General features: G+C 44.9%; 4 protein-coding genes across 6 annotated transcripts in view; 3 read left to right on the forward strand and 1 right to left on the reverse strand.

The window, feature by feature from the left end:
• The window catches only part of LOC120065953 (potassium/sodium hyperpolarization-activated cyclic nucleotide-gated channel 3-like), a 46260-nt gene extending 43787 nt beyond the window's left edge, over positions 1-2473 (forward strand). The window contains exon 8 of the mRNA XM_039016994.1: positions 1-2473. This exon is cut by the window's left edge and continues 632 nt beyond it. Within this exon, the coding sequence (XP_038872922.1) occupies positions 1-1017 (1017 nt within the window). The 3' untranslated portion in view covers positions 1018-2473.
• An 11492-nt stretch (positions 2474-13965) lies between these two features.
• LOC120066455 (pyruvate kinase PKM-like) lies at positions 13966-34569 on the reverse strand. The gene is made up of 11 exons (XM_039017838.1): positions 34548-34569; positions 31969-32143; positions 31168-31259; positions 26566-26697; positions 25385-25571; positions 24950-25220; positions 24448-24598; positions 23281-23433; positions 19872-20038; positions 15002-15183; positions 13966-14780 (listed from the first exon to the last, which is right to left on the reverse strand). The coding sequence occupies exons 2-11, from the start codon at positions 32117-32119 to the stop codon at positions 14674-14676; spliced, it is 1593 nt and encodes a 530-aa protein (XP_038873766.1). The 5' UTR covers positions 32120-32143; positions 34548-34569; the 3' UTR covers positions 13966-14673.
• A 24682-nt stretch (positions 34570-59251) lies between these two features.
• Positions 59252-68992, forward strand: LOC120066456 (cytochrome c oxidase subunit 5A, mitochondrial-like). 2 transcript variants are annotated; one of them, XM_039017840.1, is made up of 5 exons: positions 59252-59371; positions 62681-62800; positions 63199-63320; positions 66480-66597; positions 68903-68992. In XM_039017840.1, the coding sequence occupies exons 1-4, from the start codon at positions 59299-59301 to the stop codon at positions 66591-66593; spliced, it is 429 nt and encodes a 142-aa protein (XP_038873768.1). In that variant the 5' UTR covers positions 59252-59298; the 3' UTR covers positions 66594-66597; positions 68903-68992. The 2 variants fall into 2 exon arrangements, with proteins under 2 accessions (XP_038873768.1, XP_038873767.1); XM_039017839.1 differs by lacking the exon at positions 68903-68992 and having other exon boundaries at positions 66480-68421.
• A 914-nt stretch (positions 68993-69906) lies between these two features.
• Positions 69907-118380, forward strand: LOC120066457 (AT-rich interactive domain-containing protein 3B-like). Of its 2 annotated transcripts, none has more exons than XM_039017841.1 (9): positions 69907-70125; positions 71643-72281; positions 100468-100542; positions 105185-105257; positions 114255-114438; positions 114742-114998; positions 115372-115638; positions 116800-116895; positions 117067-118380. In XM_039017841.1, the coding sequence occupies exons 1-9, from the start codon at positions 70102-70104 to the stop codon at positions 117204-117206; spliced, it is 1755 nt and encodes a 584-aa protein (XP_038873769.1). In that variant the 5' UTR covers positions 69907-70101; the 3' UTR covers positions 117207-118380. The 2 variants fall into 2 exon arrangements, with proteins under 2 accessions (XP_038873769.1, XP_038873770.1); XM_039017842.1 differs by lacking the exon at positions 69907-70125 and adding an exon at positions 70201-70433.
• Positions 118381-129186: the final 10806 nt, after the last annotated feature.

Here is a 129186-nt window from a genome sequence, read left to right on the forward strand (position 1 = left end):
GCCCAGCTCCAGCACCACCACCCCTACGGCCCACCAGGGACCCACCAGCAGGAGGCATCAGGGAGGCCCATCATGGGCACGCCGAGATTCCCAGCCCACTCAGCCCCCTCTGGTTCCACCCTGAGCCCTCTCATCTGTAGCTCTGTCAGCCCCATCCTGAGCCAGCTACAGAACTCTCACTCTGACACTACCAGCGCTCAGCAGCACGTCCAGATGGGACCTGGTCATCAGGAGAGAGCAGGCCACCTCCTCCTCCCCCACTGCCCCTACACGACCACAAGCCCTAGCAACCCCACCCAGCACCACAGCTCCAGTGGGTTTCTATCTATATCTATCCCAGAACAGGCCGGCGTTGGAGGTGTCGGAGTCCCATCGTCCCTGGTGCATCACAGTCTGGCAGGCCTCCACCCCAGTCTCCTCCCACAGATTCTCCCAGAGCACTCTGCTCATTCTTCTCACTTTGCCCTGGCCTCGCTGGCCCAGTACGGGTCAGGGGATGGCTCCCCGGTCTGTACCCCACCGGTAACACACAGCCCCACCATCCAGAGCCCGCTGACAGGCAGGACGGTGCTTCAGCTCCACAGCCAACCCTCCAGCGCCAATGGCTCTCACAGCTCCCTCACCCCACAGACATCATGCCCTCCCCAGGTAGATGGGAGAGGGCAGAGGGCAGAGTCCCTGGTGGATCTCTTCACGCAGGATGTCAGGACTATCTCCACTGTTTCCACCTCGGGCTCACACAGCTATCTACCCCAGGAAGGGTCTCTCTCCATACCGTCTCTCTCCATACCTTCAGGGGGGCTTGGTTCCTCTCTCCCCATGATGGGTGGTAGCAGTAATAAATGGTACAGCCCCATCCCAGGGCACGCCACTCCTCTGAGTCACTACACTCCCGTGGGATCTGAACCTCCAACTGCCGTGAGCCAAGAAGCACCGAACTCTTCGCAGCCCATCCCCAGTCGTCCTGTTACATCCGGGGCAGAGTACACAGTCTCCAATCTCCCTTCCAACTTGTGAGGTTTAAAAACACCCTCCTGCCATGCCTGAACTATGGGGAAATTGTCTTCGCTATTGGTATTGTATTTTTTTTTTTTTATCGCTAGTGTAGGTTTTATATTATTCAAGGAGGGTGTGAGGGAGTGTGTATCTATATTGCAGGAAAAAGACTTAGGATAAAGATGTATTTTTTTTATGCAGATTGAATGAACAGAGTGAGTTCCCAGCGGGCGAAACCAGATCTGGTTGTAAGCGATTGGTAATGATGTTATTTCGACCAGCTTTGCCCGCTGGGTTAAGTATTTTTCTACAGTACAGTGGTACTACTACTGTACTATGTTGAATGTGGAGGTATTGTACCAATATGGATTGCTGGATAATATTAAACCACAAGAAAGTATATTGACCAATTTCCGTAAATAAAATATATATTCTAGCCTATATCCTCACTTTGTAATTTTGTGTTAAAGTATTTGTTAAACATGCATATTTATCTAACCTTTGACCCTAATAGAGATGATAACACCAAAAATATTGACCTTTTTGAATATTATTATATTTTCTCAGTGTATTGTGGTTCCTGTTTCACTTCCTGTTGTGGAAGTGTGGAGAACGTGAGGCCACCCAAAGTAAAGAACTATGACTGAACTGCACTTTGGTAAATTTCAGAGATTAACTGAAAAATGGAGATGGTATGTCTTCCAATATCTTGTTTCAGACGGATCCTTGTGTATGTTTTCTAAGAATATATGTTTACATTCTGTATACGTTTTTAACTAGCCTAGATATCTAACATAATATCGCATCAAAAGACATGTGTTTAGTGACTGTGGATTTTAAAGTAAACAGTTTGGAAATTAATCATTGGGGTTTGGATGAAAGAAATACAGTAAGCATTGTGAGAATACAGTAATCCTTGTGAGAATACAGTAAATCTTGTGAGAATACAGTAAATCTTGTGAGAATACAGTAAGCCTTGTGAGAATACAGTAAGCCTTGTGAGAATACAGTAAATCTTGTGAGAATACAGTAAATCTTGTGAGAATACAGTAATCCTTGTGAGAATACAGTAAATCTTGTGAGAATACAGTAAATCTTGTGAGAATACAGTAAGCCTTGTGAGAATACAGTAAGCCTTGTGAGAATACAGTAAATCTTGTGAGAATACAGTAAATCTTGTGAGAATACAGTAATCCTTGTGAGAATACAGTAAATCTTGTGAGAATACAGTAAATCTTGTGAGAATACAGTAAGCCTTGTGAGAATACAGTAAATCTTGTGAGAATACAGTAAATCTTGTGAGAATACAGTAAGCCTTGTGAGAATACAGTAAGCCTTGTGAGAATACAGTAAATCTTGTGAGAATACAGTGAGGAAAAAAAGTTGCATTTAGAAAATAAGTAATTCAGCTTTGGCCATTGTCTGTCTGTCATATTTCCTGCAAGGCACCTCCTCTGCTGACACTACACTACACTACACTACACACACACACACACACACACACACACACACACACACACACACACACACACACACACACACACACACACACACACACACACACACACACACACACACACTTTAACAACTTCTGCCATTGTAGTCTGAGCATTAGCCACAGAATGATAACCTTGTTTCCCCTATAGGATGCTAAAGGTACCGAGACAGAGGTACATCTGAGGTCTGTGTGTGGACTGGTCGGAATGACTCGACGCAGTAATCTTTGTGTTTGTGTGGGTATACAGACAGTACAGTACAGAGGAACAGTGAATTGAATTACAGCTCTTTGTCCATAACAACAGTGGACAGATGGGCAACAGAGACGTTCGCTAGACTTTAACACAAGATAAACAGGAGATAAGGGATGTGTTCATCAGGCACCAAACAGAAGAGAACAGACTGAAACAGGGAGGGACTATCTGGACCTTGTCCAATAAGAAAGGCTTGTTTTTTGTTTTCTGTTGCGAAAAAATGCTTTTAAAATGTTCCATTGTGTGACCTAATGAACAAGACTCAGGTTTGGATACACAAGGGGCTGTCTTTAGTCTGTATCGCTGATAGAAATGTAATGTTCATTTCCGATTGCGATGATATATGCAGCGTTTACCTTGAATTCAGTCTCAGCTAACGCGGGAACATGGCCTCTAAAATTCAATCGCAGCTGTAACGCTGAACTTTTCGTGATACGGATTAAATAGAGCCCAATGTCTGTGAATGGGGTCACCACTGGACAGTTAAATGTCTGAGAGACAACGATGATGTTTATATTGCACCAATCAAAAGGGTCAGAAGTTGTTACTTTGAGAACAGAGATAATAAACTCCTGGGTGTAATTTTTCTGTATATTTTCCTTTTGTTTCGTTGTTTTATGATTTAAGATTATTTAGTCATTATTATTATCTTATATTTTAACACCTGTTGACAAACTGCTGCTACATATTGTCATGTATTTCCATTGCAAGGTTTACTATCCTCTTATCCAGTTATAGAAATGATTGTTCTGGTCTTCTTGACGACGTTCTCTACATCATGTTGTCCACAGACATAGGAATGAGACATCTGTTGAATTGATCAATGATGAACTCTTATTTTGAAAAGGTTACTTTTATTCTGAAAAGGTCAACAAACCAAGGCCTCTAGATTTCACCCAGTATCTCCATATCTTTTCATCCTGTTATTTGTGTATATAATTACATGTGTTTATGTTTGACTATTTTATTTATCTGACCTGTGACCTGTTTGTCTGACTTCTGACCTGTTATCTGATCTCTGACCTGGGCGAATATTAAACAGATCACAAGGTCATGCCCTTGAGAATCCAATCCAAACGCCAATCCAAGTTGCCTGGTTACTGGGGGTCCCTGGTTACTGGGGGTCCCTGGGCTGGGGGTCCCTGGTTACTTGGGGTCCCTGGGCTGGGGGTCCCTGGGCTGGGGGTCCCTGGTTACTGGGGGTCCCTGGGCTGGGGGTCCCTGGGAGCCTGAGCTGGCAGGTGGGGGCAGGTGTACACACACAGTCCTGTAGTGACTCTCTGACTGACCCTATAGGCAGGGATATAAATAACATCAGTCACTACTCAGTCACTACTCAGTCACTACTCAGCCACTACTCAGTCACTACTCAGCCACTACTCAGTCACTACTCAGTCACTACTCAGTCACTACTCAGCCACTACTCAGTCACTACTCAGCCACTGGGCCTGATACTGGTGGTGGATCAACCTTCCATTACTACCCCTCTCCACTCCTCTCCTCTCCTCTGTCTTACCCCTCTCCACTCCACTCCTCTCCTCTGTCCTACCCCTCTCCACTCCACTCCTCTCCTCCGTCATATCCCTCTCCACTCCTCTCCTCCGTCCTACCCCTCTCCACTCCTCTCCTCCGTCCTACCCCTCTCCACTCCTGTCCTCCGTCCTACCCCTCTCCACTCCTCTCCTATATCCTACCCCTCTCCACTCCTCTCCTCCGTCCTACCCCTCTCCACTCCTCTCCTCCGTCCTACCCCTCTCCACTCCACTCCTCTGCTCTGTCCTACCCCTCTCCACTCCTCTCCTCTGCTCTGTCCTACCCCTCTCCACTCCTCTCCTCTGCTCTGTCCTACCCCTCTCCACTCCTCTCCTCCGTCCTACCCCTCTCCACTCCTGTCCTCCGTCCTACCCCTCTCCACTCCTCTCCTATATCCTATCCCTCTCCACTCCTCTCCTCCGTCCTACCCCTCTCCTCTGTCCTACCCCACTCCACTCCTCTCCTCTATCCTACCCCTCTCCACTTCACTCCTCTCCTCTATCCTACCCCTCTCCACTCCTCTATCCTACCCCTCTCCATCCCTCTCCTCTACCCTACCCCTCTCCACTCCAGTCCTCTATCCTACCCCTCTCCACTCCTCTCCTCCGTCCTACCCCTCTCCATCCCTCTCCTCTACCCTACCCTTCTCCACTCCAGTCCTCTATCCTACCCTTCTCCACTCCTATCCTCTATCCTACCCCTTTCCACTCCTCTCCTCCTCTCCTACCCCTCTCCACTCCTCTCCTCCGTCCTACCCCTCTCCACTCCTCTCCTCCGTCCTACCCCTCTCCACTCCTCTCCTCCGTCCTACCCCTCTCCACTCCTCTCCTCTGTCCTACCCCTCTCCACTCCTCTCCTCCGTCCTACCCCTCTCCACTCCTCTCCTCCGTCCTACCCCTCTCCACTCCTCTCCTCCATCCTACCCCTCTCCACTCCTCTCCTCCGTCCTACCCCTCTCCACTCCTCTCCTCTATCCTACCCCTCTCCACTCCTCTCCCCCCGTCCTATCCCTCTCCACTCCTCTCCCTCCGTCCTACCCCTCTCCACTCCTCTCCCCCGTCCTACCCCTCTCCACTCCTCTCCCCCGTCCTATCCCTCTCCACTCCTCTCCCCCCGTCCTACCCCTCTCCACTCCTCTCCCCCAGTCCCTGCCCTCTCCACTCCTCTCCCCCGTCCTATCCCTCTCCACTCCTCTCCACTCCTCTCCCCCGTCCTACCCCTCTCCACTCCTCTCCCCCGTCCTATCCCTCTCCACTCCTCTCCCCCCGTCCTACCCCTCTCCACTCCTCTCCCCCAGTCCCTGCCCTCTCCACTCCTCTCCCCCGTCCTATCCCTCTCCACTCCTCTCCCCCCGTCCTATCTCCTCTCCCCCGTCCTATCCCTCTCCACTCCTCTCCTACCCCTCTCCACCCGTCCTATCCCTCTCCACTCCTCTCCTACCCCTCTCCACTCCTCTCCCCCAGTCCCTGCCCTCTCCACTCCTCTCCCCCCGTCCTATCCCTCTCCACTCCTCTCCTACCCCTCTCCACTCCTCTCCCCCCATCCTATCTCCTCTCCCCCCCATCCTATCCCTCTCCACTCCTCTCCTACCCCTCTCCACTCCTCTCCCCCCGTCCTATCTCTCTCCACTCCTCTCCTACCCCTCTCCACTACTCTCCCCCGTCCTACCCCTCTCCACTCCTCTCCCCCGTCCTATCCCTCTCCACTCCTCTCCTATCCCTCTCCACTCCTCTCCCCCGTCCTACCCCTTTCCACTCCTCTCCCCCGTCCTATCCCTCTCCACTCCTCTCCCCCAGTCCTATCCCTCTCCACTCCTCTCCCCCAGTCCTATCCCTCTCCACTCCTCTCCCCCAGTCCTATCCCTCTCCACTCCTCTCCCCCCGTCCTATCCCTCTCCACTCCTCTCCCCCAGTCCTATCCCTCTCCACTCCTCTCCCCCCATCCTATCCCTCTCCACTCCTCTCCCCCAGTCCTATCCCTCTCCACTCCTCTCCCCCAGTCCTATCCCTCTCCACTCCTCTCCCCCAGTCCTATCCCTCTCCACTACAACAGAGGCGCCTCGTAGATTTGGATTGAATCTCAGATCAGGTCAAAGCCTAGTTAGTAAAGCTACAATCTGGAGTTCATTATATTATAATCCAGACGATTCCCATCCTGCTCCCAGAGTACCTTTAAGATGGAGGCGTTAATGTGTTACTGTGTGTTTTATTTCATAAATATGTATTTTATTTTTTCCCCCATTTTGTTCCTTTTGACTTCCCTGTACCGTATGATTCCACAATGACCAATGGTAAACAAATTAATATTTTTTTGTTGTTGAAAATGTTTGAATTGGATGCAATAATAAAATCTCCTTTCTGGTGAACGACTAGTATCTGTCTGTGATGTTGTGATTCTCTGTATGAATATGAGCAGTGGGTAGGTACGGCGTGAGATTTGAACATCTGTCGAAATTCCATTAGAAAAGTCACAGAGCTTTAATCCGGATTAGAATTCTGTTTTTAACTGCCCCGCGACATCTAGTGTTGACATGTCAAATGGACAGGATTATATTCTTTGGTTTTTATTTCAGGACATTCTTTCTGTCATCTAATACACAGAAAAGGATTTGACATTGTGTATAATATATAATAGAAAATAAATTGATTTCATACTGTAGTTATTCATACCTGTCCAACGAAGTGTATGCCATTGCTTTGGTAATTGTCTGATTACTGGGACCCGTTTTTCCTCTAATCCTCTGCCTGTAATGCAGCTGTCAGACCAGTTTAGTACATACCGTATGATTATCAAGGTCATGTATCCGTGTCACGCTAATATAACACAGTTGCTAATGGTATTTTTCTCCGTGGCTTTGATGGATGAACTAAATGCCTTCAGTTAGATGGTTTGAACGCCGCTCTGGTACTTTTATAAAGAACCACTAGATGGTGTGAGACTTCTCTGGAAGATGTTAGATTGTTGTTATTGCATACGAAAGACAGGAAGTAAAAAATATTTGACATTTATTCACGCAATATTGAGTAGAATATTAACTTATGCTCCTCATTTTGTACCACGTGACTTGGCTCTGGTCCAGGGCGTGCCCACGACTACACATGGCTGACTTACCTGGTATACTTGTCCCAGTGGTTGGGTATATGCAGTTATATGCCATATATTCATGTTCTTTTTGTGGGCATTGCATATGCTCACTTCTTAATCCCCAGGATGCGTATTAAAGTAGTGTAGTTATACGCTGTATCATTTCATAAGGCTTTCAAGCGTCTCAAGGAGGTCGACCATTTTCTCGAAGTCGGACCTTCGGGAACGCCTACCATCTGGTTCAGATACGGGAAGGAAAAGAATGGTTGACAGCCTTTAACACGACTAGCGGGCACTATGAGTACCTGGTTATGCCATTCGGACTGATCAACGATCCCATAGTGTTACAGGCCCTGGTCAACGATTTCGTCCGTACCTGTCCTAGACCTGCTGTTTTCAACTCTCTAGAGACCACAGGAGCGGTAGAGATACTCTGAATGATCGGCTATGAAAAGCCAACTGACATTTACTCCTGAGGTGCTGACCTGTTGCACCCTCGACAACCACTGTGATTATTATTATCTGACCCTGCTGGTCATCTATGAACATTTGAACATCTTGGCCATGTTCTGTTATAATCTCCACCCGGCACAGCCAGAAGAGGACTGGCCACCCCTCATAGCCTGGTTCCTCTCTAGGTTTCTTCCTAGGTTCTGGCCTTTCTAGGGAGTTTTTCCTAGCCACCGTGCTTCTACACCTGCATTGCTTGCTGTTTGGGGTTTTAGGCTGGGTTTCTGTACAGCACTTTGAGATATCAGCTGATGTAACGATCGTTCTCCTCCTCTTCGTCCGAAGAGGAGGAGTAGGGATTGGACCAAAGCGCAGCGTTGTTACATGACATAATGAAGTTTATTAAAGTCAAGACGAAACACGAAAACACTTCAACAAACTACAAAACAAATAAACGATGTAGACAGACCTGGACTTGAGAACTTACAATATACGAAGAACGCACGAACAGGAACAGACTACATACACGAACGACAAACGAAACAGTCCCGTGTGGTGCAACATACACAGACACGAGATACAACCACCCACAACAAACAATGTGAAACAACCTACCTATATATGGTTCTCAATCAGAGGAAAATGTAAAACACCTGCCTCTGATTGAGAGCCATACAAGGTCAATAAACCTGACACTTAACATAGAACAAACAACACAGACTGCCCACCCAGCTCACGTCCTGACCCACTAAACACAACTATACAAAAGGAAAACAAGGTCAGGAACGTGACATTACCCCCCCCCCCCCCCCCCAAGATGCGGACTCCGGCCGCAAAACTCAACCTCAAGGGGAGGGTTTGGGTGGGCATCTGTCCACGGTGGCGGCTCCGGCTCCGGACGCTGTCCCCACACCACCATAGTCACTCCCTGCTTCCGTATCCCCCTCTCAATGACCACCCTCCAAATAAACCCACCTAAATTAAGGGGCAGCTCCGGACTGAGGGACGGCAGCTCCGGACTGAGGGACGGCAGCTCCGGACTGGCTGACAGCTCTGGCTGGTCATGGCTGGCTGACGGCTCTGGCTGGTCAGGGCTGGCTGACGGCTCTGGCTGGTCATGGCTGGCTGACGGCTCTGGCTGGTCATGGCTGGCTGACGGCTCTGGCTGGTCATGGCTGGCTGACGGCTCTGGCTGGTCATGGCTGGCTGACGGCTCTGGCTGGTCATGGCTCGCTGACGGCTCTGGCTGGTCATGGCTCGCTGACGGCTCTGGCTGGTCATGGCTCGCTGACGGCTCTGGCTGGTCATGGCTCGCTGACGGCTCTGGCTGGTCCTGTCTGGCGGAAGGCTCTGGCTGATCCTGTCTGGCGGAAGGCTCTGGCTGATCCTGTCTGGCGGAAGGCTCTGGCTGATCCTGTCTGGCGGAAGGCTTTGGCTGCTCCTGTCTGGCGGAAGGCTCTAGCGGCTCCTGTCTGGCTGAAGGCTCTAGCGGCTCCTGTCTGGCGGACGGCTCTGAAGGCTCATGGCAGACGGGCGGCTTTGCAGGCTCAGTACAGACGGGCGGCTTTGAAGGCTCAGTACAGACGGGCAGTTCATGCGGCGCTTGGCAGACGGACAGTTCAGACGGCGTTGGGCAGACGGGCAGTTCAGGCGCCGTTGGGCAGACGGGCAGTTCAGACGGCGTTGGGCAGACGGGCAGTTCAGGCGCCGCTGGGCAGACGGGCAGTTCAGGCGCCGCTGGGCAGACGGCAGACTCTGGTCGGCTGAGACGCACTGTAGGCCTGGTGCGTGGTGCCGGAACTGGAGGTACCGGGCGAAGGACACGCACCTTCAGGCTAGTGCGGGGAACAACAACAGGGCACACCGGACTCTCAAGGCGTACTATAGGCCTGGTGCGTGGTGCCGGAACTGGAGGTACCGGGCTAAGGGCACGCACATCCGGGCGAGTACAGGGAGAAGGAACAGTGCGTACAGGGCTCTGGAGACGCACAGGAGGCTTGATGCGTGGTGCCGGAACTGGAGGCACTGGGCTGGAGACACGCACCACAGGGAGAGTGCGTGGAGGAGGAACAGGGCTCTGGAGACGCACTGGAAGCCTGGTGCGTGGTGTAGGCACTGGTGGTACTGGGCTGGGGCGGGGAGGTGGCGCCGGAAATACCGGACCGTGCAGGCGTACTGGCTCCCTTGAGCACTGAGCCTGCCCAACCTTACCTGGTTGTATGCTCCCCGTCGCCCGACCAGTGCGAAGGTGGAATAACCCGCACCGGGCTATGTAGGCGAACCGGGGACACCATGCGTAAGGCTGGTGCCATGTAAGCCGGCCCGAGGAGACGTACTGGAGGCCAGATATGTAGAGCCGGCTTCATGGCACTTGGCTCAATGCTCAATCTAGCCCGGCCGATACGTGGAGCTGGAATGTACCGAACCGGGCTATGCACGCGTACAGGAGACACCATGCGCTCTACTGCGTAACACGGTGTCTGCCCGTACTCTCGCTCTCCACGGTAAGTACAGGGAGTAGGCGCAGGTCTCCTACCTGACTTCGCCACACTCCCTTTTATCCCCCCCCCCCAAGAAATGTTTGGGGTTTATTTTCGGGTTTCCAGCCACGTCTCCTTGCTGCCTCCTCATACCACCGCTCCTGGGCTTTCGCTGCCTCCCTCTCTTCAAAAGAGCGGCGATATTCCCCTGTCTGAGCCCAGGGTCCTTTTCCGTCCAATATTTCCCCATGCGTCCTGGTTTTTTGGCCGCTGCTGCTGGTTCCTCTCACGCTGCTTGATCCTTGTTAGGTGGGTGGTTCTGTAACGATCGTTCTCCTCCTCTTCGTCCGAAGAGGAGGAGTAGGGATTGGACCAAAGCGCAGCGTTGTTACATGACATAATGAAGTTTATTAAAGTCAAGACGAAACACGAAAACACTTCAACAAACTACAAAACAAATAAACGATGTAGACAGACCTGGACTTGAGAACTTACAATATACGAAGAACGCACGAACAGGAACAGACTACATACACGAACGACAAACGAAACAGTCCCGTGTGGTGCAACATACACAGACACGAGATACAACCACCCACAACAAACAATGTGAAACAACCTACCTATATATGGTTCTCAATCAGAGGAAAACGTAAAACACCTGCCTCTGATTGAGAGCCATACAAGGTCAATAAACCTGACACTTAACATAGAACAAACAACACAGACTGCCCACCCAGCTCACGTCCTGACCCTGTCACGTTCCTGACCTGTTTTCTGTTAGTTTTGTATGTGTTAGTTGGTCAGGACGTGAGTTTGGGTGGGCAGTCTATGTTTTCTGTTTCTATGTTGGTTTAAAGGGTGACCTAATATGGCTCTCAATTAGAGGCAGGTGTTTTTCATTTCCTCTGATTGAGAGTCATATTAAGGTAGGTGTTTTCACACTGTTTGTTTGTGGGTGGTTGTCTCCTGTGTCAGTGTCTGTATGTTACGCCACACGGGACTGTTCTCGGTATGTTTGTTCGTTCGGTTTTTGTGTAGTCAGTTTTCCTGTTATTGCGTTCTTCGTGTTTCATGTAAGTTCGTCGTCCAGGTCTGTCTACATTCGTTTTGTTATTTTGTTAGTTAATTCAAGTATAGTTCGTTTTCTGTCTTCGTTGTTTTGTCGTGTCTTAAATAAATCATGTCATTTCACAACGCTGCGCCTTGGTTCAATCCATGCTCCTCCTCTTCGGATGAAGAGGAGGAGGACTACCGTTACAGACCCACTAAACACAACTATACAAAAGGAAAACAAGGTCAGGAACGTGACAGCTGATGTAAGAAGGGCTTTATAAATACATTTGATTTGATTTGATTTTCCCGTTCGGTTCAGGAGCATGTTCTCCACGTCATGTCCAGGAACATGTTCTCCTGGAGAACCAGTTGTTTGTAAAAGCGGAGAAATGTGAGTTCCATCGCTCCACTATCTATTTTCTGGGATACGTCATCGCTGCAGGGAACTTTCAGATGGATACTAACAAGGTGAGAGCGATGGAGGAGTGGCCCGAACCCACTTCCAGAGTGCAGCTTCAAGGTTTCCTGGGATTTGCTCATTTCTATTGCCGCTTCCTCCGGGGCTACAGCACCCTGGCTTCCCCCCCTTCTCTGCACTCACCTCCCCCAAGGTTCTGGTCCCCAGCTGCTGACCATGCATTTTCGGATCTCAAGCATCGATTCAGTACAGCCGCCACCTGAATCTATCCGGACCCGTCCCATCAGTTCGCGGTGGAGATCGGCGTCTCGGACGTTGGACTGGGGGCCGTCCTGTCCCAGCGTTCTACGACGTGGGAAATCGGGAACTTCTTGCGGTCAAGATGGCGCTGGAAGATTGGAGACAGCTAGACGGGGCGGAACATCCATTCTTAGTGTGAACCGACCATAATAATCTGGAGTATCTCCGCACCGCCAAGTATCCGCACCGCCAAGCGCCTCAACTCAAGGCAGGCTCTTTGGGCTCTTGTTATTTTCTCATTTTAATTTGACCATCTCCCACCACCCTGGATCCTCTCGCTTGTATAGCTCCGCAGCTACACCGTCTGATCCAGAGACCATCCTCCCTACCTCCTGTCTGGCAGCTACACTCGTCTGGGGTATCGAGAACCTGGTCAGCAAGGCGCAGCGTTCCCAGCCAGACCCGGCTAACCGGTTGTTTGTCCCAGATTCTGCCCGGTCCCTGGTCCTGGAATGGGCTCATTCCTCTAACCTTACCTGCCATCCCGGCTCCTGATGGACCCTGACTTTCCTCCGAGAACGGTTTTGGTGGCCCAACATGGTTCCTGATGTCTTCACGTTCATCGCCGCCTGCACTGTGTACTCAGAATAAGAATCCGCGGCAAGCTGCGGCAGGACTCCTCACCGCATCTGGTCCCATATATCCCTGGGCTTTGTCACTGGTTTCCCTCCATCAGATGGCAATACCACTATCCTTATGGTGGTAGATAGGTTTTCCAAAGTCGCCCATTTCATTCCCCTTCCCAAGTTACCCTCAGCCAATGAGACGGCCCAGCTCATGGTACAGCACGTCTTTCCGGATCCATGGACTTCCAGTGGACATGGTCTCCGATCACGGTCCTCATTTCTCACCCCGATTCTGGAAGGCGTTCTTCACCCTCATTGGGTCATCGGCCAGCCTGTCCTCCGGGTTTCCTCCCCAATCTAACGGCCAGTCGGAGCTAGCCAATCAGGACCTGGAGACAACTCTTCGTTGCCTCGCCTTGTCTGTGTATGAATGACACCACCCAGAAGTCCTTTGAAGAAGTGGCCTGGTGTTGCTGTTTGGTTCCGTTCGCCTTTTATCTTGTTGTCTTGGTTAAAGGTGGAATACGCCCGCAACGCCCTGCCCTGCTCGGCAAAACACCCTTCCCTGCTCGGCCACTGGTCTCTCGCCCTTCGAGTGTTCCTTGGGTTACCAGCCTCCGCTCTTCCCTGAGCAAGAAGTCAGCATACCCTCGGCCCAGATGTTCATCCCCAGCTGTCAGCGTACCTGGTACGCTCCTCTTAAGACCACCACCAGGTATCGACGACAGGAGGCTTGTCTCCACCCTCCACTAGGTGTCTCCTATTCTTCCGCATTTTCCTGTGTATTTATACCTGCGTTTTCTATTTGTCTGTTGCTAGTTCGTGTTTTTTTGTCAGGTCTTACCAGCGTGTTACCCGTTGCTCCTGTTCTCAAGTTTTTTGTTTTCGGGGAAACGTGTGTTGTTCAATACAAACCGTCGCGGAATGTAGCAAACGTTGAACGGAACTGAACGCACCCCAGACATGTTTCCAATGAGTAAGCTCAGACACACTTTGGAGTTTTACTCCAGAATTAGGAACACTTTCAACCGAGACCACTAAGTGTATGTCATCTCTTATGTTAAGATTATATCCTAGCTGCTGAAATAACCGTAATACCACCAGACAATGGCCTCTAAAGTTGCTTCATAATTCCTCATAACTCGCATCATTCATTTTCGTTGACAATCTTTAGCGTTGCAAAAAAAGGATAAATGTTGGGTGGTTTCGACACTGGCATAAGAAATGTTATTATATTATATGTTAATGAACCATACAGTCACCACACCAACATCTGAGGGCAACAAAAGTATATTTAATAGATGGGGGGGAAATAACAACAGCAGAGAGAATCAGGTGTTCATCTTTTTATTGGATGGATGGAAACCCAGTCATGTCCAGATCCCCCATAACCCTCAGCAACAACATGGCGTTACCGTTACCTTTAACGTGTCAGTGGAGTCTTACCTGTCTACCAGGTGAGGAGAAGACCCCCATAGAGCAGGATCCTCCTTATATTCATAATCCACGTCAACATACTGGACCACAAAGTGACTGACAACGAGCGGCTCTGACATGCAGACGTGTGATTACAGTACAATGTACATATAGATAAAAACATATACCTCATATTGTTCACCGTGAAAACTCAGTCAGGCAGATGTGTGTGTGCTTTCAGTAGGGTGTGTAACCTGTTGAAGGATGACTTGGACACAGTAGGTGAAACACCTATGTAATAATAACATAGGAATTAAGGAGTGTTGGAAAGTGACTGTCTGTGTATGAATGGCACCACCCCAAAAGTCCTTTGAAGAAGTGGCCTGGTGTTGCTGTTCGGTTCCGTTCGTTTTTTTTACCTAGGTTGTCTTGGTTAAAAAGGTGGAGTCTAGAGAATCGTAGAGGACAAATAGATGTCTTCTGGTGGGGGGGGGGGGGGGTTATAGGAACAGGAGATGGGTAAAGAGGGGAGGGGTTATAGGAACAGGAAATGGGTAAAGAGGGGAGGGGTTATAGGAACAGGAAATGGGTAAGGGGGAGGGGTAATGTTCTTTGGAGTTTGTTCAAGGAACAAGCACAACACGCATGGTGTTGGTGTAACCAGGGCCTGGACGCCATCCGGTCACAACAATGATGACATCTCCAGACTTGAAGAAGTGACGGTGTTTGCCTGGAGGGAAGAGGGGAGACAGGAGGGTGTTAATGGCTGGTCTTTGGTGGGGCTCCAGTGCTACAAGGATCTCTTCAGCCATAGAAATAGAGCGATATTTGCTAAATCTTCAAATTTTATCATATACCTCGATTTTGGTCTTTCTGTATGAAAAGGGCTCTACAAATAAAGTTCAGTATTACTACTTAAACATTGGAATTTAACGCGATGTCATTACTCACCCATCTCCAAGGCGAAGTTGACGCGGAGGTCGACATCCTCGGCCCAGACATCGTTGGCAGGCTTGGTGTACAGCACGGGGTAGATACCGCGGTACAGATGTGCCTGACGGGCGGTCTGGCCACAGCGGGTCACAGCGATGATGGGGGCACGGGGCCTGTACCTGGACAGCAGATGGGCGGACCTAGAACCAGACACAGGAAGGAACAGCAGGTTAGGGTGTGGAATGAAAACATATATTGCTATGTGAAACTGCTTCACAGTAAACTTAAAACCGTAATTATTATGTAGCACATTAGAATACTTCTGTAAGGGGAATGTAATGTAACATAATACTATATCTAATGTAACATAATACTATATCTAATGTAACATAATACTATATCTAATGTAACATAATACTATATCTAATGTAACATAATACTATATCCAATGTAACATTATACTATATCCAATGTAACATTATACTATATCCAATGTAACATTATACTATATCCAGTGTAACATTATACTATATCCAATGTAACATTATACTATATCCAATGTAACATTATACTATATCCAATGTAACATTATACTATATCCAATGTAACATTATACTATATATAATGTAACATTATACTATATCCAATGTAACATTATACTATATCCAATGTAACATTATACTATATCCAATGTAACATTATACTATATCTAGTGTAACATTATACTATATCCAATGTAACATAATACTATATCCAATGTAACATTATACTATATCCAATGTAACATTATACTATATCCAATGTAACATTATACTATATCTAATGTAACATTATACTATATCCAATGTAACATTATACTATATATAATGTAACATTATACTATATCCAATGTAACATTATACTATATCTAATGTAACATAATACTATATCTAATGTACCATTATACTATATCTAATGTAACATTATACTATATCTTATACTATATCTAGTGTAACATTATACTATATCTAATGTAACATTATACTATATCTTATACTATATCCAATGTACCATTATACTATATCCAATGTAACATTATACTATATCTAATGTAACATTATACTATATCCAATGTAACATTATACTATATCCAATGTAACATTATACTATATCTAATGTAACATTATACTATATCTAGTGTAACATTATACTATATCTAATGTAACACTGTACCAATCCTAGATCCAAACTCCGGACAGCTGTACTGTAGGTTGACAGTAGTCTATCAAAATGTTGTCCCATTTAGTACACAGCTGACTACTGTACAGTGTGTCCATACCAGAGGAGGCTGGTGGGAACAGCTATAGGAAGACAGGTTCATTGCAATGGCTGGGATGGAATAAATGGAACACACATCAGCCATTACAATGAACCCATCCTCCTATATATCCTACCACCAGCCTCCTCTGGTCAATACTGTATAGTGGCGCAGGGTGACTCTGAGCTTTGAATGGAGTGGGAAAGGAGTCAGGGAGAGGAGTGTAGAGGAGAGAAGTGGAGTGGAGAAGGAGAGGAGTGGAGTGGAGAAGGAGGGGAGAGGAGTAGAGAAGGAGGGGAGAGGAGTGGCGTGAGGGACAGGAGAGGAGTGGAGAAGGAGTGGAGTGAGGGAGAGGAGTAGAGAGAAGAGAGGAGTGGAGAAGGAGGGGAGAGGAGGGGAGAGGAGGGGAGAGGGAGAGGAGAGGAGGGGAGAGTTATATTTAACTTCCTAAATGTCAGGGTTCAGGACTGTAAAGGTTGGGAACAAGTTATTGGTCTCTGCTATAGGGCTGAGGTCAGAGGGAGGGATGGGAGAAATCTGGTGACACACTAGCATAAGGAGAATGTACTCTTAAGTCTACCGTTACTCCTTAAGGTCCAACGACCTTGTGTTATTTTCTGAGGTAAACTGGCCCTGGCAGCCAAAACAGCCAAATACTCCACCTAAACGTGAATCGATTCTCAATTGCGATACGGTTCTAGAAAGATAAATCCCTTTACTTTCATATCACATTCAAATGCTAAATATACACTTACTGTACACAGTTTTAACCGGCTTTATAAGTTGCAGACAACAGTATTTTTAAGTGACAACACGTTTCCGGCGACCTTCTTCCGTTACACACGGGTTTTCGGGAACATGCTAGAAAGCTAACTATCTGTCGTCTGTCTGGATCCCTATGAAGGTGTGTAGTAATCTAACTATCTGTCGTCTGTCTGGATCCCTATGAAGGTGTGTAGTAATCTAACTATCTGTCGTCTGTCTGGATCCCTATGAAGGTGTGTAGTAATCTAACTATCTGTCGTCCGTCTGGATCCTTATAAAGGTGTGTAGTAAGCTAACTATCTGTCGTCCGTCTGGATCCCTATGAAGGTGTGTAATAATCTAACTATCTGTCGTCCCTCTGGATCCCTATGAAGGTGTGTAGTAATCTAACTATCTGTCGTCTGTCTGGATCCCTATGAAGGTGTGTAGTAATCTAACTATCTGTCGTCTGTCTGGATCCCTATGAAGGTGTGTAGTAATCTAACTATCTGTCGTCCGTCTGGATCCTTATAAAGGTGTGTAGTAATCTAACTATCTGTCGTCTGTCTGGATCCCTATGAAGGTGTGTAGTAATCTAACTATCTGTCGTCTGTCTGGATCCTTATAAAGGTGTGTAGTAATCTAACTATCTGTCGTCTGTCTGGATCCCTATGAAGGTGTGTAGTAATCTAACTATCTGTCGTCTGTCTGGATCCCTATGAAGGTGTGTAGTAATCTAACTATCTGTCGTCCGTCTGGATCCCTATGAAGGTGTGTAGTAATCTAACTATCTGTCGTCTGTCTGGATCCTTATAAAGGTGTGTAGTAATCTAACTATCTGTCGTCTGTCTGGATCCTTATAAAGGTGTGTAGTAATCTAACTATCTGTCGTCTGTCTGGATCCTTATAAAGGTGTGTAGTAATCTAACTATCTGTCGTCTGTCTGGATCCTTATAAAGGTGTGTAGTAATCTAACTATCTGTCGTCTGTCTGGATCCTTATAAAGGTGTGTAGTAATCTAACTATCTGTTGTCCATCTGGATCCCTATGAAGGTGTGTAGTAATCTAACTATCTGTCGTCTGTCTGGATCCCTATAAAGGTGTGTAGTAATCTAACTATCTGTCGTCTGTCTGGATCCCTATGAAGGTGTGTAGTAATCTAACTATCTGTCGTCTGTCTGGATCCCTATGAAGGTGTGTAGTAATCTAACTATCTGTCGTCTGTCTGGATCACTATAAAGGTGTGTTATTAATTAATTAATTAGTAATTTAACCTTTTGCTTTCTTGCTGATATGAAATATACGTTCTTTATGTTTCCCAAGCGATGCGTGTTCACTTTTAGGAGCGAGAGTAGGGGCTCTTAACCTAAGTCACCCCCAGGAAGAGGACACCTTCATCAATAGGCGCTAAAGGTGGTTAGCATCTATGAATTGGGTTTTAGTGACACAAAGGACTACACAGACTGGGTCTCCGCTACAGGGCTGGGGTGAGTTCTGGGTCTCTGCTACAGGGCTGGGGAGAGTTCTGGGTCTCTGCTACAGGGCTGGGGTGAGTTCTGGGTCTCTGCTACAGAGCTGGGGTGAGTTCTGGGTCTCTGCTACAGGGCTGGGGTGAGTTCTGGGTCTCCGCTACAGGGCTGGGGTGAGTTCTGGGTCTCTGCTACAGGGCTGGGGAGAGTTCTGGGTCTCTGCTACAGGGCTGGGGAGAGTTCTGGGTCTCTGCTACAGGGCTGGGAGAGTTCTGGGTCCCTGCTACAGGGCTGGTGGAGAGTTCTGGGTCTCTGCTACAGGGCTGGGGTGAGTTCTGGGTCTCTGCTACAGGGCTGGGGTGAGTTCTGGGTCTCTGCTACAGGGCTGGGAGAGTTCTGGGTCTCTGCTACAGGGCTGGGAGAGTTCTGGGTCTCTGCTACAGGGCTGGGGTGAGTTCTGGGTCTCTGCTACAGGGCTGGGGTGAGTTCTGGGTCTCTGCTACAGGGCTGGGGTGAGTTCTGGGTCTCTGCTACAGGGCCGGGGTGAGTTCTGGGTCTCCGCTACAGGGCTGGGGTGAGTTCTGGGTCTCCGCTACAGGGCTGGGGTGAGTTCTGGGTCTCTGCTACAGGGCTGGGGTGAGTTCTGGGTCTCTGCTACAGGGCTGGGGTGAGTTCTGGGTCTCTGCTACAGGGCTGGGGTGAGTTCTGGGTCTCCGCTACAGGGCTGGGGTGAGTTCTGGGTCTCTGCTACAGGGCTGGGGTGAGTTCTGGGTCTCTGCTACAGGGCTGGGGTGAGTTCTGGGTCTCTGCTACAGGGCTGGGGTGAGTTCTGGGTCTCTGCTACAGGGCTGGGGTGAGTTCTGGGTCTCTGCTACAGGGCTGGGGTGAGTTCTGGGTCTCTGCTACAGGGCTGGGGTGAGTTCTGGGTCTCTGCTACAGGGCCGGGGTGAGTTCTGGGTCTCCGCTACAGGGCCGGGGTGAGTTCTGGGTCTCTGCTACAGGGCTGGGGTGAGTTCTGGGTCTCTGCTACAGGGCTGGGGTGAGTTCTGGGTCTCTGCTACAGGGCTGGGGTGAGAGGGCGGAATGATGGGAGAGTTCTGGTTGAGGACTGTGCTGCAGTAGCTCGTGGTTCTTGTGAACCGAAACCGAACAGAAAATGAGTACAGAACGGAACATGTTCCCTCACCTGCGTTCTCAGATTAAATCAACTAAAATCTCCAGCACCTGTGGTGAATGCGTAACCAGACTAGCTCAGCTCGGCTCGGTTCAGCTCAGTAGTGTGAACAGGGTATTTGACTGGGCTTAGAGAAGGTGTCAATAACGCCTGTCCTTCCCCTCAGAAGTACAGAGGTTTGCTGTGTGACTCTCTGGTTCGTACCTGCCAGTCTTGGTGAGCACGATGATGGCACTGGCACAGCACTTGAAGGAAGCCTCGACGGCGCCAATGGCAACGGACTCAGTGGGGTCACGGGTCAGGTGGGAGGTACGACGGATTTCCTCAAACATCTGCCTGTGGTACATGGCGGCCTCTGCCTCACGAGCAATCTGGGGTGGGGGGGTGGAGAGAGAGAGAGGGAGAGAGAGAGAGAGAGAGAAAGAGAGAGACAGAGAGAGAGAGAGAGAGAGACACACAGAGAGAGACAGAGAGAGACAGGGAGAGAGAGAGAGAGACAGAGAGACAGAGAGAGAGAGAGACAGAGAGAGAGAGAGACAGAGAGAGAGAGAGAGACAGAGAGAGAGAGAGAGAGAGAGAGAGAGAGAGAGAGAGAGAGAGAGAGAGGGAGAGAGACAGAGAGGGAGAGAGACAGAGAGACAGAGAGGGAGAGAGACAGAGAGGGAGAGAGACAGAGAGGGAGAGAGACAGAGAGGGAGAGAGAGACAAAGAGGGAGAGAGACAGAGAGGGAGAGAGACAGAGAGGGAGAGAGACAGAGAGGGAGAGAGACAGAGAGGGAGAGAGAGACAAAGAGACAGAGAGAGAGAGAGATAGAGAGAGAGAGAGAGAGAGAGAGAGGGAGAGAGAGAGAGAGAGAGAAAGAGAGAGAAAGAGAGAGACAGAGAGAGACAGAGAGAGAGAGAGAGACACACAGAGACACACAGAGAGAGACAGAGAGAGACAGGGAGAGAGAGAGAGAGACAGAGAGACAGAGAGACAGAGAGAGAGAGAGACAGAGAGAGAGAGAGAGAGAGACAGAGAGAGAGAGAGAGAGAGAGAGAGAGAGAGAGAGAGAGAGAGAGAGAGAGAGAGAGAGACAGAGAGAGAGAGAGAGAGACAGAGAGAGAGAGAGAGAGGGAGAGAGACAGAGAGGGAGAGAGACAGAGAGGGAGAGAGAGACAAAGAGAGAGAGAGAGAGAGAGAGAGAGAGAGAGAGAGAGAGAGAGAGAGAGAGAGAGAGAGAGAGAGAGAGAGAGAGAGAGACAGAGACAGGTGTCAGATTCCTGCCATTCAACTACAGTAATGAATAGAAAACATGCAATGAAGGTCGGTACAGATTTAGACCAGAATGACTCATTGTTCGTTGCTCTGCCTTTTCCTAAGCTAGTTGGTTTGGTACACCACTAATGTAAAGTCCTGAGAATGAACAACTTCAAGATTCAGACAGCAACAGTCGTACAGATTCAGACAGCAACAGTCGTACAGATTCAGACAGCAACAGTCATACAGTCATACAGATTCAGACAGCAACAGTCATACAGATTCAGACAGCAACAGTCATACAGTCATACAGATTCAGACAGCAACAGTCGTACAGATTCAGACAGCAACAGTCGTACAGATTCAGACAGCAACAATCATACAGATTCAGACAGCAACAGTCATACAGTCATACAGATTCAGACAGCAACAGTCATACAGATTCAGACAGCAACAGTCATACAAATTCAGACAGCAACAGTCATACAGATTCAGACAGCAACAGTCATACAGTCATAGAGATTCAGACAGCAACAGTCATACAGTCATACAGATTCAGACAGCAACAGTCATACAGTCATACAGATTCAGACAGCAACAGTCGTACAGATTCAGACAGCAACAGTCGTACAGATTCAGACAGCAACAGTCATACAGTCGTACAGATTCAGACAGCAACAGTCATACAGATTCAGACAGCAACAGTCATACAGATTCAGACAGCAACAGTCATACAGTCATACAGATTCAGACAGCCACGTTCAAAAGCTAGATTCATACTAGTTTCTTTGAAGGGGCAAGGGGAACATAAAAGAGAGGTAGTCTCCTCGAGTCCACTAGTAAATATAGAATCACTGTGGTCTGCATACCTGAGGTGTTGTGGTGCTGATCCTCAGACACATGCTGATTGAGAAATCTGACGACCCCAACGTCCCCATCCAATGCAACATGATGCAGAAAACAGATGCAGTGACAGAGAACAGAGAGATGGAGAGAGAACAGAGGGATGGAGAGAGAACAGAGAGATGGAGAGAGAACAGAGGGATGGAGAGAGAACAGAGGGATGGAGAGAGAACAGAGGGATGGATAGAGAACAGAGGGATGGATAGAGAACAGAGGGATAGATAGAGAACAGAGGGATGGATAGAGAACAGAGGGATGGATAGAGAACAGAGGGATGGAGAGAGAACAGAGGGATGGAGAGAGAACAGAGGGATGGAGAGAGAACAGAGGGATGGAGAGAGAACAGAGGGATGGAGAGAGAACAGAGGGATGGAGAGAGAACAGAGGGATGGAGAGAGAACAGAGGGATGGAGAGAGAACAGAGAGATGGAGAGAGAACAGAGGGATGGAGAGAGAACAGAGAGATGGAGAGAGAACAGAGGGATGGAGAGAGAACAGAGAGATGGAGAGAGAACAGAGGGATGGAGAGAGAAGTAGAAACACACAAAGCCAGTCGCATGGTGAGTGTGTAGAAGCCGTTAGTACATAGATCACAAACCAAAACCACACAGTTATACATTACTGTTATATTACAGCTACTTTTTGTTAATTCCTCCGAGGCGTCCCAGCAAACACACAACCAACACCACAACGTTGTCTCAACGTTGACCCTATGTCGCTGTTTGCTGGGACGATTCTGTCTATAGCCAGGTTTCCAGCCACACTTCCTATGTGAGTAAAGTACATGACAGGCCTGATGGTAACGGAACATTTTGTTTTGGGTGAACTTTTTTAAAAACACAATTACGCTAGCCACGGTGGGATGGTTTTTTGTGTCTGTAAAATAAATAATGCACAAATATTGGTATATTACGACTTGTCGGAAAAGCATTTTATTAAGGCTACAGATAAAATAAATGATGTTGAACTTCACAGGGTGGTGAACGTACACGGTGAGGAGCTGCATGATGTGTTGTTACGTGTACTACGTCATCACGCACAGCCTTGACATCTGCAACAAGTCACATTTGATGGAAACTCATCTCTGGTGGGAAAACGTGCATATTGTTTTTTACATGCAGATTTGAGTCATATTGGGATGGAAACCTGGTCGCCCAATTGGATGGAAACCTGGTCGCCCAATTGGATGGAAACCTGGTCGCCCAATTGGATGGAAACCTGGTCGCCCAATTGGATGGAAACCTGGTCGCCCAATTGGATGGAAACCTGGTCGCCCAATTGGATGGAAACCTGGTCGCCCAATTGGATGGAAACCTGGTCGCCCAATTGGATGGAAACCTGGTCACATTGACCACTCATGAACTTGGAATCAGTGACTCTAGGGACTGCTACAGGAAACATTGTGGATGTTGTGCCTGTGTTGTGAGGAGCCAAGACCTGTAGGGGACCGCTCTGCTCTCAGTCTCTCACCTTGTGCTGTGTGCGGACAGCCTCCAGTGGGTAGTCTCCCTTGGCGGTCTCACCACTCAGCATGATGCAGTCGTTACCGTCCAGAACGGCGTTGGCGACATCGGAACCCTCAGCACGAGTAGGGCGGGGCTTCTTGATCATGCTCTCCAGCATCTGGACCAATCAGGAGAGAGGAGAGATCATTAGGCACCAATCAACGACAGGATAGATTATTTACATCGATTCATTTACAGAGAGTGGCCTATTAGGGATAAATCTCTGCCCTTTCCTCTAAGGTTTGGTCAAAGGCTTGAGGGCTCCTCTTAAAACGGACAAGGAACCCTGGTATTATCTACCATTGAATTCAGTGTATTTGAGTCTTAACAGGTTATCAGACCCTGCTTTGGGTGTGCTTTGCAGACAGGGATGGAAATGAAGCATGTATGAGGGGGTCGAATCAGTGTATTTGTCAAGTGCGCCGAATATAACACACAACACAGTGAAATGCTAATGTATAAGGAGGTCTAGTCATGTTTAAGGAGGTCTAGTCATGTATAAGGAGGTCTAGTCATGTATGAGGAGATCTAGTCATGTATGAGGAGGTCTAGTAGTCATGTGTGAGGAGGTCTAGTAGTCATGTATGAGGAGGTCTAGTCATGTATAAGGAGGTCTAGTCATGTATGAGGAGATCTAGTCATGTATGAGGAGGTCTAGTCATGTATGAGGAGGTCTAGTCATGTATAAGGAGGTCTAGTAGTCATGTGTGAGGAGGTCTAGTAGTCATGTATGAGGAGGTCTAGTCATGTATGAGGAGGTCTAGTCATGTATGAGGAGGTCTAGTCATGTATGAGGAGGTCTAGTCATGTATGAGGAGGTCTAGTAGTCATGTATGAGGAGGTCTAGTAGTCATGTATAAGGAGGTCTAGTAGTCATGTATGAGGAGGTCTAGTCATGTATGAGGAGGTCTAGTAGTCATGTATGAGGAGGTCTAGTCATGTATGAGGAGGTCTAGTAGTCATGTATGAGGAGGTCTAGTAGTCATGTATGAGGAGGTCTAGTCATGTATGAGGAGGTCTAGTAGTCATGTATGAGGAGGTCTAGTCATGTATGAGGAGGTCTAGTAGTTATGTATGAGGAGGTCTAGTAGTTATGTATGAGGGGGTCTAGTCTGCGGGCAACGTGTCGGACCTGTGTGGCGCAGGTGATGGGCTTGCCGATCCTGTTGCAGCGTCCGGTCATCATCTTCTGGGCGATGAACACCTTCTCTGTGGGGATCTCAATACCCAGGTCGCCGCGGGCAACCATGATGCCATCGCTAGCCTCCAGGATCTCATCGAATCTACACAGAGACAGACAGTTAGTTAATCAAGTCAGTATTATCCAGCATTGGGTATCTATTTTTCCAAGCGGCTAAACTGATGCTCAAGACAGTAGGATCCTTCAAGTGGAGATCTCTTACTTTTTTACTTTTGAAAGTACTGAAAATATACTAAATAGCCACTACAATGCTATTTAGTATAGTCAGCGAGGCCTCTCTCAATCGCTCTCTCTGTATCTCCCTCTCTCACACACACACACACACACACACACACACACACACACACACACACACACACACACACACACACACACACACACACACACACACACACACACACACACACACACACACACACACACACACACACACCTGCGGACGCCCTCGTGGTTCTCCAGTTTGGAGATGATCTTGATGTTTTTGCCCTTCTCTCCCAGCACCTTCCTGACGGCGTGTACATCAGCTGCCTTACGGATGAAGGAGGCGAAGACCATGTCGACTCCCTGTTCCACACCGAACTGCAGATCCTGGATGTCCTTCTCAGAGACAGCGGGCAGGTCCACAGCAGCACCGGGCAGGTTCACACCCTTCTTAGAGCCCAGAGTACCACCATTTTCAATCTCACAGTCCAGGAAGTCAGCGCCTGGGGACAATAATGTGTGTCAATCACAATGCCACAGCCAGAACAACGGTACAGTAACACGTTTCAACAGGCAAAGTAGAAGGACTTAACTTGAAGCATGTAGCTACTTCCTGTCTGTTGCTTCCTGTTCTGTTGCTACAGTAGGATGTTGCTAGGATACTCACCGACTTCCTTGACCTTCAGGGACATGAGGCCGTCGTCGATGTAGACGTGAGCTCCGACCGCCAGGATCTTGGTGATGTTCTTGTAGTCCAGCCACAGGTGCTTCTCGTCACAGTTGTCCTTGTACTTGTCGTCCAGGGTCAGCTTGATGTGAGCTCCCTTCTTCAGCTCGACCTCAGCTTCGCCACTCTGTACAGGGGAAGAATCATGTGATTACACAACTATTACTATAGTATTATGTACTGTCTATCTCTATGGGGAAGGACATGGATTATAGTATGATGTACTTTATATCTGTACGGAGAAGGGCAGGGATTATAGTATTATGTACTGTATATCTGTACGGAAAAGGGCAGGGATTATAGTATTATGTACTGTATATCTGTACGGAGAAGGGCAGGGATTATAGTATTATGTACTGTATATCTGTACGGAGAAGGGCAGGGATTATAGTATTATGTACTGTATATCTGTACGGAGAAGGGCAGGGATTATAGTATTATGTACTGTATATCTGTACGGAGAAGGGCAGGGATTATAGTATTATGTACTGTATATCTGTACGGAGAAAGGCAGGGATTATAGTATTATGTACTGTATATCTGTACGGAGAAGGGCAGGGATTATAGTATTATGTACTGTATTTCTGTACGGAGAAGGGTAGGGATTATAGTATTATGTACTGTATATCTGTACGGAGAAGGGCAGGGATTATAGTATTATGTACTGTATTTCTGTACGGAGAAGGGCAGGGATTATAGTATTATGTACTGTATTTCTGTACGGAGAAGGACATGGATTATAGTATTATGTACTGTATATCTGTACGGAGAAGGGCAGGGATTATAGTATTATGTACTGTATATGTCTATGGGTTAAGGACAAGGCTCATGATCATTACATACATTCTGATGCCAGTAGTATTTTACAGTACTTGATGTATATCAGCGTTATGATATCATTGCTTGTTCGTTGTATTTCTTGCTGCTAGCTTGACCAATGCCTTCCTTTTGATCAAATCAACGATCAACACGATAGCGGGTAGGTCATTTTGGTACTACAGTCAAGAAATGTACCTGCTTGTCTCTGTTTTAATTTGTCTGTAAAGTGTATTTGTGATGATACACTTGAACTGAAGTTGGACTTTTCATAAAGATGTACTTCATGGTGAATGACTACTCACGCCCTTGATGAGTCCAGTCCTGATTTCGGGTCCCTTGGTGTCCAGAGCGATGGCCACTGGTCTGTACTCAATGCTGCCGGATCCGAAGCTCTCGGTGGCTTCACGGACATTCTTGATGGTCTCAGCATGATACTGAATAGAACAGAAGATTTTTTTTTAAATTCTCCCCCCATCGAAACAGAAATGTATCTGGTTTTTTAAAATTCCCACCCCCCTCTGAACACCACACCGATGAGAGTCTGGAAAAGAGGGGGTGTCATATTTGTATTTTATTTATTATTTAACCTTTATTTAACTTGGCAAGTCAGTTAAGAACAAATTCTTATTTACAATGACGGCCTACCCAGAGCCAAACACGGACGACGCTGGGCCAATTGTGCGCCGCCCTATGAGACTACCAATCACGGCTGGATGTGATACAGCCTGGATAGTATCACTTAGAGACATCAGAGGTTTTAGCATGCCATGACACTGCATATACTATGGAAAACAAATGCTATGGGTCTGAGCGTAGAGACTTGAGGAACGCCAAATGTAACTTTAGAACTTTCAGATGATTTGCCAACCAGCTGGACCAATAGTAGTGCTCAGATAGTAGTGCTCAGTGTGTTGAGATTTTAAATCAACTTTAAATTAAGTTTGATTTGATTTACTGTAGGGGATGTCAAATCATTCAGAGACGTGTAACGATTCTCATTTTTGAGAACATCAATCTTACATAGGTATTCCTCTTGTCCAGATGGGATAAGGCAGTGTGCAGTGTGATGGCGATTGCATCGTCTGTGGACCTGTTGGGGCGCTATGCGAACTGAAGTGGGTCTAGGGTGTCCGGTAAGGTGGCGGTGATATGATCTTTGACTAGCCTCTCAAAGCACTTCACATGATGACAGAAGTAGGTGCTATGGGGCGGTAGTCATTTATTTCAGTTATCTTTGCCTTCTTGGGAACAGGAACAATGGTGGCCATCTTGAAGCATGTGGGGACAACAGACTGGGATAGGGAGCGATTGAATATGTCCGTAAACACTGGTCTGCGCATGCTCTGAGGACGCGGCTAGGGATGCCGTCTGGGCCGGCAGCCTTGCGAGGGTTAACACGTTTAAATGTTTTACTCATGTCAGTGGCACTGTATTGTCCTCAAAGCGAGCAAAGAAGTTGTTTAATTCGTCTGGGCGCAAGGCGTCAATGTCCGCGACGGAGCTGGTTTTCTTTTTGTAATCCGTGATTGACTGTAGAACCTGCCACATACATCTCGTGTTTGAGCCGTTGAATTACGACTCTACTTTGTCTCTATACTGATGCTTTGCTTGTTTGATTGCCTTGTGGAGGGAAGAGCTGCACTGTTTGTATTCGGTCATGTTTCCAGTCGCCTTGCCATGATTAAAAGCGATGGTTTGCGCTTTCAGTTTTGTGCGAATGTTGTCAGCAATCCACGGTTTCTGGTTAGGGAAGGTTTTAATAGTCGCCGTGGGTATAACATCACTGATGCACTTGCTAATAAACTCCCTCACCGAGTCAGCGTATACATCAATGTTGTTGTCTGAGGCTACCTGGAACATATCCCAGTCCACGTGATCAAAGCAATCTTAAAGCGTGGAATCCGATTGGTCAGACCAGCGTTGGATAGACCTGAGCACGGGTGTTTCCTGTTTTAGTTTCTGTCTATAGGCTGGATGCAACAAAATGGAGTCACAGTCAGATGTGCCGAAGGGAAGTTGGGGGAGGGCTTTGTATGCATCGTGGAAGTTAGAGTAGCAATGGTCCAGAATGCTACCAGGTCGTGTCGCGCATTCAATATGCTGATAGAATTTAGGAAGTCTTGTTCTCAGATTAGCTTTGTTAAAATTCCCAGCTACAATAAATGCAGCCTCAGGATATATGGTTTCCAGTTTACATAGAGTCCAATTAAGTTCTTTCAGGGCCTTCGAGGTATCTGCTTGGGGGGGATATACACGGCTGTGACTATAATCGGAGAGAATTCTCTTGGTAGATAATACAGTCGGCATTTGATTGTCAGAGTGACCATCGGGTTCTTGGTCACCTCCCTGACCAAGACCCTTCTCCCCAGATTGCTCAGTTTGGCCGGGCGGCCAGCTCTAGGAAGGGTCTTGGTGGTTCCAAACTTCGTCCATTTAAGAAAGATGGAGGCCACTGTGTTCTTTGGGACCTTCAATGCTGCAGACATTTTTTGGTTTCCTTCCCCAGATCTGTGCCTCGACACAATCCTGTCTCGGGAGCTCTACGGACAATTCCTTCGACCTCATGGCTTGGTTTTTGCTCTGACATGCACTGTCAACTGTGGGACATTATATAGACAGGTGTGTGCCTTTCCAAATCATGTCCAATCAGTTGAATTTACCACAGGCGGACTCCAATCAAGTTGTGGAAACATCTCAAGGATGATCAATGTAAACTCAATTTCAAGTCTCATAGCAAACGGTCTGAATACTTATGTAAATAAGGTATAGCTTATTTTTATTTATTTTTTGCAGAAATGTCTAAAAACCTCGTTTTACTTTGTAAATTATGGGGTATTGTGTGTAGATTGATGAGGATATATATTTTTTATATAATCCATTTTAGAATAAGGCTGCAACGTAACAAAATGCGGACGAGTCAAGGTGTCTGAATACTTTCCGAATGCACTGTACATCCATTAAATGCTCACTGCCTCCTGGTATATCGGTGTTGAAAGCCCAACAACTTTCAACAAACAGTACTAAGTAGGAGCTGGCAAAGTGCAATTTAATATGTTATGTTATGGCCTAAGCATAGCCACATAGCATAGCCACATAGCATAGCAACGTAGCATAGCAACGTAGCGTAGCAACGTAGCATATAACCATGTAGCATCGCCACGTAGATTTAACAAAATAGAATAGCCAAGTAGGATAGCCACGTTGGTTATAACGATGTAGAATATCCAAGTAGAATAACCATGTAGAATATAACCAAGATTAGCCAAGTTGGATAACCAAGTAGTGTTAGCCAAGTAGATTAGCCATGTAGCATATAAACATGTAGCATATAACCAAGTAGTGTTAGCCAAGTAGCATAGCCACATAGAATATAACTAAGTAGTGTTAGCTGGCTTCTGGTCCCTAAACAGTTTCTGCCTATAGGAGAGAGACAGACTCAGAGACTCAATGACACTCACTTAACAGTGCTCTATAGTAGACAGACATAGGACAATTAGCCAGGTTGAAATGTAATGATTTGTTTATGTTTTATTTTAGAATAGCAAAGTCTTAGCTATTTTAGCATAGCCAAGTAGCTTAGCGTTAGCTCCTGGTCCCTCTAAACACGTTCTGCGAGAACCTGAGACGTGGCTATTTACATCTCCTCCGACCACCTGACCAGTGACAGAGGTCGAGTTTCCTTTTGCCCTTCTGATAATGTCTCCGACCTCAACACATGACAGATGCCATGTAAACAAACATAAGTTCAAATGTCCGCGAAGATGTCTGTCAGAAGTTCCTGCCATTGGGAGTTGCTCTGTCTATCTTGTTTTTCATGCACCACTAACATTCCCAAACAGACACTAAAATGGTGCCACCACAACTTGCCCTGTGACGTGGCTGTAGGCTCCTACGGCGTCAGATGCTAGCCCTTGACATTACCTTCCTTCACGTTTTATCTCTAGCCTTAGAACTAGCTCATCTGATTCAACGAGTCAACTAATCATCAATCAGGCTGAGTACTTGTTCGATGGAACAAGCGTGCACTAGTTCTGGCCTGAGGCAAAAATGTCCAGTCATGGAAGTAATCGCGGAATAGACTGGGAAATCCTGACCTAATTATAACATTGATACACATGTACATGTAACGTCATCTAGTGCTGATACATAGATACAGCACTGAACTTCAGAGTAGAACGTTTTCTTCGGACAAGCAATTAACCGTACTATTGACCTTTGAAAGGGCATGGAATTCAAATATCAAACGTATCGCTTCGATATCTAATACTGCTGTATGATTTGGGGTGCACTCCGACCCAGCCAGGGTGAAACAGGTCAAAAAGCCATGACTTTTAAAGGGGAGAGGTCAGTAGTGTGAATCCCAGAACCCTGGCTACCATCTGGCGGCACTAGAAGACAGACTGGCTGACTGGAGGAGGAGGAGGAGGAGGAGGAAGAGGAGCCACTAAAGTGCACGTAAGAGCGTTCAGATCAGCTTACAGACTGACATTTAAATGGTACAGTGATAATGTCACAATGAGGGTGGCTGGTGCTGCAGACTCACTAAAGGTTATAGGATGAGGATGGCTGGTACTGCAGACTCACTAATAGGTTATAGTAAGCCTACATCCAAACTAGTCTTTATGTTCGGCTGAGTGAATGTCACCATATTGCTTTCACCTATCCTTTCAGACTAACAGGAGTAAGGGCTATGGGGTCCGTTTGGAATTCAGCACTAGTCTAAATCCTAGAACAGCTGTGGTGGCCTCAGTACTAGTGTCCTTTCCCTTGGCTTCAGTACTAGTGTCTTTTGCCTTGGCTTCAGTACTAGTGTCCTTTGCCTTGGCTTCAGTACTAGTGTCCTTTGCCTTGGCTTCAGTACTAGTGTCCTTTGCCTTCAGTACTGGTGTCGTCCTACTACTGACCTCATGAGTTCCGTGAGAGAAGTTCATTCTTGCAATGTTCATCCCAGATTTGATCATCTCCTTGGCCATGTTCACTGATCGGGAGGCGGGTCCTGCATGTGGACAAGATGACAAGCAAAGCTTATAGAGGGATATTGTGAAGGTTTTGGAGGGATATACCCCTACTGTGAAGGTTTTGGAGGGATATACCCCTACTGTGAAGGTATTGGAGGGATATACCCCTACTGTGAAGGTATTGGAAGGATATACCCCTACTGTTAAGGTATTGGAGGGATATACCCCTACTGTGATGGTTTAGGAGGGATATACCCCTACTGTGAAGGTATTTGAGGGATATACCCCTACTGTGAAGGTTTTGGAGGGATATACCCCTACTGTGAAGGTATTTGAGGGATATACCCCTACTGTGAAGGTTTTGGAGGGATATACCCCTACTGTGAAGGTTTTGGAGGGATATACCCCTACTGTGAAGGTATTGGAGGGATATACCCCTACTGTGAAGGTTTAGGAGGGATATACCCCTACTGTGAAGGTTTAGGAGGGATATGCCCCTACTGTGAAGGTTTTGGAGGGATATACCCCTACTGTGAAGGTTTTGTGGCCTATTGTAGGCACACCTCACACAAAAACCATGTGTATAGGATGTTGAGTAGTGTAGTGAGGTTGTTCAGTGGTGAGGGAGTGAGAGGTCATGAGGGGTGAGGTACGGTTGGGTAGTGAGGTGAGGTGAGGGGGGAAGTAGTGAATAGTGAAGGGAGTGAGGGCGGTTGAGTAATGAGGAGGGGTGTTGTTGAGCTGTACCGATGGTGCAGATGATTCCGGTGTTGCGAGCCACAGCTGGCTCGGAGTCGATGTCCAGAAGACACATGTGCTCCAGGAAGGTGTCGGCCATAGCAGCATGTAGCTGCTGCGTCTGGATGAAGGCAGAGCCCATATCCTTTCCTTTAGACATGATTGGATCGGTGTCTGAGAAATCCTGGAAAGGGAGAGAGGGAGAGAGAGGATAGAGGTGTTGAGGAGATCTTTTGACACTGGGTTAATGTTCTACAACCACCTCTGACATATTGAACCAAGCCTCTCTATATACTCCTGAAAGTTCGAGGTTGGAGAGGTCTTGATATCATTTTTCATGCCAAGTCTATTTATACTGTGTGTGTGTGTGTGTGTGTGTGTGACACTTGGCTTACACAGCTGCTCTGAGTCAATCCCACTGAATCAGGCTTTGATACTAGATCTTTGCACTGCCATGCTACCTACCAACAGACATAGCATATTAATGCTAGAGACATACTGTAGCAATGGAAAATGGACTCGCTGAAGTTTTCGGGTTAACTTTATAATGTGAAAGAGAATGAAAACCTGGAACATTTCAGAGAGAGGGATGGGGGGGGGGGGCTGAGAGTATTCATAATAAATCATCATAAATTTTACCTCAACTCCGCTTCAACCGATATTACCGATTTATTGATTGTGAATATTGTAATAGAGGTTTTAGTAGAACGTTAGAGGCGCACCAACTCAACTGACAGTGGCTCTGGAAGTTCAGCCTGACAGTCTGAAGGAGGTAGGGACTCAGCTGGCCACACACACTGTAGCAGCACCACCAAACTAGGACCGCAACAATGAGAGCATGTGTGACTGCGTGACTGCACACACACACACACACAGGCGGACAGGCACACCCAGATAACGCCCCCACATTCCAGTCACCCGTAATGACCAGGGGCATAGCCTCTTGAAGAGGAACTGGCCGGTGGCCACTTTTTGTAGGAGGTGGTTCTCACAGTGGGTGGGAAACTTGAGTAGTCAAAAAGGATTTAGCAAATATCACATATTAATTCAACGTTGGGGGATATTCTTTTCAACCTCAAAATAATTAACTAGTCAGAGCAACATTATACACATAGGTTGGCATAAATATCATAGAGAACCTGACATGTACCGTGACACAATCCCATCTATCATAGAGAACCTGACAAGTACCGTGACACAATCCCATCTATCATAGAGAACCTGACATGTACCATGACACAATCCCATCTATCATAGAGAACCTGACATGTACCATGACACAATCCCATCTATCATAGAGAACCTGACATGTACCGTGACACAATCCCATCTATCATAGAGAACCTGACATGTACCGTGACACAATCCCATCTATCATAGAGAACCTGACATGTACCATGACACAATCCCATCTTCATAGAGAACCTGACATGTACCGTGACACAATCCCATCTATCATAGAGAACCTGACATGTACCATGACACAATCCCATCTTCATAGAGAACCTGACATGTACCGTGACACAATCCCATCTATCATAGAGAACCTGACATGTACCATGACACAATCCCATCTATCATAGAGAACCTGACATGTACCATGACACCAGTCCAGCTATCAACTGCTAAAGTGCTACTCCCTTTCCTCGCAGATAAAACCATAGCAGACTGTTTGCCTATAAGAAGAGCTACATTATCTGGGTGACACAGTCACTGGCGTGAGCAGACTTTCAGTGAGACATAGATTCATTCACACGTTTGGAGAGAGAGAAAAACAACAACATCCAAGTGGGTTTCGTTCTATAGGATTTAATTTTTTACTCTATGAGGATATTGAATTATAGAGCTATGATTCCAGGAGCTTAATAGTGGTTTAGTAATGCAAACCGAGTGGTAGGGCTATGTCACCTACAGCTCTAGTGAAACTGAACAGTGGTTTATTAGCACATCGTATCAAAAGATAAGCTTCTGAATACAATGTCATTAAAATAGTAGAAAGCAAATTGTTCCAGGCTCTTTGACTTACAGTAAGTATAGATTAATCTTTTTTTTTTTTGCTATAGTAGAGGAGAAACATTGAGGATGACAGGAGGTGTCAGTGCATATCAAATAGAAATGTATTATTTCATTTTGAGTCATTTAGCAGACACTCTTATCCAGAGCGACTTATATTATGTCAATAACCAAATTGTTTTGCTTAATATTGCTCAGTTTCAGTCATGTAGGTATCCCACAAATTAAATTATACTTCATCAATGGAGAACATGCATTTGCATGAAACAAACACAACTATTTCACTGTAAAAATTTGGAACACAGGTATAAGTAGTTGTCATTACTTTTAATTGTATTCAGACTGAAATATAAAAAATAAATACCCCATATTACACCATAACAATTTGATTCAAAACGTTCTGGAAGTAAAGTAACATTCACTAGTTAAAAGTCTATTACAACCTTTCTATAACCAAAATTGATAGAACAATGTAATTAACTCAAGACAGCTATGTTAATATTATTTAGCAATAATTGTCCATCTAATGATAAATGTAAAGTTGATCATTTACAGATGAGGACGCAGTGACTCACCTACCGGGTGAACGTTGCAGGGACCAATGCGCCCACCAGCCGAGCTCTGGCGAAAGATAACACCCCCAACTGACCGGGACTACTTCCCCAGACGAACATAGGGTATCCCTCCGATGTCACATGGGGTGACTATAGGGCGGAACGGTAATGACGATATTCCATTTATAATCCGTTAATTGTACACCAAATGTTTAATTATTGATAACAATATGTATTTAGTATGATATATGTTAAAGTCTACGAGTATTTTGGGGGATTATAAGACATAATTTTCACCAGCAGAGAGGAATGTTACATAAAAAAAATACAAGCGTTCTAGGGCCTTCTCGTTGACAAATCAGAAAGCTTCCCTGCGCTACTTAAAATATGATCTGGAGGTATGTTTGCAAACGACACCATGGATAGTGAGTTCAACTGTAGGTAGAAGTCCATGTTGTCGAGACTAGAGCAGTGCAGGGGCTGCGTCTTCCTAGTCTGTTTTATGGATTTTTGTAGTATAGAAAATATTTTCTGGACAGTCTAAAATTCCCCAAATTAGTTAAGTCAAACACTATTATTGTGAAAATAAACTTTTGTAATCAAAAAGTAGTTTGAATGTGTTTTGACATTGGTTGCTTGCTTTACTTTGACATTTTTTATCACAATAAATAATATATAAATAAAAATAAAAAACAAAAGTGAAAAGTACAGGTGCTCAGTCAATGAATTTGCATTCATACCAAACATACTGCCTTCCAAATAAGCATGGGCTATTCTACTGTATACCGCAGTGGTTCCCAGTGCCTTGAGAAAACGTGACCTGTAGAATGCACATGGAAATTTTTGGACTTGCAAGTACTAGTGCTGGTCAGATTAAAACATTAAATAGCACGTGGTGACATCTGTATCGTTCTTTAAAGTCTGGCGCCCTCAGGCTGTTGTTACATTTGTATGTAGAGAATATGTTCATGAATGATTGGTTGGTAATAGAGCCAACCCATAGACAATGATAGAGGCCTCTAGCGGCCAAAAGGCCATTTTAGTATGGGCAGCGCCATTGAGGGCTTCCACCATTTTAAAGTAGTTATTAACGTAGTCATCTGGGTGGGGATTCCTATGGGTTGTAGCCTCAATAGCGCTGCCAATGCTGTCACATACGCTATAATGGCACAGATATAAAGATGAGTCCTCTATCTATCTCTTTGCATTTGTCTCATTTGTGGGCACAGATATAAAGATGAGTCCTCTATCTATCTCTTTGCATTTGTCTCATTTGTGGGCACAGATATAAAGATGAGTCCTCTATCTATCTCTTTGCATTTGTCTCATTTGTGGGCACAGATATAAAGATGAGTCCTCTATCTATCTCTTTGCATTTGTCTCATTTGTGGGCACAGATATGAAGATGAGTCCTCTATCTATCTCTATGCATTTTGAGGGCACAGGTAGATGAGCTTTACTAGTGCAGATAGAGTGTGGCTTCTATCAACGTAATTGTCTGCATCATTTCCAATCCCCCATATCCTCCGATCCCCCTCGCCCTAACATCGCTCCCCTAATTGGAATAAACTAATGGACAGGTATACTTTTTTATTTATCACAATTTTCTTTAACCAATTTTGGTCTTTAATGCCGACAGAAAAGTTCCTCACTTCTCCCCCTTCCACTTGCCACTTCCATTTTTTGCAGTAATGCCGCAATTAGTTTGTTATAATTTTGAATAGAGCAGTCATTTGTTAGCAAAGTCATATGTATCATTTTGATTCGTCTGTGAAAACCATTAGCACAGGCAAGTCTGATTAGGCTTAGCCAGAAGTCAGTTACAGTATTTCTTAATATGGTTCTGAACTTAGCTATACTACAGCCTCTGGCATTGAAACAAACGGAGCATGGCTTTGTATCCGTGGATGCACTTTTACAATGCAGAAAACCACTTGTCTGTAGCCCATGTGGTTCAAAACTAAATACCTATTTCACAGGAGCTACACTTAGTTTTTTTTCTGGGCAGATTTGCGAGACGCTTTTAAAATGGTTACACACAAATTAACCATCATGAGTAAGGAACTATTAAAAACGCTAAATAATATTTCAAATAAATCCTATTTAATAATACTGTTTGTCACCAGAGCCTAGATGGTTTGCAGTATGGATCAGATGACTTGGAGGTTATTACCACTATATAAGGACATGTTATATCCAAGGTGTGCCACAGTTCAAAAAAGGTTGGGAACCACTGCATCATTACTATACCGGACTATATTTAGTAAAGGATGCTAAACTGTGTGGGAAGTGGGCATACTGTCAATCTTTCAAATATGATGAGCTATTACATAAGCCTGTCTGGAGTGCCAGGTGGGCGTGGTTTGCACTTCTGTGATTCTTCTATTGGTTCCATTGCGCCAGACAAGCTCAGTCAAGAACAGCTAAAGTATTTAAAAGGATTCCAAATAGCATTTTAACCCAAGTCTGGATGGTGGCCTTTGGCATACTATAAATCTGTGCAGTTATGTAATAACCTTATACCCCTATGGGCCAATGTCAGTAAAACTGCTGGTGAATGGATATGACATTTTATATTTGATAAGACGGTACTGTAGGTGAATAGCTATAAGCTGCATGTCTGTATGTCTGTTCAATACAGAGGCCCGGTCAATAGTAAAACCTATACTGTCTGCATGTCCCACTTGAAATACCCCCCAGGTCATTAACAAAATGACCTACTTATTTTTGGGGGGGGAGAGTGTAGTCAGTTACCACAGATGGACCACAGCCTGCTGGAGGTAGGTTCTATATGGCATGTTGGGTGGCATGACGTGTGGCATGTTGTGTGGCACGACGTGTGGCATGTCATGTGGCATGACGTGTGGCATGTCGGGTGGCATGTCGTGTTTCGGGTAGCCTTCCACAAGCTTCCCACAATAAGTTGGGTGAATTTTGGCCCATTGCTCCTGACAGAGCTGGTGTAACTGAGTCAGGTTTGTAGGCCTCCTTGCTCGCACACACTTTTTCAGTTCTGCCCACAAGTTTTCTATAAGATTGAGGTCAGGGCTTTGTGATGGCCACTCCAATACCTTGACTTTGTTGTCCTTAAGCCATTTTGCCACAACTTTGGAAGTATGCTTGGGGTTATTGTCCATTTTGAAGACCCATTTACGACCAAGCTTTAACTTCCTGACTGATGTCTTGAGATGTTTCTTCAATATATCCACATCATTTTCATTCCTCATGATGCCACCTATTTTGTGAATTGCACCAGTCCTTCCTGCAGCAAAGCACCTCCACAACATGATGCTGCTACCCCGTGCTTCACAGTTGGGATGGTGTTCTTTAGCTTGCAAGCCTCCCCCTTTTTCCTCCAAACATAACGATGGTCATTGTGGCCAAACAGTTCTATTTTTGTTTCATCAGACCAGCGGACATTTCTCCAAAAAGTACGATCTTTGTCCCCATGTGCAGTTGCAAACTGTAGTTTGGCTTTTTTATGGCGGTTTTGGAGCAGTGGCTTCTTCCTTGCTGAGCTGCCTTTCAGGTTATGTCGATATAGGACTCGTTTTACTGTGGATATAGATACTTTTTTACCTGTTTCCTCCAGCATCTTCACTACAGTCAAGGTATTAGAGTGGCCATCACAAAGCCCTTACCTCAATCCTATAGAACATTTGTGGGCAGAACTGAAAAAGCATGTGCGAGCAAGGAGGCCTACAAACCTGACTCAGTTACACCAGCTCTGTCAGGAGGAATGGGACAAAATTCACCCAACTTATTGTGGGAAGCTTGTGGAAGGCTACCCGAAACGTTTGACCCAAGTTAAACATTTTTAAAAGCAATGCTACCAAATACTAATTGAGTGTATGTAAACGTCTGACCCACTGGGAATGTGATGAAAGAAATAAAAGCTGAAATAAATAATTCTCTCTACTACTATTCTGTCATTTCACATTCTTAAAATAAAGTGGTGATCCTAACTGACCTAAGACAGAGAATTTTTTAGTTGGATTAAATGTCAGGAATTGTGAAAAACTGAGTTTAAATGTATAAACTTCCGTATTCAACTGTATATACAGGGTCAGTAGCTATGTACAGGGTCAGTTCCAGGGTCAGTAGCTATATACAGGGTCAGTTCCGGGGTCAGTAGCTATATACAGAGTCAGTTCCGGGGTCAGTAGCTATATACAGAGTCAGTTCCAGGGTCAGTGCCAATACCATATTTACAATGGGGATACTGGAGTTACAGAGGTAGATATGTACAGTGTATATCCTTTCACTGTTTACAGCTGGTCTCCAGCTACCCAGACATTTCTGATTAGCCTGATAGGGTATACAGCAGGTCTCCAGCTACCCAGACCTGTCTGATCAGCCTGATAGGTTTACAGCTGGTCTCCAGCTACCCAGACCTTTCTGATTAGCCTGATAGGGTATACAGCAGGTCTCCAGCTACCCAGACCTGTCTGATCAGCCTGATAGGTTACAGCTGGTCTCCACCTACCCAGACCTGTCTGATCAGCCTGATAGGGTATACAGCAGGTCTCCAGCTACCCAGACCTGTCTGATCAGCCTGATAGGGTATACAGCAGGTCTCCAGCTACCCAGACCTGTCTGATCAGCCTGATAGGTATACAGCTGGTCTCCAGCTACCCAGACCTGTCTGATCAGCCTGATAGGTTTACAGCTGGTCTCCAGCTACCCAGACCTTTCTGATTAGCCTGATAGGGTATACAGCAGGTCTCCAGCTACCCAGACCTGTCTGATCAGCCTGATAGGGTATACAGCAGGTCTCCAGCTCCCTGTTGTACTCCTTGTTATTCTTGAAGGTATTCTGTCCAGTATAATCTTCTTTTTAACTCCCATGTGATGGTTAACTGGTTTGAGGTAACTGGTTTCCTGAGGTAAATATATTGTGTGTGGTTGTGTGACAGTGCTGCAGTGTTTAACTGGTTGTGTTGTCTCTCTCTCGGGTTATTATTGAAGGTATTGTGTCTAGTACTGTTTAATCCTGGGTTTAAGGTAGTTCACTAACTGGGTTTGTCTCTGTAGGAGGGCTGTGCTACTGACCTCTAAAGACGTCCTCAGCTGGACACGGATATAGATTCAGTAAAGGCCAATCTACGCTGACACAGCTGTCTCTGTCAGCTACAACCAGTAACATAGAAGACTAGCCTTGCTGAACTTACTGACATAGACAGCAGGATGTGGCTGTAGTTAACATGGGTACAATGGGAAGGCATCTGCTCGCAACGAAATGCTTGTTATCAATAAATGACTCATGACTTTCTTTCTGTGTTCTTCTTCCTCCTCTTCTCCAGAGAGTATGGGTCCGTTGACGATGTGGACGTCGAAATGCAAATCAATGTCATCTTCTTAGATATAAAATTGACTACAGTCCCAGTCGGTATTAAATAGATCTTTGCAGCCCGGACGCCTTGGGGGAAAACAACCCATGGTCAATAAGGGATATAGACGATCTGGTGCCCATTAAATAAGTTATGACACTTTTAAAAAGACAATATAGACAGATATACATTCTATGGATACATCACAAATGGACCCTATTTAAAATCAATTCTAGAACCCACTTTGAACAAAACAAAACAACGTTCCACATCTGAGGAGAGGAGTGGCTCTGAAGCTTTATCAAATCAAAGGAGAGGATTGGCTCTGAAGCTTTAATCAAATCAAAGGAGAGGAGTGGCTCTGAAGCTTTATCAAATCAAAGGAGAGGATTGGCTCTGAAGCTTTATCAAATCAAAGGAGAGGAGTGGCTCTGAAGCTTTATCAAATCAAAGGAGAGGAGTGGCTCTGAAGCTTTAATCAAATCAAAGGAGAGGAGTGGCTCTGAAGCTTTAATCAAATCAAAGGAGAGGAGTGGCTCTGAAGCTTTAATCAAATCAAAGGAGAGGAGTGGCTCTGAAGCTTTAATCAAATCAAAGGAGAGGAGTGGCTCTGAAGCTTTATCAAATCAAAGGAGAGGAGTGGCTCTGAAGCTTTAATCAAATCAAAGGAGAGGAGTGGCTCTGAAGCTTTATCAAATCAAAGGAGAGGAGTGGCTCTGAAGCTTTAATCAAATCAAAGGAGAGGAGTGGCTCTGAAGCTTTAATCAAATCAAAGGAGAGGAGTGGCTCTGAAGCTTTAATCAAATCAAAGGAGAGGAGTGGCTCTGAAGCTTTAATCAAATCAAAGGAGAGGAGTGGCTCTGAAGCTTTAATCAAATCAAAGGAGAGGAGTGGCTCTGAAGCTTTAATCAAATCAAAGGAGAGGAGTGGCTCTGAAGCTTTAATCAAATCAAAGGAGAGGCTCTGAAGCTTTATCAAATCAAAGGAGAGGAGTGGCTCTGAAGCTTTAATCAAATCAAAGGAGAGGCTCTGAAGCTTTATCAAATCAAAGGAGAGGAGTGGCTCTGAAGCTTTAATCAAATCAAAGGAGAGGAGTGGCTCTGAAGCTTTAATCAAATCAAAGGGGAGGAGTGGCTCTGAAGCTTTATGTTTAATTCTTTTTTTTTTTTTTTTGATTTTATGCATTTTTATAAATCCCATGTTTGGGAAACATACCACAACATCACAAACTGCAAAATTTTTGTTCTACTTCAGTGACATATTTTCAAGGTTGTGCATTTCATGTTTAATGTGATTTTCTTGCTCTGCAACTATCCTCAACTACCTACCTAGTATGACCAGGACCTATCCTCACCTATCCTCAACTACCTACCTAGTATGACCAGGACCTATCCTCAACTACCTACCTAGTATGACCAGGACCTATCCTCAACCACCTACCTAGTATGACCAGGACCTATCCTCACCTATCCTCAACTACCTACCTAGTATGACCAGGACCTATCCTCAACCACCTACCTAGTATGACCAGGACCTATCCTCACCTATCCTCAACTACCTACCTAGTATGACCAGGACCTATCCTCAACTACCTACCTAGTATGACCAGGACCTATCCTCAACCACCTACCTAGTATGACCAGGACCTATCCTCAACTACCTACCTAGTATGACCAGGACCTATCCTCAACTACCTACCTAGTTTGACCAGGACCTATCCTCACCTATCCTCAACTACCTACCTAGTATGACCAGGACCTATCCTCAACTACCTACCTATTATGACCAGGACCTATCCTCAACCACCTACCTAGTATGACCAGGACCTATCCTCACCTATCCTCAACTACCTACCTAGTATGACCAGGACCTATCCTCAACTACCTACCTAGTATGACCAGGACTTATCCTCACCTATCCTCAGCTACCTACCTACCTAGTATGACCAGGACCTATCCTCAACTACCTACCTAGTATGACCAGGACCTATCCTCAGCTACCTACCTAGTATGACCAGGACCTATCCTCAACTACCTACCGAGTATGACCAGGACCTATCCTCAACTACCTACCTAGTATGACCAGGACCTATCCTCACCTATCCTCAACTACCTACCTAGTATGACCAGGATCTATCCTCAACTACCTACCTAGTATGACCAGGACCTATCCTCAACTACCTACCTAGTATGACCAGGACCTATCCTCAACTACCTACCTAGTATGACCAGGACCTATCCTCAACTACCTACCTAGTATGACCAGGACCTATCCTCAACTACCTACCTAGTATGACCAGGACCTATCCTCAACTACCTACCTAGTATGACCAGGACCTATCCTCACCTATCCTCAACTACCTACCTAGTATGACCAGGACCTATCCTCAACTACCTACCTAGTATGACCAGGACCTATCCTCAACTACCTACCTAGTATGACCAGGACCTATCCTCACCTATCCTCAACTACCTACCTAGTATGACCAGGACCTATCCTCAACTACCTACCTAGTATGACCAGGACCTATCCTCAACTACCTACCTAGTATGACCAGGACCTATCCTCAACTACCTACCTAGTATGACCAGGACCTATCCTCAACTACCTACCTAGTATGACCAGGACCTATCCTCAACCACCTACCTAGTACGACCAGGACCTATCCTCAACTACCTACCTAGTATGACCAGGACCTATCCTCAACTACCTACCTAGTTTGACCAGGACCTATCCTCACCTATCCTCAACTACCTACCTAGTATGACCAGGACCTATCCTCAACTACCTACCTAGTATGACCAGGACCTATCCTCAACCACCTACCTAGTATGACCAGGACCTATCCTCACCTATCCTCAACTACCTACCTAGTATGACCAGGACCTATCCTCAACTACCTACCTAGTATGACCAGGACCTATCCTCACCTATCCTCAGCTACCTACCTACCTAGTATGACCAGGACCTATCCTCAACTACCTACCTAGTATGACCAGGACCTATCCTCAGCTACCTACCTAGTATGACCAGGACCTATCCTCAACTACCTACCTAGTATGACCAGGACCTATCCTCAACTACCTACCTAGTATGACCAGGACCTATCCTCACCTATCCTCAACTACCTACCTAGTATGACCAGGATCTATCCTCAACTACCTACCTAGTATGACCAGGACCTATCCTCAACTACCTACCTAGTATGACCAGGACCTATCCTCAACTACCTACCTAGTATGACCAGGACCTATCCTCAACTACCTACCTAGTATGACCAGGACCTATCCTCAACTACCTACCTAGTATGACCAGGACCTATCCTCAACTACCTACCTAGTATGACCAGGACCTATCCTCAACTACCTACCTAGTATGACCAGGACCTATCCTCAACTACCTACCTAGTATGACCAGGACCTATCCTCACCTATCCTCAACTACCTACCTAGTATGACCAGGACCTATCCTCAACTACCTACCTAGTATGACCAGGACCTATCCTCAACTACCTACCTAGTATGACCAGGACCTATCCTCAACTACCTACCTAGTATGACCAGGACCTATCCTCAACTACCTACCTAGTATGATCAGGACCTATCCTCAACTACCTACCTAGTATGACCAGGACCTATCCTCACCTATCCTCAGCTACCTACCTACCTAGTATGACCAGGACCTATCCTCAGCTATCCTCAACCACCTACCTAGTATGACCAGGACCTATCCTCAACTACCTACCTAGTATGACCAGGACCTATCCTCAGCTACCTACCTAGTATGACCAGGACCTATCCTCAACTACCTACCTAGTATGACCAGGACCTATCCTCAACTACCTACCTAGTATGACCAGGACCTATCCTCAACTACCTACCTAGTATGACCAGGACCTATCCTCAACTACCTACCTAGTATGACCAGGACCTATCCTCACCTATCCTCAACTACCTACCTAGTATGACCAGGACCTATCCTCAACTACCTACCTAGTATGACCAGGACCTATCCTCAACTACCTACCTAGTATGACCAGGACCTATCCTCAACTACCTACCTAGTATGACCAGGACCTATCCTCAACTACCTACCTAGTATGACCAGGACCTATCCTCAACTACCTACCTAGTATGACCAGGACATATCCTCAGCTATCCTCAACTACCTACCTAGTATGACCAGGACCTATCCTCAGCTATCCTCACCTACCTACCTACCTACCTACCTACCTACCTACCTACCTACCTACCTACCTACCTACCTACCTACCTACCTACCTACCTAGTATGACCAGGACCTATCCTCAACTACCTACCTAGTATGACCAGGACCTATCCTCAACTATCCTCAACTACCTACCTAGTATGACCAGGACCTATCCTCAGCTATCCTCAACCACCTACCTAGTATGACCAGGACCTATCCTCAACTACCTACCTAGTATGACCAGGACCTATCCTCACCTATCCTCAACTACCTACCTAGTATGACCAGGACCTATCCTCAACTACCTACCTAGTATGACCAGGACCTATCCTCACCTACCTACCTAGTATGACCAGGACCTATCCTCAACTACCTACCTAGTATGACCAGGACCTATCCTCAACTACCTACCTAGTATGACCAGGACCTATCCTCAGCTATCCTCACCTACCTACCTACCTACCTACCTACCTACCTACCTACCTACCAACCAACCATGGCCAGGACCTATCCTCAACTACCTACCTAGGATGGCAACTACCTACAGTACTTACTGGAAGCCCCACACAGGTTTAATCAATGTCAATGTCATATTAGCCTGGTTTCTATGCTGTCTTGCCAACTCCTATGGTCGTTGTCAAACATGTTGGCAACAAAACACAAAGAGATCCAGTACCAGGCTAATGCCATATACAGGATCTTAATTTGAGCCAGTTTGCTACAGCAGCAAAAAAAATCCTGCAGCGACAGTATCCAGGTTAATCTCATGTTTTATACAGTATCCAGGTTAATCTCATGTTTTATACAGTATCCAGGTTAATCTCAGGTTTATCCAGGTTAATCTCATGTTTGATACAGTATCCAGGTTAATCTCAGGTTTATCCAGGTTAATCTCATGTTTGATACAGTATCCATGTTTATCTCATGTTTTATACAGTATCCAGGTTAATCTCATGTTTTATACAGTATCCAGATTAATCTCAGGTTTATCCAGGTTAATCTCATGTTTTATATAGTATCCAGGTTAATCTCATGTTTTATACAGTATCCAGGTTAATCTCAGGTTTATCCAGGTTAATCTCATGTTTGATACAGTATCCAGGTTAATCTCAGGTTTATCCAGGTTAATCTCATGTTTTATACAGTATCCATGTTAATCTCAGGTTTTATACAGTATCCAGGTTAATCTCAGGTTTTATACAGTATCCAGGTTAATCTCATGTTTTATACAGTATCCAGGTTAATCTCATGTTTTATACAGTATCCAGGTTAATCTCATGTTTTATACAGTATCCAGGTTAATATCAGGTCTTATACAGTATCCAGGTTAATCTCATGTTTTATACAGTATCCAGGTTAATCTCATGTTTTATACAGTATCCAGGTTAATATCAGGTCTTATACAGTATCCAGGTTAATCTCATGTTTTATACAGTATCCAGGTTAATATCAGGTCTTATACAGTATCCAGGTTAATCTCATGTTTTATACAGTATCCAGGTTAATCTCATGTTTGATACAGTATCCATGTTTATCTCATGTTTTATACAGTATCCAGGTTAATCTCATGTGTTATACAGTATCCAGGTTAATCTCATGTTTAACCAGGTTAATCTCAGGTTTTATACAGTATCCAGGTTAATCTCATGTTTTATACAGTATCCAGGTTAATCTCATGTTTTATACAGTATCCAGGTTAATCTCATGTTTTATACAGTATCCAGGTTAATCTCAGGTTTATCCAGGTTAATCTCATGTTTGATACAGTATCCAGGTTAATCTCAGGTTTATCCAGGTTAATCTCATGTTTTATACAGTATCCAGGTTAATCTCAGGTTTTATACAGTATCCAGGTTAATCTCAGGTTTTATACAGTATCCAGGTTAATCTCATGTTTTATACAGTATCCAGGTTAATCTCATGTTTGATACAGTATCCAGGTTAATCTCATGTTTTATACAGTATCCAGGTTAATCTCATGTTTTATACAGTATCCAGGTTAATCTCATGTTTTATACAGTATCCAGGTTAATCTCAGGTTTATCCAGGTTAATCTCATGTTTTATACAGTATCCATGTTAATCTCATGTTTTATACAGTATCCAGGTTAATCTCATGTTTGATACAGTATCCATGTTTATCTCGTGTTTTATACAGTATCCAGGTTAATCTCATGTTTTATACAGTATCCAGGTTAATCTCATGTTTATCCAGGTTAATCTCATGTTTTATACAGTATCCAGGTTAATCTCATGTTTTATACAGTATCCAGGTTAATCTCATGTATTATACAGTATCCAGGTTAATCTCAGGTTTTATACAGTATCCAGGTAAATCTCAGGTTTATCCAGGTTAATCTCATGTTTTATACAGTATCCAGGTTAATCAGGTTTTATACAGTATCCAGGTTAATCTCAGGTTTTATAAAGTATCCAGGTAAATCTCATGTTGCCAGACAACAAAACAAACCATTGAACGGCTTGGGGCAAGGCTATTTTCAGATCTGTGTACCGAGGCAGCGACATGCTATGGAAGGAACGTGCGACGAATCATTTCATTGGACGATGTATACCAATGCGTATTCCGTACATACGACTAAGAAAACTTGAAATGTCTGGCCATTAAAATGCATCTCTTGCAGGTCTTCCTTTTTTTTACTGAAACTAACCTGTAGAACATTCTTCCTTCAGAGGAAGAGCTATGATGAGTGCAGGAAGCTCTGGACAGTATCATGACCGTCAGGGAGATGACACACAGGTGACTAATGTAAACGGCAGGTTGCGACAGGTAGCCTAGCGGTTAAGAGTATTGGCCCCAGTAAATGAAAAGTCGCTGCTTTGAATCTCAGAATAGGCCAAAAAGTGTCAAAAAAAAAAATCTGCCGTTTTGCCCCAGTTAACCTCCAACAACAATTTCTCTCCAGGAGCCGATGATTTGGACGTCGATTAAGGCAACTGACTAGGTATCCCCCCTTTCCTTATACAACTGACTAGGTATCCCCCTTTCCCTATACAACTGACTAGGTATCCCCCTTTCCCTATACAACTGACTAGGTATCCCCCCTTTCAGTTGTACAGCTGACTAGGTATCCCCCTTTCCCTGTACAACTGACTAGGTATCCCCCCTTTCCCTGTACAACTGACTAGGTATCCCCCTTTCCCTGTACAACTGACTAGGTATCCCCCCTTTCCCTGTACAACTGACTAGGTATCCCCCCCTTTCCCTGTACAACTGACTAGGTATCCCCCCATTTCCCTGTACAACTGACTAGGTATCCCCCTTTCCCTGTACAACTGACTAGGTATCCCCCCCTTTCCCTGTACAACTGACTAGGTATCCCCCCATTTCCCTATACAACTGACTAGGTATCCCCCTTTCCCTGTACAACTGACTAGGTATCCCCCTTTCCCTGTACAACTGACTAGGTATCCCCCTTTCCCTGTACAACTGACTAGGTATCCCCCTTTCCCTGTACAACTGACTAGGTATTCCCCCCTTTCCCTGTACAACTGACTAGGTATCCCCCCCTTTCCCTGTACAACTGACTAGGTATCCCCCCTTTCCCTGTACAACTGACTAGGTATCCCCCCCTTTCCCTGTACAACTGACTAGGTATTCCCCCCTTTCCCTGTACAACTGACTAGGTATCCCCCCTTTCCCTGTACAACTGACTAGGTATCCCCCTTTCCCTATACAACTGACTAGGTATCCCCCTTTCCCTATACAACTGACTAGGTATCCCCCCCTTTCCCTGTACAACTGACTAGGTATCCCCCCTTTCCCTGTACAACTGACTAGGTATCCCCCCTTTCCCTATACAACTGACTAGGTATCCCTCTTTCCCTGTACAACTGACTAGGTATCCCTCTTTCCCTGTACAACTGACTAGGTATCCCCCTTTCCCTGTACAACTGACTAGGTATCCCCCTTTCCCTGTACAACTGACTAGGTATCCCCCCTTTCCCTATACAACTGACTAGGTATCCCCCCTTTCCCTGTACAACTGACTAGGTATCCCTCTTTCCCTGTACAACTGACTAGGTATCCCCCCCTTTCCCTGTACAACTGACTAGGTATCCCCCCTTTCCCTATACAACTGACTAGGTATCCCCCTTTCCCTGTACAACTGACTAGGTATCCCTCTTTCCCTGTACAACTGACTAGGTATCCCCCCTTTCCCTGTACAACTGACTAGGTATCCCCCCCTTTCCCTGTACAACTGACTAGGTATCCCCCCTTTCCCTATACAACTGACTAGGTATCCCCCTTTCCCTGTACAACTGACTAGGTATCCCCCTTTCCCTGTACAACTGACTAGGTATCCCCCTTTCCCTATACAACTGACTAGGTATCCCCCTTTCCCTGTACAACTGACTAGGTATCCCCCCCTTTCCCTGTACAACTGACTAGGTATCCCCCCCTTTCCCTATACAACTGACTAGGTATCCCCCCCCTTTCCCTGTACAACTGACTAGGTATCCCCCCCTTTCCCTGTACAACTGACTAGGTATCCCCCCTTTACAACTGACTAGGTATTCCCCCCTTTCCCTATACAACTGACTAGGTATCCCCCCTTTCCCTATACAACTGACTAGGTATCCCCCCTTTCCCTATACAACTGACTAGGTATCCCCCCCCTTTCCCTGTACAACTGACTAGGTATCCCCCTTCCCTATACAACTGACTAGGTATCCCCCTTTCCCTATACAACTGACTCGGTATCCCCTTTTCCTATACAACTGACTAGGTATCCCCCCTTTCCCTATACAACTGACTAGGTATCCCCCCCTTTCCCTGTACAACTGACTCGGTATCCCCTTTCCCTATACAACTGACTAGGTATCCCCCTTTCCCTATACAACTGACTAGGTATCCCCCTTTCCCTGTACAACTGACTAGGTATCCCCCTTTCCCTGTACAACTGACTAGGTATCCCCCCTTTCCTTATACAACTGACTAGGTATCCCCCTTTCCCTATACAACTGACTAGGTATCCCCCTTTCCCTATACAACTGACTAGGTATCCCCCCTTTCAGTTGTACAGCTGACTAGGTATCCCCCTTTCCCTGTACAACTGACTAGGTATCCCCCCTTTCCCTGTACAACTGACTAGGTATCCCCCTTTCCCTGTACAACTGACTAGGTATCCCCCCTTTCCCTGTACAACTGACTAGGTATCCCCCCCTTTCCCTGTACAACTGACTAGGTATCCCCCCATTTCCCTGTACAACTGACTAGGTATCCCCCTTTCCCTGTACAACTGACTAGGTATCCCCCCCTTTCCCTGTACAACTGACTAGGTATCCCCCCATTTCCCTATACAACTGACTAGGTATCCCCCTTTCCCTGTACAACTGACTAGGTATCCCCCTTTCCCTGTACAACTGACTAGGTATCCCCCTTTCCCTGTACAACTGACTAGGTATCCCCCTTTCCCTGTACAACTGACTAGGTATTCCCCCCTTTCCCTGTACAACTGACTAGGTATCCCCCCCTTTCCCTGTACAACTGACTAGGTATCCCCCCTTTCCCTGTACAACTGACTAGGTATCCCCCCCTTTCCCTGTACAACTGACTAGGTATTCCCCCCTTTCCCTGTACAACTGACTAGGTATCCCCCCTTTCCCTGTACAACTGACTAGGTATCCCCCTTTCCCTATACAACTGACTAGGTATCCCCCTTTCCCTATACAACTGACTAGGTATCCCCCCCTTTCCCTGTACAACTGACTAGGTATCCCCCCTTTCCCTGTACAACTGACTAGGTATCCCCCCTTTCCCTATACAACTGACTAGGTATCCCTCTTTCCCTGTACAACTGACTAGGTATCCCTCTTTCCCTGTACAACTGACTAGGTATCCCCCTTTCCCTGTACAACTGACTAGGTATCCCCCTTTCCCTGTACAACTGACTAGGTATCCCCCCTTTCCCTATACAACTGACTAGGTATCCCCCCTTTCCCTGTACAACTGACTAGGTATCCCTCTTTCCCTGTACAACTGACTAGGTATCCCCCCCTTTCCCTGTACAACTGACTAGGTATCCCCCCTTTCCCTATACAACTGACTAGGTATCCCCCTTTCCCTGTACAACTGACTAGGTATCCCTCTTTCCCTGTACAACTGACTAGGTATCCCCCCTTTCCCTGTACAACTGACTAGGTATCCCTCTTTCCCTGTACAACTGACTAGGTATCCCCCCCTTTCCCTGTACAACTGACTAGGTATCCCCCCTTTCCCTATACAACTGACTAGGTATCCCCCTTTCCCTGTACAACTGACTAGGTATCCCCCTTTCCCTGTACAACTGACTAGGTATCCCCCTTTCCCTATACAACTGACTAGGTATCCCCCTTTCCCTGTACAACTGACTAGGTATCCCCCCCTTTCCCTGTACAACTGACTAGGTATCCCCCCCTTTCCCTATACAACTGACTAGGTATCCCCCCCCTTTCCCTGTACAACTGACTAGGTATCCCCCCCTTTCCCTGTACAACTGACTAGGTATCCCCCCTTTACAACTGACTAGGTATTCCCCCCTTTCCCTATACAACTGACTAGGTATCCCCCCTTTCCCTATACAACTGACTAGGTATCCCCCCTTTCCCTATACAACTGACTAGGTATCCCCCCCCTTTCCCTGTACAACTGACTAGGTATCCCCCCCTTTCCCTGTACAACTGACTAGGTATCCCCCTTTCCCTGTACAACTGACTAGGTATCCCCCCTTTACAACTGACTAGGTATTCCCCCCTTTCCCTATACAACTGACTAGGTATCCCCCCTTTCCCTGTACAACTGACTAGGTATCCCCCTTTCCCTGTACAACTGACTAGGTATTCCCCCCTTTCCCTGTACAACTGACTAGGTATCCCCCCCTTTCCCTATACAACTGACTAGGTATCCCCCCTTTCCCTATACAACTGACTAAGTATCCCCCCTTTCCCTGTACAACTGACTAGGTATCCCCCCCTTTCCCTGTACAACTGACTAGGTATCCCCCCTTTCCCTATACAACTGACTAGGTATCCCCCCTTTCCCTATACAACTGACTAGGTATCCCCCCCTTTCCCTGTACAACTGACTAGGTATCCCCCTTTCCCTATACAACTGACTAGGTATCCCCCCTTTCCCTATACAACTGACTAGGTATCCCCCCCCTTTCCCTGTACAACTGACTAGGTATCCCCCCCCTTTCCCTGTACAACTGACTAGGTATCCCCCCCCTTTCCCTGTACAACTGACTAGGTATTCCCCCCTTTCCCTGTACAACTGACTAGGTATCCCCCCTTTCCCTATACAACTGACTAGGTATCCCCCCCTTTCCCTGTACAACTGACTAGGTATCCCCCCCTTTCCCTGTACAACTGACTAGGTATCCCCCTTTCCCTATACAACTGACTAGGTATCCCCCCTTTCCCTGTACAACTGACTAGGTATCCCCCCTTTCCCTGTACAACTGACTAGGTATCCCCCCCTTTCCCTATACAACTGACTAGGTATCCCCCCCTTTCCCTATACAACTGACTAGGTATCCCCCCTTTCCCTGTACAACTGACTAGGTATCCCCCTTTCCCTATACAACTGACTAGGTATCCCCCCTTTCCCTATACAACTGACTAGGTATCCCCCTTTCCCTATACAACTGACTAGGTATCCCCCCCTTTCCCTATACAACTGACTAGGTATCCCCCCCTTTCCCTATACAACTGACTAGGTATCCCCCCCTTTCCCTATACAACTGACTAGGTATCCCCCCTTTCCCTGTACAACTGACTAGGTATCCCCCCCTTTCCCTGTACAACTGACTAGGTATCCCCCCTTTCCCTATACAACTGACTAGGTATCCCCCTTTCCATGTACAACTGACTAGGTATCCCCCCTTTCCCTGTACAACTGACTAGGTATCCCCCCCTTTCCCTATACAACTGACTAGGTATCCCCCCTTTCCCTGTACAACTGACTAGGTATCCCCCTTTCCCTGTACAACTGACTAGGTATTCCCCCCTTTCCCTGTACAACTGACTAGGTATCCCCCCCTTTCCCTATACAACTGACTAGGTATCCCCCCCTTTCCCTATACAACTGACTAAGTATCCCCCCTTTCCCTGTACAACTGACTAGGTATCCCCCCCTTTCCCTGTACAACTGACTAGGTATCCCCCCCTTTCCCTGTACAACTGACTAGGTATCCCCCCTTTCCCTATACAACTGACTAGGTATCCCCCCTTTCCCTATACAACTGACTAGGTATCCCCCCCTTTCCCTGTACAACTGACTAGGTATCCCCCTTTCCCTATACAACTGACTAGGTATCCCCCCTTTCCCTATACAACTGACTAGGTATCCCCCCCCTTTCCCTGTACAACTGACTAGGTATCCCCCCCCTTTCCCTGTACAACTGACTAGGTATTCCCCCCTTTCCCTGTACAACTGACTAGGTATCCCCCCCTTTCCCTATACAACTGACTAGGTATCCCCCCCTTTCCCTGTACAACTGACTAGGTATCCCCCCCTTTCCCTGTACAACTGACTAGGTATCCCCCCCCTTTCCCTGTACAACTGACTAGGTATCCCCCCCCTTTCCCTGTACAACTGACTAGGTATTCCCCCCTTTCCCTGTACAACTGACTAGGTATCCCCCCTTTCCCTATACAACTGACTAGGTATCCCCCCCCCCTTTCCCTGTACAACTGACTAGGTATCCCCCCCTTTCCCTGTACAACTGACTAGGTATCCCCTTTCCCTATACAACTGACTAGGTATCCCCCTTTCCCTATACAACTGACTAGGTATCCCCCCTTTCCCTGTACAACTGACTAGGTATCCCCCCTTTCCCTGTACAACTGACTAGGTATCCCCCCCTTTCCCTATACAACTGACTAGGTATCCCCCCCTTTCCCTATACAACTGACTAGGTATCCCCCCTTTCCCTGTACAACTGACTAGGTATCCCCCCCTTTCCCTATACAACTGACTAGGTATCCCCCTTTCCCTATACAACTGACTAGGTATCCCCCCTTTCCCTATACAACTGACTAGGTATCCCCCTTTCCCTATACAACTGACTAGGTATCCCCTTTCCCTATACAACTGACTAGGTATCCCCCTTTCCCTATACAACTGACTAGGTATCCCCCCTTTCCCTATACAACTGACTAGGTATCCCCCTTTCCATGTACAACTGACTAGGTATCCCCCCTTTCCCTGTACAACTGACTAGGTATCCCCCCCTTTCCCTGTACAACTGACTAGGTATCCCCCCTTTCCCTGTACAACTGACTAGGTATCCCCCCCTTTCCCTGTACAACTGACTAGGTATCCCCCTTTCCATATACAACTGACTAGGTATCCCCCCTTTCCCTATACAACTGACTAGGTATCCCCCCCTTTCCATATACAACTGACTAGGTATCCCCCCCTTTCCATATACAACTGACTAGGTATCCCCCCCTTTCCATATACAACTGACTAGGTATCCCCCCCTTTCCATATACAACTGACTAGGTATCCCCCTTTCCATGTACAACTGACTAGGTATCCCCCCCTTTCCATATACAACTGACTAGGTATCCCCCTTTCCCTATACAACTGACTAGGTATGCCGTTTCCCTAAACAAATGTACACTAATGTCCAATTCAGTAAGACTACTCTCACTGAAATTACGTTGAAATTAAACGTTCAGGGTCCATATTCATCAAACAAGAAACAAATGGACACCATAGATCATCTTCCTCAACCCCCTTTGCTGCCATGGCTCACATCAAGCAACAGATGAAATATTGTCAAGCTACCGCTGAACAAGGGTAAGCTGAGACAATACCGCTGTTCATTCACTTTCTGGAGGTACGCATCTGAATATATGTGGACGACATTGTAAAAAAAAAAAACAGCTGCCAGTGCAATCAATGCTTCATAACTTTTTTGGGGGGGTGGTTACTGTACCCGAATCACATTTGCTCTGCCCAAACTAGCCTATCACATTGCACAACTTCCGCCTTATACACTGTGTACTGTACACACATTAGGAACACCTTCCTAATATTGAGTTGCACACCCCCCACCCCCCTTTTTTTGCCTGGTGTCGAAAGCGTTCCACAGGGATGCTGGTCAGTGTTGACTAATGATTCCCACAGTTGTGTCAAGTTGACTGGATGTCCTTGGTGGACCATTCTTGATACACACAGGAAACCATCATTACTTTAAGACATGAAGGTCAATCCAGAAAATGTCAAGACTTTTGAAAGTTACTTCAAGTGCAGTCGCAAAAAAACATCAAGCACTATGATGAAACTGTGATGAAGCTCTCATGAGGACCGCCATAGGAAAGGAAGACCCAGAGTTACATCTGCTGCAAAGGATAAGTTAATTCGAGTTACCAGCCTCAGAAATGTCAGCCCAAATAAATTCTTCGCAGAGTTCAAGTAACAGACACATCTCAACATCAACTGTTCAGAGGAGACTGAGTGAATCAGGCCTTCATGGTCGAATTGCTGCAAAGAAAACACAACTAAAGGACACCGATAAGAAGAAGTCTTGCTTGGACCAAGAAACACGAGCGATGGACATTAGAGTGGTAAATCTGTCCAAATTATACATTTTTGGTTCCAAGGGGGGGGGGTACTTTCACGCCTGCTCCCGCTCTTCCCCCCTGGCGCTCGTGGGCGCCAGGCTCCCCAGCATTGCGCACACCTGCCATCATTACACACACCTGCCCCCCACCCCGTCACCCGCATCCGCATCCGCGATTATTGGACTCACCTGGACTCAATCACCTCTGTCATTACCTTCCCTATATCTGTCTGGTTCCCAGCTCTATTCCCTGCTTCTGCATTAATGTTCATATGTCCTTGTATAGCCGTGTGCTGAGGCTGTTTCTGTCCTGTTACCTGTCTGTTCCTATTAGATGTTTGACTCCTCGTACCTGCTTCTCATCCCCGGCGTCGGTCCTTACATTCTTACCATTTCCACACCCACCAATTAAAAAGTTGCAGAACTTCCCATCGCAGTAAATCTGTTTTAATCTTTGAGACAAGTTTAGCATATTTTCCTGATGTGCATGGTGTTAAAATAAACACCCACATATCGAAACCATTGTCTAGACCAATGAAAGGACAGATCTTTATTCAACTGATCTCCGGTACTTTTGTATAATTTTTAGCCTGTAAAAATAAAAATTCCGTACTACGTCACATATGTGCAGATATGTGCAACACGTCATTGCTCTCTCTCTCTCTGCTGTGTGTCTATCTTGCTAGCTGTCACTCAAATAGCGAGGGGCTGACACTCATTGGCTAGAATTCTAGTTGCTAGGGGGCTGGCCCACGTGGGGGAAAATGTAAGGCAAAATGTAGAAGCACAGCTTCCAGAAACGAGGGATTTCGTTTAAAAAAAAAAGGATTTTGTGGCGAATTGAGTTAATAAAATATTTCTGCTCATAGATTACATGTATGATCTACACATTGACATATCCAGCCCAAAGCTGGAGGTTTAAAAAAAATACCTAGTCGTTGCCAAAGTTCCCGGAGCATGTCTTTAAAAGTTTGGCAGAGTGTTTTCCCATTGCTTGTTACCCAGTCTCTCTAGCCTCCTGAACTAAACCATTTCAGTATTTTGCCACAAGGTGGCACTGCAGGCTGTTATATAGCGTGTACGGCAGGTGACATAAGCCGGGTTCTCCAATTTCACAGCACAGTGGAGTGCCATCAATGTCCACCAGAGGCAGATACAGACATGTCGGCAGCTGTGCTGTGTAATTCTGCTTTTGCCTGTTCTCTCCAGGGACCGAATGTCTGTGCTCAGTGTGAGAGACAGTGATTGGCTGTCTGGGGAGATGGGTCTGTGCATTCTGTGAGGCAGAAATTCAGCATTATAACACTGCACTGGTTCCATATGAGCTCCTCTAAGCTGCCTCATGTCAGGTCACTTTACTGCTCTGGGATGAGGGAGTAGGAGAATCAGGTCGGCTATTGTGTAGATAAACACAAGGTGAGGTGATAGGCGGTTCCCCGCCACAACATAGAAAGATGAAAGGGTCGTATGTCCTGACAAAGATCTATCTACCTGTTTCTGGGCTCTTACTACTAACCATGTTAAAACAATGAACTTGAGTGCAATCATCTTAATAATTGATAAGAAAACTTCCCATTTTAATGTGCCAAATTACTTTCCTTTTCTGGGTCACTCAGCAGTGAGGGCTATGAGGTGTGATGAGGATGGGGACTGCTGAGTTGTTCACCACACTCCCCCTGTGTTCCCCTCCCCTCAAAAAGAGATCCTCCAGGCAGTCATTTCCCCAACACCAGATGGCCCTCTGTGTGTGTGTGTGTGTGTGTGTGTGTGTGTGTGTGTGTGTGTGTGTGTGTGTGTGTGTGTGTGTGTGTGTGTGTGTGTGTGTGTGTGTGTGTGTGAGGCCTACTTACCATAGGCTATGTCAGCTGTTCATATTTTAATGGCTTCCAAATGATCTTATGTCTCTCATGTTATCATGCTGCCAAAGCGGTGAAAAAGAAATACACAATGCCTCTCTGAACTTGTCTTTTACTCATTAACTACAGGTTCTTCCAGCCAGGTGTCTGCCTTGTTTTTGACAACCCATTTGAGAGACTTTGAGAGACAGTGTAATACATGACTAGGTACTATCTCTCATTTCATGTTTCCACAGCTTAGTCTTGTTTTAATGCCTCATTGCATCATATTAAAAACTATGTTTAATCAGGCATGTTCAAACACACACACACACACACACACACACACACACACACACACACACACACACACACACACACACACACACACACACACACACACACACACACACACACACACACACACACACAGGATAGGACAGCCAATGGAATGTCTCTCTCTCTCTCTCTCTCTCTCTCTCTCTCTCTCTCTCTCTCTCTCCCTCTCTCTCCTCCTCTCTTTCTCTCTCTGTGCTACAACTTACTCCAGCATCAGTCGGAAAAGGAGGTAAACCTTACAGACATACCCCAGCATCAGTCGGAGTCGGAGGTAAACTTATTTCCATCTAGTCCAGTGCTTTGGAGGAGGAGGAAGATTATCATCGTCATCGTAGCTTCCTGAAAACACCCACAAAAAAGGGATTTACTAGGGAATTCAGCTTTCAAAAACTGACATGCATTTTTCAAAGGATTAGAAAAGGAATCAGAGCAAATGGAAGTTGAGGGACCCTCTAACACAGGGGTAGGCAACTAGATTCAGCTGGTGGACAAATTTTTGTTGGAGCGGATGGTTGGAGGGCCGGAACATAATTATAATAATTTGTACATTACAAATTGACCACAACTAAGCCCAAATAGAGATTGTATTTGAAAATAACAATAATTTCATACTTTGATTACATTGATTTTACTGTCTTTTTTACCCCCCCAAAAAACTAAAATCCGGATTTTTTTTTAATACTTTTAAATTTAAACAAATATTTTTTTTTACTAAAGACTTCGGGGGGCAACAAACAAAAATCACTCGTGGGCTGGTTTTGGCCTGTTGCCGACCCCTGCTCTAACAAAGCAGCAGCATCTCACCCACCATGACTACATGCACTTTTACCAGTATGAAACCAATCCAGTCTGCGTTCCCTACCCCAGAACTGCCTTCCATTTCTTCATCCTCTTCCTCATTGCGTCAACTGGGTGGCCAGAGCGGCTTCAGGAGAGTCTGCACCACAGATGAACCCACTGCCTGTCCAATCCCTGGACTGGCAGCAGGCGTGCTCGAAATGAGAGTGAAGGAAGGAAGCAAGATCCGAAACCTCTTGGGATTTGTAATGGCTCGTATGCAGAGAGAGGGACAGGAAGTGGATGGGAGTCAGATTCAGACAATGCTGAGTGTGAAAGAGGGAGTGACAGTCGACAGGATTCAGATGGGGAAGAGGCAAGGAGAGGGAGTCATGGACATTGGCCGGAGTCAGACCCGGACCGGGCTGAGAGTGAGACAGGTGGTTTTCACTGGATCAGGCAAAGGGATCACCAAAACCATAACATGTGTTGAGATCCTGAAACGGAAACTGGGAGGACTACACCAGCTATCCAAGCTCCACTACAAGACCGTGAGTGAGGTGTGGGAGAGTCAGGAGACTGACGTGACACCCAGGTCCAGGATGACTGTTCATAAGACTGTTCCTGCTATCAGTATCCTGCTCTCCAAACACCCACTGGACCCACGTGAGCCTGGGTATCAGCCCCCAGAAACCCTGCATGATCCTAGCTACCAACCCCCAGGGCACCAGCCTCCTAGGTATCAGCCCCCAGAAACCCTGCATGATCTTAGCTACCAACCCCCAGGGCACCAGCCTCCTAGGTATCAGCCCCCAGTGATGCTATGTGACAGTGTGAAAATTCCACCTCGACCACGGCTCGAATTCTGCGAAACACAACTGTTGTCAATACCACTGACCCAGAAAAGCCAAACCCCTTTTTGGTTCCAGAGTGCCGGTACCTCTAGTTCTCAGGAGGGCAGTAGCGATGCACGGAGCTGTACGCCACACCTGTATGCCGCCTCGAAGAAAGAGAGGAAAACAGCAGGAGGAGAGACACTCTACAGTCCTTGTTCATACATGTTGCCTGGTCCTGAAGCCAAGAGAACCTGTATGGAGAACCACCTGTTCCCCTCGACTCCCTCATCTTGAAAGAAACTTGAGTTCCATCTGCTCTGTGCTCCTGTTAGACACAACAGAGAAACAGAGGAAAGTGAGGAGACAACTGGAAGATATTGCATTTGAGTAAATGTTTAAATTCTAGAATAGATTATTAAAGGTGTAGTGGGTTAGGAACAAATAGTAAACGCCTACTTTTTCAAATTATATTTCAGTAGTTTAGGAAAAATGTCTCATAAAATGATGGCAAAATGCTAAATAAATGTAATTTATGTTATGATAACGTGCAAAAAAAATTCGTAATTGTAGGATCTTGTGCTGGTTAGGTTAGCTGCTAGCTAACGTCCTTGAATTTGTCACTAGTTACCACAGCCACAAAGTCCTAAACTGCGCCCATTTCTACAATTTCTCTTCTAAAAATCTGATTTGAAACCTAACCACACTGCTAATCTTATGCCTAACATTAAATAAAATTAAAAAAAATAAACAGATTTTTGTTTTTAATATTTTTTACGATATAGCCATTTATTTATTTATTATTGGCTGTCTTAACTAGTGACAACCACGTTGTTGCGCCAAGACTTGTCTCCTTTAGCTGGCTGACCCATCATCATGTTCAGAGCCGCCGTCCGTCTTTCAGTGTCCGGTGCCCGGAGTTTGACCTGGACACGGCTTGGGTGTACAGGTATTCTTGAGTTGTATTACTTTTATGTCCACATTTCGTAGTTTAGGACACGGTTCACGTGGTGTTTCGAAAGGAAATCAGGGTCGGTAGGAGTTCTTGGCTAGTTAGCATATTGCTATTGGCACCCAATCAGTGGCCGATGGATTGCAAAATACAAGTTTTGGGGGAGTACATAGTTCTAGACGTGGTTAAGAATAAGATATTTACTTGTTTTCTACTGAAAACAAGTGTACTAATGTTTGACAGCGCGGTTAAATATTCAACTGGATTTTTGTTCAGTGTTCTTGCAATGACTGACTGTGCCTTAAGGCTTGGGCCTGTTGCTAACTAGTTAAACGTTAGTACACTAGCTAATTCCATTACATATATTTGGGTAACGTAGTAGGCGTTAATTAAACGCCTGAAACTAGATAACCTAGTCTTGACGAGTAGGGAGGGGGGGTCGCACTTTTCAACCAATTAAATAAATGCTGGGGATTTAAGATGGCTTGTCGCCCTATACCTCAGTTCTTCTTCGATGTGGTTTAACGGTGGTTGGCGATAAATATTTCATTACCGCCACCTACTAGACTGGAGTATAACTCCCTTATACTTTGCTTGAAAAATATCAGTCAACAACTACACTACCATCTATCGCTAAAAACCCATCACCCTACTCCACTATTTAAATATGTAATCCTACATCAAGCCAACAGTCTGAAAAGATGGGACACTACCACAACACACCCTGTAACTCATCTGAAGTCAAGTCTTGCACACCCAAATACCTCTCTTTACCTGCCACAACAACCACAATTTTCTGTGACTTTACGTTCCAACCCTGAAGTATAATTGATAACCAAGGCTATAAATGCAAAAAAATTAAATCTTTCCGAAACATAAAGTACCAGTCAAAAGTTTGGACACACCTACTCATTCCATGGTTTTTCTTTATTTGTACTATTTTCTACATTTAAAAATAATAGTGAAGACATCAAAACTATGAAATAACACATATGGAATCATGTAGTAACCAAAAAAGTGTTAATCAAATCTAAATCTGTTATATTTGAGGTTCTTCAAAGTATCCACCCTTTGCCTTGATGACAGCTTAATCATCACCTGTTTGGCTAAGTAGGCTGTGATTCGATGATAAATTAACAGGTACCCGCATTGATGATATGCAACGCAGGACAATCTAGTTAACCTAGTAATATCATCAACCATGTGTAGTTAACTAGTGATTATGATTGATTGAATGTTTTTATAAGGTAAGTTTAATGTTAGCTAGCAACTTACCTTGGCTCCTTTTTGATGCTGCTCTCGTAACAGGTGGTCAGCCTGCCACGCAGTTTCCTCGTGGATTGCAATGTAATCGGCGTGCAAAAATGCAGATTTTACCGATTTTGTTATGAAAAATTAGGTCCGGTTTCAAGTTATCGGCCACTAGTACACACTGCTGTGACATGCCCATGAACGTGACACCTAGAACACCTCAATGTATTCGGCATAACTCATGTATCCAAACATTACTTTTGTCAGGTGAAGAGTCTGAATCAAAGCTCTGAAGAACAGACTGTGTCACCTCTGTTTTACCACACTCCACACTGGATCTGCGTTGCACCAGACGAGCGAGCGTCACAAACATCAGGAATCTTAAGCTTTTAAATTGCAACACCTATCCCAGAAATCATTCCCTTCAATGGTTCCATGTACCTAAGGGCAAAGCAAGATACAGGTCTTTCCCCTAAATTGCATCGCATGGAGCGCCTGTTCCCTCTGATCTGAAGAAACACAAACAAACACCACAAGTCCACTCCTCCTCTCTGGTTGTGTCTCCTTGTTTAACTTAACGTCCAAAAGCGGAAGTCGCGTCACAGGCTCTTTTTCCATTTTCCCCAGAAACCAGAAAATCCAGTCGTCTGCAGAGGCTAACGTTAGTAAAAAGACAGTACAGTATTAAGATGGGTAGAAACGGCTTCTCCAATAGAAATCCCAGATCACGCTTGTAGGTGATGTCATGGCAACATTGGCTAGCTAAGCTCAAGCACATAAACACGTGTCTTCGGGTCTAACGATCGTCTCGCGCCGAACTGCGCATGTGCGGGCCGTAAAAATCTACGTCACCCCTTTTGATATGAAGTTGTTTTTGATGAAAATTGTAACGTTTGTCACTTTCACGAGGTTGGCGTAATGACATGTTCAACAACTTAAGACATTAAGCTCGAATCTAGGTTGTCTAGTTTTTTTTAGATTGAGAACATTTTACATCTAAAGAACAATTGTTGCCTTCTCAAATCCCAAACCTGGTCTGGTATGCAAGAGTTGCTATGTTGCGCCTCTGGGTTTAAAAACTCTGTGGTTAGTATATGGTGAATCCTAACTAGCTAGCTTGTTAGCATTTGTTAGCAGATGGCTAGTCACCAATGTCTGTTTTAGCAAGCGAAATGTTCTAGCTAAAGTTAGCTAGATTTAATGTTACATACAGACAGGAGTTGTTGTTCAACTCAATGCTGATCGATTGTGTTTATTAACTAAGAACTGTAGCTACTAGCAGCATAACTAGATAGCAAACCAGAGGTGAAGTCATTAGTCCAAATTGTAGCAAACAGATTTTTTTTTACAACGAACTAGAGTTTCTATTGGACAAATTCGGGTAGCTAGCTAGGTCCCTCCCCGTTTCATACTGTTTGGTTCCTAGTGAAAGACGTTACACCCTAGCTTGGCTAGCTAGCCACTAGCTAGGCCTACTTCTTATAAACTGCTGGTTTATTTTGATGCTGCAGTACACTGCATAGCTAAGCCACTCTTGCCATATCAAATGCCTGTACTGACTGACAAGCTAGCTAGCTAAGCTAAGTGGTAGCAACATCATCGGAAAAGGGTTCGATCCGCAAACGCCTAGCTGAATGTGAAACATCTGCCCTCAGTCCTTCAACTGAACTGCCCTGTTGGACTGAATAATACATAGTGAACAGTGGTATTACTGCCATCTAGCTTAGTAGTTAGGTAGGTCTTACCAGTACACTGGCAAGGATCCAGCTTGGACTTGATCTAGCCAACAATCCGCGGGAGTGGATAACCTTGCCTGGGTGTGACGTCATGAGTTTTTCCAGAATACATGACAGACTAGGCTACATAGCACTGTACAGCACCTTTTGGCTTTGTGATACCCTGTGTGATGAAAAGCACTTTTCAGCGAAAAACAAAGTAGCTATAAATCTCATCTCTTATTCTGTGAATTTAAATATTTGTCACATTTCTGACTTTACATGTTTTTTTTATTTTTATAATGGATGTTTTTTTTCTTCTAATCTGTTCATTCTTCAGCTCCCCTGGCTCAGAGGTGTTACTCACATGGTGGGAAGCAGGAGACGGACGACGAGTTTGATGCCCGCTGGGTTAACTATTTTAACAAGGCGGATATTGATGCATGGGAGCTGAGGAAAGGTGAGTGACGAGGAAATCACCTGGTAGCCCTGGGATTATAAAGAGGAGCGTAGTGCACTGCTGCATTGGTGACTTGGTAGTCTGTTCACATACAGATTTTATAGTTGACTAGAGATCAGTAGTTGTCAACGGGTTTTGGTTACTGAACCCCAATCGCCATTTTGCTCAGCCCTCTTATGAATCTTCCCCAGGGTTACTGCCCTAGATGAGCAAAATTTAGAGGGAGGATTTCGAGTCAAAAATATATAATTTTGGAGTCTCGCAGACCCAAGAGACCCAGCCTCATAGTCTTTGAGAGAAGCAACTGTTTAAAAAAAAAATAATAATAAAAAATATTGGCGTCTACCTCTTCTACCATCCTGTGGTAACTGACCCTATATTCACCGTCGTTTGTCCAGGGATGAACACGCTGATTGGATACGACCTGGTACCTGAGCCAAAGATCCTGGACGCTGCCCTCCGAGCCTGCCGCAGGTTAGACGACCTGGCTAGTGCCATCCGCATCCTGGAGGCTGTCAAGGTGAGACAAATGAAAGCGTAGAAAATTCCTTTGACCGATAAAGATAAATCTAAGTCCTAGTATTGTGACCAACGCTCCACTGTGGAAGATTTCCACAGCTCTACCAGCCAACCTTCCAATATTTTACTACGTGTTTTCATTCATTGCTAACATGACCTTTTCATGTGAAGTTTGTAACAAAAGGGAGGTAGGTATATGTAGAGCTGTGGCAGGCCACGAAATTTCGTCAGCTGGTGATTGTCAAGCAAGTAACTGTCGGGTCTGATGGTAATTGACAGTTAATTAACGTAAAACACATGTAGCATCTCCTGGCTTCCACACATAGCCTACAAGCCACTGATGCAGACCTTTGGAACATCTACATTTTAAAAAGTCCTAATAAATCCATGTAATATAGCCTACACCTTCACAATAAATCCATGTAATATAGCCTACACCATCACAATAAATCCATGTAATATAGCCTACACCATCACAATAAATCCATGTAATATAGTCTACACCTTCACAATAAATCCATGTAATATAGTCTACACCATCACAATAAATCCATGTAATATAGCCTACACCGTCACAATAAATCCATGTAATATAGTCTACACCTTCACAATAAATCCATGTAATATAGCCTACACCATCACAATAAATCCATGTAATATAGTCTACACCTTCACAATAAATCCATGTAATATAGCCTACACCGTCACAATAAATCCATGTAATATAGCCTACACCATCACAATAAATCCATGTAATATAGTCTACACCTTCACAATAAATCCATGTAATATAGTCTACACCATCACAATAAATCCATGTAATATAGCCTACACCGTCACAATAAATCCATGTAATATAGCCTACACCTTCACAGTAAATCCATGTAATATAGCCTACACCTTCACAATAAATCCATGTAATATAGTCTACACCTTCACAATAAATCCATGTAATATAGCCTATACCTTCACAATAAATCCATGTAATATAGCCTACACCTTCACAATAAATCCATGTAATATAGCCTATACCTTCACAATAAATCCATGTAATATAGTCTACACCGTCACAATAAATCCATGTAATATAGCCTACACCGTCACAATAAATCCATGTAATATAGTCTACACCATCACAATAAATCCATGTAATATAGCCTACACCGTCACAATAAATCCATGTAATATAGCCTACACCGTCACAATAAATCCATGTAATATAGTCTACACCGTCACAATAAATCCATGTAATATAGCCTACACCGTCACAATAAATCCATGTAATATAGCCTACACCGTCACAATAAATCCATGTAATATAGCCTTCACCTTCACAGTAAATCCATGTAATATAGCCTACACCGTCACAATAAATCCATGTAATATAGCCTACACCATCACTATAAATCCATGTAATATAGTCTACACCATCACTATAAATCCATGTAATATAGCCTACACCGTCACAATAAATCCATGTAATATAGCCTACACCGTCACAATAAATCCATGTAATATAGTCTACACCGTCACTATAAATCCATGTAATATAGTCTACACCTTCACAATAAATCCATGTAATATAGTCTACACCTTCACAATAAATCCATGTAATATAGCCTACACCTTCACAATAAATCCATGTAATATAGTCTACACCGTCACAATAAATCCATGTAATATAGCCTACACCGTCACAATAAATCCATGTAATATAGTCTACACCATCACAGTAAATCCATGTAATATAGCCTACACCTTCACAATAAATACATAATTGCACTCAGGAGAGGGTAACACTTGAAAGCAGCTTGTAGGGTTAGGAAGGGAGGTCTATATTACTTTCTATGTTTACAAGTAAACCACCAGAATTGTGGTAACTTTCAAGAATTTTTGTGGAATTTTCTTTACTGGCATTTTTGGGTACATCAGATCATCACAAATGTCTGTAATGACATTTGACCCTCTGTGTGGCCTTATCACGTGTAAAAAATATATAAAATAATCAAAATAAGATGACTTGAGAAATGTTCAAATAGAATGACAAAGCTGTAAAACATTATCGTCAGGGGATGCAAACTCGTGACTTTTCAGCGCTCTCAAAACGTCATCTACGTGAATCATGTCGATCCGTGAATATAAAAAGTGTACAGATGTAGTGTATCACCATTGAGCTATAAAATAAATCTCTCCCTGTGTGATGTGATCATCAATACCTTCTATTATGTAATGAAATGAATTAATGTCATCCTACAAATAGAATACCATCGTTCAGAGTGCTTCATTACAATATCGTGTTTGACAGCTGTGAGCAGCCAGCTGCATCCCCTAACCAGCCATAAGCCTACTCAGCTGCTTCTCTCTGTTTTTTGTTCTTTCCCGCTCATCTCCATCCTGTTTTAAAATGTTGTTTTGTCGTTATGGCGAGCTGGGATGTGGAGGCAGTGATGGGGTTTCTGTTGTTACGTTGGTTTAATTATTATGTTATACGTTTTTGGGAACAAACGGTCTTGTTTAGTCATGTTACCTGGCTAGTTAGCTAACAATAATTTTGGCTATGCAAAATTTGGATGGCACAGAAAAAGGGATAGATAGCCTACTCAAAGAGATACTTCAATGGTAGGATTAATATGCCTAATCTAAATCAGATTCAAAAATCATTTTTTTTTATTGAGATTTCCTCTTACTGCAACAATGAAAATACAGATCATTTATGTATTTAAATTCCGTACTACATTCCTCCTGCCAATCACAGGTAGGCCTTTGGTTATGAGCATATCGGCTATTTTCTGCAGTAGCCTTTTCTATTACACTGTAAAACGTGTGACGTTCAATTCAATGTGTTGTGTTGAGTAGAGGTGTGAACCTGAAAGTCAATGGTTGGGAAAATTGCAGAGTTAATTTAAAATCATGCCATTGATGATTAATGCTTTTTTCCCCCATATGAATACATTGTTTTAAGTTATTCAAGTATAGATTGCCATAGATTACCTGTAAATTACCAGTAGTTTTGCCATAGATTACCTGTAAATTACCAGTAGTTTTGCCATAGATTACCTGTAAATTACCAGTAGTTTTGCAACATCAACTATTTCTTATATCATCTTTAGTCGTCACCCCATTGGTCAAAACAGTCTGTGTTTACTTATTGTCTCCCCAGGACAAATCTGGCCCCCACAAAGACATCTACCCGTACCTAATTCAGGAGCTGCGGCCAACAGTAGATGAGCTTGGTATCTCCACACCTGAAGAGCTTGGCATGGACAAATTATAAATGGGTAGGTATCGAATGGACATGCAGTGACCGGCAACCTGAATTCCAGATGAACCTCGACGTAGAGGTCTTCTCGGGTCTAAAAATTAAACGAGGACAACCAGACCTCGACCCAATTTGGACCAGAGTGACGAAAATAAATTGTTTATCAGCTAAGTTGCTCTTCTGGTTAACAAATAGGTATTCATATGTTGGCTGGGCCTTCTATAAGTCAATAAATGCACCTTTATTAGCATAAAATAAATATGCTATAGGTTATGCAGAGCTGTGGTCGAGTCCACTCGGGTCTATCAGCTGTAGTTACATAGATCTGATGACAATCAAACAGGACCCGGATCTGAGAGCAAACGGTAGAATTGTGGACCTGTGAAGACCTTTAACCCCCCCCCCCCCCCCCAGCACCTACAGTCCTACACCCTGGGCAGTCTGTAGACCTGAGATGATTGGATAGGTGTAAGCAATGTGGTGGTAGCTTCATCTTCGATTGGCCGGGTGGAAATGCCCAGCGGGTTAGTGCTATTGTTATAGCACCCCCAATTGTTTTTAACCAATGTCATCATTTCCTCAAAGTTTGTTGAATAGCCTATCAGTATTGAAACGCATCCTCCAATTGCAACGTCTGCCTTTGCCCACACATTGTCTTTAATACCCTCAAAACACTAAGTTCAGCATAGGCTACCTCATTTCAAAATCAGCCATAATCAATGCCAGCGTTGAATGTTTGGACTTTTTTTTTTACCGGTGAAACGTCCAAACTACATCTCCTATGCCAATCGGTTTGGTGAGCGAGTTAGAGGAGACGGTGTTAACAAACTGTTAGCCTTCCATGTATTTTGTTTCAATCAAAGCATATATTCTGCCTAGTGGCTCTGAGTTTTGGCGCAGAAGAAGAATGCCACCTCAGCTAACCATCCTAAAATATAATCTCATTAGAAATTAATGTTTGTTGTCTAACAGTAACGTTATAAGCCTACTATACTATGCTATTATATTCGGTTATGTTCTGTAAAATACCAATTTAATAATTATGTGATCTTGTAAGACATTGATTGAGCTTTGATCTAACTTTACTAAACGATCCCCATTGTGAGAAGTGATGACCTTCCATTTTGTAATAATAATAATAATAGTGATGAGTAGGACTATTAGATTTAGGTAACAGGCCTTGATGAGATGTCATGACTTTCGCTTGAAAAACGAGAAAAAAGTGGCAATAGTACTGTTTGTCCATTTTGAGACGCCGTAGCCAGTATAGACGTTTCTCAAAATAGTCAGAATTAATTTAAGATTACTCAAGAAATCGGTCATTAATTTAGAAGTTTTTGCCGACGAGATCTTAGTCGCGCAATTTTACAATTAAGATGTTTGGTGCAGTATTTTTTCAAGAAAAAATGTATGAACACTCTCGTTGAATGACGACAGACTTTATTGAAGAATCCCTACTGTTGACCAATCAGCCTCCCGAGTGGTGCAGCGGTCTAACATGCCAACCAGACCGCGTGCATGTTGATATTGTCCCCCCCCCCACACACACACCAGATGCGATCAGGACACGCAGGTTGAATTATCAAAACAAACTCTGAACCAATTATATTAATTTGGGGAACAGGGTGAAAAGCATTAAACACTTATGGCAATTTAGCTAGGTCCGGTACAGAGTCAATGTGCGGGGGCACCGGTGTCGAGGTAATTGAGATAATATGTACATAGTTATTAAAGTGCTCATGCATAGATATTAACAGAGTAGCAGCAGTGTAGTGGGGGGGCAATGTGAATAGTCTGGGAAGCCATTTGATTAGACGTTCAGGGGTCTTATGGCTTGGGGGTAGAAGCTGTTTTAGAAGCCTCTTGGACCTAGATTTGGTGCTCCAGTACCAACCTCCAATTGGATATCATGAAATTGTGGAGAAAAAGGGTGAAAGTAAAAAAAATATGTAACATAAAATAAACTGTTGACCAATCACCGCCAAAAGGGTGTAGACTATGGGTCTGAACTTGTGTGTTTCCGAACAGCCGGAAAAACCCTCACCCAAAAAACGCCACACGATGTCGTCATAGTATATGCAGGAACACTACCGACCTTTTTAGGCTAGGAAGCATGCGGACGCCTTTAGACCTATCCAATCCTTTCAGATCTAAAGAAGGAGGGGCAAGGGGTCGACGTGGGGGCAAGGGGTCGACGTGGGGGCAAGGGTTAGTCTTTTGAGACAAAATTAGGCCTCTTATCTAACTGAAAATCTTCTGTCTGTTTCTCACTCCCTGGTTTTCTCTGGACTGCTGTTGATGTCTCTGGGAACCTTGTACTTTAGTCTTTGTCTCCTTGTATATTAATATGTGTGTGAAATTTTAATTTGGGCCTTTGTTTGTAAAATATTGATGAACCTAATAAAGAATATATATATATATATATTTCTTGAATGTGTCACAGGCTGCGTTTTCACTAATTGGTATGTTTAACAATCAGATCTGATGTGAATGTAATTGGTCAAAAGACCAATTGTTGGAGAAAAAAAACAGTATTTGGCTGCCTGTCTAAACGCAGCCATAAGTGTGTGTGTGTGTGTGTGTGTCATTAATACGATATGATACAATAACTTTGTCCATTTTTAAATGGAAAATAATTGTGTATGGTCAGACGGAAAAAGAAGCGATTCATCCCACTCGCTGTTTTTTTTTAATTTTCTGGTTCAATGAAAGACAATGAACTGAGTAGACCAGACCCACCTTGTATTGCATTGGTGCTAGTACATTTTCTTGCCACCAGGGGGCAGAATAGTATTGTATTGTACAGATTTGTATACGCGCTCATTGCGCTGAAGCGCATTGATGGGGAGACTACATTCAACATGGCCAAAGAATATACTTATTTATGGATATGTAGGTTTTTTTTCTCACAAATATTAAAAGCATTATTGCATGAACATGGTATGTTTTATAGTTGGAATGATGCTATACAAGGAAATCGATAACCTTACGAAATACATTACGTATCAATATTTCTGATGGTGTTGGTTACTAAGTTACAAATTCTCTGCTATGAAAAACAGCTCCACATAGCAAGCTACCGTGACATAATTGATTATAGAAACACTATCCATAGTCATGCTATTTCACCTTGCTGTCAGACGAGCGCTGTGGTAAGAATTGACCAACACGAATGTTGCAAAAGCTTAAAACGTTGGCAAATTAAAACGGTGAAAGAGGCACAACTTTTTAAGTAGGCTGGGCCTTGTCTTATTACATGGGGGGGTGTAGCTATCAAGCCTGTGATGTTTCCCCCCCCCCCCCCATGCGCAGGCAGCGGTCAGGGGAGGTGAGGCCCTGTCATTTACCAACTACACTGGCCTCGCTGCTCTTCCAATCATATCGTAGGTTACAACATATACAGGCGTTATATTCATTTCTACCGAAAGTTTATAGCAAACTAAATGGTCATGTAAATTGGATTGCGTCGGAGAGGAAACGAGTGGAAAAACCACGGTAACTTTGGAAAGGACTGGAGGGAAGGATGGACAACTCAAAAGCGCAAATGGTGAGTTTTGATCGAGTCATCTCGCGGCTGGCTGATTTTCATTTGGCACCGTGCCCCATGTTAGTTAGATACTGTAATAAACAATTGGGCAACAACGGACGTGGAAGTGATATGTTGTTGTTTAACACTTTTGAACCATATTTTATAAACTATGTCGGGACAACATTGTAACCTATTCGGTGAATTGTTTACCTCGGAAGTATTTTAACCTTGTTGAGGGAAAACAACTTTGGAAATTTTTTAAACGACTGTTGTACACGTCATGCGTTTGTTTTTACCACCCGCCACCGGGCAGAAGAGACTAAAAGGTATCACATTTAGAAATAGTTTTAGATTAATACATTGTAGTCGATAGTATCTCGTAAAATAAACATTCCATAACGTTTCCTATCCCACCTTGTAACAGTACAGTAATCATATGTATACCAATCTGTTGGCATTGTTTTACTGTAATGTGACCACGCGTGAGATCTCTTCTCAATACCTTTGAGCCACTTCACGTGCCAGTGTATCCCCCCCAAAAAATAAATTAAAGACTACCAATGATAATTTCGATAATGGCCTATTTTATGTACAGCATTTGGTTTAATTAATCATATTTTCCATATTGACGATTTTTTTAGGTTAAATACATCGTGCTAGGTAAAGACCCTGCTTTTCAAGAAAAATGCATCCTCTTGGACGCTTTTAAAGTAAACTTAAAATGCAGAATTTTTTTTAACAAAAGCCAATTATAGGAATGTTGTTGACTCTTTCACTGACGCCATTTTCTTTCAGGTTAACTATGTTCACAGCTAAGCTAGCATTGTGTAGGTTAAATTCGGCTAAGGGCTGTCCTTAAATCAAGAGGCAACGCGTAGTGCCTGGATACAGCCCTCAGCCGAGGTACTGTATATTGGCCATATATCACAAACCCACTAGGTGCCTTTATTGCTATTATAAACGGGTTACCAACATAATGAGAGCAGTAAAAGTACATGTTTTGTCATACCAGTGGTATATGTTTAGATATACAAAGACTGTCAGCCAATCAGCATTCAGGGCTCAAACCACCCAGTTTATAAATACCACGCAGCCCTGTTACACCCATGCACTGACTACATACTGTATAAATAAGATATTCTATCTTTGGACAAAATCTGAATATATTTGTGTTCGTTGTTTTTTTTCTCTAAGCCAGGGGTATTCAACTCTTACCCTACGAGGTCCGGAGCCTGCTGGTTTTCTGTTCTACCTGATAATTGCATACACCTGGTGTCCCGGGGCTAAACCAGTCCCTGATTAGAGGGGGAACAATGGGAAAAATGTAGTGGAACTGGCTTCACGGTCCAGAGTTGAGATTGAAGGCTCTCTAGGCTATAAATGACTCAAAAGAACAAATAAAATCTCAGGGGGAATATATACGCATGTATCTTTTTGTACAATATTTTAACTCTATACATTTCTCTGTGATAAAAAATAAGATTGTATCCTTGTACAATGTATTTACTCTGTACATTTGGTTCCTCTCCCTACAGCCCAACTTACCCCAGGAGGCTGGGGGTGGTCTGGGTAACCCTGCCGGTGTCAGACTAGAGGCTGTGATGGAGCAGCTCCAGAGACAACAGGAAGCCAAGCTGGAGATGGACCGGCAGGCGATACACCTCCGTCAGGCCCAGAGGATGTTCGCTAAACACGTAGCCGTCGCCCGGGTCACTGGAGACCCCCTGGACTCTACCTTCCTGGGCAAACGGGTGGAAGGAACCGGGACAGGAACGACTCAGATGGGTCAGCAGCAGACAGAGGCTGGTGGCAGTAACAGCAACACTCAGAGCTGTGTGGATAGGGGGGACGATAACAGAGAAGAGGGACTGGGAGGTGAGGAGGAGGAGGAGGATGAAAAAGAAAGGATGGAAGGTGAAGAAGAGGTTGATGATGTTGGAATGGCGCATGGCCACATGACAAAGATGTCTCCCCTCCAGCAGGAGCGTTCCTTATCATCTTTTTGTCGGTTTTCAACCTCTCCATCAGCGGCTGCCAAACACAGAGACGCTTCCCCTCCAATGAATCTAAAGCGAAGGTCTGGGGAGAAGGACCAGTCCACCACAGTACAACACTCCTTCACATCACCCAATGGATTTGGAGATTGGAGGTTTGATGATGGAACATTTAAGCAAGTAAGTTGTATTTCACTCCTCAACCCCTTAATTATTTATTTATTTAGGCAAGTCAGTTAAGAACAAATTCTTATTTTACAATGACGGCCTAGGAACAGTGGGTTAACTGCCTTGTTCAGGGGCAACACAACAGATTTTTACCTTGTCAGCTTGGGGGATTCGATCTAGCAACCTTTCGGTTCCTGGCTCAACGTTCTAACCACTAGGTTACCTACCTCCCCCCTCTAACCACTAGGTTACCTGCCGTCCCTACCCTCTAACCACTAGGTTACCTGCCATCCCTACCCTCTAACCACTAGGTTACCTGCCGTCCCTCCCCTCTAACCACTAGGTTACCTGCCTCCCCCCTCTAAGCACTAGGTTACCTGCCGTCCCTACCCTCTAACCACTAGGTTACCTGCCATCCCTACCCTCTAACCACTAGGGTACCTGCCGTCCCTCCCCTCTAACCACTAGGTTACCTGCCTCCCCCCTCTAACCACTAGGTTACCTGCCGTCCCTACCTTCTAACCACTAGGTTACCTGCCGTCCCTACCCTCTAACCACTAGGTTACCTGCCGCCCCTACCCTCTAACCACTAGGCTACCTGCCGCCCCCCTCTAACCACTAGGCTACCTGCCGCCCCCCTCTAACCACTAGGTTACCTGCCGTCCCTATCCTCTAACCACTAGGTTACCTGCCGTCCCTCCCCTCTAACCACTAGGCTACCTGCCTCCCCCCTCTAACCACTAGGTTACCTGCTGCCCCATCTATAAGAGGTTATTAGAGATGTTGTTTTATTGCAGAAAGCCTGCAGTATGTTCTTTCACTTTAAGGGAAAGGGGTTTCTTCAGGGAAGGGGAACCTTGTATGAGGAGACTTGTGGTGTATTTTACTTAGAATGTGCAGCAGGTAGAATGTGCTTCAGGTGTCCCATGTGCAGCAGGTAGAATGTGCAGCAGGTAGAATGTGCTTCAGGTGTCCCATGTGCAGCAGGTAGAATGTGCTTCAGGTGTCCCATGTGCAGCAGGTAGAATGTGCAGCAGGTAGAATGTGCTTCAGGTGTCCCATGTGCAGCAGGTAGAATGTGCAGCAGGTAGAATGTGCTTCAGGTGTCCCATGTGCAGCAGGTAGAATGTGCTTCAGGTGTCACATGTGCAGCAGGTAGAATGTGCTTCAGGTGTCCCATGTGCAGCAGGTAGAATGTGCAGCAGGTATAATGTGCTTCAGGTGTCCCATGTGCAGCAGGTAGAATGTGCAGCAGGTAGAATGTGCAGCAGGTAGAATGTGCAGCAGGTAGAATGTGCTTCAGGTTTCCTGTGCAGCAGACAGTCCAGCCCAGCAGCAGACAGTCCAGCCCAGCAGCAGACAGTCCAGCCCAGCAGCAGACAGTCCAGCCCAGCAGCAGACAGTCCAGCCCAGCAGCAGACAGTCCAGCCCAGCAGCAGACAGTCCAGCCCAGCAGCAGACAGTCCAGCCCAGCAGCAGACAGTCCAGCCCAGCAGCAGACAGTCCAGCCCAGCTGCAGACAGTCCAGCCCAGCTGCAGACAGTCCAGTCCAGCAGCAGACAGTCCAGTCCAGCAGCAGACAGTCCAGTCCAGCAGCAGACAGTCCAGTCCAGCAGCAGACAGTCCAGTCCAGCAGACAGTCCAGTCCAGCAGACAGTCCAGCTGCAGACAGTCCAGTCCAGCTGCAGACAGTCCAGTCCAGCAGCAGACAGTCCAGCAGCAGACAGTCCAGTCCAGCAGCAGACAGTCCAGTCCAGCAGCAGACCTAACATTGAATCCACATATTTTTTACATCCTCCAACAGTCAGTTTTTCCTCTCATGATTTAATTTGAACTAATATCAAATCAGTTTCTTCCTATGTTAGTGAAAAACACAGGCTATTGTGTACTGTTGGCCTCCTGCCAAATGCTATACAGTCACTTTCAATTACTGGTTCCTTATGACTCCCTACTGTTTGATTACATCCCATAATACTTCACAGTGAGGGGACGAAAAGCTGGGAACTTATTTTTTCTTTTTCTTCCGTTGCATTGTGTTTCATTTCATCCCTCCTTTCTCACTGTTTACCTAGTCATGCTGAAAGTTAAGGACCGGATACGCTGGCACACTGCCACCTCTTCTCTGGCACCCCGTGATCCTAGAATAATAGAATAATATACATTATAAACTGGTTGGTTTGATCCCTGAATGCTTATTGGCTGACAGCCGTGTTGTATCAGACCGTATACCACAGGTATGACAAAACATTTATTTTTACTGCTGTAATTACATTGGTAACCCGTTTTATAACAGCAATAAGGCACCTTGGGGGTTTGTGGTATATGGCCAATATACCACGGCTAAGGGCTGTATCCAGGCATTCCGCGTTGCGTTGTGCGTAAGAATAGCCCTTAGCCGTGGTATATTGGTCATATACCATACCCCGTCAGGCTTTATTGCTTAACTATCCACTTACCAAAACAACGCTTTTATCCAAAATGACTTCTAGTAGACTAGAGTGCATAGAGACTCGTTTAAAAAAAAAAAGAAGAAGAAAAAAAAGTGTCTCTTGACATACTGTTAACATAAGTCGTATAGCTGCAACACACGCAGGATTTGGGTCTGAGATTGATACATTTTTAGTAGGGGTACGGGGGGATACTTGTTGGACATGACTGTGGCGTTGTTTGAAGCACTACCCCAATGCTCTTACCAAATGAGCCAGCTCTGCCAGAACAGCACTGCCTCTGGTCCCATCAGCCTACGCTGCCTCCAGATCCTTCGGGTGACAGTCGGGCAGAGAGCTCAGAGACGTGTTGTCATGGCGACTAGCCCACAGGAGGGAGGGGAGGTTATTCAGACGGATGCTCCCCGGGTTTTCCCGCTTTCTCCCCGTGGTGTGACTTCTTGGATGCGTCCCAAGAGGCACCCTGTTCCTTATAAAGAGCGCCACTTATGATGATGATGATGGCGCCGGAGAGGATGGCCCCCGTTTTTATTGGCTCTTAAGAAAATTTGATTTTGACTTTTGACGGCGCCCTGAAGCCTCATTTATGAACCGTTCATATACGTTTCTCACAATAATGAGAAACTGGCATACATGGCTAACTCTAGGCTTTGTGTGCGCAACAAATTTATTGGGATTTATCAAACCGTCGCACGGAACGTATTCGCATGTTTTCATCGATTAAATCAGAGGAATATAATTCGCGTGCGCCCGTGAACGAGCGTTACAAACCCCCGCATGGGAAAACGCCCTCCATTCACCTTTTTTTTTATGTAAACAAAAACACCCACGTTTGATGAATGATTTGGAAATGTTGGAATGTCCGTTTTCTAAAATAAAGTGGAATAACAAGTTTGATCACATTTCTGTATAGGTCTGAGCAGAACCTGTTTTATCCTTTTGCAGTGACTTTCAAACTACACTGAACAAATTGTGTCCAGATCCTTGCGACATGGGGGCGTGCATTATCATGCTGAAACATGAGGTGATGGCGCCGGATGAATGGCACGACAATGGGCCTCGGGATCTCGTCACGTCATCTCTGTGCATTCAAATTGCCATCGATAAAATGCAATTGTGTTCGTTGTCCGTAGTTTATGCCTGCCCCAAACCATAACCCCACCGCCACCATGGGGCACTCTGTTCACAACGTTGACATCAGCAAACCGCTCGCCCACACGACTCCATACATGCTATCTGCCCGGTACAGTTGAAATCGAGATTCATCCATGAAGAGCACACTTCTCCAGCGTGCCAGTGGCCATCAAAGGTGAACATTTACCCACTGAAGTCGGTTACGACGCCAAACTGCAGTCAGATCAAGACCCTGGTGAGGACGACGAACACAAAGATGAGCTTCCCTGAGATGGTTTCTGACAGTTTGTGCAGAAATTCTTTGGTTGTCCAAACCCATAGTTTCATCAGCTGTCCATGTGGCTGGTCTCAGACAATCCCGCAGGTGAAGAGGCCGGATGTGGAGGTCCTGGCCTGGCGTGGTTACACGTGGTCTGTGGTCGTGAGGCTGGTTTATGGTAGAGAAATTAACATTTTAATTATCTGGCAACAGCTCTGGTGAACATTCCTGCAGTCAACATGCCAATTGCACCCTCAACTTGAGACATCTGTGGCATTGTGTTGTAACAAAACTGCACATTTTAGAGTGAGTTTTTATTGCCCCCAGCACAAAGTGCACCTCTATATTGATCATGCTGTTTAATCAGCTTGTAATGCCAAACCTGTCAGGTGGATGGATTATCTTGGCAAAAGAGAAATGCTCACTAACAGGGAAGTGAAAAAATTTGTGAACAAAAAAAAACATTTATAGAAATAAGCTTTTTTGTTGTTGTGTCTATAGGAACATTTCTGTGATCTTTTTATTTCAGCTCGTGAAACGTGGGACCAACATGGTAGCGAAAGTAGATGCTTCAGCCCTTCTGAAGACGTATTCTTGTTTTATTGTGTTCTTCAGTATCGGATGTTTATAATCTCCTATAGGGTCTATGATGTCATGCTCCTATTATGCAGAAAAACTGTAGCCTACCCAATACTGTAATTTTTTTTTTTATTAGGCTACAGGTCTATTTACTTCTCGAGCGTACGCATTGGTCTGAGCTAGCTTGGAGATATGCACACACCGAAAGTAAAAAAAACATGGATAAATACCAACCTTTTACGTGGGGAAAAACTGGCGCACGCTAGGTTGAAAGTATTTTGTGTGCACACACTTTTGAAAAGTTGTGCATTATTTAGGCGGGCTGGGACGATACCAGTGGCGCGATACTCGTGTGAGTGTTGGGGCAATTAGTATTTATTTTTAACACTAAGCGGATTTAACTTCATCAGGAGAACAGCAATAATGTTGGAAACAAATCATTATGTTGTCATCCAGTCACACATTTATTTTCCAAGCTATAGCACACAATATTTGACATACTGCATTTAAAAAAAAAAAAAAAAATTGTTTAAAGGAGTTTTTTCTGCTTGGTGTTTTTTATTTTTACCATGGGAAAAATAATCACAGCCCTACTGAATAGGGAACATAGTGCCAATTGGGAGGCTGCTCTGCACACAGAAGGGTTAGCCACTGTCTTGGCCACTGTCCAAAACACACTTGTTAAATGAATGAGAACTACTGGAGAGCAGCTGGTTCAGAATGAGATGTACATGGCCATAAAGCGAGAGGATAGTATTTGACTGAATGACCCCACACACACACACACACACACACACGCACACACACATTAAATGTTTTATAACAATCCAAGTATTTCAGTTGCAAACCTTAAAGAACGAATTAAAGGTTGGACATAGACTGAGAAACACTTTAAGAGTTTGTTAGCTGGGTGTAGTGGGACTTAGCTGGGTGTAGTGGGACTTAGCTGGGTGTAGTGGGACTTAGCTGGGTGTAGTGGGACTTAGCTGGGTGTAGTGGGACTTAGCTGGGTGTAGTGGGACTTAGCTGGGTGTAGTGGGACTTAGCTGGGTGTAGTGGGACTTAGCTGGGTGTAGTGGGACTTAGCTGGGTGTAGTGGGACTTAGCTGGGTGTAGTGGGACTTAGCTGGGTGTAGTGGGACTTAGCTGGGTGTAGTGGGACTTAGCTGGGTGTAGTGGGACTTAGCTGGGTGTAGTGGGACTTAGCTGGGTGTAGTGGGACTTAGCTGGGTGTAGTGGGACTTAGCTGGGTGTAGTGGGACTTAGCTGGCTGTAGTGGGACTTAGCTGGGTGTAGTGGGACTTAGCTGGGTGTAGTGGGACTTAGCTGGGTGTAGTGGGACTTAGCTGGGTGTAGTGGGACTTAGCTGGGTGTAGTGGGACTTAGCTGGCTGTAGTGGGACTTAGCTGGGTGTAGTGGGACTTAGCTGGGTGTAGTGGGACTTAGCTGGGTGTAGTGGGACTTAGCTGGGTGTAGTGGGACTTAGCTGGGTGTAGTGGGACTTAGCTGGGTGTAGTGGGACTTAGCTGGGTGTAGTGGGACTTAGCTGGGTGTAGTGGGACTTAGCTGGGTGTAGTGGGACTTAGCTGGGTGTAGTGGGACTTAGCTGGGTGTAGTGTAAAGTCTTCCACGTGTTTTCAGTTCAGCTGGCGCCTAGTCGAACTCAGATAGGCGAACCCGACGTGTGTGCTCGCATACTACTCCCTTTAAAAGACCTTCGCTTGAAAAACGAGAACAAAAGCGGAAATAGTACTGTTTGTCCATCTTGAGACACCGTAGCCAGTATTCACTTCCTCAACGTAGTCAGAATTAATATAAGATAACTGAAATCTTTTTTCATTTTTTTCACAAATCTTAAAGAAATATACTTCCCTAACTCATTCTCCCCCTCTTATTCAAACCTGTCTCTCAATGATAAAAGGCTGTTGAAAAATAGTTTGCGGTAAATGGGTGTATTCAAGAATAGGTCTACCTCCATTGTTTTCATTCCCTTTCATCTTTACTGCACCCTATAGAATTGTATTCCTCTTTGGTCCCAGGGTCAGATGTCGTTAAAGCCGGGGGGGTGGAGAGCCCGACTGATTTGATGGCTCTGTCTGTCTAAAAAGGCGAGCAGATGCCATAAGTCATTTCCAAACGAGAGAGTTGGAGGATGGGTTTTCATTTTATTTATTTTTTCACAATAGATGATTCAAACCCAGATAATCTATACATGTACCCGATAGCTTTATAACCAGAGCCTTAACGTGTATGTATGGCTCAGGTTAAAAATATAGGGGCTTGTTTCCCAGACAGATTTGGCCCTGTCCTGTTCTAAAAAGCTATTTTTAGTGGATATTTGCCAATGAGCTTTTTAGACTTAATCTGTGTCTTGGAAACTGACCCTAGCATGTATATAACTATGTTCATCCACTTTTTAATATTACACTCTTTTACCTAATGTCCGCCTGTCCGCTGCTGGATCTGTGTTACACACACACCCGTCCCCCTAACCAGGCCCCACCACCCCTCCACACTAATCCCAGTGTGATTTTTAATGTGGTTTAATCACAGACCCTGGACAGTAGTGGGCCTACAGCCCATTATGACCTGGCCGTGCTGCTGGCCATGCTACTGGCAACATGCTATATTATGTGAGGGATTGATTCATTCATTCATTTAACATTGCAATCTGTTGGGCCCATGCAGTTTAATGATGAATGATGCGCTAAGGAAGGTTAGCCTATTTCATATAGTTTTAATGGTCCTCTGTAGCTCCAGTTGGTAGAGCACGGTCCTCTGTAGACCAGTTGGTAGAGCACGGTCCTCTGTAGACCAGTTGGTAGAGCACGGTCCTCTGTAGACCAGTTGGTAGAGGGCGGTCCTCTGTAGACCAGTTGGTAGAGGGCGGTCCTCTGTAGACCAGTTGGTAGAGGGCGGTCCTCTGTAGACCAGTTGGTCGAGGGCGGTCCTCTGTAGACCAGTTGGTCGAGGGCGGTCCTCTGTAGACCAGTTGGTCGAGGGCGGTCCTCTGTAGACCAGTTGGTCGAGGGCGGTCCTCTGTAGACCAGTTGGTCGAGGGCGGTCCTCTGTAGACCAGTTGGTCGAGGGCGGTCCTCTGTAGACCAGTTGGTCGAGGGCGGTCCTCTGTAGACCAGTTGGTCGAGGGCGGTCCTCTGTAGACCAGTTGGTCGAGGGCGGTCCTCTGTAGACCAGTTGGTCGAGGGCGGTCCTCTGTAGACCAGTTGGTCGAGGGCGGTCCTCTGTAGACCAGTTGGTCGAGGGCGGTCCTCTGTAGACCAGTTGGTCGAGGGCGGTCCTCTGTAGACCAGTTGGTCGAGGGCGGTCCTCTGTAGACCAGTTGGTCGAGGGCGGTCCTCTGTAGACCAGTTGGTCGAGGGCGGTCCTCTGTAGCTCCAGTTGGTAGAGCATGGTCCTCTGTAGACCAGTTGGTAGAGGGCGGTCCTCTGTAGCTCCAGTTGGTACAGCATGGCGCTTGCAATGCCAGGATAGCGTGTTCGATTCCCGGGAGCACCCGTATGTGAAATGTCTGCTCGAATGATTAAGTCACTGTGGATAAAAGAGACTTTTAAAAGTGGGCATATATTAATAATGCCCACTTTTATCTTCCACAATCGGCACGTTTGCGTAGTTGTTTAACATGACTTTAAAGGGGTCTTTGAACAACAATTACATGAGACCAAGAGTTAGTATTGCACTTCTGGTAATAAAAAAATAAAAAATATTTTTTAATTTGTTATTCGTCTTAACGATGTCTGATTTTAAATAAATTAAAGCAATTCGGCACTTGTCTAAATTCATTTTTGACTCATTGACCACCCCTTGGTCTTTGCATAAATCAGCTGTTGCTCGGCAATGCTTTGTGGCAGAGCTTGGCACAGCTGCACAGCATCAATAGAGATGACGTAAGACACACACGTCTCTGATTTTAGTTTTTTGTTCTGGCATCGTTTACGTTGATTGATTGAGGACCAACTGTCTTGTGTGATACAAGATGGTTTATAAACCAAGCAAAGAAAAAGGTTCTGTCTTTACATGAGTCCTTCTTGCCCCACCCTATGGAAACAGTTTTCATTCATCAGCTAGTGGGAACGCCCAAGGGGGCCAGGAGAGGTGTGTGTCTGTGTCTGTGTTGTGTGTGTGTGTGTGTGTGTGTGTGTGTGTGTGTGCGCACGCTTAGTCATCATGATTTACAACCTTTTAATACGTGTCTCTAAGTACCTCATAAATGCTACTGAGAGGGGTGGTGGCTAGCTGAGGATAGGTGGGATAGTGTGTGTGTATAACTCTGGAGAGGGGTAGTAGGGTGTGTATAACTTAGGGCTAGGCGGTATACTGTATTTTCCTATATACACCGGTATTGATGCATGGACCGGTTTGGGTTTTACTTTAACTTTTATTACGGTATTTGAATGTTTGGTTTGTTAAATGTGATACGCCGTGTGTAACGTTCATTTTTATAGTTTACTCCGCTACTTGAGTCATCCCTCCCCTCTCTCTCTCTCTCCACGCCGCTTCCACACAGACCTAGTCCCACCCCCCGTCACTCAGAGAACATTTGTTGTTGCTTGATCACGAGACACTGTCGTTCAGTCTGCATGGTCATGCAACATGCAACAATGTTGTTACCAATTTGATCTTAATATAAATCCACAAGCGTTCTATAATTATAATATTAGTTTGTGTTTCTTACATTAATTAATTCTTAAGGGCCATTTTTCATTAGGATCTGTGAGAATATCTAAGGGGCTTTTATATCATTCTAAATTGTATTAATTAGTTAGTAATTAGTTAGTTAGTAATAATTGCTTTGTTTAAAAATGTACGATATTTTGTAGATTTAGTTATAATTTAACCTAGAGTGAGCGAGGAAAAATGCCATTCTTGAACATGGGGTGAGACGTTCTCACTAATTTGTAAATAAAGCCAGTTTGTTATTTAGAATTATTTCTTATTTTTCGAGGGAGAAAAAATGACACTGGGCCAATTGTGCGCCGCCGTATGGGACTCCCAGTCACGGCCGGATGTGATACAGCCTGGATTCGTACCAGGGACTCTAGTGAAGCCTCTTGCACTGAGATCCAGTGCCTTAGACCACTGCGCCACTCAGAAGCCATGACCAATATATATTATCCTGCTAATAGCCCATCCTAGAAACGTTGTTTGCAGAATTCACAGCCTGCTACGCTTGTGGAAGACAGGGTTGATGATAATAATACTTTTCCCCCCCTTCCACATGTCAACGGTTCCAATTGATAATGTTTTTTTTTAATCAATTAGTATATTTGAGTTTAACCACAATATTTGTTGTATTATTTGTTCCATCTTTTCTGTTGGATTAAACTGAAATTGCAATCAATCATGGCCGGTTGTGATACAGCCAACCTAAGAAATACATTTGACGATAGAATTCTCCCCCTACCCTCCTTCTCGCCAAGTCTATTGCCCTGCTAATAGCCCTGCTAATAGCCCTGCTAATAGCCCTGCTAATAGCCCTGCTAATAGCCATAATGGCGCTGTACAACATGACCGTGTGTGTTTACCTTTATTAGCCTACTTTGTTCCAATATTTCTGTCATTCAGTGATATTTATTCCCATAGTAATTTGTCATGGATCCATAACTAAATAAACATCTGCATTTAGAAAGAGTATTTTTAATCATTATTATATTAACGAAAGTGTAAAGATGCTGATGAAGAAATACAGTACTGTACAGTATATGCTTTAGCCGACATTTTGCGGTTGCATGAGGTCACCCACGCCCACTTTAAACATTTGGATAATAAAGCATTTAAAGCATTTTGAAGATTAGAAGCCGCCTGCATTTGTTTATTAGGCTACTGTGCAGTCTGACAAGTAAGCATAGCCTACAATACATACTGTAGTAAACATGGTAAAGTGCCTAATTCCTTACATAAGGGAGAGCAGGCCATGTCTAGACTTTCTTAACTTTTTCTTAACTCTGTCTTTAATGCTTTTTCAGGTTGCATCAGACATGGACAGTACTACAGTTAGTACACTTGGAGAAAAACAAATGTTTAAAAACCTGTTTTCAAAATGCCTCCAGCTGTCCATCACTTCTGTAAATTAAACACACAGCATCTTGTTAACATTCTTTATTGTAACCACAACGTCACAAATAATTTATCTACTTTTCCAATTACTTTTACAGTTTGGGATTTACAAATGTGAGCTTTTCCATGTCCATTTTTCGTGAAATCCAGTTCGGATTTAAGTGTAACTTCTGATTGACGGCTTTAGTGAGAGATCTAATGCTCTAATATTTAATAATTTCTGCCCTCCGAATTCATATCTAAGGGGCATTTTTTGCACCATTATAAGTAACATTGGTTTAGTTTGAACGTGCAGACTGGCACTAAGAACAGCGGGAACGTTTCCCTAGTCAGCTCCATTATTAGTTACATTGGTTTAGTTTGAACGTGCAGACTGGCACTAAGAACAGCGGGAACGTTTCCCTAGTCAGCTCCATTATTAGTTATATTGGTTTAGTTTGAACGTGCAGACTGGCACTAAGAGCAGCGGGAACGTCTCCCTAGTCAGCTCCATTATTAGTTACATTGGTTTAGTTTGAACGTGCAGACTGGCACTAAGAGCAGCGGGAACGTCTCCCTAGTCAGCTCCATTATTAGTAACATTGTTTTAGTTTGAACGTGCAGACTGGCACTAATAACAGAGGGAACGTTTCCCTAGTCAGCTCCATTATTAGTTACATTGGTTTAGTTTGAACGTGCAGACTGGCACTAAGAACAGCGGGAACGTTTCCCTCGTCAGCTCCATTATTAGTTACATTGGTTTAGTTTGAACGTGCAGACTGGCACTAAGAGCAGAACGTTTCCCTAGTCAGCTCCATTATTAGTTACATTGGTTTAGTTTGAACGTGCAGACTGGCACTAAGAGCAGCGGGAACGTCTCCCTAGTCAGCTCCATTATTAGTAACATTGTTTTAGTTTGAACGTGCAGACTGGCACTAAGAACAGAGGGAACGTTTCCCTAGTCAGCTCCATTATTAGTTACATTGGTTTAGTTTGAACGTGCAGACTGGCACTAAGAGCAGCGGGAACGTCTCCCTAGTCAGCTCCATTATTAGTAACATTGTTTTAGTTTGAACGTGCAGACTGGCACTAAGAACAGAGGGAACGTTTCCCTAGTCAGCTCCATTATTAGTTACATTGGTTTAGTTTGAACGTGCAGACTGGCACTAAGAACAGAACGTTTCCCTAGTCAGCTCCATTATTAGTTACATTGGTTTAGTTTGAACGTGCAGACTGGCACTAAGAACAGCGGGAACGTTTCCCTAGTCAGCTCCATTATTAGTGCAATGCCCCTTAAAGTGTTGCTCTGTGCTACCCAGTGGGGCGGGGTGGGGCATCCACTGTATATATAACTCCAGAGAGGGTTAGTAGTGTGTGTGTAACAAAACTCTGGAAAGGGGTAGTAGTGGTACCAGCCTCCTGAGAAGTTGTGTCCTCTTCACAATTGTCTTGGTGTGTTTGGATCATGATAGGTCCTTAGTGATGTGGACACTAAAGAACGTGAAGCTCTCGACTCGCTCCACTACAGCCACGGGGATGGAGGCGTGCTTGGCCACGCAGTCGTGGATGAACAGGGAGCACAGGAGGGAACTGAGCACACATCCCTGAGGGGCCACCGTGTTGGCGAATGTTTTTGCTGCCTACCCTCACCACCTGGGGGCATCCCATCAGGAAGTCCAGGATCCAGTTGCAGAGGGAGGTGTTTAGTCCCAGGGTCCTTAGCTTATTGATGAGCTTAGAGGGCACTATGGTCTTGAACGCTGAGCTGTAGTCAATGAATAGCATTTTCACGTAGGTGTTCCTTTTGTCCAGGTGGGAAAGGGCAGTATGGAGTGCAATAGAGATTGCATCATCTGTGGATCTGTTGGGGTGGTATGTGAATTGGAGTAGGTCTAGGGTTTCTGGGAAAATGGTGTTGATGTGAGCCATGACCAGCCTTTCAAAGCACTTCATGGCTACAGTTGTTAGTGCTACGGGTCGATAGTCATTTAGACAGGTTACCTTAGCGTTCTTGGGCACAGGGACTATGGTGGTCTGCTTGAAGGTAAGTATTTACCTACATGTAGGTATTACAGACTGGGTCAGGAGAGCGGTTGAAAATGTCAGTGAAGACAGGTGGTCAGCGCATGCTCTGAGTATGTGTCCTTGTAATCAGTCTGGCCCTGCAGTCTTGTGAGTGTTAAACTGTTTAAAGGTCTTACTCACATCGGCTACGGAGAGCGTGATCACACAGCCGTCCGGAACAGCTGGTACTCTCAGGCATGATTCAGTGTTGCTTGCCTCGAAGTGAGCATTGAAGGCATTTAGCTCGTCTGTTAAGCTCGCGTCATTGGACAGCTCGCAGCTGGGTTTCCCTTGGTAATCTGTGATAGTTTGCAAGCCCTGCCACATCCGACGAGCGTCAGAGCTGGTGTAGTAGAATTCGATCTTAGTCCTGTATTGATGCTTTGCTAAATGGAAAGTATTTGATAGACTAAATTATTGAAGTCTGGAAAAATAGTAGCTAGGTACCTGAATGCTATTTTTATAAAAATGTTTCCTGCTCTGGCGTGAACGGTCTACCTCTTATGTTAAACAGTAAGCAGTCAGAATAGAAAGCTTAGGTAATCACTTAAAGTACACTGCTCAAAAAAATAAAGGGAACACTTAAACAACACAATGTAACTCCAAGTCAATCACACTTCTGTGAAATCAAACTGTCCACTTAGGAAGCAACACTGATTGACAATAAATTTCACATGCTGTTGTGCAAATGGAATAGACAAAAGGTGGAAATTATAGGCAATTAGCAAGACACCCCCAATTAAGGAGTGGTTCTGCAGGTGGTGACCACAGACCACTTCTCAGTTCCTATGCTTCCTGGCTGATGTTTTGGTCACTTTTGAATGCTGGCGGTGCTTTCACTCTAGTGGTAGCATGAGACGGAGTCTACAACCCACACAAGTGGCTCAGGTAGTGCAGCTCATCCAGGATGGCACATCAATGCGAGCTGTGGCAAGAAGGTTTGCTGTGTCTGTCAGCGTAGTGTCCAGAGCATGGAGGCGCTACCAGGAGACAGGCCAGTACATCAGGAGACGTGGAGGAGGCCGTAGGAGGGCAACAACCCAGCAGCAGGACCGCTACTTCCGCCTTTGTGCAAGGAGGAGCACTGCCAGAGCCCTGCAAAATAACCTCCAGCAGGCCACAAATGTGCATAATTTCCACCTTTTGTCTATTCCATTTGCACAACAGCATGTGAAATTTATTGTCAATCAGTGTTGCTTCCTAAGTGGACAGTTTGATTTCACAGAAGTGTGATTGACTTGGAGTTACATTGTGTTGTTTAAGTGTTCCCTTTATTTTTTTGAGCAGTGTAGATAACTAAGGGGAGTGCTTTGTCAATAGATCCATAGTGGCTTTCAGTATCTCAATAGCAGGAAATTCTTTATTTTATTTTAACTCTGTTACCGACTGAGTCACTCAGTCAGGGCAGGGGCATTTGCTTCCCTGCCAATAGATCAGTCCGGTCTTTCGGTCGTGTTGCCCCGGGCGGCCAGACTGCCATTATTAGAGTAATATATAGCCACATGCCTGGCTATTATAGCTGCTTTATGTCAACAACTCACAGGGATATGGCTTTACAATGGAGTGGATGTATCTGTCTGTGTGGACGGGCTCAAACATACAAGGCTTTTCAATAGATTTTGTGAAGATGGACTGTTCCTACAGAATAACCTCGACCCCCAACTGTTTTAGGTTTGGTGGTCTCCAAAATTGATGTGTATCTGGCAACCTAACCCAACGAATAAAACACAATCTCACACACGTCTTCTTTTTTTACAGAAAAATATATTTTAAAATAATTGGATTTTGAGTTTGGTTACCCTATTCTTACGCTATACAACACTTTCCTGACAAGGTGGCATACCCGCCATCTTTCACATTCAAAACTCTCAAACCTTTATTCAAAACACGGTCACGCTGACGCAGAGTCTAGACATCCCAGCAGGCCTTTCCACACTGTTGCACATCTCAGCCTTTTGCGAACCCTAACCCCAGCCCAAGCCAGGCCTCCCGCCACTCTCTACTCACATTATTTACACCCCGTACTGTGAGATTGTAGAACGAGTGATTCTAAACATCATTATAATTGCGTGTGTCAGATAGCATATGAGGAGGAGGGTTGGGGATGGAACGATGTCACATTAAACTGCCTAATGAGCATGTGTGTGTGCCCCAAACGGAACCCTATTCCCTACATAGTGCACTACAGTGGCTTGCGAAAGTATTCACCCTCCTTGGCATTTTTCCTATTTTGTTGCCTTGCAACCTGGAATTAAAACAGATTTTTTTGGGGGGGGGGTTTGTATAATTTGATTTACATAACATGCCTACCACTTTGAAGATGCAAAATATTTTTTATTGTGGAACACAAGAAATAAGACAAAAAAACTGAACTTAAGCGTGCATAACTATTCACCCCCCAAAGTCAATACTTTGTAGAGCCACCTTTTGTAGCAATTACAGCTGCAAGTCTCTTGGGGTATGTCTCTATAAGCTTGGCACATCTATCCACTGGGACTTTTGCCCATTCTTCAAGGCAAAACTGCTCCAGCTCCTTCAAGTTTTTTCTTTAAGCAATGGCTTTTTTCTGGCCACTCTTCCATAAAGTCCAGCTCTGTGGAGTGTACAGCTTAAAGTGGTCCTATGGACAGATATTCCAATCTCCGCTGTGGGGCTTTGCAGCTCCTTCAGGGTTATCTTTGGTCTCTTTGTTGCCTCTCTGATTAATGCCCTCCTTGCCTGGTCTGTGAGCTGGTCTCTTGGCAGGTTTGTTGTGGTGACATATTCTTTCAATTTTTTAATAATGGATTTAATGGTGCTCTGTGGGATGTTCAAAGTTTCTGATATTTTTTATAACCCAACCCTGATCTGTACTTCTCCACAACTTTATCCCAGACCTGTTTGGAGAGCTCCTTGGTCTTCATAGTGCCGCTTGCTTGGTGGTGCCCCTTGCTTAGTGGTGTTGCAGACTCTGGGGCCTTTCAGAACAGGTGTATATGTACTGAGATCATGTGACACTTAGATTGCACACAGGTGGACTTTATTTAACTAATTATGTGACTTCTGAAGGTAATTGGTTGCACCAGATCTTATTTAGGGGCTTCATAGCAATACATATGCACGGACCACTTTTCCATTTTTTTTTTTAAACCAGTCATTTTTTAAATTTCACTTCACCAATTTGGACTATTTTGTGTATGTCCATTACATGAAATCCAAATAAAAATCAATTTAAATTACAGGTTGTAATGCAACAAAATATGACAAACGCCAAGGGAGATGATCGATGATGACTTTTGCAAGGCACTGTACTTTAGACTAGGGCCCTATAGAAACCTATTCCCTAAATAGTGCACTACTTTTGACCAGAGCCCTATAGAACCCTATTCCCTATATAGTGCATTACTCTAGAACAGGGCCCATGTCATGCCTCAGATTGTATAGATCTCTCACACTCTACCCAGAGCCATGTATAGATACCCTATATAGCCAATGGCTTTGACATACCGTACGCAGTACACCAAGAAAATGCTACGCAAAGCCCCACTGCTAGCTAATGTGGATTTAGTTCATTAGACACCAAACTGAAGAAAATAGAGGAACTATCTGAACTTGTCCAATAAGAAACGCCATTTAAAAAAAAAAAGTTTTTGTTTACGGTTGCATAACTTTTTCCGTTGCGTACCCTGTTGAACAATACCATAGTTAGTAGCATGAGTTTAGTGAGCTGGTTGAGACACCAGGTGGAGTAGATCATTGTGTCCTTATTAAAGCCAGGAGAACTAACAATATCTTTAACCAAATCCACAGCTGTATAAATGGAGAAGGTCTCTCATGGGTGGGGTGGGGGGGGGGGTCACTATGCAAATAAAGGTGAACACACACACAGTTTCTATCCCTGAACCATGAACTTTGTTATATAGCTGGTAGAAGATTGAGAATTTGGGTGAAAGTGCAGTAGCTGTGTAGTGTTAGGCCAATGTTGTTGTTACAGGCTGAATTTAAAATGGATTAAATTGAGATTGTGTGTCACTGGCCAACCATACCCCATAATGTCAAAGTGGAATTATGTTTTTAGAAAGTTTTACAGATTAATCAATCAATCAAGTTTATTTTATATAGCCCTTCGTACATCAGCTAATATCTCGAAGTGCTGTACAGAAACCCAGCCTAAAACCCCAAACAGCAAGCAATGCAGGTGTAGAAGCACGGTGGCTAGGAAAAACTCCCTAGAAAGGCCAAAACCTAGGAAGAAACCTAGAGAGGAACCAGGCTATGAGGGGTGGCCAGTCCTCTTCTGGCTGTGCCGGGTGGAGATTATAACAGAACTATGCCAAGATGTTCAAAATGTTCATAAGTGACAAGCATGGTCAAATAATAATCATGAATAATTTTCAGTTGGCTTTTCATAGCCGATCATTAAGAGTTGAAAACAGCAGGTCTGGGACAGGTGGCGGTTCCATAACCGCAGGCAGAACAGTTGAAACTGGAATAGCAGCAAGGCCAGGCGGACTGGGGACAGCAAGGAGTCATCATGCCCGGTAGTCCTGACGTATGGTCCTAGGGCTCAGGTCCTCCGAGAGAGAGAAAGAAAGAGAGAAGGAGAAAATTAGAGAGAGCCAAGATTTTCAAAATGTTCATAAATGACAAGCATGGTCAAATAATAATCAGGAATAAATGTCAGTTGGCTTTTCATAGCCGATCATTAAGAGTTGAAAACAGCAGGTCTGGGACAGGTAGGGGTTCCGTAACCGCAGGCAGAACAGTTGAAACTGGAATAGCAGCAAGGCCAGGTGGACTGGGGACAGCAAGGAGTCATCATGCCCGGTTTGCCGTGACGTATGGTCCTAGGGCTCAGGTTCTCAGAGAGAGAAAGAAAGAGAGAACGAGAGAATTAGAGAGAGCATACTTAAATTCACACAGGACACTGGATAAGACAGGAGAAGTACTCCAGGTATAACCAACTGACCCCAGCCCCCCGACACATAAACTACTGCAGCATAAATACTGGAGGCTGAGACAGGAGCGGTCAGGAGACACTGTGGCCCCATCCGAAGATACCCCCGGACAGGGCCAAACAGGAAGGATATAACCCCACCCACTTTGCCAAAGCACAGCCCCCGCACCACTAGAGGGAAATCTTCAACCACCAACTTACAATCCTGAGACAAGGCCGAGTATAGCCCACAAAGATCTCCACCACAGCACAAACCAAGGGGGGGCGCCAACCCAGACAGGAAGATCACGTCAGTAACTCAACCCACTCAAGTGACGCACCCCTCCTAGGGACAGCATGAAAGAGCACCAGTAAGCCAGTGACTCAGCCCCTGTAATAGGGTTAGAGGCAGAGAATCCCAGTGGAGAGAGGGGGACCGGCCAGGCAGAGACAGCAAGGGCGGTTCGTTGCTCCAGAGCCTTTCCGTTCACCTTCACACTCCTGGGCCAGACTACACTCAATCATATGACCTACTGAAGAGATAAGTCTTCAGTAAAGACTTAAAGGTTGAGACCGAGTCTGCGTCTCTCACATGGGTAGGCAGACCGTTCCATAAAAATGGAGATCTATAGGAGAAAGCCCTGCCTCCCGCTGTTTGCTTAGAAATTCTAGGGACAATTAGGAGGCCTGCGTCTTGTGACCGTAGCGTACGTATAGGTATGTACGGCAGGACCAACTCGGAAAGATAGGTAGGAGCAAGCCCATGTAACGCTTTATAGGTTAACAGTAAAACCTTGAAATCAGCCCTTGCCTTAACAGGAAGCCAGTGTAGGGAAGCTAGCACTGGAGTAATATGATCAAATTTCTTGGTTCTAGTCAGGATTCTAGCAGCCGTATTTAGCACTAACTGAAGTTTATTTAGTGCTTTATCCGGGTAGCCGGAAAGTAGAGCATTGCAGTAGTCTAACCTAGAAGTAACAAATGCATGGATTAATTTTTCTGCATCATTTTTGGACAGGAAATTTCTGATTTTTGCAATGTTACGTAGATGGAAAAAAGCTGTCCTTGAAACAGTCTTGATATGTTCGTCAAAAGAGAGATCAGGGTCAAGAGTAACGCCGAGGTCCTTCACAGTTTTATTTGAGACGACTTTACAACCATCAAGATGAATTGTCAGATTTAACAGAAGATCTCTTTGTTTCTTGGGACCTAGAACAAGCATCTCTGTTTTGTCCGAGTTTAAAAGTAGAAAGTTTTCAGCCATCCACTTCCTTATGTCTGAAACACAGGCTTCTAGCGAGGGCAATTTTGGGGCTTCACCATGTTTCATTGAAATGTACAGCTGTGTGTCATCCGCATAGCAGTGAAAGTTAACATTATGTTTTCGAATAACATCCCCAAGAGGTAAAATATATAGTGAAAACAATAGTGGTCCTAAAACGGAACCTTGAGGAACACCGAAATGTACAGTTGATTTGTCAGAGGACAAACCATTCACAGAGACAAACTGATATCTTTCCGACAGATAAGATCTAAACCAGGCCAGAACTTGTCCGTGTAGACCAATTTGGGTTTCCAGTCTCTCCAAAAGAATGTGGTGATCGATGGTGTCAAAGGCAGCACTAAGGTCTAGTAGCACGAGGACAGATGCAGAGCCTCGGTCTGACGCCATTAAAAGGTCATTTACCACCTTCACAAGTGCAGTCTCAGTGCTATGATGGGGTCTAAAACCAGACTGAAGCATTTCGTATACATTGTTTGTCTTCAGGAAGGCAGTGAGTTGCTGCGCAACAGCTTTTTCTAAAATTTTTAAGAGGAATGGAAGATTCGATATAGGCCGATAGTTTTTTATATTTTCCGGGTCAAGGTTTGGCTTTTTCAAGAGAGGCTTTATCACTGCCACTTTTAGTGAGTTTGGTACACATCCGGTGGATAGAGAGCTGTTTATTATGTTCAACATAGGAGGGCCAAGCACAGGAAGCAGCTCCTTCAGCAGTTTAGTAGGAATAGGATCCAGTATGCAGCTTGAAGGTTTAGAGGCCATGATTATTTTCATCATTGTGTCAAGAGATATAGTACTAAAACACTTAAGTGTCTCTCCCGATCCCAGGCCCTGGCAGAGCTGTGCAGATCCAGGACAGCTAAGCCCTGGAGGAATACGCAGATTCAAAGAGGAGTCCGTAATTTGCTTTCTAATGGTCATGATCTTTTCCTCAAAGAAGTTCATGAATTTATTACTGCTGAAGTGAAAGCCATCCTCTCTTGGGGAATGCTGCTTTTTAGTTAGCTTTGCAACAGTATCAAAAATAAATGTTGGATTGTTCTTATTTTCCTCGATTAAGTTGGAAAAGTAGGATGATCGAGCAGCAGTGAGGGCTCTTCGGTACTGCACGGTACTGTCTTTCCAAGCTAGTCGGAAGACTTCCAGTTTGGTGTGGCGCCATTTCCGTTCCAATTTTCTGGAAGCTTGCTTCAAAGCTCGGGTATTTTCTGTATACCAGGGAGCTAGTTTCTTATGACAAATGTTTTTCGTGTTTAGGGGTGCAACTGCATCTAGGGTATTGCGCAAGGTTAAATTGAGTTCCTCAGTTAAGTGGTTAACTGATTTTTGTCCTCTGACGTCCTTGGGTAGGCAGAAGGAGTCTGGAAGGGCATCAAGGAATTTTTGTGTTGTCTGAGAATTTATAGCACGACTTTTGATGCTCCTTGGTTGGGGTCTGAGCAGATTATTTGTTGCGATTGCAAACGTAATAAAATGGTGGTCCGATAGTCCAGGATTATGTGGAAAAACATTAAGATCTACAACATTTATTCCATGGGACAAAACTAGGTCCAGAGTATGACTGTGGCAGTGAGTAGGTCCAGAGACATGTTGGACAAAACCCACTGAGTCGATGATGGCTCCGAAATACTTTTGGAGTGGGTCTGTGGACTTCTCCATATGAATATTAAAATCACCAAAAATTAGAATATGATCTGCTATGACTACAAGGTCTGATAGGAATTCAGGGAACTCAGAGAGGAACGCTGTATATGGCCCAGGAGGCCTGTAAACAGTAGCTATAAAAAGTGATTGAGTAGGCTGCATAGATTTCATGACTAGAAGCTCAAAAGACGAAAACGTCATTTTTTTTTTTTTGTAAATTGAAATTTGCTATCGTAAATGTTAGCAACACCTCCGCCTTTGCGGGATGCACGGGGGATATGGTCACTAGTGTAACCAGGAGGTGAGGCCTCATTTAACACAGTAAATTCATCAGGCTTAAGCCATGTTTCAGTCAGGCCAATCACATCAAGATTATGATCAGTGATTAGTTCATTGACTATGACTGCCTTTGAAGTGAGGGATCTAACATTAAGTAACCCTATTTTGAGATGTGAGGTATCAAGATCTCTTTCAATAATGGCAGGAATGGAGGAGGTCTTTATCCTAATGAGATTGCTAAGGCGAACACCGCCATGTTTAGTTTTGACCAACCTAGGTCGAGGCACAGACACAGTCTCAATGGGGATGGCTGAGCTGACTACACTGACTGTGCTATTGGCAGACTCCACTAAGCTGGCAGGTTGGCTAACAGCCTGCTGCCTGGCCTGCACCCTATTTCATTGTGGAGCTAGAGGAGTTAGAGCCCTATCTATGTTGGTAGATAAGATGAGAGCACCCCTCCAGCTAGGATGGAGTCCGTCACTCCTCAGCAGGTCAGGCTTGGTCCTGTTTGTGGGTGAGTCCCAGAAAGAGGGCCAATTATCTACAAATTCTATCTTTTGGGAGGGGCAGAAAACAGTTTTCAACCAGCGATTGAGTTGTGAGACTCTGCTGTAGAGCTCGTCACTCCCCCTAACTGGGAGGGGGCCAGAGACAATTACTCGATGCCGACACATCTTTCTAGCTGATTTACACGCTGAAGCTATGTTGCACTTGGTGACCTCTGACTGTTTCATCCTAACATCGTTGGTGCCGACGTGGATAACAATATCTCTATACTCTCTACACTCGCCAGATTTAGCTTTAGCCAGCACCATCTTTAGATTAGCCTTAACGTCGGTAGCCCTGCCCCCTGGTAAACAGTGTATGATCGCTGGGTGATTCGTTTTAAGTCTAATACTGCGGGTAATGGAGTCGCCAATGACTAGGGTTTTCAATTTGTCAGAGCTAATGGTTGGAGCCTTCGGCGTCTCAGACCCCGTAGCGGGAGGAGTAGAGACAAGAGAAGACTCAGACTCAGACTCCGACTCGCTACATAATGGGGAAAACCGGTTGAAAGTTTCTGTCGGCTGAATGAGCGACACCAGTTGAGCATTCCAAAAGCATTTCCCCCCAGAAGCCATGAGAAAGTTGTCCGGCTGCGGGGACTGTGCGGGGGGGTTTATACTAACGTTAGTATCTGTACTTACTGGTGGCACAGACGCTGTTTCTTCCTTTCCTACACTGAAATTACCCTTGCCTAACGATTGCGTCTGAAGCTGGGCTTGTAGCACAGCTATCCTCGCCGTAAGGCGATCGTTCTCCTGTATATTATGAGTACAGCGACTGCAATTAGAAGACATCAGGTTAATGTTACTACTTAGCTTCGGCTGTTGAAGGTGCTGACGAACCATGTCCAGATAAAGCGTCCGGAGTGAAAAAGTTGAATGAGGGAAAAAAGTTGCGATGGAAAAACTAAAAATATAAACGGTAATTAAAAAGAAAAAAAAAACGTGAAGTTGTCAGCTAGCAAAGTAAAGTTGGCAACAAAACGCACAGCAACAAAACGCACAGCAACACGTCTGCAAATTCAAGAGGAAGTGACGTAACCCTTTCAGATTTTTTTTACCAGTCAAAAGTCTTAGAACACCTTAATTAAATGAAAAGCAGAAATGTGACCCGATTCAGGAAACTAGGCGTATGTCGCAAGTCACAACTTCACAGGAGAGCCGTTTGAACATAAAAAATATATTTTTTAATGCATGATTGTCTAGCATTAGCTAGTTACATTTTCAGATATTACACGTTTCTAATTTTGACAAAGTGGTTTCATTACAAGCTAAAGTTTACTGTTAGCTAGCTAGCTAGCTAATGTTAGCTGGCTGGCTCCCTAGCTGACGTTATTATTTGTATCCCAGAGCTGTGTGCTGTTCTAGTTAGAGCCTAATGTTAGCTAGCTAACATTGAGCATGGTTGGTTATCTCCCAGCACTGTGGCATTGTTGGCACTGTTCATTGTTGTTTAACTAGCTAACGGTGGCTGGCTGGCTCGTTAGCTAACGCTGCGTGACGTGTGTACAACATCCGTTGAATATGGCCGGTGTCAGTAAACGTCTGCAAAAAAAGCGTAATGAAATTGTTGCCAGCAGAGCTGGTTAGGCTGTTTTCATGTTATCCAGGAGGTAAACAAATCATCCGCCAGAGCGTCAAGTGTGCGCTCTGAGAGCGAAACGAGATGGGTGGGGCTAAATCTTAAAAGGGTGTGAACGATGCTGAATGGGTGGAGACAAAGAAGAGCTCTTCACTAGATACCAAAACATTCAAAGCCATTTTCTCAAAAGTGAGTTTACAAGTTGATCAACTTTCAAACCAGAATTACTTTCCCATTGTTCCTCAAATGCAGTGTATGATATATCATTTTGTAGCTCTGAGTCTCTACTTTTATCCAATGTAAAAAAAAGTTTCAAATTTTTGCTACATAAAACCGAATCCAAGTCGTGAGTCACAAGCCTAAATAAGGTCAGAAGCAAAAAAAAATTTGCTTAACAAGTCAGTGCCTTCGGAAAGTATTCAGACCCCTTGACTTTTTCCACATGTTACAGTTTTATTCAAAAATGGATGAAGTAAAAACAATATCCTCAGCAATCTACACCCTGTAATGACAAAGTGAACAGGTTTAGATTTTTTTGGAAATTTATAAAAAATCTAAAATGAATTACTTTTTTATTTTTATTTTTTTTACGTAAGTATTCAGACCCTTTGCTATGAGACTAGAAATTGAGCTCGGATGCATGCTGTTTCTATTGATCATCCTTGATGTTTCTACAACTTTATTGGAATCCACCTGTGGTAAATTCAATTGATTGGACATGATTTGGAAAGGAACACACCTGTCTATATATGGTCCCACAGTTGACAGTGCATGTCAGAGCAAAAACCAAGCCATGAGGTCGAAGGAATTGTGCATAGAGCTCCGAGACAGGATTGTGTCGAGGCACAGATCTGGGAAAAGGTACCAAAAAAATGTCTGCAGCATTGAAGGTCCCCAAGAACACAGTGGCCTCCATCATTCTTAAATGGAAAAAGTTTGGAACCACCAAGACTCTTCCTAGAGCTGGCTGCCAGGCCAAACTGAGCAATCGGGGGAGAAGGGTCTTGATCAGGGAGGTGACCAAGAACCCGATGGTCACTCTGAAAGAGCTCCAGAGTTCCTCTGTGGAGATGGGAGAACCTTCCAGAAGGACAACCATCTCTGCAGCACTCCATCAATCAGGCCTTTATGGTATAGTGACCAGGCGGAAGCCACTCCTCAGTAAAAGGCTCATGACAACCCGCTTGGAGTTGCACCTAAAGACTCAGACCATGAGAAGCAAGATTCTCTGCTCAGATTGAGCTCTTTGGCCTGAAGGCCAAGCATCACGTCTGGAGGAAACCTGGCACCATCCCTACAGTGAAGCATGGTGGTTGCAGCATCATGCTGTGGGGATGTTTTTCAGCGTCAGTGACTGGGAGACTAGTCAGGATCGAGGCAAAGATGAACGGAGTGAAGTACAATGAGATCCTTGATGAAAACCTGCTCCAGAGCGCTCAGGACCTCAGAATGGGGTGAAGGGTCACCTTCCAACAGGACAACGACCCTAAGCACACAGCCAAGACAAAGCAGGAGTGGCTTCTGGACAAGTGTCTGAATGTCCTTGTGTGGCCCAGCCAGAGCCTGGACTTGAACCCGAGCAAACATCTCTGGAGACCTGAAAATATCTGTGCAGCAACGCTCCCCATCCAACCTGACAGAGCATCTGCAGAGAAGAATGGGAGAAACTCCCCAAATACAGGTGTGCTAAGCTTGTAGCTTCATACCCAAGAAGACTCGATGCCTTAATCGCTGCCAAAGGTGCTTCAACAAAGTACTGAGTAAAGGGTCTGAATACTTATGTAAATGTGATATTTATTTTTATTATATAAATTAGCAACATTTTCTAAAAACCTGTTTGTCCTTTGTCATTATGGGGATGTTGTGTGTCGATTGATTAAGTTTTTTTGGAAAAAGTCAAGGGGTCTGAATACTTTCCGAAGGCACTGTAAGTTGCGTGGACTCACTCTGTGTGCAATAATAGTGTTGAACATGATTTTTGAATGACTACCTCATCACTGTACTCCACTCATACAATTATCTGTAAGGTCCCTCGGTCGAGCAGTGAATTTCAAACACAGATTCAACCACAACGACAAGGGAGGTTTTCAAATTTCTCGCAAAGGGCAACTAACCAATTTTGTTTAAAAAAATGGTGCCATATTTAACGTAGCCTATTTTGAAAAGTCTTTCCAGCTCTTTCCCTTTCGATAACCACTCGGCATGAAAGGGGGAAAAAAATATCATGCTCTGGTCGGTGAAAACGTCATAAAATAGTCCTGATTACTTCTTATCCCTTGTGCAAATAGCCTACAGCTTTGTCTGTCTGTCCAGAGCTCACTGGTGCGGAAACTCTGAGGGCCCAGAATGTTTTATACTAGGTTGCAAGTTTGCTAGCACAGGGGCTGACCAATTTAATAGTTGATACAATGTTTCAAGTTCCTTGCAGACAGGCCGTGCGTAGCCAATGTGATTTGATAGGATATGTATTATCAGGATATTTTCTACCTGCGGGCTGCGTAATTTTTATTTGTTGGCATAATGTAGGCTATTTTAACATATTGGCTATGGCAATAGAAGTTACTTTTAGATTTGTATTGATTTTGAGATGAAGACCTTTATTATATACGTAACAAAAATATAAACACAACATGCAACAATTTCATCAACGATTTTACTGAGTTACAGTTCATATAAGGAAATCAGTCAATTTAAATATATTCACATGACAGGGCAGGGGCGGAGCCATGGGTGGGCCTGGGAGGGCATAGGTTCACCCACTGGGGACCTGGCTCTCTAAAATGATGTTGGAGGCAGGTTAGGGTAGAGAAATGAACATTCAATTCTCTAGCAACAGCTCTGGTGGACATTCCTGCTGTCAGCATGCCAATTGCATGCTCACTCAACTTGAGACATCTGTGGCATTGTGTGACAAAAAAAATCACATTTTCGAGTGGCCCCAGCATAAGGTGCACCTGTGTAATGATTTAATCTGTTTCTTGAAATGCCACACCTGTCAGGTGGATGGATTATATTGACAAAGGAGAAATGCTCACTAACATGTAAACAAATTTCAGCCATTTTTTTTTTTGTTGAGATATAAGCTTTTGGAAAATTTCTGGGGTCTTTTATTTCAGCTCATGAAACATGGGACAAACGTGTTACATTTATACTTTGTTCAGTATAAATTCAATAAAACTAAAATGTGCATATGAAAGTCATAACTGGCAGGCAGATCAGTAGAAATGGTACGATAACGTGGCACTCCTAATGGAAAAGGTTGCCGACCGCTGGTGTTATTTTATTAGGATCCTCATTAGCTGTTGCAAAAGCAGCAGCTACTCTTCCTGGGGTCCACACGAAACATGAAACACAATACAGAACATTGATAGACAAGAACAACTCAAGGACAGAACTACAGAAATATTTTTTTTAATCACACGTAGCACTACATATCAATGTATACACACAAACTATCAAGGTCAAAGACCATCAGAAATACTATCAGATCTCCAAAACGTGTAGCCTATTACCGTCAACTTCAGGAGTTTAAAGGCAGAATTTGCGAAGGAGGGGGGTCGGGGAATGTATTTAAAAAATAATATATATATATTTTTATTATTCTGGTTAGGCTATATTGATCTCTGGCTCCCTCTTTAGTAATTTGTGTGTTTTTCATTTTTAATCACAGTGCTTAAAGCGTCAGACAAGCTCAGTAGCCTACATATGGTTGATTTTATTAAAACAAGGTGTGTCTAAATATGGAAAAAATATACATTTTAAAGAACAGATGACTCTCGGTCGACCAATACTTTTTTTTTGGGGGGGGGGGGGGGGGGGCAGCCTTAATTTCGTTCCATTGGTGAGTTTTGTCAATTTAGTCTTTTTGTTTGGAGAGTTCCTGTCAATGTTCAGGACATGCATATGTCTATGCATAGGAGTAGGCCTATAGGCTACCTGGCCTGCGTGCAAATGTAGCCATATAAATATGCCCATTTTGTGAATCTGATAGTATTTCTGATTGTCTTAACGCACCACCACAAATGAGCTGTGGAGCTTCTCAAAGTAATGTTTTCTACACCTTAAACAGCAAGCAAACAAAGTGTTTTTACATCCATTGAGGATGACAATAGTTCCTCAATGTATTTTAAAAAAATCTTTCCAGCTCTCTCCCTTTCGATTACCACTCAGCGTGAAAGGGAAAAATGTCATGCTCTGATCCAGTGGAAACATCATAAAATAGGCCTACCTGATTTACTTCTTATCCCTTGCGCAAATAGCCTACAGCTGTGTCTGTTCTGAGCTCACTGGCATGAAAACTAAGGGCCCAGAATATTTTATGCAATGTTGCAAGTTTGCTAGAGTGAGCTTCAGGCCTGAGTTAACAATGTTTCAAGTTTGCCTACACATGGTCTGTTTTACAACAATGTGATTTATAGGATATTTTTATCAGGATTTTTTTCTACCTGCGAGCTACAATTTTTACATAGCTGGCAGTGACAACATAAGTTACTTTTTTACGTTTGTATAATTTTGATTAACAACATGACAATGATTCTGAGATACGAAGACATTATATATGAAATCTGTTCCACAAAATGTGTATGAAAACCATAACTGGCAGATTGGTAGAAATGTTCAGTTAAATTGGCATTCTACATGAGAAAGGTTGCCGATACCTCCTGTAGCTTATTACAGGCAACTTCAGGAGAGTAACGGCAGAATCCGCGAAAGCCAGCTGGAGGAGATTGGTTAAGTTTTTTTCCCTTCTGGTTATCTTGATCTCTGGCTCCTCCTTGAGTCATGTCTTATTTCATCTAACAGAGCGCTTAAAGCATCAGACAAGCTCAATGCAAATAATTGATTTTATTTAAACACATATGGTGTGTCTATATATGGAAAACTACACGTTTTCGATTAGTCGAAACAGTCGGACAATCCTAAAATATTGTACAATCCAGGTGTGAAAAGCTCTTAGAGACTTACACAGAAAGACTCAGAGCTGTAATCACTGCCAAAGGTGATTCTAACAAGTATTGACTCAGGTGTGTGAATACTTACGTAAATGAGATTTCAGTATTTCATTTTCAATAAATGTGCAAACATTTATAAAAACATGTTTTCACTTGTTTTATTGTATTGTATTAATACTTTATCGTTATGGGGTATTGTGTGTAAATGGGTGAGGGGGAAAAATTCGATTTGAATCCATTTTGAATTCAGGCTGTAACACAAGAATGTGGAATAATTCAAGGGGTGTGAATAATTCTGAAGGCACTGTAACTCATTATCTAACTAACTGAACAACTAATTAAACTAAATGTTTAAATAAGCATTTATTAACGTAAAAATAAAGCCTTTTATCAACCCTTGGTGATAAACTAACTGATAAATTAAAACCAAAATAATAATGTTTATTGTGTTTTTAACAGAAAGGCAGTGTGGGCTGGGCGGAGGAGAATGAAGGAGGCAAAACAAGAGGAGAGCCGTCCCGAGACTTTGCAAAGGTAATCAGATTGGATAAAATGTTCTGACCGATATAAGCCGAAGATGCATTAAACTAAACTAAAAGCTCAAGTAAAACTAATCCACACAGACCATCTGAGAAAAGGTTACGTTCCAGTTCTTTACCCTTCTCCCAAAGTGTACACTACGCCCTCATGGATTTAAAAGGAATGGACTGGTGTAAGGAATATGGTGGAAAGTACTCCCTCCGACTATGCTTGCACCAGTCCAATGCCTGTACATGCATGAGGGGGGGAGTGAACAAGTGCACACTTTGTGGTAAGGGATAGAGAATCGGAATGCAGCCCTAGACTCAAAATTCTAAAATCTGAACCAGTCCAGATGAAAGGGGGGGATACCTAGTCAGTTGTACAGGGAGGGGGATACCTAGTCAGTTGTACAGGGAGGGGGATACCTAGTCAGTTGTACAGGGAGGGGGATACCTAGTCAGTTGTACAGGGAGGGGGATACCTAGTCAGTTGTACAGGGAGGGGGATACCTAGTCAGTTGTACAGGGAAAGGGGGATACCTAGTCAGTTGTACAGGGAGGGGGATACCTAGTCAGTTGTACAGGGAAAGGGGGGGGATACCTAGTCAGTTGTACAGGGAGGGGGATACCTAGTCAGTTGTACAGGGAAAGGGGGATACCTAGTCAGTTGTACAGGGAAGGGAGGGGGATACCTAGTCAGTTGTACAGGGAAAGGGGGGGGATACCTAGTCAGTTGTATAGGGAAAGGGGGATACCTAGTCAGTTGTACAGGGAAAGGGGGATACCTAGTCAGTTGTACAGGCAGGGGGATACCTAGTCAGTTGTACAGGGAAAGGGGGGGATACCTAGTCAGTTGTACAGGGAAAGGGGGATACCTAGTCAGTTGTACAGGGAAAGGGGGGGATACCTAGTCAGTTGTACAGGGAAAGGGGGGGATACCTAGTCAGTTGTACAGAAAAAGGGGGATACCTAGTCAGTTGTACAGAAAAAGGGGGGTACTTAGTCAGTTGTACAGGGAAAGGGGGATACCTAGTCAGTTGTATAGGGAAAGGGGGGTACCTAGTCAGTTGTACAGGGAAAGGGGGATACCTAGTCAGTTGTACAGGGAAAGGGGGGATACCTAGTCAGTTGTACAGGGAAAGGGGGGATACCTAGTCAGTTGTACAGGGAAAGGGGGGGGATACCTAGTCAGTTGTAAAGGGGGGATACCTAGTCAGTTGTACAGGGAAAGGGGGGGATACCTAGTCAGTTGTAAAGGGGGGGATACCTAGTCAGTTGTAAAGGGGGGATACCTAGTCAGTTGTAAAGGGGGGATACCTAGTCAGTTGTAAAGGGGGGATACCTAGTCAGTTGTAAAGGGGGGATACCTAGTCAGTTGTACAGGGAAAGGGGGGGATACCTAGTCAGTTGTAAAGGGGGGATACCTAGTCAGTTGTAAAGGGGGGATACCTAGTCAGTTGTAAAGGGGGGATACCTAGTCAGTTGTAAAGGGGGGATACCTAGTCAGTTGTACAGGGAAAGGGGGGGATACCTAGTCAGTTGTAAAGGGGGGATACCTAGTCAGTTGTACAGGGAAAGGGGGGATACCTAGTCAGTTGTATAGGGAAAGGGGGATACCTAGTCAGTTGTATAGGGAAAGGGGGATACCTAGTCAGTTGTATAGGGAAAGGGGGGGATACCTAGTCAGTTGTACAGGGAAAGGGGGGGATACCTAGTCAGTTATATAGGAAAGGGGGGGATACCTAGTCAGTTGTACAGGGAAAGGGGGGGGATACCTAGTCAGTTGTACAGGGAAAGGGGGGGGATACCTAGTCAGTTGTACAGGGAAAGGGGGGGGATACCTAGTCAGTTGTACAGGGAAAGGGGGATACCTAGTCAGTTGTACAGGGAAAGGGGGATACCTAGTCAGTTGTACAGGGAAAGGGGGGTACCTAGTCAGTTGTACAGGGAAAGGGGGGATACCTAGTCAGTTGTACAGGGAGGGGGGATACCTAGTCAGTTGTACAGGGAGGGGGGATACCTAGTCAGTTGTATAGGGAAAGGGGGGGATACCTAGTCAGTTGTATAGGGAAAGGGGGGGATACCTAGTCAGTTGTAAAGGGGGGATACCTAGTCAGTTGTAAAGGGGGGATACCTAGTCAGTTGTAAAGGGGGGATACCTAGTCAGTTGTAAAGGGGGGATACCTAGTCAGTTGAACAGGGAAAGGGGGGGATACCTAGTCAGTTGTAAAGGGGGGATACCTAGTCAGTTGTATAGGGAAAGGGGGATACCTAGTCAGTTGTATAGGGAAAGGGGGATACCTAGTCAGTTGTATAGGGAAAGGGGGGGATACCTAGTCAGTTGTACAGGGAAAGGGGGGGATACCTAGTCAGTTATATAGGAAAGGGGGGGGATACCTAGTCAGTTGTACAGGGAAAGGGGGGGGATACCTAGTCAGTTGTACAGGGAAAGGGGGGGGATACCTAGTCAGTTGTACAGGGAAAGGGGGGGGATACCTAGTCAGTTGTACAGGGAAAGGGGGGGGATACCTAGTCAGTTGTACAGGGAAAGGGGGGGGATACCTAGTCAGTTGTACAGGGAAAGCGGGGATACCTAGTCAGTTGTACAGGGAGGGGGGATACCTAGTCAGTTGTATAGGGAAAGGGGGGGATACCTAGTCAGTTGTATAGGGAAAGGGGGGGATACCTAGTCAGTTGTACAGGGAAAGGGGGGGATACCTAGTCAGTTGTACAGGGAAAGGGGGGGGATACCTAGTCAGTTGTACAGGGAAAGGGGGGGAGATACCTAGTCAGTTGTACAGGGAAAGGGGGGGAGATACCTAGTCAGTTGTACAGGGAAAGGGGGGGAGATACCTAGTCAGTTGTACAGGGAAAGGGGGATACCTAGTCAGTTGTACAGGGAAAGGGGGGTACCTAGTCAGTTGTACAGGGAAAGGGGGGATACCTAGTCAGTTGTACAGGGAAAGGGGGGATACCTAGTCAGTTGTACAGGGAAAGGGGGGATACCTAGTCAGTTGTACAGGGAGGGGGGATACCTAGTCAGTTGTATAGGGAAAGGGGGGGATACCTAGTCAGTTGTATAGGGAAAGGGGGGGATACCTAGTCAGTTGTAAAGGGGGGATACCTAGTCAGTTGTAAAGGGGGGATACCTAGTCAGTTGTAAAGGGGGGATACCTAGTCAGTTGAACAGGGAAAGGGGGGGATACCTAGTCAGTTGTAAAGGGGGGATACCTAGTCAGTTGTATAGGGAAAGGGGGATACCTAGTCAGTTGTATAGGGAAAGGGGGATACCTAGTCAGTTGTATAGGGAAAGGGGGGGATACCTAGTCAGTTGTACAGGGAAAGGGGGGGATACCTAGTCAGTTATATAGGAAAGGGGGGGGATACCTAGTCAGTTGTACAGGGAAAGGGGGGGGATACCTAGTCAGTTGTACAGGGAAAGGGGGGGGGATACCTAGTCAGTTGTACAGGGAAAGGGGGGGGATACCTAGTCAGTTGTACAGGGAAAGGGGGGGGATACCTAGTCAGTTGTACAGGGAAAGGGGGGGGATACCTAGTCAGTTGTACAGGGAAAGGGGGGGATACCTAGTCAGTTGTACAGGGAAAGGGGGGGGATACCTAGTCAGTTGTATAGGGAAAGGGGGGGATACCTAGTCAGTTGTATAGGGAAAGGGGGGGATACCTAGTCAGTTGTACAGGGAAAGGGGGGGATACCTAGTCAGTTGTACAGGGAAAGGGGGGGGATACCTAGTCAGTTGTACAGGGAAAGGGGGGGAGATACCTAGTCAGTTGTACAGGGAAAGGGGGGGAGATACCTAGTCAGTTGTACAGGGAAAGGGGGGGAGATACCTAGTCAGTTGTACAGGGAAAGGGGGGGAGATACCTAGTCAGTTGTACAGGGAAAGGGGGGGGGATACCTAGTCAGTTGTACAGGGAAAGGGGGGGAGATACCTAGTCAGTTGTACAGGGAAAGGGGGGGAGATACCTAGTCAGTTGTACAGGGAAAGGGGGGATACCTAGTCAGTTGTACAGGGAAAGGGGGGGATACCTAGTCAGTTGTATAGGGAAAGGTGAATACCTAGTCAGTTGTACAGGGAAAGGTGAATACCTAGTCAGTTGTACAGGGAAAGGGGGATACCTAGTCAGTTGTACAGGGAAAGGGGGGATACCTAGTCAGTTGTACAGGGAAAGGGGGGATACCTAGTCAGTTGTACAGGGAAAGGGGGGATACCTAGTCAGTTGTACAACTGAATGCATTTAACTGAAATGTCTTCCTCATTTAACCCAACCCCTCTGAATCAGAGAGGTGGGGGGGGGGGGGGGGCTGCCATAATTGACATCCACGTCATCGGCACCCGGGGAACAGTGGGTTAACTGCCTTGCTCAGGGGGCACAACAACAGATTTTTACCTTGTCAGCTCTGGGATTCGATCCAGCAACCTTTCGGTTACTGACCCAACGCTCCTACCCGCCGGGCTACCTGCCGCCCTGAGTCAACATTTTCTCAATGGCCTGTGTGGATCTAACACTGTATAGTGGACGGGGTAGTATGTCTGAATAGCGAATACACATAGAATCATGTTTGGATGGTTATTAACTAAGTTATACAGTTGATTATAAACTTAGTTATTAACAAAGTTAATTTTCATCCCCAGCTGTATGAACTGGACAGTGACCCAAATCGGAAGGAGTTCCTTGATGAACTGTTTGTGTATATGCAGAAACGAGGTAAAGCTTCTTTGTTCTCTAAGCGTTGTACTGTAAAACCAGTTCTGCAGTAGTGGAAAGCATTTTCCTGGGATTCCTCACTTTTAGATTGTAATTTTCTTCTTTTTTTTTTACTCCATAAAATGTCATCTTATCCATTTCCTCTTTCTGTTCTTGACAGAATTTTTCACGATCTTAACCTCATGTCCGAGGAGTCATGTCTGGGGGTTTGAGTCCCCTCTAAGCAAATCACTTTTTTACCAAAGGTTTCCTGAAATTCTTCCAGTTACATTTTTAGACTGAATTCATAGGAAAATAATCAATATCACCCACATACACAATTTAACCATCTATTCATGGTTTATGAATGCAATATATATAAAACAATTGTTGCTGCAGTTAAACTGTGGTTAGACAGTTGTAAATCTTCCAATTCAAATATAATCAAAGCTATGGTCCATTCTTTCCAACTTAGAATAATTTACCCACTAGCCCTCCCGCCGCCAACCTTGCTCCATATGTGTAGGTGGGTATGAACTCTACTGATCGTTTTGTCACAAAAACTGTTATATACAAATGCTATATACAAATATATATACAAATATATACAAATGTGTTATATACAAATGCTCCTACTCTTGTCTTGGCATGTGAGCTCTAACCAACAGCTCACCGATACAGTGTGGGTAAGCTACCTACAGTGCCTTCAGAAAGTATTCACATCTTCATATTTTTTTGTGGTGGCTGCATCATGTTATGGGTATGCTTGTCATAAGCAACAACCAACTTGACAGAGCTTGAAAATAATAATAATGTGCAAATATTGTGTGTGAATACTTATGTAATGTGATTTCACAACCTCCTCAGGCTTTTGGAGTTGCCTATACACGATCAAGCAAAATAATAGGCCTATACTTTAGGCTACAGTATTGCATGCTAAATGTTTCTGATCAGTGATTGATGAGCAAACAAATAGATTTAATTATACCACCTTCACTTATTTTCCCAGCCATAGAATTAACCAAATATACAGATGGAGATTCAGTGAAATGAAATCACATTGTTGGTAATCAAGCCTACTACTGTTGTGTCGTCTACAAACTTGATGATTGAGTTGGAGGCGTACATGGCCATGTAGTCATGGTTGAACAGGGAGTACAGGAGGGGGCTGAACACGTACCCTTGTGGGGCCCCAGTGTTGGGGATCAGTGGTGGAGATGTTGTTTCTTACCTTCACCACCTGGGGGCGGCCTGTCAGGAAGTCCAGGACCCAATTGCACAGGGTGGGGTTGAGACCCAGGTCTTCAAGTTTACTGATGAGTTTGGAGGGTACTATGGTGTTGAATGCTGAGCTGTAGTAAATAAACAGCATTCTTACAAAAGGTATTCCTCTTATCCCATCTGGACAGGGCAGTGTGGTGGCGATTGCATCGTCTGTGGACCTATTGGGGCAGTACGCAAATTGAAGTGGGTCTAGGGTGACAGGTAAGGTGGAGGTGATATGATCCTTGACTAGTCTCTCAAAGCACTTCATGATGACAGAAGTGAGTGCTACGGGGCGATAGTCATTTAGTTCAGTTACCTTTGGGTTAACGCGTTTAAATGTCTTACTCATGTCTGCCACGGTGAAGGAGAGCCCACAGTCCTTGGTAGCGGGCCGCGTCGGTGGCACTGTATTATCCTCAAAGCGGGCAAAGAAGGTGTTTAGTTTGTCTGGAAGCAAGACATCGGTGTCTGTGATGTGGCTGGTTTTCTTTTTGTAGTCTGTGATTGTCTGTAGACCCTGCCACATACGTCTCGTGTCTGAGCCGTTAAATTGCGACTCCACTTTGTCTCTATACCGACATTCACTTGTTTGATTTCCTTGTGGAGGGAATAACTACACTGTTTGTATTCGGCCATATTCCCAGTCACCTTTCCATGGTTAAATGTGGTGGTTTACGCTTTCAGTTTTGTGCGAATGCCGCCATCTATCCACGGTTTCTGGTTAGGGTAGGTTTTAATAGTCACAGTGGGTACAACATCTCCTATACACTTCTTTATGAACTCAGTCACCGTATCCGTGTATGCGTCTAGATTATTTTCGCAAGCTAACCGGAACATATCACAGTCCACGTGATCAAAACAATCTTGAAGCGTGGATTCCGATTGGTCAGCCCAGCGTTGAATTTCACGAAGCACGGGCACATCCTGTTTGAGTTTCTGCCTATAGGACGGGAGGAGCAAGATGGAGTCTTGGTCAGATTTACCAAAAGGACGACGGGGAAGGGCCTTTAAGCATTTCGGGAGTTTGAAAAGCGTCGAGAGTCTTAGTAGCGCTAGTAGGACAGTCAATATGAACTTCAGGAGCCTAGTCCTCCTCAGCCTAGTCTTTTTGCTTTGTTAAAATCCCCAGCGACAATAAATGCAGCCTCAGGATATGTGGTTTCCAGTTTGCATCAAGTCCAGTGAAGTTCTTTGAGGGACGTCGAGGTATCGGCTTGAGGTGGGATGTAAACTGCAGTGGCGATGACGGAGGAGAAATCTCTTGGGAGATAATATGGTCGCCATTTAATTGTGATGTCTTCTAGGTCAGGTGAACAAAAGAACTTGAGTTCCTGTATGTTGTTACAATTACACCATGAGTCGTTAATCATGAAACATACATCCCCCCCCCTTTTTCTTCCCGGAGAGATGTATATTTCTGTCGGCGTGACGCACAAAGAATCCTGGTGGCTGTACCAACTCTGACAGCATATCCCGAGAGAGCCATGTTTCTGTGAAACAAAATGTTACAATCCCTGATGTCTCTCTGGAAAGCAACCCTTGCCCTAATTTCATCTACCTTGTTATCTAGAGACTGAACATTAGCGAGTAATGTACTCGAAAGTGGTGGGTGGTGTGCGTGCCTCCGAAGTCTGACCAGAATGCCACTCCATCTTCCTCTTCTGCGGTGACATTGTTTTGTGTCAGCCTCTGGAATCAGTTCAAATGCCCTGGGTGGTTCGGACAAAGGATCCGCTTCGGGAAAGTCATATTCCTGGTCGTAGTGCTGGTAAGTGGATGTCGCTCTGATATCCAATAGTTCTTCTCCGGCTGTATGTAATAATTATTTGGGGGGCTAACAATGTAAGAAATAATACATAAAAAAACTAAATACTGCAAAGTTTCCTAAGGACTAGAAGCAAGGTGGCATTAGTGAGGTTGGCAACTGATGTTAGGCGATCAGGCCTGGCTCGTAGTCGGCGTTCCAATTCATCCCAAATTGTTCGATGGGGTTGAGGTCAGGGCTCTGTGCAGGCCAGTCTTCCACCCCGATCTCGACAAACCATTTCTGTATGAACCTCGCTTTGTGCACGGAGGAATTGTCGTGCTGAAACAGGAAAGGGCCTTCCCCAAACTGTTACCACGATATGCACTCCAATAGTGAATGGAGGTCGCTTTCCCGCTGGTTCCTTTTTCAGGCTACTCCGGTTATTTCACTCCACGCATCAACCGCTGTTTGAGGAACATATACAGCCTCTTGCTGCATGACAGGTGATATTCCGCCCAAACTGTGTATGCCATGGACTCTCCAAACCTGTTCCTGCATTTACCCAGTGCTTAATTTGGGAAATCTAGTGAAATACAACGGCACAATCATTATTTGAATACATTTTTTCTCGGTCTTGGGCTCGTAGGCCTATGCGTAGACATGAACTCTATGTGTACACATCAGCTATAATATGCTTATGGATGTTTTTGAATGAATCGTCCACCTTAGAAAGCGCCGTCCATTTCATTGTGTTAGGCTTTGAAACAACATCCACAGTGACCATGTTTTCCACTCTGTTTCAAACCTGTCGTTGAACTTCTTTCTTCACACTGATCCATCACAGCGAGGTGAGTTTTAAAAAGCACGTACTGTTTATGTTTGATGTGATTTTCCATTTCATTTGCATTGATGGCAGAGTGGTTAGAGGGACAATAGAGCCCTGAGTACCAGGCCATTAGGACCTGATGGAGGGACAATAAAGCCCTGAGTGCCAGACCATTAGGTCCTGATGGAGGGACCATAGAGCCCTGAGTACCAGACCATTAGGACCTGATGGAGGGACAATAGAACCCTGAGTACCAAGCCATTAGGACCTGATGGAGGGACCATAGAGCCCTGAGTACCAGACCATTAGGACCTGATGGAGGAACCATAGAGCCCTGAGTACCAGACCATTAGGACCTGATGGAGGGACAATAGAACCCTGAGTACCAAGCCATTAGGACCTGATGGAGGGACAATAGAGCCCTGAGTACCAGGCCATTAGGACCTGATGGAGGGACCATAGAGCCCTGAGTACCAGGCCATTAGGACCTGATGGAGGGACCATAGAGCCCTGAGTACCAGACCATTAGGACCTGATGGAGGGACAATAGAGCCCTGAGTACCAGACCATTAGGACCTGATGGAGGGACAATAGAGCCCTGAGTACCAGACCATTAGGACCTGATGGAGGGACAATAGAGCCCTGCGTACCAGACCATTAGGACCTGATGGAGGGACAATAGAGCCCTGAGTACCAGGCCATTAGGACCTGATGGAGGGACAATAGAGCCCTGAGTACCAGACCATTAGGACCTGATGGAGGGACCATAGAGCCCTGAGTACCAGACCATTAGGACCTGATGGAGGGACAATAGAGCCCTGAGTACCAGGCCATTAGTGACCTGATGGAGGGACAATAGAGCCCTGAGTACCAGCCCATTAGGACCCGATGGAGGGACAATAGAGCCCTGAGTACCAGCCCATTAGGACCTGATGGAGGGACAGTAGAGCCCTGAGTACCAGGCCATTAGTGACCTGATGGAGGGACAATAGAGCCCTGAGTACCAGGTCATTAGGACCTGATGGAGGGACAATAGAGCCCTGAGTACCAGGTCATTAGGACCTGATGGAGGGACAATAGAGCCCTGAGTACCAGGCCATTAGGACCTGATGGAGGAACAATAGAGCCCTGAGTACCAGGCCATTAGGACCTGATGGAGGGACAATAGAGCCCTGAGTACCAGGCCATTAGGACCTGATGGAGGGACAATAGAGCCCTGAGTACCAGGCCATTAGGACCTGATGGAGGGACAATAGAGCCTGTACAGAGTGCATAAGAGGAGATTACCGCAACTCAGCGGCCATGTGGAATGTTACTGCCCTTGGTGTGACCACCATGTGCCTCATGCAGCGTGACACATATCCTCCTCTTTGATCAGGCTGTTGATTGTGGCCTGTGGAATGTTGTTGTCCCACTCCTCTTCAACGGCTGTACAAAGTTGCTGGATATTGGCGGGAACTGGAACACTCTGTCGTGTTCCAACATGCTCAATGGGTGGCATGTCTGGTGAGTATGCAGTCCATGGAAGAACTGGGACATTTTCAAATTCCAGGAATTGTGTACAGATCTTTGTGACATTGTTTACGTTATCATGCTGAAACATGAAGTAATGGCGACGGATGAATGGTATAACAATGGGCCACAGGATCTCATTGCTGTAATTTTGTGCATTCAAATTGTCATCGATAAAATGCAATTGTGTTTGTTGTCCGTAGTTTATGCCTGCCCATACCATAACCCCACCATGGGACACTCTGTTCACAACGTAGACATCAGCAAACTGCTAGCCTACACAATGTCATACATGCTGTCTGTCTGCCATATGCCCGGTACAATTGAAACCGGGATTCATCCGTGAAGGGCACACTTCTCCAGCGTGCCAGTGGCCATCAAAGGTGAGCATTTGCCACTGAAGTCGGTTACGACGCCAAACTGCAGTCAGATCAAGACCCTGGTGAGGACGACGAGCACGCAGGTGAGCTTCCCTGAGACGGTTTCTGACAGTGTGTGCAGAAATTCTTTGGTTGTGCAAACCCACAGTTTCATCAGCTGTCTGGGTGGATGGTCTCAGACGATGCCACAGGTGATGAAGCCAGATGTAGAGGTCCTGGCCTGGCGTGGTTATATGCGACCTGCGGTTGTGAGGCCGGTTGGACGTACTGCCAAATTCTCTAAAACAACGTTGGAAGGCGGCTTTTGGTAGAGAAATGAATATTCAATTCCCTGGCAACAGCTCTGGTGGACATTATTGCAGTCAGCATGCTGCAACAATTGTACGTTCCCTAAAAACTTGAGACAACTGTGGCATTGTGTTGTGTGACACAACTGCACATTTTAGTGGCGTTTTATTGTCCCCAACACAAGGTGCACCTATGTAATGATCATGCTGTTTAATCAGCTTCTTGATATGCCACACCTGTCAGTTGGCTGGATTATCTTGGCACAGGAGAAATGCTCATTAACAGGGATATAAACAAATTTGTGCACAGAATTTGAGAGGTACGCTTTTTGTGAGTATGGCACAATTTTTTTTCAGCTCACAAAACCAACACTTTACATGTTGCGTTTAAAAATATATATAATTGTTCAGTAGAACATTTTATTTTATTTAACCATTATTTAACTAGACAAGTCAGTTAAGAACAAATTCTTATTTACAATGACGGCTTACCAAAAGGCCTCCTGCGGGGACAGGGGCCTGGAATTAAAATAAAAAATAAATACAATATAAATATAGGACAAAAGACACATCACAACAAGAGAGACAACACAACACTACATAAAGAGAGACCTAAGACCACAAAATAAGATGACAACATAGCAAGGCAGCAACACATGACAACAACATGGTAGCAACACAACATGGTAGCAGCACAAAACATGGTACAAACAATATTGGGCACAGACAACAGCACAAAGGTCAAGAAGGTAGAGACCAACATGCTGGCAAAATGTTCTGATCAGTGATAATAAATGAACTAGACAAGATAATCATGAGCAGCACTTCCATTTACACTAGCTAACATTTCCACAACCCCAATTGTAGCCAAACCAATATCCAAACGGAGATTCAGTGAAAAGAAATGTAAAAAAATCTGACATTGATTTATCAAGACAAGTACCCACGCTTGTTTCAAAGCAGCGCGAAGCGGTGCTGAAATAGCTGACCACGTGCGGGGTTAGGCTACTGCTTCGAGTCCTATTATAACTATTGGATCAATCAATCAATCAAGTTTATTTTATATAGCCCTAACACCTTCCTAATATTGAGTTGCACACCCCCCACCCCCCTTTTTTTGCCTGGTGTCGAAAGCGTTCCACAGGGATGCTGGTCAGTGTTGACTAATGATTCCCACAGTTGTGTCAAGTTGACTGGATGTCCTTGGTGGACCATTCTTGATACACACAGGAAACCATCATTACTTTAAGACATGAAGGTCAATCCAGAAAATGTCAAGACTTTTGAAAGTTACTTCAAGTGCAGTCGCAAAAAAACATCAAGCACTATGATGAAACTGTGATGAAGCTCTCATGAGGACCGCCATAGGAAAGGAAGACCCAGAGTTACATCTGCTGCAAAGGATAAGTTAATTTGAGTTGCCAGCCTCAGAAATGTCAGCCCAAATAAATGCTTCGCAGAGTTCAAGTAACAGACACATCTCAACATCAACTGTTCAGAGGAGACTGAGTGAATCATCAAATCAAATCAAGTTTATTTTATATAGCCCTTCGTACATCAGCTAATATCTCGAAGTGCTGTACAGAAACCCAGCTTAAAACCCCAAACAGCAAGCAATGCAGGTGTAGAAGCACGGTGGCTAGGAAAAACTCCCTAGAAAGGCCAAAACCTAGGAAGAAACCTAGAGAGGAACCAGGCTATGAGGGGTGGCCAGTCCTCTTCTGGCTGTGCCGGGTGGAGATTATAACAGAACTATGCCAAGATGTTCAAAATGTTCATAAGTGACAAGCATGGTCAAATAATAATCATGAATAATTTTCAGTTGGCTTTTCATAGCCGATCATTAAGAGTTGAAAACAGCAGGTCTGGGACAGGTGGCGGTTCCATAACCGCAGGCAGAACAGTTGAAACTGGAATAGCAGCAAGGCCAGGTGGACTGGGGACAGCAAGGAGTCATCATGCCCGGTAGTCCTGACGTATGGTCCTAGGGCTCAGGTCCTCCGAGAGAGAGAAAGAAAGAGAGAAGGAGAGAATTAGAGAGAGCCAAGATTTTCAAAATGTTCATAAATGACAAGCATGGTCAAATAATAATCAGGAATAAAAGTCAGTTGGCTTTTCATAGCCGATCATTAAGAGTTGAAAGCAGCAGGTCTGGGACAGGTAGGGGTTCCATAACCGCAGGCAGAGCAGTTGAAACTGGAACAGCAGCAAGGCCAGGTGGACTGGGGACAGCAAGGAGTCATCATGCCCGGTTTGCCGTGACGTATGGTCCTAGGGCTCAGGTTCTCAGAGAGAGAGAAAGAAAGAGAGAACGAGAGAATTAGAGAGAGCATACTTAAATTCACACAGGACACTGGATAAGACAGGAGAAGTACTCCAGGTATAACCAACTGACCCTAGCCCCCCGACACATAAACTACTGCAGCATAAATACTGGAGGCTGAGACAGGAGCGGTCAGGAGACACTGTGGCCCCATCCGAAGATGGAGTTGCCTTAAAGCAACAATTTGATGCCTTCAATTGGATAAGCGTACTTTATTACAATAAATTCACTGACGTTTTTTGGGGCTTTGACCCTGGGTTAAATAGGTGTTAATTTGACATATTACTGTAGCTAGATCAACAGACACTACTGTACAACCTACTGTGTTTTGGAAACATGAGCTGTCAGAATGTTATTTATGTTCAGTGTTATGAAGTCTGGCCTCATTTTAAATCAAATTCGACTGCCTAAATCTTGGCCGCATAGGCATTGAGTGACTCCTTCCATCTTGGATCTTTAGACGCATGTAGAGCAAATTAAACTGGGCATCTCCAGGCACTCTAGTCAACCGCATCCCCATCATGATATCTGCCACCATCTTGGATCTGTAGACATCTAGTTTCAATTCTTCTACCTCTTTCTCCAGGCACCCCGGTCAACCGCATCCCCATCATGACATCTGCCACCATCTTGGATCTGTAGACATCTAGTTTCAATTCTTCTACCTCTTTCTCCAGGCACCCCGGTCAACCGCATCCCCATCATGGCTAAGCAGATTCTGGACCTGTACATGCTCTACAAGCTGGTGACGGAGAATGGCGGCCTGGTGGAGGTCATTAACAAGAAGATCTGGAGAGAGATCACCAGAGGACTCAACCTGCCCACCTCCATCACCTCAGCAGCCTTCACCCTCCGCACACAGTGAGTCTACACTCGGGCGTTAAGCACCAAACAGAAGAAAATGCTGTGAAATTGAGTTATTAAACAGGGAGGTAATCCGTAAATGGGTCTTTGTGTTCAAAAAAAAGGATTGGCCCGAGCAAGATTTCCTAATTTGCGGCGTAGATGTGCGCATCTTAAATTAAATGGGAAGCGAGCTAATTAGAGGTCAGCGAAGCTACACAGAACCTAGCTAGGCCAATCACCTCATGATGGAAAAGTACTTCTAAATACAGAGAGAGAGAGAAAAAAATCCAACCACTGCCTCGTCCTACGTTCACCCAGGTATATGAAGTACCTGTACCCGTACGAGTGTGAGAAGAAGGGGCTGAGCTCTCCAGGCAAGCTCCAGGCTGCTATAGACGGTAACCGGAGGGAAGGCCGAAGACCCAGCTACAATAACAGCCTGTACCACTTCTCCACCACCGCCCCTGCCCACCCACACCACTCCCTCCTCTCTCCCTCCAAGATGCCCCACCACTCCTCAGCCGGTCACAACGGCCTGCACACCTCCCCCAGCCCATCTCTGAAGAGATCTGCAGGTGTTTAAGCGTTTTTTTTTTTTTAAACACATAAATGTTTTGATATGTAGTTAGGTGATTAACATGGATGATTTCCTGTCACCAACATGTGACTAACTTGTGATGGGCTACATCGTTCTGACACCACATTTATAGAAAATAAATGTGGTGTTATGGCGCCCTCTACTGTCAGATTTATTCAGACATGATCACTGACCATCCACATAGCATACACCTGATAAGGAAATAAATTACTGACCATGTTTTTAAAATCTAATCTAATGGCCTTGTTTTGAAAACATTGTTAAATGTTGAATATTTCAATTGTTGACATTTGCGGTGTGACATTAATCTATGGAAAAAAATACTCCCCCCCCCATCTGTTCCCTCTCAGAGGAGATGTCGACCCCCATGCCACCAAGCCATCTACCCGTGGCCAACGCTCTCTCCCTGGGGCAGCAGCATCTAGCTCAGGCCGCTACCCTGGAGCACCTCCGAGAGAAACTGGAGAGAGGAGGAGAGGGCCCAGACAGGAAGATGGCTCGCTTGGTCATGGAGGAACAGCAGAGACTGATGCAACGGGCGTTCCAACATAACCTGTTGGCTATGGCCTCTCACTTCCACCCCGGCATGAAGCAACTCAACAACAACAACAGACACGGTCAGTACTGGGCTGGGTGTGTTGGCTACCAATTAGTTCAGTCAATCAAAAGTATTTATATAGCCCTTCGTACATCAGCTAATATCTCGAAGTGCTGTACAGAAACCCAGCCTAAAACCCCAAACAGCAAGCAATGCAGGTGTAGAAGCACGGTGGTTAGGAAAAATTCCCTAGAAAGGCCAGAACCTAGGAAGAAACCTAGAGAGGAACCAAGCTATGAGAGGTGGCCAGTCCTCTTCTGGCTGTGCCGGGTGGAGATTATAACAGAACATGGCCAAGATGTTCAAATGTTCATAGATGACCAGCATGGTCAAATAATAATAATCACAGTTGTTGTCAAGGGTGCAACAGGTCAGCACCTCAGGAGTAAATGTCAGTTGGCTTTTCATAGCCGATCATATCTCTACCGCTCCTGCTGTCTCTAGAGAGTTGAAAACAGCAGGTCTGGGACAGGTAGCACGTCCGGTGAACAGGTCAGGGTTCCATAGCCGCAGACAGAACAGTTGAAACTGGAGCAGCAGCACGGCGAGGTGGACTGGGGACAGCAAGGAGTCATCAGGCCAGGTAGTCCTGAGGCATGGTCCTAGGGCTCAGGTCCTCCGAGAGAGAGAAAGAGAGAATTAGAGAGAGCATACTTAAATTCACACAGGACACCGGATAAGACAGGAGAAATACTCCAGATATAACAGACTGACCCTAGCCCCCGACACATAAACTACTGCAGCATGAATACTGGAGGCTGAGACAGGAGGGGTCGGGAGACACTGTGGCCCCATCCGATGATACCCCCGGACAGGGCCAAACAGGCAGAATATAACCCCACCCACTTTGCCAAAGCACAGCCCCCACTCCCACTGGAGGGATATCTGCAACCACCAACTTACCATCCTGAGACAAGGCCGAGTATAGCCCACAAACCCAAGGGGGGGCGCCAACCCGGACAGGAAGATCACGTCAGTGACTCAACCCACTCAAGTGACGCACCACTCCTAGGGACGGCATGGAAAAGCAATGAATTAGTTGTCATATTCTAGGGCTTACAATAGTCCGCTCTAACCTGATCTCAGATCTGTTTTGTATTCATTGTCAAGCCAAACATGTTTACTCACATAATTGAATTGTAAACTTTTAACTCCTGACTGTATCTTTGTCCCACCTCAGAGAGTACTGCCAAGCAGGACCTGTCTCGTACTATCTCCAGTAACGGGGTTGACAGCATCAGTGTGTCTGTGGAGGTCAACGGAACACTCTATTCAGGTTAGTAAATGATGCTGCAATGTTTTTTAAATTTAAAAAAATTCTTGATACATTTTAGATCCGCCCAGAAAGGATTGCTAGCCCTTTACTCCGTAGGTCACTGTGACATTTTAACTTATCACACAGAGTTCCACTACTGACTACCAATTTGTGTTCTTGTCTCCCCTGTAGGAATGCTGTTTGCCCAGAACACTCCTAGTGCAGCCTCTGTGACGTCTGAGACCATGCCTCCTGCTGAACAGAGTGGTTGCGGTGTCCTCTCCTCCTCTCACAGCCCCTCTTCCTCCACATCCTCCAAGGGACCCAACTGACCACAGTGTTCCAACACTGGACGCCACCAGTCTCTCTCTCCAGTATACTCATGTTATTCTACTGTCCTGTGTTAAGGACAAAACTGGTGTTCAATCAAATGACCTCTTCTCTAGTCAAACTGGACTGATCTGTGTTATGGGATGACAAAATAGGGTTTGGATTTGGAGAAAGTAACTCATAAAAACAAATGTACATGTCAAGATATTGAATGTACATTTCACTGTTGTCTCTAGTTAAATATCTACAACTACCACTTCCTCCATGGTCCTTCACTGAATACACATTTGTTTGCATAGAAACAATGCATTCTGGGAAAATCTAATCTTACAGCCAGGTGAAGAAGCAACTTGAATTGTTTTTTATTTTGGTATGTTTAATTAGTAGATGTTCTTTTTCTTTTTTTTCTCAATGTTTTTATATGATGATTATCATGTATTTTCATGTTATACTCATAATTGCTGTATTATTTCTGTATGACAATTCATCGGCTTTGAACGCTACAGTGCAGAACTGTTTCCCATAGTGCCACATACGCAAACTGCTTGTGAACAGCCTAATGAATTTAAATCAAGTAAAGAGGACTGAAGATTGGATTTTAGTTTTCTGATCAGGTTTAAACATTTTAGAAGAAAGCAAAAATCATGATAGCAAAGGTTTGTATAAAAGCAGGTTTAAAAAAAGAAAAGAAAAAAGAAATACTGTATGGTGATTGGCTATACTCCTCAGCTGATTTGTTGTCTCTACCTCATTCGTGGTTTGAACATTATGGTAGCCACCATCACTTCTGTTTACAAAATGTGTTATTATAACCATCAACCAGACAATATGGATGCCAATAAGGGCTCTCATTCATTTTAACTTTCCTGGGTGCCTGGTGGGTGGAGTCTACACCATCCTAAAGAGTGAGCTCCCCCAACTTGATCACTCGCTGAGGTAATCTATACACCTCTTACCTCATTTTGAAGGGGAAGTTCAGTATTTTACAAACTAACGTTAGATGGTTCCTCACCCTGAAAGTCATCTATGGCCCTTGAGAAACTGTACTTTCAGGATGACGAACCATCGACCGTTAGTATGTAAAATACTGAACTTGTCCTTTAAAAAAAAAAAAAAAATGGCTTTCCATTTCAGGAAGTAACTTTCTCAGGAACTCCATATGGACCAGGAAGGACTCAGCACAGATCATATCAAACACCCAGAGAATGTGTCTTTAAAATACTCAGGTAAAACATTCAGCATTCGTACAATGTGACACTGAAATTGAGTCTCTTTTGATGGTTTCCCTCATGACATCTGCGTCATGGGAGCTGGGTTGTGTTCATTAGGACAAAATGATTTGAAACTGGAGAAGAAGAAAAAACTGACAATTTAGTTATGGGACAAGACCAGGTATTCTTGTTTGGTGCCTAATGAACACGACCCTGGAGTACTTATGACCCACTGGGCAGAACCATAAAACTCAGGGGATGAGCTAAGCTGTCTATCTTTCAGACCAGTCATTGGTCAGCGATCTTATTTAATATAATTGTATACGTACAATCACAGGGGGGGGGGGCCACAATCATAACGTGATAAAACCGTACTGAATGTTGTCGGCTCGGCACTTTCACTTTACAGAAACATTCCGTCTGGTTTAACCAACAGTCATGTATATCTCACACAGAATGCCTCTCCAGCTGTACTATAGACAGACCAAAGGACCGGTTTTGTGTATTAGTGAGGAAACCAGTCGACTGGTTTTTTTGGGGGGGGGGGGGGGGTATTTGTTCGCTCAATGTATTCTGATGTGGACAGGAGGAGGAACTAAATAAATCTCCTTGAGGAAATAAGTCTGGTGTAAAAATAGTTTTTTTTCACTTAGTATTGTTATTCGTGTTTACGTAGTCTAGACCTAACGCCTGGTTGGCCTTAATGCTTTTACGAAGGCAGTTTATAAATGTTTATTAGCACCTGACATAGATATGTGTGCTGATAATGCTTTCTGAAGAGACTATCCATAAGGAGTGTTACTGATTAGACTGCAGTATATGAATTAGTGGCCAGTTGATGGTTGGCATTGCCTCCCGTACGGAGACTCTTATCCAGCGACATCTCTAGCAGAATGCTTCATCTCTTTCTCTGAGCTCTGTTTATTTCAAACGTGTTATTACTGTGTTATTACTGTGTTATTACTGTTATTACTGTGTTATTTAAACCGATCTAGATGAGCTTATTTAGAGTAACCTCACACAGAAAGCTTTTTAGTCGTTTTTTTTTTTTAAGTCAAATTGTGTGGTCGTGTTACCGTAACCTCACACACATACATCAACCTCCACAACATCTTAAAGTGTGTGCGTCTGTGCGTGTGTGTGTGTGAGAGAGAGAGAGTATGTGTGAGAGAGAGATATGGGGAGAGTGTGTGGAATGTGAACTTTACTTCCTGAACTCTGATGCACAAAAGATGGATGGCTGGGGACATGCTAGTGGAAGTGACCTCTTGTTGGCCGTAGGGATGGTGTGTGTATGTGGAGGGGCGGTGTAGCGTGTGTGTGAGGTCGGTACTAGTGACTCTGCTGGAATGGTATCTGGAGCACCGGTTTCATTCACCCTCTAACCTCCCTCTCCCGGCCCCTGCATCACTCACCGGGGAGGACTAACACCACAACAGACTGCTAAGTCTCTGTTGAAGAGGGAATTACCAAAGCCTGTATCATCTCTGGAATTACTGTCCTGTCTGAATTGAGTCTGGATCAGAGAATGTTGGAGAACTGAGAGAAGATTTACTAACCCATCGTTGAAGCATCACAGTTTTTATTTTGTTATCTCAATGCACAAAAGAAAGGGAATGAAATACAATGGAAGGGAGATGCACCAGGACAAATGGAAGATGCACCAGGACAAATGGGAGATGCACCATGACAAATGGGAGATGCAGCAGGACAAATGGGAGATGCACCGTGACAAATGGGAGATGCACCATGACAAATGGGAGATGCACCATGACAAATGGGAGATGCACCGTGACAAATGGGAGATGCACCATGACAAATGGGAGATGCACCATGACAAATGGGAGATGCACCATGACAAATGGGAGATGCAGCAGGACAAATGGGAGATGCAGCAGGACAAATGGGAGATGCACCATGACAAATGGGAGATGCACCCGGACAAATGGGAGATGCACCAGGACAAATGGGAGGTGAACTTGGGGATGCTGATAGAAGCACTGTACCATAGAAGACCCAAGCTGATTGGCACCAGTTGCATAATGTACCGGTTGGATCTTCCCGTCTACTGTCATGTCATCCAGACATCAAGGAGGACCCTGTGATGGTGTCAGACACAAACACAAATGTTTTTGTTTTTCTTTTCTATGTGACTTTCTCATGCGGTGAAAATAAAAGTCTTGAATTGAATTTGGCCGGGAACAAAGAAAAAGGCATCGGATTGGTCAGGAGCCCGAGAAAGAGGCATCGGATTGGTCAGGAGGAGAGAAAGAGGCATCGGATTGGTCAGGAGCCCGAGAAAGAGGCATCGGATTGGTCAGGAGGAGAGAAAGAGGCATCGGATTGGTCAGGAGCCCGAGAAAGAGGCATCGGATTGGTCAGAAGGAGAGAAAGAGGCATCGGATTGGTCAGGAGGAAAGAAAGAGGCATCGGATTGGTCAGGAGCCCGAGAAAGAGGCATCGGATTGGTCAGGAGGAGAGAAAGAGGCATCGGATTGGTCAGGAGGAGAGAAAGAGGCATCTTATTGGTCAGGAGCCCGAGAAAGAGGCATCGGATTGGTCAGGAGCCCGAGAAAGAGGCATCGGATTGGTCAGGAGCCCGAGAAAGAGGCATCGGATTGGTCAGGAGCCCGAGAAAGAGGCATCGGATTGGTCAGGAGCCCGAGAAAGAGGCATCGGATTGGTCAGGAGCCCGAGAAAGAGGCATCGGATTGGTCAGGAGCCCGAGAAAGAGGCATCGGATTGGTCAGGAGGACAGAAAGGACCTCAGGGATCAAAACGCAGGCGCTTGGCAGAATGCAAACATCCTCCATCCTGACTGTTCTGGATTCTGTGAACTGGAATGGATGTTTAGAAATGGAGTAGAGTACCTACTGGATTGAATCTAATGCTCTTCTGTTTGCTGCACAGAATGACATATCCATCCCAAGCCGGTGGTCTTCTGGAGCCTGGGGACTGTATTCTGCTGTGGATGGTGTTTTTAGATACCTCATATCTAAACTCAGGATCTTTTCTGAACAGAATGTACCATCCATCCTAACTCTTAGTCGTGAACTGAGAGTCCTAACTCTTAGTCGTGAACTGAGAGTCCTAACTCTTAGTCGTGAACTGGATCATGGCTGTTCAGATGGAGTGAACTCCGACTCCCACGCCGCATATTTCTGTGGAGCTTCCCTGTAGGGCCCTAGAGGATCACTGAAGACCAGCAATGTTGAGGCCCTCTGCTCCACTTGGAGCTGAAAGGAATACATCAAGTCCCACTAGGACTTATAGGAACCCTAGAGCGTCCCTTTACAACCCCATAATCATCCTGAGTAGTCTTCTGGATACAGTATACTGGAGTTGGGGTTTAGCTATGGAGTAGTCTTCTGGATACAGTATACTGGAGTTGGGGTTTAGCTATGGAGTAGTCTTCTGGATACAGTATACTGGAGTTGGGGTTTAGCTATGGAGTAGTCTTCTGGATACAGTATACTGGATGGAGTAGTGGTTTAACTATGGAGTAGTCTTTTGAATCGAGTAATCTGGAGTAGAAATTTAGCTATGGAGTAGTCTTCTGGATCGAGTAATCTGGAGTAGAAGTTTAGCTATGGAGTAGCCTTCTGGATCAAGTAATCTGGAGTAGAAGTTTAGCTATGGAGTAGCCTTCTGGATCAAGTAATCTGGAGTAGAAGTTTAGCTATGGAGTAGTCTTCTGGATCGAGTAACCTGGAGTAGAAGTTTAGCTATGGAGTAGCCTTCTGGATCAAGTAATCTGGAGTAGAAGTTTAGCTATGGAGTAGTCTTCTGGATCGAGTAACCTGGAGTAGAAGTTTAGCTATGGAGTAGTCTTCTGGATCAAGTAATCTGGAGTAGAAGTTTAGCTATGGAGTAGTCTTCTGGATCGAGTAACCTGGAGTAGAAGTTTAGCTATGGAATAAGCTCTATGGAGGTGTGGTTCCCTCTAGACAGGGTTGGGGACTGGGTAGTAACTGATTACATGTCAAATATTGTCATCAGATTACAGGATATTTTATAAAAACGTAATGATTATGACTTGTTGGATTACTTTGACATTGCGAAAGGAAAAGAAGACAGAAATAAAATACATTATGACACCTTTCTCTTTTCTCAATGACATTCAATTCAGTGTTGAAAAAATACGCAAGTCTGACCACAAGCTAGAACCCCCTATGATGACACACCAGCATTTGATGGATTCATTCTGTCTTCTTCTTTCCCTCTTAAAGGGAATCAGATTATGATCCAAAAGTAATCAGATTATGTTACTGCGTTTGGGGTAATCCAAAAGTTACGTTACTGATTACAATTTTGGAAAGGTAACTAGTAACGGATTACATTTAAAAAGTAACCTACCCAACCCTGTCTCTAGAGCCTGAGGGCATCACTGGAGATGCACTGTTAAAACCCTCCGCTCCACTTGCAGCTTAAAGTAATAAATGAAATCCAATACAGTAGGACCATAGGCCACCATGCCTTACCACGATGAGGAGTAGCCTGGCCAGACCCGGTGGCAGACTGGTGCTGTTCTGCTGTAAGGGAACGATGGAGAGCATCATGGTTCTGCTGGCTGCTCATACAGGTCCTGTTCACCAAGCAGCTGGGAGGTACAGTTCAGCAGGGAGGTATGGTTCAGCAGGGAGGTATGGTTCAGCAGGGAGGTATGGTTCAGCAGGGAGGTATGGTTCAGCAGGGAGGTATGGGAGGTATGGTTCAGCAGGGAGGTATGGGAGGTATGGTTCAGCAGGGAGGTATGGTTCAGCTGAGAGGTACGGTTCAGCAGGGAGGTATGGTTCAGCTGGGAGGTATGGTTCAGCAGGGAGGTATGGTTCAGCAGGGAGGTATGGGAGGTATGGTTCAGCAGGGAGGTATGGTTCAGCAGGGAGGTATGGTTCAGCTGAGAGGTACGGTTCAGCAGGGAGGTATGGTTCAGCAGGGAGGTATGGGAGGTATGGTTCAACACGGAGGTATGGTTCAGCAGGGAGGTATGGTTCAGGAGGGAGGTACGGTTCAGCAGGGAGATTCAGCTGGGAGGTATGGTTCAGCTGGGAGGTATGGTTCAGCAGGGAGGTATGGGAGGTATGGTTCAGCAGGGAGGTATGGGAGGTATGGTTCAGCTGGGAGGTATGGTTCAGCTGGGAGGTATGGTTCAGCAGGGAGGCATGGGAGGTATGGTTCAGCAGGGAGGTATGGGAGGTATGGTTCAGCAGGGAGGTATGGGAGGTATTGTTCAGCTGGGAGGTATGGTTCAGCTGGGAGGTATGGTTCAGCAGGGAGGTATGGGAGGTATTGTTCAGCTGGGAGGTATGGTTCAGCTGGGAGGTATGGTTCAGCTGGGAGGTATGGTTCAGCTGGGAGGTATGGTTCAGCTGGGAGGTATGGGAGGTATTGTTCAGGAGGGAGGTATGGTTCAGCTGGGAGGTATGGTTCAGCAGGGAGGTATGGGAGGTATTGTTCAGCTGGGAGGTATGGTTCAGCTGGGAGGTATGGGAGGTATGGTTCAGCTGGGAGGTATGGTTCAGCTGGGAGGTATGGTTCAGCAGGGAGGTATGGTTCATGTTTTGTAAGGCTACAGCATGTCTGTGACAGAATACCATGCCATATAGATTGCTTTCATTCGGGCCATCAGATTGTTTGACCTTTTCAGCTTTGACCCCATGTAGAGCCTGACCTCCCAGGATGTGTCGAGCAGTAGAGGACTGAGCCTCAGCCCACAGGTCCAGGTCCAGCTGTTTATGCTGCTCCAGTATCAGACCCTGGCCCAACACTAGGAGCACCTGGTAACCCAACCTCACACACACTAGGAGCACCAGGTAAATCAACCTCACACTCTAGGAGCACCAGGTAACCTACTCTGTCTCTCTGCGTCTCTGTCTCTCTGCATCTGTGTCTCTGTCTCTCTGTGTCTCTGTTTCTCTGCATCTGGCCAACCTCACATATAGGACCACACCCATACACTAGGAGAACCAGGTAACCCAACCACACCCATACACTAGGAGAACCAGGTAACCCAACCACACCCATACACTAGGAGAACCAGGTAACCCAACCACACCCATACACTAGGAGAACCAGGTAACCCAACCACACCCATACACTAGGAGAACCAGGTAACCCAACCACACCCATGCGCTAAGAGAACCAGGTAGAACATCTTTCCATCTCTCTCTCTCTATCTTTCTCTCGCTTTCTCTCTCTCCCCCGCCCCCACTCTCTCTGTCTCCCTCCCCGTCTCTCTCTCTCTCTCTCTCCCACCCCCACTCTCTCTGTCTCCCTCCCCATCTCTCTCCCTCTACAACTACATGGAATTCTACTCCGTCTACTCTCTCCCCAAAGAGAGATATAGTGTTTATACATCCATCCAGACATGATGTAAACTAGCTGTCTCTCGGTCTCTCTCTCCCCATCGCCTGTGCTCTCTCTACTCCCTCACCAAACAGCCATATTGTTTCCATACATAAATCCGTCCACCCAGATGCAGACATGATGTAAGCTAGCTGAGCTGAGCTGTGTGTTGCCCTGGCCTCTGAGCTTTATTTTTTTGTCAAGTAAGCTCCGATGTTTGCTTTTTAAGGTTTGTGGATTAAATTATGTCTCACAGGATCTGAATGAATGCGGCAGGAGATCATCCCTTTTTTTTAATGACATTGTGGTGTAATCCTCTCTCTCACTATTCACAATCTTCCAGACTATGTTTCAAACCCCTCCGGCCCTGACTCCAATGCTGGCACACTGTTCAACCAGAACCTCTGTAAGACAAGAAGAACCAATCAGACTCCAGAACATTGGGACAGTAACCCAATGAGAGGACAGATCCAGCTATCCAGAATTCTGAGATACCAACCAACCAGAACCTCTGTAGGACATCATCAGCCAATCTCTGATGTACATCCAACCTGAGACTGCACAGTTCAGCTTTGGCCCTGATGGACTCAAAGGAAGCTGAGGACAGCCATACCATAAGAAAATCCATTGGCTAGAAAGCCATGACGACCTCTTCACATCAACATCTGAGATTGATCATAGACTGCTGATATAGCTGGACGAGTGATACTGTACTGTCACGACGTGGCCCTTTTGGGTGTATATCGTGGCTCCCCCCCCCCCTCTCTCACTCTCTCTCCCACCACAGGTTTTACAACGGTCATAAATTCCTGGTAGAAACTCTCTTCGTTGCCATGGAGTATTGAGGGAGAGAGCCTACGGAGAACAAATACATTCTTCTTGCCAAAACTCCTAATCCTCCAAATTTGAGAATTAAACAATATTTATATTTTTGAGAATGTGGGAATGGTCCGTGGACACTTAAACTCGACATGACCGTCTCTTGTCTCATTTGGTGATGTCATGAAGGACAGGAGACACACATTACTGCGTCTTTGGCTGTGTAAACTTCTCAATTATGGGGTTTGCATCTGATGGTTGTATAAAATATATGAGTGAATATGAAACTATTTGTGAGAAGATGTAATATGATGTTGGCCTTCTAAACGAGATACTTGTTTAGATATAAAGTTTTAATTAGTCAGTGGCCACGCCCCCTGTGAGCCCAGACATCACATCATGCATCATGGAACCGCCCCTTCTTCCACAGAGTATAAAACCACTCATGACAAAATGTACATTTTATGTCAAAGAGACCCACGGTAAGCCGCACGTCTCGAATGGTTAAGAAATCTACAAGCAAGAGTCAAAAATGCAGGGACGGGAGTTCCCACGTTGAAATAGCTATTACTACTCGAGACCAAAACATGACGGGTGACGTTGGTGTGTAGAGTAGTTTGAACCACTTCAGAGACCAGAAAACATGGAAGCTGTCGCTACATGTTGAAATGGTTGGCAACTCTACCAAAGAACACAAGACCAGAGAATGTGGAGATCATGCCCACGTTGAAATGGCTAAGAAATCTACAAACTAAAGAACAATTATTCAGGCTGCAGCTGTTTAAATACTTTGGTCTGGTAAACACATCCGGTCTAAGAACATTTCCGAAATGGTACTCTGAAGTATCCATTATAACAACCTACAACTCCGACAGACTTTGATCTCTGGTGGACAAACCAGAGGCTTTCTGTCGACTGACTATACAGCAGACGCACCGGCGAATGCAGAGAGGGACAACCAAGACATACACCCGTAAATATGTAAATTGAAATTTATTTTCGAATGAGCAGTTGTTCATGTTCAAAGTATTAGTAATTTCTATGAGTGTAGTTATGAGCTCTGAGTTTCCCGCTCTTGAGCTGTCCCCACCCCTTTCCTTTGTCTACCAAGCCGTCATATGGGCTTAGCCTACTAGGGACTTTTCTATCATGTCAGTAACCAATGTATGACCTATTTTGTGTGTGTGTGTGTGTGTGTGTGTGTTTATGTAATTCTGTGATTGATTACGTTAGTTAGTCAATAAATAATTAAGACAATTTGTGTATCGCTGATTCATGATATATGTTAGGGTTCGTGCAGATATCCAAGAGTTTGCTATGTTCAGTAATGAGACTGATGAGGTAATAAATCATTAATAAGTGACTGTAATCGAAAAGATATGACAATATCGGAAGAGTTAATCCGGGAAATAAAAACTATTAAAAAAAAAAAAATCCCGTGGTGCCCCGACTTCCTAGTTAATTAAAGTTAATCACGTAATTAAATGACAGAGAACTGATTTGATAACATACAGTCTTCACATTAATGATAGTCAACGCTACGACAGTACTATACAGGTATCTGTTGAGCATGACTGAACGTGAACATGAGCATGACTTTGGAGAAACACTTGAGAGGAACACTTGCAGGCAGAGTTGCAAAGAAAAAGCCATATCTCCGACTGGCCAATAAAAAGAAAAGATTAAGATGGGCAAAAGAACACAGACACTGGACAGTGGAACTCTGCCTAGAAGGCCAGCATCCCGGAGTCGCCTCTTCACTGTTGACGTTAAGACTGGTGTTTTGCAGGTACTATTTAATGAAGCTGCCAGTTGGGGACTTGTATGTTTCTCAAACTAGACCCTCTAATGTACTTGTCCTCTTGCTCAGTTGTGCACTGGGGCCTCCCACTCCTCTTTCTATTCTGGTTAGAGCCAGTTTGCGCTGTTCTGTGAAGGGAGTAGTGCACAGCGTTGTATGAGATCTTCAGTTTCTTGGCAATTTCTTGCATGAAATAGCCTTCATTTCTCAGAACAAGAATAGACTGAAAAGTTTCAGAAGAAAGGTCTTTGTTTCTGACCATTTTGAGCCTGTAATCGAACCCACAAATGCTGACGCTCCCGATACTCAACTAGTCCAAAAAAGGCCAGTTTTATTGCTTCTTTAATCAGGACAACAGTTTTCAGCTGTGCTAACATAATGGCAAAAGGGTTTTCTAATGATCAATTATCCTTTTAAAATGATAAACTTGGATTAGCTAACACAACGTACCATTGGTACACAGGAGTGATGGTTGCTGATAATGGGTCTCTGTACGCCTATGTAGATATTCCATTAAAAATCAGCCGTTTCCAGCTACAGTAGTCATTTACAACATTAACAATGTCTACACTGTATTTCTGATCAATTTGATGTTATTTTAATGGACAAAAAATGTGCTTTTCTTTCAAAAACAAGGACGTTTCTAAGTGACCCCAAACTTTTGAACGGCAGTGTACCTTATATATACAGATGAGGTTGGAAGTTTACATACACTTAGGTTGGAGTCATTAAAACTCGTTTTTCAGGACATCTACTTTGTGCATGACACAATTTTTCCAACAAATGTTTACAGACAGATTATTTCACTTATAATTCACTATATCACAATTCCAGTGGGTCAGACGTTTACATACACTAAGTTGACTGTGCCTTTAAACAGCTTGGAAAATTCCAGAAAATGATGTCATGGCTTTAGAAGCTTCTGATAGGCTAATTGACATCATTTGAGTCAATTGGAGGTGTACCTGTGGATGTATTTCAAGGCCTACCTTCAAACTCAGTGCCTTTTTGCTTGACATCATGGGAAAATCAAAAGAATAAAAAAAATCAGCCAAGACCTCAGAAAAATAATTGAAGACCTCCACAAGTCTGGTTCATCCTTGGGAGCAATTTCCAAACGCCTGAAGGTACCACGTTCATCTGTACAAACAATAGTACAAAAATATAAACACCAAGGGACCACGCAGCCGTCATACCGCTCAGGAAGGAGACGCGTTCTGTCTCCTAGAGATTAACATACTTTGGTGCGAAAAGTGCAAATCAAACCCAGAACAACAGCAAAGGACCTTGTGAAGATGCTGGAGGAAACAGGTACAAAAGTATCTATATCCACAGTAAAACGAGTCCTATGTCGACATAACCTGAAAGGCCGCTCAGCAAGGAAGAAGCCACTGCTCCAAAACCACCATAAAAAAGCCAAACTACGGTTTACAACTGCACATGGGGACAAAGATCGTACTTTTTGGAGAAATGTCCTCTGGTCTAATGAAACAAAAAACAATGACCATCGTTATATTCGGAGGAAAAAGGGGGAGGCTTGCAAGCCGAAGAACACCATCCCAACCGTGAAGCACGGGGGTGGCAGCATCATGTTGTGGGGGTGCTTTGCTGCAGGAGGGACTGGTGTACTTCACAAAATAGATGGCATCATGAGGACGGAATATTATGTGGATATATTGAAGCAACATCTCAAGACATCAGTCAAGAAGTTAAAGTTGGTCGCAAATGGGTCTTTCAAATGGACAATGACCCCAAGCAAACTTCCAAAGTTGTGGCAAAATGGCTTAAGGACAACAAAGTCAAGGT

The sequence above is a fragment of the Salvelinus namaycush genome, chromosome 21, assembly GCF_016432855.1.
Source record: "Salvelinus namaycush isolate Seneca chromosome 21, SaNama_1.0, whole genome shotgun sequence".
NCBI classification, from domain to species: Eukaryota; Metazoa; Chordata; class Actinopteri; order Salmoniformes; family Salmonidae; genus Salvelinus; species Salvelinus namaycush.

Excerpts from the sequence above, each read along its gene's own strand:
- LOC120066455 (XM_039017838.1), bottom strand. The coding sequence starts at position 32,119 with ATGTCTAAAGGAAAGGATATGGGCTCTGCCTTCATCCAGACGCAGCAG. Across the intron at positions 31,260-31,968 it reads CGGAATCATCTGCACCATCG|GACCCGCCTCCCGATCAGTG; the intron begins GTACAGCTCAAC and ends GTCCACATGCAG. Across the intron at positions 25,572-26,565 it reads GGACTGGACTCATCAAGGGC|AGTGGCGAAGCTGAGGTCGA; the intron begins GTGAGTAGTCAT and ends TCCCCTGTACAG.
- LOC120066456 (XM_039017840.1), top strand. The coding sequence starts at position 59,299 with ATGTTCAGAGCCGCCGTCCGTCTTTCAGTGTCCGGTGCCCGGAGTTTG. Across the intron at positions 59,372-62,680 it reads GACACGGCTTGGGTGTACAG|CTCCCCTGGCTCAGAGGTGT; the intron begins GTATTCTTGAGT and ends TTCATTCTTCAG. Across the intron at positions 62,801-63,198 it reads TGCATGGGAGCTGAGGAAAG|GGATGAACACGCTGATTGGA; the intron begins GTGAGTGACGAG and ends TCGTTTGTCCAG.
- LOC120066457 (XM_039017841.1), top strand. The coding sequence starts at position 70,102 with ATGGACAACTCAAAAGCGCAAATG. Across the intron at positions 100,543-105,184 it reads CGTCCCGAGACTTTGCAAAG|CTGTATGAACTGGACAGTGA; the intron begins GTAATCAGATTG and ends TTTCATCCCCAG. Across the intron at positions 105,258-114,254 it reads TGTGTATATGCAGAAACGAG|GCACCCCGGTCAACCGCATC; the intron begins GTAAAGCTTCTT and ends CTCTTTCTCCAG.